This window comes from Balaenoptera musculus, chromosome X (genome assembly GCF_009873245.2).
Source record: "Balaenoptera musculus isolate JJ_BM4_2016_0621 chromosome X, mBalMus1.pri.v3, whole genome shotgun sequence".
Taxonomy (NCBI): Eukaryota; Metazoa; Chordata; class Mammalia; order Artiodactyla; family Balaenopteridae; genus Balaenoptera; species Balaenoptera musculus.
Genome location: NC_045806.1, coordinates 2,104,361 through 2,248,539, shown reverse-complemented (window position 1 = coordinate 2,248,539; position 144,179 = coordinate 2,104,361). Strand labels below are relative to the sequence as shown.

The 144,179-nt window shown below is 45.7% G+C and overlaps 1 protein-coding gene across 2 annotated transcripts; it reads left to right on the top strand.

The window, feature by feature from the left end:
• The first annotated feature begins 47,128 nt into the window (after nucleotides 1-47,128).
• PRKX (protein kinase X-linked) lies at nucleotides 47,129-135,497 on the top strand. 2 transcript variants are annotated; one of them, XM_036839717.1, is made up of 9 exons: nucleotides 47,132-47,647; nucleotides 79,989-80,157; nucleotides 96,147-96,410; nucleotides 108,135-108,254; nucleotides 115,683-115,778; nucleotides 121,335-121,392; nucleotides 125,167-125,244; nucleotides 128,898-129,045; nucleotides 131,069-135,497. In XM_036839717.1, exons 1-8 carry the CDS (start codon nucleotides 47,482-47,484, stop codon nucleotides 129,021-129,023), a joined length of 1,077 nt encoding a protein of 358 aa, XP_036695612.1. In that variant the 5' UTR covers nucleotides 47,132-47,481; the 3' UTR covers nucleotides 129,024-129,045; nucleotides 131,069-135,497. The 2 variants fall into 2 exon arrangements, with proteins under 2 accessions (XP_036695613.1, XP_036695612.1); XM_036839718.1 differs by lacking the exon at nucleotides 108,135-108,254 and having other exon boundaries at nucleotides 47,129-47,647.
• The last annotated feature ends 8,682 nt before the right edge of the window (nucleotides 135,498-144,179 follow it).

Genomic DNA, 144,179 nt, shown 5'->3' with positions numbered 1-144,179 from the left:
AAAGAAATCTGGATCTCAAAGACATATCTGCACTCTGCTGTTCATTGTAGCATTGTTCACAACAGTCACAATATGGAAACACTCTATAAGTGTGTGTTGATGGATGAAATGATGGGGTGTATATATAATGCAGTATTATTCAGCCTTAAGGAAGAAGGAAGTTCTGCCATTTCCAACAACTTGAATGAATAAGTGGACTAAGCCAGATACAGAAGGACAAACACTGCATGATTCCACTTTTATGTGGAATCTAAAGAAGTCAAATACATAGAAGCAGAGAGTAGAATGGTGATTGCCAGGGGCTGAGCGGTTGGGGGAAATGGGTGATGTTGGTTAAAGGATACAGAGTTTCCTTTAAGGACACAAAGTTTCAGTTATGTAGGCTGAATAAGTTCTGAGGATCGAATGTACAGCATGGTGACTATAATTAACAATACTATACTGTACACTGGGAATTCGTGAGGAGAAAATTCCCATGCTCTGTCCTGCCCCAGACTCACAAAGGATAAGTCTGTCGGTAGTTGGATGTATTAATTAGCTCAACTCTGGTCTTCGTTGCACTATGTTTCAAAACATGTACACATTATATCAAAACACGTACGCTATTTATCAAAACGTTGTATACATTTTGTATACGTTTAATATACACAATTTTTTAATGGAAATTGAAGTATTTTTTAATCTAAAAAAACCCAAAATACAGTGAGTAAAGAGACATCATGTGAGTTTGCCCTTGAAGGCGGACATGCATTTGGTATTTAATTTTTACCCAGGATGATAGTTCCGTTTGAGAATCTTTTCTTGGATGGAAGACCTATCCCTTTGCCCCCAGGCCACCTTTGCAGAGATGATCCCGCTGTTGCGTATTCCAAGCCCCTCATCTTGGCTGCGTTCTCCAGGTACGTGAAAGAGAGCTAACCTTCCACCAACTATTGCTTGCAAAAAGCTAAATTCTGCCTTCAGGCCTGCTTGAACCCACCCTCAAGAAGACACTGTCAAGACAAGTGGAAACCAATGTCACTATTAACCATTTCCACAAGAGGGCATAAAATTTTGACTTCTGAAGCTAGCTCAACCATGAGGTTGCGTTGACATACACAAGCAAAAATGAGTGGAAAACAGCAGCAAAAAAGCCAGCAAATGACAAATGCTGCGGAGGGTGTGGAGAGAAGGGAGCCCTCCTACACTGTTGGTGGGAATGTAAGTTGATACAGCCACTATGGAGAACAGTGTGGAGGTTCCTAAAAAAACTAAAAATAGAACTACCATATGACCCAGCAATCCTACTCCTGGGCATATATCCAGACAAAACTCTAATTCAAAAAATACATGCACCCCTGTGTTCCTAGAAGCGCTATTTACAATAGCCAAGACATGGAAGCAACCTAAATGTCCATCAACAGATGAATGGATAAAGAAGGTGTGGCACATATAGACAATGGAATATTACTCAGCCATGAAAAAGAATGCGATAATGCCATTTGCAGCAACATGGATGGATCTGGAGATGATCATACTAACAGAAGTAAGTCACATGGAGAAAGACAGATATCGTATGATATCGCTTATATGCGGAATCTAAAAAAAATGATACAAATGAACTTATTTACAAAACAGAAACAGACTCACAGACTTAGAGAAGGAATTTATGATTACCAGGGGGAAAGGGTGGGGGGGAGGGATAGACTGGGAGTTTGGGATTGACATGTACACACTGCTATATTTAAAATAAAATGTCTTTCCATGAAAAAAAAAAAAAGGTGCTTATCGCAAGAAAAAAAAATTTGTAACTGTGTATGGTGATGGATGTTAACTAGATTTATTGTGGTGATCATTTCATAATAAATACACGTAACAAATTTTAAAAAAACCCAAAACAAACAAAAGGTGATATCCATGTGAAAAGGGGGTCCAACCACCATTGCTGAGTATCTCCTGCCCTCTTGATCCACTGCGACTCAGTTTAACTTCCTCCACCCTGATCCAAGTTCCCAGAAGATTATCTTACCCGCTGGTTTCCAGTCAATCAGAGGGGTGGGTACACCAGCAGAAGCGAGGAGGGACAAAGCGGAGGGAGGCTGACTGCATCCACCCCCGTGCAAGGTGCCCCTTCCCACAAAGCCCTCTAAGCCTCAAGATTCTGGTAACTCTTCCCTCCTGCTCCTTCAAGACCCAGATTTTTGCATTCTTGCCTGGAGTTTCCCTGTGTCCTTCCCGAACTTTCGAAACTCGTTCCTTTTTACCATCATTCTCAAATCACAAAACCTGAGGCTGCCGTGTATTCCCATGCAGGACTCTCCCCCCAGCACCCCTTAGTCTACACCGCGTTTGGAAGAAAACTTGTGGGCTGATTTAGGTTTTCAGACGCAGACTAAGCTGCATGATTATAACCCCGTAATATAAAACCCACTGGCTGCCAACACATTCATTTTCTGCCGTATTAGTGGGTAAGCCTGTTGACTGCGGTTTCTTTCTGATTATCGAAACGACCATTGAAACGCTGTTAGGTGATTTGAGATGGTGTCTAAAGAGTGTTTTGATTTCAAATGACTTACAGGAAACTCTCGACAGAAAGTACTTAAGGTTTGCTTGACGAGGACAGCCTGTGCATTATTTACATGCTGTATGAAACCTGTAATTACGAATATAATTGATAGTCCGATGCTCGCTGCAGGAGATAAAGAACAATTTCTACAGTCATGCTCTGATTTCTACTTTGGTTCTTAAGACCGGTGGGTCACAGGTAGGGACTTGAAACTTTTCAGCCAAGGCAAGGGCACCTAGGAAAACGATAACTGTATTATGAGAGATTTAAGACTTGAGAAATTGATACACATTTAAGCAGCCCAAGCATTGTGACTCTTTAATGTCCTGTAGTAGGAAAGCGCCTACTTAAAGAGGCTGATTTGGGAAACTAAGCCTGCGTATTGATAAAATTAATGGATATTCTAGTTATTTCCCCCTGCAGTGAACACTAAAATGAGTCAGTCTTTAAGTTACACTTACCATCTTTCATGGCATTCAACCACTGCATTATAACAGTATCTCATTGCAGCTCTGTGGATGTGGAAAGTATTGGGCAAAAAGGTGAAGACCTACTCAAACTTTATATACAAAAACTGATCATTTTTAATCTCCAAAGCCATGGGCACATGCGGGTTCTGTCTGAAAGGCAGCAAAGTTTATCAAATAGAGAAATGTTGGCAAATGTCTTCTGTAAAAAAACAGAGAATAAATACTTTGGGCTTTGTAGGCCATACAAACTCCTTCGAAATTATCCAACTCTGTCGTCATAGCAGGAAACAGCCATAGATAGTACCCATGTGCAAATGAATGTATGTGGCTGTGTTCCAATAAAACTTTATTTATAAAAGCTGACCGTGGGCCAGATTTGGCCCACGGTTCATAGCCTGCTGACACTTGAAATAGAGCAATGTGGCCATTTCTAAGAGTTTACTGCGAGCTTGCAGCTTATATGTGATGCAATGGAACCTCATTTAAAGCATCCTTTTCCCAAATACGCAGTTAAATTTTCCATTTCACTTTCAAAGCGGGTACCTCTGCCTCTACACCAGAGCTTGACTACAAATCTATTTAAATTCTTAATGAGGAAGGTTCTGGAGGCCTTCAGGGATGAGCTTTGCTGTTCTCTTTGGCTTCTGCATTAGTGACCACAGCTTCTCAGGAGTCTTCCAGAACAACACCCTGGCCATTACCAGCGATTGAAATTCCAGCTCTGAGCATTTTGTACGCAGCAATTAAAGTCAAACCCATCAAAGGGAGTCTTGTCTGTGCTCGGTCTCCGCTTCTTAAAATACATACAAAAAGAATGGATATAAGTATATGTATAACTGAATCACTTTGCTGTACACCTGAAACTAACACAACAGTGTAAATCAACTATACTCCAATCTAAAGTAAAAATTACATTTAAAAAATACATACAAAATCTGAACCAACGCAGAGGTCCCACCTAACGAGACCCTCGGAAATTCACAGATACTGTAACTGTCTGATTCTTCCGCTCTGATTTGCATCAGTCTTTTTTTTTTTTTTTCTATAATGAAGCCACTATTGAAGGATGTCTTAAAAAAAAAAAAAAAAGAAAAAGATTACTTTTGGATTCCAGAAGCTTTAATGCTAGGGTAAGAGGAGAAATTGCAAATGCACAAATGGACAACCCATCTTAGCTCCATTAAAGGAATCATCCGTGACAGGCGTCTTCCTGGCTTGAGCTGAAAGCAATTCCATCAGCCCAGCCCACCCACTGCCCTGCCCAGCAGGTCAGCACCCTCAGGACGAAGCGATAGCTCTGATGAGGACTGGCCTGTCAGTCAGCAAGTGGGGGCGACTCTTCCTTGAAAAATCTCCTGAGCTGCTCTTACAGCTCTCCATTCTAGAACCTTGGATTTTAACCATCAAGGTCTCCGGTACCGGGACTTCCCTGGTGGCGCAGTGGTTAAGAATCCGACGTATAAGCTGTGTGTGTCTGTGTATAAAATATATATTCTTTTATCTGTATAGACACAAATATAACACATATATACACATACTTTTATGTGCATGCACATGTAAAATACATATCTACAGATGAAAGAATGTGTATGTATACCCATATAAACATGAGCATGCATATACACAGATATTTTTATCATTGATTCAGATACATATATATGTTTATAATACATAGATGGAGCACATATAAATATATAAAAGAATGTAAGAATATAAATAGAGAGGAAACTGATTGAATCTGAATCAGCCACATGTAGATAGATATAAACAGAGAGAGATTAGATATAGAAGTAGATAATAATAGAAGGTGGATAGATACATAAATACATAGATGATAGATATGATAGATATAGTAGATAGATGATAAATGGATGGATAGACAGATATAGATAGATTCATAGATAGTAGATAGATGTTGATCTATGATAGATATACAGATTATAGATAGATGATAGATATATGGATAGATCGAATCTCTCATGCAGAGACCAGTCTTCTCAGCCTCGGCACTACTGGCATTCAGGGCTGGATTGTCCTCCGTGGTGGCCACTGTCCTGTGCGCTGTGAGAGGTTGAGTAACATCCCTGGTCTCCATCTACCAGGTGACCGTAGCCCTCACCTGCACAGATCTGACCTCCAGACATCGCCAAACATCCCCTGGAGGCAGAGTCGTCTAGACTTGGCTGTAGAACAGGCGAGTCCCTGGGACCCCCGGTGACGTGTCCCTGTTCTCTGAGACCCAGTGTTCCCCACACACTCGGCCACCAGCGTTTTCTGTGGTTATAGGATACGGACGAGGCCTGAGAGCCCCCTCGCTGGACTCCTATCCCTGTGACGTTAACCCCACCACCCTGCTTTGCATGGATGAGGAAACCACGGCAGCAAGAGGACCGTCAGCTAGCCAGGATTATAGTCTTAAGTTCATGTGGCTGCAGAAGACTTGCTTTCTCTGCTTTGCCATTTTTCTCTCCAGGATGAGCCGTGCTTTTGTCCCTGATGCTCTGGCTCCTGCAGAGACTGGTTCTGCAAAAAGGAGAATGTCTCCCACGGGGCAGCTGCCTTCAGAGCAGCAAGCTGTCCCTCGGCTCCCGGAGAGAAGCGCTGGGGTTGCGTTTATTCCCAGCTCCCGTCTGCCCTGTGATGGTCATACCTGCTTGTCACAGAGAGGCTACACTTGTGCCCTCATCCCAGCCTCACGGCACAGCTGGTGATGGACGAGCTAGTGGGAGAGCCTGAGGCCACTGGCGGGGACAGCAGTATGAGCCCATGGCCAGGTCATGGGGCTGGACGGACGGCCTTAGGATGGGGTGGAAGGTGGCGCAGTGTCTCTGGGACACTTGGGGCCAGAAGCACCATCTGCCTTCGGCCGGACCGTGCAGCTAGCAAGCCCCTGACGTCGGCTATGAGGGCCAGCAGCTCCTGGGGAGTCGGGACCGGGGACCAGAGGCCTTGGGACAGCAGTGGACAGTGCCCGCCAGGCTGGCCCCTGTGCAACGCCTCCTGGAAGGCACATCACCCCTCGCAGAGCCTGGATGTCCCGCGGGCATGGGGGATGTGGGGAAAGTCATAAAGACAGCATTTCCCTGAAGGGATGGTGTCAAGTCTTACGTAGGACCAAAATAACTGCATCTGACCAATTCTAATTCCCTCACGCATCTGGGATCACCCTCCAATTACCACAGACCTGCAGGCATACACAGACACACAGACACTGCACACGCATGCGTGCACGCACCACACATCTGCATGCAAGAATATGCGTGCCATACACATGGGTGCACATATATGTGCTAAGCACGTGCTGCACAAGCGCACAAAGCATGCCACATGTGTGTGCATGCCACACGTGCAAAATGCACACACACCACGTACATGCATGCACACGCTAAACCCAGCACAGTACACACGTGCACGCACATATACACAGGCGTGTGCACACATCCACGCCAGGCGTGTGCATCACGTGCGTCCAGACACATGCCACACGTGCACATGAATGCACGCAGACACGCGCACACACCCAGGCACATGTGCATGCACACACACACACACACACACACACACACACACATGCCACCACAGCACCTGCCTCTGGGAAAATCAGATGATCTGCATTTTCTCCACACGTCTGAGTAGGATATGAACAAATGAATGACACCAACACACCAGAGGAGACAGGATGGTGTGTGAGGAGGGTCTCAGCCGTAGCTCCTCCAGGGTCTCTGCTCAGCAGATCGGCAGTAGGAAGTCCTGGGCTGGCCTGATGCTCCCCCAGAACTACACCCCGTCTCCGTCCCTGCTTCCAGGACTGTACAGGAACCTGGTCCTTCCGTCCCTGGAAGAAGGCTCATCTTGTAGACTTTTCTCTTTGTGCAAATCAATTGCACGTTGTTACTCCTGTTTTGAAAAACCCCACAGTGATGCAACTGCAGTGGTGAAAGCATCATGATACTAATTAATGTAAATCACTCTCGTGCCTTCTTGGGTTTTCTCTCTTCCGTGAAATTAAAATGAAAGATTCCAGGAAACGTCCCAGATAACCAGTCAAAAAGTGACGGGCTCTGAGGCTGTAAAGACGCTGCAGAGACAGGTCAGGGCGGGTTGTAAGTTTGACTGTCATTTCTCAAAAAACCTCCCTGAGGGGCTTCCCTGGTGGCGCAGTGGTTGAGAATCCGCCTGCCAATGCAGGGGACACGGGTTCGAGCCCTGGTCCGGGAAGATCCCACATGCTGCGGAGCAGCTAAGCCTGTGCGCCAAAACTACCGAGCCTGCGCTCTAGAGCCGGTGAGCCACAACTACTGAGCCCGCGTGCCACAACTACTGAAGCCCGCACGCCTAGGGCCCGTGCTCCGCAACAAGAGAAGCCCCCGTTCGCTGCAACTAGAGAAAGCCCGCACGCAGCAACGAAGACCCAACGCAGCCAAAACTAAAAATAAATAAATAAATTAATTAATTAAAACAACAGCAACAAAAAAACCAAAAAGCCTCCCTGAAACGAAAATATGGAAGTACAAAAATCCTGCGTGGTGAAAAAGGCATGTGGGTGGGGTTAGGAGGTTACCAAAAATAAAAAATGTCGACTGTTTTCTGAGAGACAGAAAAAGGAAGTGAGGACGTGAAATCCAAAGTCTGGAGCAAGGGTGGTGACATTTGTTCTTTGGATTATGCTCAACAGTTTAAAACTTTTAAGCACACACTCAATATGTATGCAAATGTACCTGTCAACATATTACATATTAGTAAGGTTTATTTTCTCCCATTTAGTAAATAAAATAAATAGAAATAGAAATTATCATATTTTTCCATACCGAAATAAATCGTCTTTCTTCCTCAATGGGGGAGTGCATACTCTTCTTTTTAAACCACTAATTTTTTTTTTTAATTAAAAAAATTTTTTTTGTGGTTCAATAGCAGATTTTATAGTATTTATTTCTTTAATTTATTTATTGGAGTACAGTTGATTTACAATGTTGTGTTAGTTTCAGGTGTACAGCAAAGTGAATCAGTCATACATTTACATATATCCACTCTTTTTTAGAGTCTTTTCCCATATAGGTCATTACAGAGTATTGAGTAGAGTTCCCTGTGCTGTACAGTAGGTCCTTATTAGTTATCTATTTTATATATAGTAGTGTGTATGTATCAATCCCAATCTCCCAATTTATCCCTCCCCCCTTCCCCCCTGGTAACTGTATGTTTGTTTTCTACATCTGTGAGTCTATTTCTGTTTTGTAAATAGGTTCATTTTTACCATTTTTTTAGATTCCACATATAAGCGATATCATACGATATTTGCCTTTCTCTGTCTGACTTACTTCACTTAGTATGAGCATCTCTCGGTCCACCCATGTTGCTGCAAATGGCATTACTTCATTCTTTTTTATGGCTGGGTAATATTCCATTGTATATACGTACCACATCTTCTTTAGCCATTCATCTGTCAACGGACATTTAGGTTGTTTCCATGTCTTGACTACTGTAAATAGCGCGGCTGTGAACATTGGGGTGCACGTATCTTTTCGAATTATGGTTTTCTCAGGGTATATGCCCAGGAGTGGGATTGCTGGATCATATTGTAGCTCTGTTGTTAGGTTTGTTTTTTTTTTTTGTAAATTTATTTATTTATTTATTTATTTATGGCTGTGTTGGGTCTTCGTTCCTGTGCAAGGGCTTTCTCTAGTTGCGGCGAGCGGGGGCCACTCTTCATCGCGGTGCACGGGCCTCTCACTGTCGCGGCCTCTCTTGTTGCGGAGCACAGGCTCCAGACGCACAGGCTCAGTAGTTGTGGCTCACGGGCCCAGTTGCTCCGCGGCACGTGGGATCTTCCCAGACCAGGGCTCAAACCCGTGTCCCCCGCATTGGCAGGCAGATTCTCAACCACTGCGCCACCAGGGAAGCCCCTCTGTTGTTAGTTTTTTAAGGAAACTCCATACTTTAAACCACTAATTTAGAAGAGTCTGTGAGTGGAGAGAGAAGGTAGCAATCCATGGGCACCTTGAAGACTATCTCAACGCGGCCAAGAGACAGATTATCTAACCCCCAAAATCATCCCCATCCTCAGGGGCTTCTGCCAGTGGAAGACCCCAAGTACGGTGACATCTTACTTTCTCAGATCCAGAAGTCAGGCACTCAACTGCCCAGAATCCGCACTGTCTTATAAGGCTTATACCTTTCTCTCCAAGCAAACGTGTTTCCTCTCTAGTTTTGAGCACAAATATTCGTATTGAAGTACAGATATCCATAGGAATACCTCAGTGGTTGTTCTTGACACCCTGTGCTGCCGGCATCAGTAAAGGAACGTGAGCCAGAACCTGCCCAGTCATCCCTTCTCGGGACTCAGGCAATGATCTCCCCAGAAGTGGGAGCCACCAGATCAACTCCAGAGAACCATGTGACTTTTATCAGCTGACTCGATCAAAATGATCGATTCTTCCAGTCTATCCCTGGCCCCATGACTCTCGGGGCTGTGGGTGTATCCCTTAAATTTGTGATTTCAGCCAGGTCACCCCAAGGATGGGTGTTTATCTATAGTAAGTGTGTCTACATGCTGATCTCAATCATGCTATACTTGTGCACTAATAAGTTATAGAAAAAACTTGTTTGAAGGAATTCCCTGGCGGTCCAGTGGTTAGGACTCGGTGCTTTCACTGCCAGGGGCCCGGGTTCAATCCCTGCTCGGGGAACTAAGATCCCACAAGCCTCGCGGCACGACCAAACCAGCAAACAAAACAACAAACTTGTTTGATTCTATCTGAGCTTGAATATCTTCGTGTGAGCTGAAAACATGACCAAAAGACTGTGAGATTCAAGTGTTGGTAAGATAAGCTAATCCACCTCGAGACCCCAACAAATAACCCCATCTGGCAAGTTCGCTATCCCTATAAGCCAGTTTCTAACGCAAATATGTATCAGGTATATGATACCCATTTTTGCCATCTATACACTGAGTACCAGATAGAGAAATGGTCATCATCTTGTAACTCGTCGATGGTTAATGGTTCCAAAAAGAAATTGAATTCTGTTGTTAACATCCATCAAGACAGAAAGCAGATCATTGGTTGCCATGGGCTGCAGGAAGGGGGATGGGGAATGAGTGGTCCATGGGTGTGATGGATGTCTTCTTTGGGGGGATGAAATTGCTTTTGCACTCCGTAGAGGGGACAGTGATACCGTGTCATGAGCTTACTAAATGCCAGTGGTTAATTACATATTATGTGAAAGTCTCTTCGATTTAAAAAAAGAAAAAGGAGTGGCACATTACATGCCTGCCTTGTCCGGAACCGTGGTCAAAAGAAGCGGGTATGAAACACAAATCCGTCAACCATTTGCTTCAGCATATTTATCCTGACTGCGTCCGTGAATCACATATAATTTCCATATATCGTAGGCAGGTGGCAGCCCCACCCACAGACCCTGAAACAGCAGGGCTTGTGCGATAGCCAGGATTTCCATCTGCCACGTTGGCAAAGATGCCCACAGTGGGCTGAGAGCCCATGGTCTGGCTCAGTGAGACGGACTGTCCCATCCCTACAAATGCAGGGAAATGAATGAAAATGGGCTGCAGTAGGCACTGTGTATTTTATAGTCTCCTTCGTCGGAGAGTTATGGGAAAATAGTCATCGGGGTATAGATACGCCACCGATGTACCACGCTGGAACCAAGTAATTCCAATTGACTTTCCAATTGGTATAGATTAAAAATGTAAAACCATCAAAACCCAAAGCCACAGAGCGAGTCAAAGATCAGGGGTGGCCAGGGGTCTTGGGGAGGGAGGGATTTTAGGACACTGAAATGATTCGGTATGATGCCGTGATGGTAGGTGATGTCGTCATCCATTTGTCAGAACCTCCAGCATATGCGCTACAAAGAGTGAGCCTTAGTGTAAACTCAGATTTCAGTTAATAATAACGTAGCAGTATTGGTTTATCAGTTATAACAGATGAACCACACGAATGCAAGATGTTAAAGGTATGAAATGTTATAGGGAACACGCTTGTGGTTACCCAGCGGGGGTTGGAGGAGGGCTGGATTGGGAGTTTGGGATTATCAGATGCAAATTATTATATGTAAGATGGATAAATAACAAGGTCCTGTTGTACAGGAGAGGGAACTATAGTCAATATCCTGTGATAAACCATCATGGAAAAAAATATGGAAAAGAATGTGTGTGTATATATGTATATCTGTATAACTGAATCACTTTGCTGTGCAGCAGACATGAACACAATATTGTAAATCAACTATATCTCAATAAACTAAATTTTAAAAATATGAGATATTGTGCGTGAGTGGGAAGAAAGAGGGTGTATAGGAACTCTCTCTACTTCCTGCTCCATTTTTCTGTAAACCTGAAACTCCTCTAAAAAATAAACTCTATTAGTTTTTAAAAATAGAATAAAGCTTAAAAATAAAGATGAAACAAAATAAAATAAACCTCTTGCTCTGCAAATTTAAGTTACGAATCACCCCCTCCGTTTGCCCCTCATAACTCCTTCAGTGTTGAAATCAACATATTGGCTTATCCCACTGTGGAGAACAGTATGGCGGTTCCCCAAAAAACTAAAAGAAGAGCTACCATATGATCCATCAATCCCACTCCTGGGCATATATCCAGAGAAAACTCTGATTCGAAAAGATGCATGCACCCCCGTGTTCATAGCAGCACTATTTACAATCGCCAGGACGTGGAAGCAACCTAAGTGTCCATTGACAGATGAATAGATAAAGAAGATGTGGTAGAAATACACAATAGGATACTTCTCAGCCATCAAAAAGAATGAAATAATGCCATTTGCAGCAACATGGATGGACCTAGAGATGATCATACTAAGTGAAGTCAGTCAGACAGAGAAAGACAAATACCATATGATATCACTTATATGTGGAATCTAAAATATGACACAAATGAACTTATCTACAAAACAGAAACAGACTCACAGACAGAGAGAACAGACTTGTGGATGCCAAGGGGGAGGGAGTGGGGGAGGGATGGAGTGGGAGTTTGGGGTTAGCAGATGCAAACTAGTATATACAGGATGGATAAACAATAAGGACCTACTGTAGAGCACAGGGAACTACAGTCAATATCCTGTAATAAACAATAATGGGAAAGAATATAAAAAGAATATCTATATATATATGTATAACTGAATCACTTTGCTGTACAGCAGAAATTAACACAACATTGTAAATCAACTATACTTCAATAAAAAAGAACATATTGGATTATGACAAGAAAAGAATTGTAGCTCTGTGTAGTGATGACAGAAGTTACCTACAGTTATCGTGGAGCCATTTCTCAGGTTATACATATACCAAGTCATTATGCTGGACACCTGAAAGTAACATAATGCTACATGTCAATTATACCTCAGTAAAGGGGAAAAAAAAAATTGGATGCTCAGAAGTTTGACAGCAATGTCGAAATGAACTGACATCCTAAAAGAAGACATCTCATAGCAAATACATTAATTAGGGTTCTGCAAATGTTGGTGTTTCTCAATATCATCCACTTTTTAAAATATTGAAGTCTCTATGAACTTTAAAAGAAAATGTGCTTAGCACACAATGTCCTTCCATTTCATTAGGGCATATTGCACGCTGTTTTCTATATATGTTTTTAGAGATCTGTTTATAAAATTATTTTTTTCTAAGAATGACAAAATCTTTTGATAAACCAGAGTATTTATCTAAAATTATTGGGAACTCCTTAGCCAGTGTTCTTTATTTCCACAAACAAGCCAAATGTGGGTTTTAGTGATATGAAAGGGACTGATAAATATTGGGAAAACAGATGACAGCTTAATTACAAATAACGTCCAGAGTTGCTTAACCCAAAGTAGATTTACTTAGTTAGATGCTGAAATTTTTTAAAAACAGAAAATCACCAAGCAGCTTACAGGATCTGAGTAATGGTGTATTCAGTCAGCTGGGGCATGATCATGGATGGTAAAATTTAACATTTTCATGACTCTTCATGCAAATGGAGAAATCATTTTTTTTCAGTATTCTTTTCCCATACCTACCAAAACTGATGCCATATTCTGCAACACCCAGCAAAACAGGATTGGTTTATGTTAGGCACATAGAACTATTACAAATATATAAAATAGTAATAAATGTTATCTTTAAATTTATTTATAAATCTGAATTAAACTACTATTATTTACTAATGACCAAACATAAGAAGTTTTCCTTATTATTATTAAGCAGTGTACCAAACATTAAATTTATTATTATTATTATTATTCAGTATACAAAAGATAAGACCGTCTGTTATCATTGTTATTGTTAAGCAATGCTTATTATTGGTTCCTCACTAAATGCCAAACATTGTAATAAGCTCTTTACATGAAATATCTTGTGCTGGTTTCACAACAGTCACATGAGTTTGTTATGTAGGCGTAGCCAGAATCCAGCTCCAGGGTGGTTGGATTTGAAGGCCAGTTTTCCTAACCTTGACAGTCTGATGAAAACATAAACATTCAATTTTTTAAAATGCTGCTATTTATAACCACAGCCACCTTTGAAGAAGAGGGACGCTCCTTAAATAGAAATCTTGGCTTTCTTCTGGGTCTTAGGAGGGCCTGGATATGTGCCTTGTGGAGAGCAGGATGGATTTTCAGAATCAGTGAAGGAGAAGAACTTCAGGGGGCCAAAGGCTATTTACAAATGGATGCTTCAGCTGAGAGAAAAAGTGTTTGCATTTCTCCATTGTAAACTATCTCCACCTTCCCTGGAAGGCAGAAGAAAAGGAGTTTTAAATTCAATTTTGGCCTCAAAATACACAAATAAAGAGAAACAGAGAATAAAAGATGGATGGATGGATGGATGGATGGATTGACGGTGGATGAATGGATGGATGGATGGTTGGGTAGATGGATGGGTGGATGGATGGTGTGTGTGTGTGTGTGTGTGTGTGTGTGTAAAACAATGTGAATTTGTAGGAACAAGATTTATAGGAAATCTAAAAATCCCACTCTCTTCCCTTATTTCTATTTCCCTTCTATTCCTCAGCATGTGCTGGAGCTATTACAAAACCAGATACATTTGGCTGAATCTGTTTTCATTGAGCCTTGTCTCTAAGTCATAAAAAGTAATCAACGGGAAACAGATCAGAACGCAGAACATTAGCAGGAAGGCCCAGAAGATGAAGCGAACGCATCAGCCTTCAAATGACAGGCCCCAGGGAATCCAGAGCTGAGGCTCCCACAGGGTTGATCCAATCTTCACATCAGACTCTCTTCCTGCTTTGCAGCCTTTAACCGACAAGCAGAGATGATTCCGTGCCATCTCTTAGCGACACGAGCCCAGACTGGCTTAGCTACGAACTGAGGGAGGTGGCATTCGTGTCCAAAACAGGTGCAGATTGTCTCTTCCGGGAAAAGCATCCAGAGGGAATAGAGGGGACGGGGGGGGGGGGGTCGCTGCGGGCTGGATGTACCGGCTCCCAGCAGCCGTGCGGAGCCCCGGCGTGGAGGGCTGCCTCCTGGGCAGGTCTGGGTGCTCGGCTGGCGGGCGTCCGGGCTGTGCCCAGGCTGAGCTCGGGGATGGGCCCTCCTGCACGGGGCACCTGCGGGGAAAGTCTGTACCTCACCGTCTTGCAACCTGCCCTTCCAGGCGGGCGTCCACCACGCGGGGACAGTTGCAGTCACTGGAACACGATTCTTTGAACGGGAAACTGGCGTTGAAGATCATCCAGTTGGACTTCCACCCACAATCCTTAACTCACCCCAAAGAAGGGAAATGTCTAAGCCTGGACGACTGCTCCAATCATCTGGCCACGCTCAGTAAGGCAGGGGATCGTGGCTACCTTTCGGAGGCTTGGGGCTCTCCCATTTTTGTGCTCATTACCTTGAAATATTTCATTCCCCCACCCCTTCTGGGGATATAGGAAAAATGAACAGCATGTAGGCCTTGCTCTGTTTTCTCAGTGTCTCTCTCAGACTCCCAGGCAAAGGCCCCCAGTGACCTTCACTGAAAAGCAAGGAATAAAATCATCTGATTGTGCCATACCTTCTTAGCCTATTTATCCCTGAGAAAAATGAAGTGAGACGGGCTTCCCTGGTGGCGCAGTGGTTGAGAATCTGCCTGCCAATGCAGGGGACACGGGTTCGGGCCCTGGTCTGGGAGGATCCCACATGCCGCGGAGCCACAACTAGGCCCGTGAGCCACAACTACTGAGCCTGTGCGTCTGGAGCCTGTGCTCCGCAACAAGAGAGGCCGCGATAGTGGGAGGCCCGCGCACCGCGATGAGGAGTGGCCCCCGCTCACAGCAACTAGAGAAAGCCCTCGCACAGAAACGAAGACCCAACACAGCCAAAAATAAAAAATATAAAAATAAATAAATAAATAAATAAAAAGACCCGGCACAACAAAATAAATAAATAAATATTTTTAAAAAAATGAAGTGAAACATTTAGAACGATTGACCACGAGAAGCGTGAAAATCACGTGCATCACAAATTCACAAGCCAAGAGCAAGTCGTTACGTTTGGCAACGAGATGAGAAGAAAATAAGTGACTTACTAGTTATCTTTAGAGAGTCGTGGTAATTTTCTCCCATAGGGTCCATTATTAGTAATAATGAGTGATGTAATATATATTTGAATTTTTCTTCAGGAAGGAAGGGAGGGAGGAAGGAAGGAAGGAAGGAAGGAAGGATGGATGGATGGTTGGATGGAAGGAAGGAAGGAAGGAACTGTTAAGTCCCATGGAATCAGCATGCAATTCTGAGTAAGGCTGTTATGAGCTGAACTGTGTCTTCCCGTAACCCCTCTGAGGATATATTTGGAGACAGGAACTTTAGGGAAGTAATTAAGGTTCACTGAGGGCATCAGGATGGCACCCTAACCTCACAGGGCTGTGCCCTTTTAAGGAGAGGAAGAGACACCACAGTTCCTTGTCTCTCTCTGTATGTCTCTCTCCCTCTCTGTCTACTGGCATGTGCAGAGAATTGGCAAGCTGAGGACACAGGGAGAAGACGGCCGTCCACACGCCAAGGCAAGGGGCCCCGGGAGAAACCAGCCCTGCCCACACCTCGATTTGGGATGTCCAGCCTCCAGGGCTGGGAAACAGTAATTTCTGTTACTGGAGCCCCCAACCCATGGTATTCTGTTATTGCAGCCCTACCTGACAAATACAAAGCACCTCACCTGTTTGCATCTTTAAGACCAACCCCAACCCTTATACCCCTCACACATCATAAGCCCTTAGTAACGTTTTACCGAATTGAGATTAAAAAAAAAAAAAATTCCGTTCTCTGAAGTGCACACAAATCATTTGATGAAAAAAAATATAGGTTTAGAAAAAGTGAGAAAAGACAAAACTCAGGGACTTCCCTGGGGGCACAGTGTTTAAGAATCCGCCTGCCAATGCAGGGGACACGGGTTCGAGCCCTGGTCCGGGAAGATCCCACATGCTGCGGAGCAGCTAAGCCCGTGTGCCACAACTACTGAGCCTGCTGTCTGGAGCCCGTGAGCCGCAACTACTGAGCCCGCACACCTAGAGCCCGTGCTCCGCAACAAGAGAAGCCACCGCAATGAGAAGCCCGCGCACCGCAACGAAGAGTAGCCCCCGCTCGCTGCAACTAGAGAAAGCCCGCACGCAGCAACGAAGACCCAATGCAGCCAAAAATAAATAAAAAAAAAAAAGACAAAACTCCAAGCGGAGGTATTCAAGGGGGAATGAACGACTGGGATCACGTATTGGAGTTCTTTGCAGTGTCTGAAATGCGTGGTGCGTTTATTCATTCCAGGGTTGTTGAGTGGAGGAGGTACCATCCATAACATCCTGTGTCAGATTTCATTCCAGAAGTTCTCTGAGTGCAACATGATTACTCTGCTCTGCCCTCACCCTAGGAGGTCTCACGGTAGGTTATAATCATGCGTTCATCTCTCTCCATCCTCACGTGCTGACCTCTCTGGGGACAAGAACGGGGTTTGTCCACACCGAGGGTTGACACACTCTTCCTGTGAAGGGCCAGATGGTAAATATGGGCCGCCACGGCGTGGGGGAACACGTACCTTGGTTTGGAAGGGTCTAGAAATGGATGCCCCGTGGACGGGTTTCCTCCTGCAGAACAAGAAAACTTGTGTGAGTTGTCGCATGAGCATGTCATACTATCTCAGAAAAATAATTCCGTCTGCCACAGTCAGGGAGTGTGACGGTCCAAACAGAAACCCAGAGGAAGGCTGTGGTGAGCACACAGGTACAATCCCCGCGCAGTCCTGGATGGGAGATTGATGAGGGCGATAAGGAGAGAAAGGTTCCAGTTTGAAGGACCTGATAAGAGCACAGTCAACAGGATGTGGTGACAGACCGCATTTGGAAAAAAGAGAAGAAAGGCAGAGATAACGTCTGAATTAGGGCCCAGCAGGATTGAACAGAAACGTGTATATATATATTTTTTAATATTGAGAAAGGGAACCACCAGCTTGGGTGATGGCGGCAAAATGTGGTAGCAATGAATTCACCTGTTATTATTTTTACTCTAGAAAATCAGTTTTCAACCCTGAGCCTTTACAAGGAAGTAATAAGAATTAACAAATCTTTCAATTATCACTTTAAAATCATGTTCATATTCAAAGCACATGTACTTGCTTTAATAGTCAGGACGCTCACATTTCACCAAAACCAGATAAGATGCCTTCTGTTGGTGATTGGTTCAATTGGGGGTTATTTTATAAATACACAAAAAGAATGAGAACGTACACTTCTACAATGAACAAATAATTATTTTCATTTTAAAAAGGGCAAGATACTTTTAGACTAGCTTTGCATACATGAAGTCTAGTTGACGTCTTTCCTAGAGAAAGATTAAGGTCAACATATTGGAAATATGTCCTGTCATGTATGGGATATATTGCTTAGTAAAACGAGAGAGAAGGAGAGAAAAAAAGCTGGTTCTCAACCTATTCTACCACTAATAGTGACTTTGAGGTTTTTTTTCCTCCATGCATATTTCTCTATTTCTGGTCTCTTCTGGGTCTGAAATTCTGATTGACTTGCTGCAGTTACAAAATCACCGATAAATTCTCACCACAGAGTGTAAATAAACCAGTCGATAGAATTATTTTCTTTTCCTTTCACGCATGCATGAATATATAATATTTTGCAGAGTTAAAAAATAATAATATGAATACGCATGTGCAATGCAGCATAAAGCAAGACACAACATCCCATGTGTTATAAGCTTCTTGTGTGTCCCTCCAAAGCCCTCACAGTTAAAATATCCTGAATGTATGTTCCTCATTAATTTGTTTTTGTTTGTTTGTTTTTGTTTTTGGCCACACCACGAGGTTTGCGAGATCTTAGTTCCCCAACCAGGGATTGAACCCAGGCCCTCAGCAGTGAAAGCACCAAGTCCTAACTGCTGGACAGCCAGGAAATTCCCCCTCATTATTTTGTTTTATGAGTAGTTTTGTCATGGGTCTCATCTCTAAACTGTAAATTATGTTGTTTGCCTGTTTTTGATCTTTATATAAATGGCATTGGGTTACATGTCTTCTCCTCCAACATGCCTATTTCCTTCAACACTGTTTCTGAGAATTATGTTGTTGATTTACTTAGCTGTGTTTTATTCATTTTCTTTGCTGTATATTATTCCACCATCTGAATATCACGTGGTTTACTTACTTCTTTTTTCCCTCTCGATAACCATTTGGAGGGCTTCCCGTCTTTTTTTCCTAGTACACATTTGTAAAAGTCTTTCCAGGGTAAGTAATTTGTGGAATTACTGAGTCATATGCATTTCCTCATCTTTAGTTAGTCATGCCACGTGGTTTTTCCAAGTAGCCGTAGCACATCTACAGGCAGAGTATGAGTGTTCCCATGTTTCCATGTCTGTGCTCAGCTTTTGCTACTGTTGTTACCAAACCACACTTGGGTCCCCTCACCCACGTGAAGTAAAACCAATCTACTGACACTGGATTGTGGTGAAGGAAAGTGCAGTGCTTATTGCAGGCATCAAGCAAGGAGTCCAGGCAGTTAGTACTCAAAAGACCTGAACTCCCTGATGGCTTTCAGGGGAGGGTTTTTAAAGACAGAGTGAGGGAGGGGGTCTGTGGCTACGTGGTCAGCTGGTGGACCTTCTTCTGATTGGTTGGTGGTGAGGTCATCAGCAGTCCACATCTTCAGCCTTCTGGTTCCAACTGGTCTGGGGTCTCCATGCTGGTGGGCAGCATGCAGTTAACTTCTCCCACCTGGTGGGGTTTCAGTATCTGCAAAACAGCTCAAAGGACATGGCTCAGAACATGATCTATAGCCCTTGAGGAGGAACTAAAGGTCCTTGACTTTGTTTAATGGCCAAACTATTATTATTTTGTCTTGCTCGACTGTTTTCTTTTCTTTCTGCATTTTCTCACTTCTCTGATTAAATGTATTCTTTGACTAAAGTTTTTCTACAGACAAAAGGCAGGTGGAGGACATGGGGCGGGAGGAGGCGGGGGAGACCTGTCTGGGAAGGCCCCATAGGGTCCCGCTTGGTTACACTATGAGATACCAGTTCTGGTTTTAATTTTATATCCCTGATGACCGCTGAGTGAGCTGCTTCCCTTTGTTTAATTTGTAACTTAGATTTCCTTTTCTTTGAAATGCCTGTTGGAGTCTTTCACCCGTTTTTCTATAATCATGTGGTCTTCTCAAGTGGACGTGTAGGAGTTCTTTATGTATTATGAATACTAATCTTCTGTGGATTATTTATAGCAAATATGTTCCCCCAATCTGCGTCTTGCCTGGTCACTCCTTTGTAGGAGTCGTGAGGCAAAGAAGTTCTTCGTTTTCATGTCATTGAATGCATCAGTCTTTTCCTTTCTGAGTTTCTGCTGATTGTCTCTTGGTTAAAAAATTCTTTCTTCCACAAGGTCATAAATATATTTGCTTAAAACTCTAAAGAGTTTTAAGGTTTCACCTTTTAAACCTAACTGCTTAATCTTGAATCCTTTGGTTTTTTTTTTTTTTTTTTTTTTTTTGAAGCATTGTTGCTTTACTTGAAACTTTTGATTTTGAAGTATGGCTTGGTCCTTATGGAGAACGAGTGGTCCCAGCGCCATATTGATTAGGTCATGGTTTACCCATGGATTTGTCACACACCACCATGCCTTCCATTGACTGTTTTCAATCCCAGCACCCAGGCACCACTGCATTCCTACTATTGCATCCTTAAAGATAACTTGTCATCTGCAAGAATAATCTCCCCCCTTGTTTTTCTTCTTCAAATTTATTTTAGCAATATTGGCTATTTGTATATCAGTTTTAAAGTCAGGTAGTCAAGCTTTTGAAAAAAATTTTGCTGTAACTATGAGAGAGAGAGAGAGACTGCTTGCATCTTTATGCTACCAAATTTTTCAGACTTTCAATATGATACGTTTCTTAAGTTATATTCTTCAGCTATGTCTGTCAACAGGACATTAAATCTCTGCAATTTTCTTCATTTGTTCATGTGTTTCTTTTGGTAGAACAATCCAAAAGACTTTATTTTTTCTTGTTATTATAAATGGTTTATTTTTTTCATATTATGAAATACTCTTGTTCCAGTGTATTGAAAGGAAATTGACTTTGCTTCATGATTTTATAAATGGCAATTTGCTAAACTCATTAATTCTATGTTTTATCTAGAAACTTGTTTGTTTGTTTTCTTCTCTATACATGCAGAAAATACCATCTGCAAATGATATGATTCTCCTTCTTTCCAGTTCTTGTACTTTATTTTTTTCTTGTTCTGGTCTGATTGTACTGGCTAGAACCTGCAAGACAGTGTTGAATAGAAAGGATGTTATCCCTGAATTGTTCCTGATTTTGAGGAGACCACTTTCAAAGTTTCACTATTTGGTATTATGTGCAGTCAGTTGTTTTGTAGAAAGCCTTTATTCGATTAAGGAAGTTTTTACTTATTCCTGTTTTGTTAAATCAGGAATGGATGCTCAATTTTATCCAAGTTATTTTCTGCATCAGTTGATATAAGAAGGGCTTGTTTTTACTTCATTTTGTTCTTTCCTTTAATCTGTTCACACTTAATGTGCAATATAAAACAAACTCACTTAATGGCTTACCTAACTTGTTTTGCCAACACTTTGCTTTGAAATTTGCAATTTTTACTCACAAAGAGTGAGATTGATCTGTGATTTTCTTTCCCATGCTTTCTTAAGTTTTGGCATAGAAATATTACTGGTTTCATAAAATACATTGAAGATGTTGCTTGTTTTTCTATTGTCTGGAGTAGTTTAGATAATACTGGAATTTTCGACTACTTGATAAAACTACCTGAGCCGAGTATTTTCTCAGTGGGAAGCTTTTTAACTACTGATTCGATTTATTAAATTTCTATAATACTTTTCAGCTCTTACATAGGTACTTGAGTCAGTTTTGGTAAAAAAAAATACCAAATTCATAGAACAGTGTGAATGCCTCTATTGTGTCCAAGTTTTTAAATGTACGGGGAAAACGTTATTAAAAATGTTATCTTCTTGGATTTTTTGTTATTGTTATTGTTATAAACACTGCTGCATCTTAAGTTGTATCTGCTTTTTATTATTCATTGGCACATTCTATTTTCTTTTTATGTTCATTCTTACCAGAATTTTGCTGATTCTACTATTTCTATTTCAGTGTACTTTTAGCTATATTACAAATTAAAATTTAAATTAAAATAATTGAATGTGTTAAATGTACATTTTTATTTTGAATTGGGAGATGGGGATTGACATATATACACTAATATGTATAAGATAGATAACCAATAAGAACCTGTTGTATAAAAAATAAAATAAAATTTAAAACAAATTTTTTTTTTTTGGCATGTGGCCCGGCTTACGGGATCTTAGATTCCCGACCATGGATCGAACCTGTGCCCCCTGCAGTGGAAGCATGGGTGCTAATCCCTGGACCACCAGGGAATTCCAAATGTAAATTTTTAAATAAAACTAATTTTACCAAAATTCAATTTTAACTTAAAATGGATTTAATTAAAAAGTTTTAAATGCTTTTAATTTTGACTACGTGGATCTTCTGTTTCTTTTCTTTCTTTCTTTCTTTTTTAATGTAATGAGCCCTGCTGTTTTCCTTTTCTTTCCTTCCTCTTTCCTTCGTGGTGTTCTGCTGTACTCTTTCTAACCTCCCAGGTCGGCCACTGTGCTCTTTTAATCTGGTGCCGTCTCTCCTTTCCTGGCACAAACACTGTACCTTTCAATGTAACCTCTGTGCATCCCACAGCATCTAAACTGTTGACAAGAGTACCAAGTAGCCCCAAATGGAACTTGCCAATGTTTTCTCAGGAAATGGAGATTGTCTATGTAAATACAAGGGCGCAGTCGAGTTTCAAAAATAAACATTTGCCCCATGTGAAGGTCACTCTGTTCTACCTTCTCCGCAGTGAATTTGGAAAGAACGGACACTTTGTTACGCTTTTAGCAAAGCATCCCTGTCCGGGGGCTGGAAGCAGCGACAAGATTCCCTGAGCCCCTTAGGGGAGACTTCTGTCCTTGGAACAAAAGAAGTAGGCAGATGGATTCCCCGTGCCTTTAGCCTGTGCTAAAAGCATCTGTGACCGCATGACTGGGTGACCCAAAATAGCACAAACGAGACCCTGTGGGAAAGCACAAAAGGGAATTAGCTTTCGTGCCTGTGTCTTTGCACGTAGATTAGATGATTCATGGAAAATGCTTTATGCACCCCACCTGATCTTCTGGGTGGAGGAGATGGGTACTTGCTTTGTGCTGGTTTTGAAGAGGGAGGGTCACGTAGGTGGCCCCTCCCAAGCTCCCTTGCGTCTTTTCTTTTCTTTAAAAAAATTTTTTTAATTGAGGTATATTTGATGTACCATATTATGTTTCAGGTGTACAATATAATGATTCACAATTTTTACAGATTATACTTCATTTATTGTTATTATAAAATATTGACTATATTCTCTGTGCTGTACAACATACCCTTTTACCTTATTTATTTTATTTTATTTTTGGCTGTGCCGCGCGGCATGTGGGATCTTAGTTCCCTCACCAGGGATAGAACCTGTGCCCCCTGAAGTGGAAGCACGGAGTCTTAACCACTGGCCCGCCAGGGAAGTCCCAGGGCTTATTTATTTTATACACAGTAGTTTGTATCTCTTACTCCCCTCCCCCTATCTTGCCCCTCCCCCTTCCCTCTCCCCACTGGGAAGTTCTCTAGATCTGTGAGTCTGCTTCTGTTTTTGTTAGAGTCACTACTTTGTTGTATTTTGTAAGTTCAACACGTAAGTGATATCATACAGTATTTGTGTCTCTCTGGCTTATTTCATTAAGCATCATACCCTCCAGGTCCATCCCTGGTGCTGTATCCCTTGCGTCTTTTCGGTGATGCTGGGGGAAGGGGGTCCTCTTACCTGGTGTGCTTCCCCAGGCAGGACACAGGGGGAGGATTAACTGGCCTGGCTGAGTATCATCTTTGTGTGCTGATCACCTTCTTCCTTTAAAATGTTGTTCATCACGCATTTCTTTTCTGCATTCGCCTTGATCTTTTTAAGCATCGCATTAAAATAGCACGGCTCCTGAGGTGGCCATAGGGACTGACTACTACTGCATCACGTAGAATCGTGCCAGGAATCGGGTTTTCTTTTCGTTTAGAAAGCGCACCATGTGTTGTATTTTTCATGACCCTTGAACCCAGCCTTGCATCCCTAATTGCCACTTGGCCAACACTGGTTGAAGTCTTGCTAACGCTAATATCACATTTACAAACGCATTCCCAGGCCTGATTCATGACATAGCATATACACGTCAATCTGTACTTTCTTCTCAGGTATTTTCTTTAAGTTTCTTGTTCCTTTTTTTCATTATTATTATTATCTTTTTTATCTTTTGGCCGCTCCGCGTGGCACGTGGGATCTTCATTTCCCCACCAGGGATCGAACCCTCACCCCCTGCCTTGGCAGTGTGGAGTCTTAACCACCGGACCACCAGGGAAGTCCCTTCTTGTCCCTTTTAGTTCGGTTAAAACAAAAGAAACCATCTGTAAATGCCGTGAACTGTAAACTGTAAAATGTTCTGACCTGCTGGAAGAGTTTAATTTCAATAAGTACACAAAATATAAATAAAAGTTTAATATTATTTCCCTTTTAAAAAACACATGGATTGTCATTACTGAGTTTTGAGCGCTCTTGTGGGCTCAATTGCACCCCCAGCCTCCCCCAAAGATACCCTGAAGTCCTAACCCCAGTATCTCAGAATGGGACCTTACTTGGAAATAGGGTCTTGGCAGGTAGAATCAAGTTAACATGAGGTCCTAGTGGAGTGGGAGGGGGCCCTCTCTTAATAGAGCTGGTGTTTTCATGACCAGATGGTCCAGTGGAGACACAGAGACACAGGGAAAAAACCATGGGATGATGGACGCAGAGAGAGAAATGATGCAGCCACAAGCCAAGGAACTCCCAGGAGTGCTGGTAAACCACGAGAAGCCCAGGGCAGACAAGAAAGGAACCCTACCCCCCGCCAAGAGCATTCAGAGAGCACCTGCCAGGCCAGACTTCTGGCCTCTAGAACTGTGAAAGAATTACGTTTTTTTCCCCTTTAAGCCACCCCAGTGGGTGATGCATTCTCCCTGCAGCCCTAGGAAACTCACTGAAAGAAGCCGGACACCAAAAGTCACAGAGCGCATGACGGCGTTTGTATGGAATATCCAGAATGAGCAAAGCCGTAGAGACTGAAATCACATTGATGGGCCTCAGGGGCTGCAGGAGGGGAATGGAGAGTGACTGCTTGATGGGTACGAGGTCTCTTTTTGGGGTGGTGAAACGGGGGGTGCACAACATTGTGTGTGTACTAACTGCCCCTGAATTGTATGCTTTATGATGGTTAAAACAGCAAGTGGGAAAACTTGTGGGTGCTGTCAGAATCTCTCTCTGTGTCTCTCTCTCCGTCTCCCTCTTTCTCCCCCTCCACAAATTGTGACAGCCAAATATGTCTCCGGACACGTTGCCAAGTGTCCCCTGGGGGTGGAGGGAAAAGGTCAGCCCCAGGTGACAATCACTGGTCTAACGTCTAGTAACCACGACAAGGAGTTCTCCCCTCTCAACAGCTGCACTCACCCACCTGTCTGCCACATCCATCATTTCACTGATTTTTCACATCGATTGCGTTGTAACGGCCGGCTTTTTCTTTTCTGTCTGTTCTGTTATTCTCTCCCTGCTGCCTGAGCACTGCATCTTTCAAGGTTCAACTGTTCACGCACTCGTCTAGTTTCTGCAACGTAACTTCTTTTTTCTGTTCACCCAAAACACACGTACAAGAGACCAAAATGCAGCCCCTGCCGTGGCACAAGCTGGCTGGGGGCACTTGCGGTATTCACTCCACTCTTTTTCCACCACGAAGAGTCTGGAACCCGGCACAAGGCCTCTCGGATTCAGGACAGCGACCCCAGGCTTCCTTGCAGCTGGAGTGGCGTAGGATGGCCGTTGGTTGGGCATAAGGAAAGCAAGAAGCACCTGGGGGCAGCTCCCATGAGCCTCTTCAGAAGAGCTGGGTGTCTGTCACATTCTTCTTTGACATCTCCAGCCTCCCTCTGAGAAGCCAGATGCCGTCCTGGGCTGTCAGGATAAAGACCAGCCTCCAAGCGGGCAGAGCACCTCACGGGCATTGGGCTGCCTCCCGGTGGACTTTCTCTTTCCTAGGAAGAGAAAATATCCATCTCTTCTGCATCACTGTGCCCTGGGATTTCTGTTCCTTGCAGAGGAAATGAATCCTACCCAAGGTGGAACCCACATCTATTTTACACTTGCTGGCATTGCTGAGACTGCGTGGCCCTGTTCAGGGTCAGGTGGTGAAAAAGCAGGTGACCGTGAAGACACCATCAAATCTATAAAGGCGAGAATAGTGACGGGTGGATAATAAATGTCCCTGCTCTTTGGTGAGTCACCTGATGCCCCAGGCTGACCCCCCAGCCCACCCTGCTGCCCTCTCAGACTTTATCTGGACCACTGTGGGTCTCAGCGTTGGATGCAGTTACAATCACTCGGGGAGGTTTAAATTGTTCTAATGCTCAGGGTGCCCTCCAGAGACCTGGGGTTCATTGATCCAGGTGCGTAGACGGCGTTGAGAGTCAGCACAAATTTGCTGTGTCCTTCCTTGTTCCTTCCTCCTCATTCACGCCTGCCAGCACTGTGCCAAAAGAGGGAGAGCCGCTATACATGTGGCACCATCTGTTCTGAAAGATGCTCACACGCATTTGCTTAACGTAAGTGGCAGGGTGAGAAATGAAAACATCTGTACACACACGTTCAGAGCACTATTCACAACCACCAGAAGGTGGAAACCACCCAAGTGTCCATGGATGCTTGGATGGAGGGATGGATGGATGGAGGGAGGGATGGATAAACAGAACGGGATCCATCCACGCAGTGGAATATCACACAGCCATGAAAAGGAGTGAAGCTCTGACCCGGGCTGCAGCGTGCATGAACCTTGAACATGTTATGCTCAGTGAAAGAAGCCAGACGCAGAAGGACACACAGTGTGATTCCATTGATAGGAAACGTCCAGAACAGGTAAATCCGGAGAGACAGAAAGTGGGTTAGTGTTTACCAGGGAGGGGGTGAGGACCGACTGTTAATGGGGACGGGCTTTCTATTTGAGGTGATGAAAATGTTCTGGAATTAAATAGAGGCGTTGGTTGCACAACTCTGTGAATGTACTGAAAGGCATCACATTGTACACTTTGGGTGAATTGAAAGCTATGTGACTAGTATCTCCCAAAGCTGTTAAAAATGCAAAGCGCTAGAACTTTTTTTTCTTCCCATCTGCAGACCATAACTAAAATTAAAATGATGCAAAATAATAAAATAAAAATAGTGAATTCTGGTGGTTTCACCTATCTCCTTTCTCAGTTTTGTTTGTATTTCAACTGGGACCTTCTGGAGGATGTTGGAATCCCAAGAGTCTCCACAAAGAAGGTCATTTCAGGCACCATGCAAGGGCAATATTTTTTTTTCCTAACACCTCAGCCCAATTCAAGCCTGACATCATCATGAGACATTTGCCCAGCTGGATTAGATCTCCTGGTTTTTACTTATTGCAACACTTCATACCCCAATAATAATTCCATCTGATCATTGGTTGACAAAATGTTTTCACATATATCGTTTAAGCCTCAAAACATTTCTGCGAAAGACGTCTCATTCCTAATGTTTCCAAGGAATAAACAATTTAAACCCTTGAACTTGGAAAATGTAATTATTTTCCAATTTAGTATTCTCATCATACAACTTGGCTCACAGCAAATAATATTCATTTAATCATTAAAAAAAAGTTGGGATGACTCTTCACTTCTCTTTGTGACAAACACACCTCAGACTTTATTTAATAAAGGGTACCTAGAGTAAAACAAAGCAAAACAAAAGCCACCTTTTTTTTTTTTTCAAACCAAGGCGACAGCATTATAATTACTAATGCAAATACACACACACACACACACACACACACACTCCTTTCCTTGCAAAGAATGTGCTCCTATTAGCTGGAAAACTTCTGATTATATATAATTATATAGTAATTAGGCTTGTAATGGCACTTTTATCATGCGTTGGATTAGATGGTTAGCATAATTATGGCAACCGTTTCGATCTGTATTAAAACCATGTAATTGTTTGGCGGGGCTGGGTGACACAGAACAGAGCTGATGCTCCCTGGAAAACGTAGATGCTAAATAAATCCTCCCCCGCGTCCATTGAAAGTTCACTTCATACATGGTTGTTTCAGAAAAAGCAACTGTTTAAAAAGCATTGAAATGTAGCTCAGAGTCGCCTTTCCTGGTAAAGCATAGAATGAGAAAGAACCAAATTGGCAGATGCAAAAGAGTTTTGCATGAGTATTTTTAATGTTTGGTTGGTTGGAAAAAGGCGAACTGTCAATATTTCAGAGGTTTGACTTGATTGAAGGCTATTTGAAGAAAGCCTGTATTATTCATGTATTTTATTCTTTAACAGAAAGGGAATGTTTCAGATACATTTTGTGTTTCCTTGTTAGGAAATATATTGAAAATCGTGAATGTGGTGGGTAGAATCCTAAGATGGGCCCAGTTGTGGGTTCAGTGGGTCCAAAATGTATGTCTACCCAGAACCTGCAAATAGGAATTCATTTGGAAATAGGGTCTCTCTGCAGACGTGATGAAATGAAGGGTCTGAGATGAGGTCCTCCTGGATGAGGGTGGCCTTACATCCAATGACAGGGTCCTTCTAAGACACAGAAGGGGAGAGACACAGACCCAGAGGAGAAGCCCCGTGAAGACAGAGGCAGAGACGGGAGGGACGCGGCCACGAGCCCAGGGACGCCTGGAGCCCCCAGAAGCTGGAAGAGGTGGGAAGGACCCTCCCCTGCAGCCTCTGGAGGGAGCGCGGCCCTGGGACACCTTGACCTGTGACGTCAGGTCCCCAGGACTGACAGAGGATAAATTTCTGTTGTTTTAAGGCATCTGGTTCTGGTCATTTGTGAAGGCAGCCCTAGGACATCTCGTACCATGGCACCCCTGGCCTCTAATTATAACAATCAAAAACACCTGCAGACGTTGCCTCCCCAGGAGGCAGGATGACCCCTGGTTGAGACGCCTGACTCTAAGCCTACAACAGTCCAGGTTTGAGTCCAACAGAAATGAGCTCCACCTTTTCTGCCAAGAAGCAGAAGCCTCACTGAGTCCCACTGGCCTGGACAACGTCCCCTGCCCTCACGCGAGCTGACCCGAGGAAGGAATGAGACTCTGCGTGACCCCAGGACTTGGTGTCCAGCCCACGGCCATCACCGGGGAGGGGTGGGTGCGCTCCAGCGTCTTCCAGACTGTCAGGTGTTTCGCCCGTCCAACATCCAACCCCAGGATGCTGCTCCAGAAGAAGGGCCCCATCCGCCGCAGGGATTCAGGTGGTGAAGCTTGGGGGTCTCCGTGAAGAAGCAGCCTTCTTCTCCTCTTAGCCTGGCGCGTGCTTGGGAATCTCCCAGAAGGCGCGTTCAACACAGCCGCACCCCCAGAGCTTTCCGTTCATCCCATCTGGGATGCACCCCAGATTCTGCAGGTCCAAAAAGTCCCCAGGTGATGCAGCGTTGCTGGTCCAGGCTGGCTTTGAGGACCACTGACTATCGGAAGAGGGAAGTTCTGTGTGGGATTCATCACTGAAAGGAATGTGCAGTCTTTCAGCGAGAAACCAAAGCTGAAGCCAGGACGTGGAAACAACCTAAGTGTCCATCAAGAGATGAATGGATAAAGAAGATGTGGCACACGTATACAATGGAACACTACTCAGCCATAAAAAAGAAACGAAACTGAGTTATTTGTAGTGAGGTGGATGGACCTAGAGTCTGTCATACAGAGTGAAATAAGTCAGAAAGAGAAAAACAAATACCGTATGCTAACACATATATATGGAATCTAAAAAAAAAAATGGTTCTGAAGAACCTAGGGGCAGGGCAGGAATAAAGACGCAGATGTTGAGAATGAGCTTGAGGACACGGGGAGGGGGAAGGGTAAGCTGGGACGAAGTCCCAGCCCCCTGATTTCCAGGGAGAGGAGAGGGGTGGAGGTTGAATCAGTCATCAATGGCCAATGACTTCATCAGCCGTGCTTAAGTACTGAAGCCTCCCTAAAGACCCAGAAGGATGGAATTCAGAGAGCTTCCAAGTTGGGAAGCAAGATCAGTTCCACGTGACATGATGCCAGACCCCAAACTCCACAGGGACAGAAGCTCCTTTGTTTGGGACCTCTCCATCTGGCTGTGAATTTGTACCTTTTAATATCCTTTGTCACAAACCAGTACTCTAGAGAATAAATGGGTTTCCTGAATTCTGTGAACCATTCTAGCAAATTAATAGAATCCCAGAAGGAGGTGGTGGGAAACTTCCATTTATAGGTGGTCGCTCAGAAACACAGGTGACACCCGGGATTTGGCATTGGCATCTGAAGTGGAGGAAGTCTTGTGGGACTTGAGCCCTTCACCTGTGGGGTCCGACCTTTTCTCCAGGTAGATGTGTCGGAATTGAGTTGAATTGGAGGACACCCAACTGGTGTGCAAGCATTGATGTGGGGAACCCTCCCCACACACACGCATATACCTTGGAATTGGTACTAGAATCATTTTTACAGCACAGGAACTATTCCTGCACCATTGTATTGGGTTCAAACATGTTACTGGCCAATGCATCAGTAACAGGTGACCAAAGTGTGGGCTATAAATGCGGCAGCCTCGTTTGTTTAATCTTCTTAGCTCCCATTCTCTGCCAGAAGAGTAGGACACCCCAAGTATCCGCTGCCCCTTGGCCTGCACCCCAGCATGAAGACACATGGGGAAGATAGTCACCCAACCAGAAACTTGGGATCCAGCCGAGCAGAACCCAAGTCAGTCCCGCTAAAATCAGTGTTTACGATTTCCAGTTCGTTTGTGTATCGTCCTCATGTCTCTTGAGTCGTGATTCACAACCCCTTTACGATTTCCAGTTCGTTTGTGTATCGTCCTCATGTCTCTTGAGTCGTGATTCACAACCCGGGGGTTATTTTGCCTCCCCAGGGACACTTGGCAATGTCTGGAGACATTTTGGCTGTGACAGCTATAGGGGAGGGGGAGCTCCTGGCACGTGGTGGGTGGAGACCAGGGAAGCTGCTCCACACCCCACAGAGCGCAGGACGCCCCTCATCACAGAGTCACGCAGCCCCAAAACTCAGTGGCACTGAGGCTAGAAGACAGTGATTTCCCACACAGTAAAATGAGTGTCCTTTGTGGGGAAGTGAACCACGTGCAATTTCTGTGTGCTCACGTCTCATCTCTTGAGTAACTGCTGTGTTTTAGATCTTCTTGTCCAGAGATAAAATGTTTGTGCAATTTTCTCCATCGCTTGACAGAGGACAAAGACAACATTTGAATCATAAAACGCCTTTCAAATGGACCGTACAAAAAGATACTTAAAATTTTAATTCTTAAGGATGTACACTTTAGACTTTTTTTTTTTTTTGGCTTGATTCGTTTGAAGCATGTTATTCCACTCCAATATCCAAACCGTCTTTTAGGAAGTGCATTTGGGTTTGCAAATGTGTTTTTGTAATACGGATAAGTGCCTCTGGAATAGAGCTCACGATGGTATTTCTCTAGCTAAAAAAAAAAACAGAAGATCAGACCTCTTATTAGAATCAGAGGGTATTTCAGAAGCGATTGAAGGAACACAGCAGTCCCAGAAATCTCGGGAAAATTGAGAGGATGAAAGCTAAACTCAGCATTAAAACTACAACGTGTTTCAATTCCATCTTAAATCAAGGAAGGAGTATTCATTCTACCTGCTGATTCTATGCTTAGGAAAACACACCTCACCCGTGTCTTCGTAAAAGTTTACTTAAATAGTACACACGTAACGATAGATTGTTTTATATTTTTTAAATCCTTTATTACAATAATCAACATAACATATGTCTGAGTCTTCTTCCTTTTAAAAACTATGTTTAAGCAAAACGTTAAATGAATATAGGCGGCGACATCTCTTTGTTCATAGAAGTTGGGGGTGCTTTTTTCATTTGGGTTTTTTTTTTTTTTTTTGGTCCGGGTGTTAAAAGGACCTCCAGGTCAATAAAAGACAGATGAGTGAGATTCCTGACCCCAGATTTTCCCGTCTGAGTCACTGAGATAAGCAATAACGTTTGGAAGAGTGAGGTCTGCTGACGTAAACCCTCTCAATCCCCAGGAACTGGACAGACTCTCCCAGTGATGTCTGATTAGACAGACAAGATCAAAATTCCACGGGACGAGCACAGTTTTTCCCCTCTAAGCGCAAACTGCTCAATTTAAAACAAACACACACGAGCAAAAGAATATGGATGTGTCCACAGATGCCTTAGGGGTGATCAGCTCAAACATTTAAAAATACCTAAAATTTCAGCATCAGCGTCTAAATATTTTCTTAAGAGTAATCATTACCTGGCTTCAACCTAATTTTAAGCTGTTCTTTTTTTTTTTAAATGGTATTTTAGCCTTTATTTATTTATTTATTTATTGATGTGGACCATTTTTAAAGTCTTTATTGAATTTGTTACACCATTGCTGCTGCTTTATGTTTTGTTTTTTTGGCCCCAAGGCATGTGGGATCTTAGCTCCCTGACCAAGGATTGAACCTGCACCCCTTGCATTGGAAGGTGAAGTCTTAACCACTGGGCCGCCAGGGAAGTCCCTAAGCTGTTCTTTTATACAAAGTAATTTCACCACTGAGGCAAGATTTGTTGGGAAGGAGTTGTTACGTCGGAAAGAGGACTCTTTAGATTTTGAAGCTGCAATTTCCAGAGAAAAGCTGCATTTGGTGATGCTTTCTCAAAGATGCGTTCTAGTTTTTGCACTAGCCTGGTGACATTTTAGGGAATTAAGGAAATGAGCTTAAGAGAGCTTTAGAAGTATCAAGCTAATGTTTCTTCAACTTCTCTGAGAAAGCTTTGCAAATGCGAGTAATTCCCACATATGCAGTGTTGGGATTATGCTACCCAAGTAGCTGCAAACAAAAATAGGTCTAAAAAAAAAAAGCTCCTTATGCTTATAGAGCCTTTACAACTTAAAAAAATACAAACGCAACAATTTGTTTGTTTGTTTGTTTTGGTCACTGTGATTTCCGCATTGGATTTCTTGCTGCACTGTTTTCTATACAAATATCATTTCAGCTTCCCTGAATGGAGTTTCTTTCAAACTGGAGAGTTTCACAAAGCATGTGGAACTTGCTTCCCCCAACGCTGTCATGATAAATTGCTTGAGTATTATTGTCATGGAACAGATACCAGGAAAGTAGCTAAGTTTGTAGAATTATTATTTAAGATTAAATGGAGACTGGGCTTCCCTGGTGGTGCAAGTGGTTAAGAGTCCGCCTGCCAATGCAGGGGACAGGGGTTCGAGCCCTGGTCCGGGAAGATCCCACATGCCGTGGAGCAGCTAAGCCCATGCACCACAACTACTGAGCCTGTGCTCTAGAGCCCGCGAGCCACAACTACTGAAGCCCACGCGCCTAGAGCCCGTGCTCCACGACAAGAGAAGCCACTGCAATGAGAAGCCGTGCACCATAACGAAGACCCAACACAACCAAAAATAAGAACAAATAAATTAATTAATTAAAAAAAAAAGATTAAATGGAGACAAATCAATTTTAGGGGTGTTTTCTTTAAATGAAAATTGTAGCCAAATGAAAAAAGACAAATTTGGACCTATCTATCTATCTATCTATCTATCTATCTATCTATCTAATTTGTCTATTATATAATAAATGTCTGATACATAATTTCTTTTTTTGAAATGATATATTTATAAGTTTATTAATTAAGACATTGATTGCAATAGTTAAAATTAGAGACAAAGTATACATAAATGGGTGATAAATTAATATATTTATGGTACATCAATACAATGGAATATTATTCTCTTTAAAAAGCAGGACAATCAAAAGGAATGAGGAGACTCTTTATGGACTAATACGGAATGATACTAAGTAAAAAGTGGTTGTTCAGCTATGCTGTCATTGATGTAAATAAGGTTCATAATCCTTCAACTGAAATTCTAAAATTTATAAGTTTCTGAAAACAGAACTTTTTTTCATAAATAATTGGGTTGCAAACCTTGAACTGAACTTGCAAGGGGATACTTATAACTTAGTCATATGTTTCAGTAAAAAATATTAATGTCTGAAACATAATTTCTATCTATCTGTCCACCTATCCATCTAGCATCTATCTATCTACCTATCTATCTACCTAAACCTATATATACACACCCACATACAAAAATTATATCTATCATCTGTGTTGAATAGCAACTCTACATTGTGCTAAGACAGTGATTCCCAACCACAGACAATGCCCTCCTTCTCCAGAGGGGCAATGTCTGCAGACATTTTTGGTTGTCACCGTTGGGGACGAGGACATGGTCCTGGCATGGGGTGAGTGGAGACCAGGGAAGCTGCTCCACGCCCCACAGTGCCCAGGACAGCTCCACTACAGCAGAGAATTATCTGGTCCAAATATCCACAGTGCCAGGGAAGAAAAACCCTGGGATGTAGATTAGGAGATATTCAGCAGGACCCGTTAAATGTGCACACCAGGGAAGGGTACCCACGGACTGATGGACAGAACAACACAAACGCTGTAGAAGGATCTGATTAGTGTCTATCTCACCTGGCATCTCTGGTCCTCTGTACCCAGTGGCATGCCCTATACATGGAGTTGAACATAACTCCAGGTACCACCTATTCTAGAAGAGAAATAAAATAGAGAGTCCCTAAACAATTGTTAATGAATTTTCCAATAAATTATGTATTTTCTTTTACAGTGTCTTTTTTTTGGGGGGGGGATGGTGGATGAGCCAGGGCTTTTTGGGGTTTGTTTTTAAATTGAAATATAGTTGATATACGTACACAATGTTATATGTCTCGGGTACAACATGGTGATTCACAATTTTTCCAGGTTAAACTCCATTATAGGTTATTACAAGATAATGGCTCTATTCCCTGTGCTGTACAATATACCCTTGTATCTTATTTATTTTATACGTAATACTTTGTGTCTTTTAATCCCCTCCCCCATCTTGTCCCTCTCCCCTTCCCTCTCCCCACTGGTAACTGCTAGTTTCTTCTCTGTATCTGTGAGTCTGCTTCTTTTTTTGCTATATTCACTAGTTTGCTTTGTTTTTTAGATTCCACATATAAATGAGATCCTACAGTATCTGTCTTTCTCTGCCTGACTTGTTCCGCTGAGCGTAATATCTTCCAGGTCCATCCACGTTGTTGCAAATGGCAAAAGTTTGTTGTTTTTTTATGGCGGCATAAAAATGTTAAAGAACCTCTCCGGAACCCCTCCAACCTCAGAGCATGCCTTGTTTACACACCAGGGTTTAGTAAAACACTCAGATGGCTTTTGACTGCAAACTGAAGCAGGAAGTGTTAGAGGTGGGGCTGGGGCTTGGTGGCCAAAGTGGTTTGAGAAGTCGAGAAGATGGTATCAAGAAAAGGGTATAAAAAAAAAAAAGGGGGGTGTCAGATGAAGATTCTTGCTTCACTGCTCCGTGGCAGCCGATCCGGTGCATGTCAGAGTCCAGCCACAGTTCTTCAAACGAATGACATCACCTTTTCCCACTGTCCCCGCAAAACAAGCACCTTAAAGATGGCGCAGCCGATTGCATTCTCCAGAGGTGACCTGACATCTCCCATCCACAGGTTCTTATCTTGCCTCTCCCCCAAGAAGTGGAGCCTAAATTCCTTCCCCTTGCATCCGAGATAAACTTACTATGTCTCACGTGTCTTAGTTCCCTAGAGCTGCCAAAACAATGCACCACTGATTGGGTGATGCATTGGGGCTTAAACATCAGACATGTATCTCTCCCAGTCCTGGAGGCTGGAATCTGAGATCCAGGTGTGGGCAGGGCTGGTTCCTCCTGAGGCCTCTCTCCTGGGCGTGTAGACGGCCGCCTCTTCCCTGTGTCCTCACGTGGTCGTCCCTCTGTGTGTGTCTGTGTCCTGATCTCCACTTCTTATAAGGACACCAGTCCTGTGGGATCAGGACCCACCCTAATGACCTCATTTTACCCTCATCCCCTCCTTAAAGACCCCATCTCCAAATACAGCCCCATCCTGATGTCCTGGGGGTCAGGGCTTCAACATATGGATTTTGAAGGCACGCACTTCAGTCCCTGTCACCACAGAATGGGGGTGGAAGGGACACTTCGAAGACGAGGTTAGGAAAGCCCCTGTAGCTTCCTCCCATTTCTCCAGGAATGCTCTCTGGTGGAAACCAGCCCCAGGTCTGGGAGGAAGCCCAAGCCCCATGGACGTGGTCCTGCGGACAGCCCCAGTGGAACCCAGCTTCAAGTCACCCCTCTTCAGCTCTCGCCCTGATGACCTCTGCGCGCTCATTCCAGAATAGCACCCCATCCACCTAAATATGCAACTGACCTCTTCCCATTTAATGAAAACCATGAAGTAAACCTGAAAATTGGGAAGAGAGAGGGCAGAAGTTGTACTATTTCATTCATATTCATTGTGGAGGAGGGGGCCAGAAATCCAGTTTGTCTCTGAGATAACTGCATTCAGCTCTTTCCGAGATTCCATTTCCCGGCGGCCTTTATTTTACTTTTGACAAGCTGGTGTCGCACCAGGTGTAGCCTTGAGAGAAGCAGCTCCCTCTGGTCCCACAAAGCTCTGATGCGTAGGCTCTGCCTGCGGGCATCCCGGCTCACACGGCAGGAACTCACAAGAAGCAACACCCAGCCTGCAACTGCAAAAGCTTGCAGCCATCTCAGACCCCCGACTCGGGAAATAATAACACGCCCCTCTTGGGAACACTGGCAACTAGTGTGAAGGATACTGTTTCTGCCCTCCGTGTCTTGGTCTCACTGCTCCTTGCAAAATTCTGGAAAGATCTTTGAGAGCAAGAAAATCGGTAGCAATAGCTCCAAAAGGAGGTCAGAGTTTTGAAGCTGTCATTCTTTTTTTTTTTAATTTAAAATTTAATTTTTTAATTGAAGTATAGTTGCTGAAGTTGCAGGTGTACAATATAGTGATTCACAATTTTTATAGGTTGTACTCCATTTACAGGTATTGTAAGATATTAGCTATATTCCCTGAGCTGTATAATGTATCCTTGTAGCTTTTTTTTTTTTAAACATCTTCATTGGAGTATAATTGCTTTACAATGGTGTGTTAGTTTCTGCTGTATAACAAAGTGAATCAGCTGTACATATACGTATATCCCCATATCTCCTCCCTCTTGCGTCTCCCTCCCACCCTCCCTATCCCACCCCTCTGGGTGGTCACAAAGCACCGAGCTGATCTCCCTGTGCTATGCGGCTGCTTCCCACTAGCTATCTATTTTCTTGTAGCTTATTTTATACCTAATAGTTTGTACCTCTTACTCCCCTCCCCCTATACTGCCCCTCCTCCCCTCCCCACTGGTAACCAGTAATGCATTCTCTATATCCGTGAGTCTGCTTCTTTTTTGTTATATTCACTAGTTTGTTATGTTTTTTAGATTCCACATATAAGTGATAACATACAGTATTTCTCTTTCTCTGTCTGACTTATTTCACTTAGTATGATCATCTCTAGGTCCATCCATGTTGTTACAAATAGCATTATTTTATTCTTTTTTATGGCTGAGTAATAGTGCATTGTATATATGTACTATATCTTCTTTATCCATTCCTCTGTCTGGTGGACATTTAGGTTGCTTGTCCTGGCTATTGTAGATAGTGTACAATAGTGTAATAGCCATGTCCTGGCTATTGTAGATAGTGCTGCAATGAACATTGGGGTGCATGTATCTTTTCCAATTAGTTTTCGTCTTTTCTGGATATATGCCCAGGAGTGGGATTGCTGGATCACATGGTAGCTCTATTTTCAGTTTTTTAAGGAACCTCCATACTGTTCTCCATAGTAGCTGCACCAATTTACAACCCCACCAACAGTGCACGAGGGTTCCCGTTTCTCCACATCCTCACCAATTGAAGCCATCATTCTTTGGCAAGTGCACAGTTTATCTTGGGTGGGCTGGACTGTGGAACATTCCTGCACCATCAGTCTGGGATGTGACACATTGACAGATCCCCCGCCGGTACAACCTTGTCATTTGGCAAAGAGGAAGGCAACCTGCCAACTGGCTAAAGGTAGACAGATATATCCATATTTTTGGAGTTTTTCTGCAAAAGGTTTATCCCATGCCCTTGGGGCGACAAATGGGAGCGTCTACAGAAACAGACCCTCCACAGTACGATCTCCAGTTCATCAAATTCTCACGGGGATCTAAAATAAGACAAGCTGATGTGTTGGTTTTCTGGGGTTGCTGTAACAAATTACCCCAAACTGGGGGGACTTAGGACAATAGAAATGTATCCTCTCACAGTTCTGGAGACCAGAAGTCTGAGTTGAAGGTGTGGGCAGAGCTGGTTCCTTCTGGAGGCTCTGAGGGAGAAGCTGTCCCATCCCCTCTTCCAGCTTCTGGTGGTCCTGGGCTTGTAGATGCATTACCCCAATCTCTACCTCCTTCTAAGCAATGCTTTCTCCTCTTTGTGTTTCCTTTTCATGTAGGGACATGTGTCCATGCATCACTGGATTTAAGGCTCACCTGGTTCATCCAGGCTGATCTCATTTCAAGATCCTTAGTCACATCCACAAAGACTCTTCTTCCAAATAACGTCCCATTGATGGATTGTAAGTGGACATATCTTTTTTGGGGGGAGGGGGAAGGGGGAAGGGGGCCACCATTGAACCCAGTACCTGGTCCATGAAAGACAACCTCTAAGCTTCTTGGCCATTGGCTTTTTAAAAATATGGTGGAATCTCAACATTTTGGCCAAAGATTGTGGAATCCCCTACCAGGAATTCACATTTATCCAGATACCTTCAGATTCCTTAATGATCACACGGTAGAAATATTAGACTAATGGACATTTTCAAATCCTAAAATTTAGACCCACAGACTCCAGCCTAAATGGCTTCACGGTCTGTATTAAAATGCCCCACAGAAGGCTGGGCCCATTGAGGGATCAATTTTTCCCAAAACTATACAGTTTCATCCATTGAACACTCTGTTGTGAATCTTTTGGAAATTTTTTTTTTATTGAACTATAGTTGATTTACAATGCTGTGTTAATTTCTGCTATACAGCAAAGCGACTCAGTTATACATATATATACATTCTTTTTTATATTCTTTTCCATTATGGTTTATCCCAGGATATTGAATATAGTTTCTTCTGGAAATTTGAAACTCTTTGTACTGTCTCTAGACAAGCCCACACCTACTCCCCCCCTTTCAAAAGCTAAAGCACTGTGTCTGATATTCAGTGAACTCCAGTTCTGTGTGTGTCCACACAGCAGATTAAATTTGTTTCTAAATTGTTCTTAGTTCTGTGTCCCTCAAAGATTTCACACCACAGAACATTCCTATCCCATGAAGGTCTTTTTGTATTTAACCTCAAGCTTATCTGTCACACTTGTATCATCTTTCTTTTTGCCCGAGAGGGCAGCCGCGAATTCAGCAAAATTCAAAACAAGTGATACCAAACCCTCGTTTTCTTATAAAGTTCCACTGTTCATTATACAAACACACGGTTGTGTTGTTGTTCTTGGTGGTGGTAACCCCACATATACCCCATGTATGCGCGGTGGATACTACCTGTTGTGCCTTTTATCCTGTGGACAGGTGTTTGATGTTAAGCCCAGGCATGAGGTGATGGTGGCATCGTTGCTTTCTGGAGATGGGTGGAATCTCTCTGCTCTTTCAAGGTTATGGGATGGGATGTTTTAGGGCTCCTTTTGGGTTTGTCCAGTATCGCCTGTTTCTACTCAAGTCCATCCATATTTTCTAAGGCTGTTCTGAACGGCACTTCTTTTTTTCCCCTTTACTTATGTACTTTTATTTATTTTATTTTATTTTATTTTTTACTTATGTACTTTTAAATTGAAGTATTGTTGATTTACAATGTTTTAGTTTCAGATGGACAGCAAAGCAGTTCAATTATATATATATATATGTGTGTGTGTATATATATATATATTCTTTTTCAGATTCTTTTCCATTATAGATTATTACAAGATATTGAGTACAGAGCCCTGTGTTGTACAGTAGGTCCTTGTTGCTTATCTATTTTATATATCTGCTAATCCCAAACTCCTAATTTATCCCTCCCACCCCCTTTTCCCTAATTCGAAAAGATACATGCAGCCAAGTAAATAAAAATAAATTAATTAATTTAAAAAAAAAAAGATCTTAGGGAAAAACCTGAACAAACTTTTTGGCCAACCCAATATAAATTATATATACACTATGTAAAACATATACATTATGCAGATTATACAAATGTATTTATTATGACTATAGTATTTTAATATCCATATTCTCATCTAATGCTCCAGGGCTTTATTGTTGCACATGCCTTTTGACACGTGAAGAATTTATTTCCGCGTCAAGAGTAGACAAAGAGGCCTGATTTATTTACATGTAAGTCACCCTGCGGTTTTCTGAATAACGTTTACTGGGTGACCCACGTTCTTTGCCCTGTTAAAACGGCATGTGCATTCTGGAGTCCTGTGAAATGCATTTCTCAATCTCTTTCTTTCCTCTGCAATAGGAAACTATTTTTTAAAATCCTGGCTTTACCATGAGAAAAGCTAGTTTGCCACCTCATTCCCAGTCTTATTTTTCAGGATTTTAGAGCCCCGTCTCTAAAATCACATGCGTCCTTCCAGATAAAGTTCACTTTGCCCAGTTCCCACCACACCTCGGAGGGGACAATGCTGGGATACTTTGTGATGCTGGCCTGAATCCTCCATTAAGAAAGAATTCCAGCCACACATGCCTTCCTCCAAGATCAGGGCGTGTGTTTCTACTTATAGTCACATCCTCCTTACGTCCTTCGCGAGTTTTCAACTTTCCTCTTCCTACCGATAAGTACTGATGACCAACTACAGCAATCTGTCTCTCCGATAAGAATTAATAAATGTTTTCTTACGTCCCTCCTGGAAGTTAAGATAAACTACAGAACCACAGTTTCTAGGCGAGCCCTAAGATAACTCTCAATCTGTATCTCCTGTGAAATCTCCTGTGTGTTCTGAGGTCTCTGTCCTTATGAAAAAAAAATTGCAACACAACATTAGAAGAATCTTGGTAAAGATTCTCCTAATCCAGACACAACCTTTTGGGACATTTTCTTCCCTTTATGGGGCGGGGGAGGCATCATCTTGTTATATAATGAAGATCAGAGTGTGTTACAAAATTTGGATGACTGCCTATGATAACTTAAAATTTGGTCATAATGCTCCCATTCTGAAGAGTTTGAAAATCCCCTTACATAAACAGACCAGTATACAGTCCCATATTTCTGGGTGTTGAAAGTATGTCTATTTATTTTTCTATAATAAAAACTGCCTTGAATCATTGGTGTCATTGTCAGATCGTGTCACTAAAACAGAATATCACTGACTGGCGGCTTAAACAGCAGAAATTTATGGTCTCCAGTCCTGGAGGCTGGAATCTGAGATCCAGGTGTGGGCAGGGCTGGTTCCTCCTGAGGCCTCTCTCCTGGGCGTGTAGACGGCTGTCTTCTCCCTGTGTCCTCACAGGGTCGTACCTGTGTGTGTGTGTGTGTCTGTGTCCTGATCTCTTCTTATAAGGACACCAGTCCTATGGGATCAAGACCCGCCCTTGTGACCTCATTGTACCCTCATCCCCTCTTTAAAGACCCCATCTCCAAATCCAGCCTCATTTTCTGAGGTCCTGGGGGTTGGGACTTCTACATTTGAACTTGTGTGAGATTGCGGAGCACAATTCATCCCATAATCATGGGTAACTCTGATCATGAGGCTTTTGATATTTTCCAAATTTAATTCTGAAAAGTACATTTCTAGACATAGAATGACTGCACCAAAACATATGATCATTTCGTAGCATTACAACCAAAAATGTATAAGAATTCCCTCATTAGCATGGAACATTTCACCTATACGACGTCAGGTGGATTTAAAAAAAAAAAAGAAAGAAAAAAGCCATCACATTTGTTCTCAGTCCAGTCTCTTTGATTATTAGTTATTTTAAAGATTTTTTGTTTCCTCCCTGTGTGAATGACCCGTAGCTATGCCCTTTTTTGGGTTGTCTGTTAATGCCCATTGAACATATATCAGTTTCGCTCATGTACTTTTCTTAGGCACGTTGCATTCTTGTTGTAAATGTGTTTTTATTTTGTTGATAATTCCATAATGTTCTTACATTTTTAGGTTGTCAGATCTGTTTATCTGTTTACCCCTGTGATTCCGTCTCTATCAAGTTGAGGAGGTCCTCCTGTGACCATCCCGGGATTGGAAAACTGGCTCCACTATCATCTTCTAATCTTGTTGTTTTATTTTATTTGGCCATGCCACACGGCTTGGGGGATCTTAGCTCCCCGACCAGGGATTGAACCTGTGCCCTCTGCAGTGGAAGCACAAACTCCTAACCACTGGACCACCAGGGAAGTCCCTAGTCTTGTTGTTTTAAGTTTGTTTTCCCGCTTCTTTATTTTAAAATTTTTTATTTTATTTAATTAAAAACTTTTAAATGTTTATACAATTTTTAAAGGTTACTTTCCATTTGCAGTTATTGTAAAATATTAGCTATATTCCCTGTGTTGTACAACACAGCCTTGAGCCTGTCTTATACTTTTCTCCCGTCTTTAAATCTAGCCCTTCTGAAATGGATTTTAGTTTTCTTTCGTGGTAATGTCTTTGTGGTACTTTTTTTTTAAAATTTTATTTATTTATTTATTTATTTATTTATTTATTTATGGCTCTGTTGGGTCTTCGTTTCTGTGCGCTTCCTCTAGTTGCGGCGAGCGGGGGCCACTCTTCATCGCGGTGCACGGGCCTCTCACTATCGCGGCCTCTCTTGTTGCGGAGCACAGGCTCCAGATGCGCAGGCTCAGTAGCTGTGGCTCACGGGCCTAGTTGCTCCGTGGCATGTGGGATCCTCCCAGACCAGGGCTCGAACCCATGTCCCCTGCATTGGCAGGCAGATTCTCAACCACTGCGCCACCAGGGAAGCCCTTTGTGGTACTTTTTAATAGCATACAAGGTGAGACTCTAAAGAGGCTTTTAATCCAAAGTAGATAACAGCTGGTACTAGAATATTATTTATAATGTCTAGAGACAGATACGACTTGATTTGATATAATTTTTCTCATGTTACTTTGTGGTACTTAGAATTCGTGGAAAGCTCCGGACACTAGCACATGAGCTAAAAGGACACTGATTACCGCCTGACCCCAGTGACAGGTCTGGTTTGTGGATTCTAGGATGCAGGTCACCGTGGCTCACGGGGTCCACCCCACTCATTCATTTTCACAACTTGAGATTTTAGGTAGGGAAAGGAAACCGCGTTAACATATGATGGAACAGAATGATGGATGCCCTTGGTGAAATCTCTCTTAAGTCATCATATTTGCTTCCTAATCATCCTTACTTTCTAACCATCACTATGATTCCTTGGATAAAATATGACTTTTAAAGTTCAAGTTCAGAAATCCAGTTAAACAGCAGCCACAGGGGCACAGAAAGTTAACTTCTCTTTCGGATGAAGGACGCTTCCTTCCACCGTATGTATTCACGTTTCGGGAAGCATGACCCACCTGTGTTCCTCCAGCATCACAGCTTAGATTTTCCATGAATCTCTTCAGCATCTGACAAGTAAAAACTTTCCTGCATATCTTCGGTGATGAATAAATGCACCATCTTCTAATTACAGGCTGGTCTATCCCAGGCAGTGTGTCTATTCTCAACACGTTCCTCTACAGTTCCCTTTGAAATCTCTCAAGAAAATTCTCCGAGTAAATAGACACGTATAAAAACATTATTCATAGACGTTGGAGCTCCATACATGAATAAGAGCAGTGTGACAGTCAAATGTCCTTGTACTTTTTCAGATTTTTAAACTTCAGTTTGTAGAGAGGGTGGCTTAGGGTTTTGTTTTATTTTAGTGATGGTGGATTGCTTGATTTTACCCAAATGTGCACATATTTAACCATCCAAGATTCTGCCTTGGATGAGTTCAATGCTCTCAGCCCATTTGGGGTCCATGACCTCCCTAACCAGGGCAGTGTGTGTGACATCTCCATGGTGAAAACTTCATTTCCATCAGCAGGAAGGCCATTGCTAGGTCAAAACTTATCCACGTACGTTGGGTCAAACACTTATTCAACAAGTGAAGTTGAAGCTGTTTGAAAAGGGGGTCCGCTTTGCATAAAATATCTCTAGAGAGCCAGGCGCCAAAATACAGCCCTTGGGGTGCGTGGAGACGCTTTGTGAGTGGTGGGGATTCAGCTGGGCTCCCACCGGGGCAGGCCTCTGATGACTGTGGGTGTACTGATCATAATGATAAAATAAGTACCATCATCTGTGACCCGTCATGACAGCAGAGGTCCATCCGTGGAGGCAGAAGCGCCCAGGATTCTAATCCTGGAACGTAGCCAACTAACTAGGTTATCACGAATTCCTAGCGCGTTAAACCAACGCAAACCTACCACAGGGCCGTCCGGGCATGGGAAAACGAAGAAGCAGAGGATTGCAAACCTACTAAAAGTGAGTGCTTATAAATATTTGCATCACTCCTTGCCAGGAAAACATTCACTGGTGACGAATGAAAGCACAAAACCCCCCTACGTGGCTATGCAACAGATCACCTGAGAAATAGGAACAAAATCACTGAGCACAAGAAATGACCTAGGCTATTTCTACTAAACCATGGCTTCGTCTGATTGACAGTAAAGTCTAACCACGGAAATCGGAAACCGTATTCCTGTAACTGAACACTTCTCTGAATCAGAATATATAATAAAATATATTAGAATGTATATTCCAGAATATATTAGAATGTAGTCATATCACATAAATAATACCTAATATTATTTATAAATTGTAGCGTCTGAAGGCAGCTGAAAACTTCTTTTGGAATATATATATTAGAACATATAATAAAACATTAGAATATATATCTCAGAATAGATTAGAATATATGGAGTATAAATAGTATCTAATATATACATAAAAAAATGTAAAGTCTGTGAGGGCAGCTGAAAACCTCTTTTGGAATATATATATTAGAACATATAATAAAACATATTAGAATATATATTCAGAATAGATTAGAATATATGTGATATAAATAGTATCTAATATATATATATAAATATAAAGTCTGTGAGGGCAGCTGAACACTTCTTTTGGAATATATATATTAGAACATAATCAAATAGCTTAGAATATATACTGTAAAACATGTATCAGAATAGATTAGAATATAATACGTGATATTTAATATCTATTATACACATAAATTGTAAAGTCTGTGAAGGCTGGTAAACACTTATTTTAGAATATATATCAGAACATATTGGAATGTAATATATATAATAATATATAGAGATTGTAAACTTTGTGAAGGCAACTGTACACTTTTTAACTCAGTATACACACGCACACATATATACGTATCTACTCATAGACATACATATTTACAAATATATGCAATTCCAGAAGAAGTGTCCAGCTGCCCTCATGGACCACCCTTTTTCTCTCTCCCTTATTCAACACCGCCTACACCTGTTTCGGCGTTGACTTTAGAGCTCATTCCGCGTACGGGGAGCATTTAGTCCGCTGGGTTACAGAGTTCGGTATTTCCCTGCCCCATCACCACCGAATGCTCATCACAAAGGCGGTACAAATGACCCAGTAATGCCTCGCTTGCAGGGCTTTTTTTCTTTTTTGCCTTTCAAGAAATATGCTGTGGTTTCCAAAGAATTTTTATGAGCCTTCCAGGTGAAAGCGGCTTTGTTCATCAAGGTGTTGTGAAACCCGCCGGGATATTTATAGGAACAGGTGGGCATGCGGTCAAGCCCCGGGCGGGCGAGGAAGGGTCAGATCCACTCCGCCACCCAGAGTTTAACTCTGCCAGCGTCTCTGTTACTTTTTCCTCCCCGGCTGCCATTAGAAGGGCAAGGCGTGCCTTTCACTGGGTGTGAAACCCTAGCCTTGACCGTCGACCTTAATTAGCCAGCCCGACCGCAGTCACAAGGTCGCATCCGCGGGGAGCGGGCGCGCGCTCCGCGTGGAGACGCGCCCTTGCCCGGCGTGGACCGGCCCGGTCGCCCCCTCCGCGGGGCACGGCCTGGTGGCCTGAGCGCAGGGGACCAGCCCTTGTCTAAGCAGCCGCTGGGGCGCACGCGGCCCGCTCCTGGAGCGCATTTTTCGCATTCCAGCTCAAGCAAGATCTGGCAACCAGCAGAGAGCAAGCGTCTCGCCCGGGGAAAAAGCCACCCACAATGTGCAGAGGAGGGTTGGGGCGCGGCTGGCAGCCGGGGGCCAGAACACCACACCCAGAGCCGGTTCTGATTTCCTGTCACCCCCTCCCAGTTGGCCAAGCGAGGCAGGCCTGGCCTGGTCCCCCGTAAAACGCCTCCTTTCTGAAGTTCTGGCCTCTGCGACAGACCGTCCCCACGCCGACCCGAGGACTGAGGGGCAGGACCCTCCCTTTCAAGGGCGGAATCGCTGGAATCCCGCCAAACAGTAGGGCAGGCACGGTGCCCTCTCGCTGCTCAGACTGTGGTCCGCGGACCTGCGGCCCGGATAGCCCTGTGGGCTGCTCAGAAAGACCGATTCCAGGCGTTCCTTGCCCGGCCCGCTGTGGTCCAAAGAGCACTTTAACCAGATCCCCGGAAAAACAGTGGCCGGATCCGTGTAGGTACATTTGCATTTCAGATGCAGCCCCGACATTTTGGGGGTATAGCTATAACCAAAGACGGCCTGGGACACACTTCCCATTAGGAAAAACCAAACGCTATCGCTGTGTGTCTGTGACCGTCCTGCGTTTCCTTTCCGAAATCGTCCCTGGTGTGTTTACACCAGCGGCCCGGCAAGTTGCATGCGCTGCATTTGGTACTTCTCTGATTGTTACCTGCCTCTTAGTATTTTTAAAAATAGTTCTTTTGAAATAATTAAAAGATTTATCGGAGGCTGTCAAGAAACGCTCCGGGAGCGCAGCTGCGCGCCTGCCCCACGGTGCGTATCTTACATGACTGCAGTCCAACAAGCCAGGGCTGGGAGCGGCCTTGGTCCCGGGGGTTATTCGCCAGACGTGGCGACCGCCCGCCGGGACTCGCGGGCACCGCGCGGTCGGCGGAGCGCGCCCCATCCGCTTCCAACTCCAGCTTTATGTTTTAACTTTACTTTTCTTTGAACCACGCCCTCCCGCTCCCCAGCCGGTCCCGCCTCCCCCCAGCCTTCCGGGCTGGGGCGCAGCGGGCGCGGGGACAGGCCCGCGCGTCTCCAGGGGGAGCTCGGCCGAGACCCCACCCCCGGGGCGCCCCGGGGCACGGAGGCCGCGCGGGCACCTCGCCGCCCGCGCCCGCCCCAGAATGGCGGGCGAGGCCCCTGGCGCCCGGGCCCTGAGGTCCCGGGGCGGGGGCGCGGACGGGGCGGGGCGCGGCGGCGCGGCGGCGCAGGCCACGCCCCCAGCCGGGCGGGCAGAGTCCGGGCCGGCGCCCGGGCGGGCGGAGGGAGCGCGCGGCCCCGCCCAGGCCGCTTCCGCCCGGCCCCCCAGCAGCGCGCACGCAGCGCCCGCGCGGCGGCGGCGGCGGGCGCGGGACGAGAGGGATGAACAGGCGGCCGGGCGCCCGCGGCCAGGACCCCGCCTCGCGCCCGCCCGCCCGGGCCGCGCCCCCCGCCCAGGCCGCGCCGCGCCCGCCCCTAGAGGCCGCTGGCTACTCCCACCGGCTGCCGCCGCCGCTCCTGCCCTGAGCGCCGCCCCGCGCCCCGCCATTGTCCCCGCCGCGCCGCCAGCTGCGCCCGGCCGCCGACCGGGAGGCGGGGGCCGCGCATGGGTGGGCGCCGCTGATGCCGCCACCGCCGCCGCGCCGCCCTCCGAGGCTGCGTCCCGGGAAGCCCGGCCCCCCGCGCCCCCCGGCCCGGCCCGGCGCCCCGGACCTGAGCGCGCCCCCATGGAGGCGCCCGGGCTGGCCAAGGCGGCCGCGGCGGACGCCGACTCCCGAGAGAGCTCGGGGGAGACCCCCGACGGCGCGCCCGCGCACTTCCCCGGCCCCGGGGCGCCCTCGCCGGAGCCGCCCGCCTACCGCTCGCAGGACTTCGACACGCTGGCCACCGTGGGTGAGTGCGACGCGCGGGGACCCGGCCCGCTGGGGCGCTCGGCGCCGCCCGGGAAGCCGGCGTCAGACAAAAGGCTTGTGTGCGGTCGCCCGGCCGCCGCCCGGGGAGGGCCCTGCCTGGTCCCGCCTGCTCGGGGTCTCCGCGCGGGGCTCCCCCTGCGCCCTGGGTCCCCCGAACGGCCCGAGACTTGGAGGGCTTCCTTCGGCCCCCGAGAGCCTCCCCGCCTGCGGGCGCTCTGCCCCCCACCTCCAAAGTCTCCTGATTTAGACCTTCCCGCCCGCCCCCCAACAACCTCCCCGGTGTCTGGGCCCCCCCGACGTCACAGAACTTGTTGGGGTCACGTCACATTGAGGACGTCGCGCGCCCTCCCAGGCAGGGGCCCCCGGGGACGGAGGCGGCGGCGGTCGCGGAGACCCCTGCAGACCTCACCTTGGCCAGGCTCCCCCTCCGCCCCGCGTCGGGACGCTCCCGCCTGGACTTGAGAGCGTATGTGGAACTGGGGGGTCCGGTGTCCCGTGGCGTTTTAGGGGCGCGGGGCGGCATTGGGGGTGAGTTACGCATTTCCTTACCCTGCCGTATTTTCCGTCTGTGTATCCGGAACTGGGCATTTCTTTTATCCGGCGCTGATTTCCTTTTTGTCGTCCTCCTTTGAGCCTGACCACTCCTAGGCAGCTGGAAACGTGAAGTCTCCAGTTCCCTGAGCGCTTGGATCCCAAAACGTGTTGGTGTATGGAAGCCGCCCTGAGTGGGTCAGAATATCCCAACTCCGCAAGGGCGCTGCCTTCAAGCTGGGGGCTCGAGCCAGCCTGTGGCTTCTTAGCAACTCTTTGTTGCTAAGGGAGTTGTCCCAACCTGTCAGGAAAGAATCAGTGGGGAAGGGGGCACATACCGTAAATGACCCTGGAGCAGGGGTACCCAGGTACTTTTTCGGGCCCTTACCCACCCTCTCTTGGAAGGGAGGAAGCATTGGCCTCAAGGGCATGGCTTGGGGCTTCATATGACCAAGGGGCACAGCCAGAGTGGCATTAAAACTACTCAGAGTGGCCTTGAAGCCTTCCCTTTAACGTCAGTAGCCTTTTGCCCGTGTGTAGTTGGCTGTGAGGAAGGGGTGCCCAGGAAGCCTGGTTTGGGACTAGGAAACCCGACTTGGGACGGAGGGGACAGAAGGCACCCTCCCTCTCTCCTCTCCTCCTCTCTAAGCCTTCTCGCCCATCTCCTCCTTCGTTTTCTCTCTCTCTCTCTCTGTCCATCTCTCTCTCCCTTTCCTGTTTTTCTCTCTCTTTCTGTCTCTCTGTCTCATCTTCTTCATCTTCTCTCTCCCTTTCTTTTTCTCTGTCTCTTCCTCCCTCCCTCCCTCTGGGGCGCTCTGAAGGGCTGCTTTAAAAGCTCGCTGTGTTTTGCAGGGTAGGAGATGAGGATAGAAACCTAGACCAGTGCAGTCACACCGGTAGGTGGAAACACAATTCAACAATGGAAAGTTGGTGGAGGACCCGCCGGCCCTTGGCACACAGCGCTGGCAACAGGATCTGTTTTGGGCACTTAAGCAAGTCTATTGTGAAAGGTGCCAGGGCATCAGGCGGGGCATGGGCTGGTGGGTGGGCTGCGGACGTGACGTAGCCTGGTGTCTGCAGCTGCCTGGGGGCCCTTTGGGTGCTGCCTAGTGGGCGTAGGGTTCCCAGTGAGCCATCTTGTCCTTAAAAATAGAATGTCACTGCCTCTGGGGACCGAGCAGGGCCGGGTGGGGGGGAAATGAGCTCCCCAGTTGTCTTTCCTTTTCTTAATGAAGAAGATACTTATTCTTCAAGGATAACTTCCTGTGGGTTCCAAGGGGGTGAAGGGAGAGCCAGGTCACACATGTTCAGGATGTTGGACCAGCAGGGGCCTGGGACCCAGGGTGTGTGTGTGTGTGTGTGTCTTTGCAGCTTTGGTGGCTTTTTAAAATCACCTTTTGCCAGAACTTTAACTTTAATATTCCAGATTTATCTGTGCATGGTTAATCTAAGAAACTAAGAATAAGCTTTTAAAAAATCCCAAACCCATCAGAGGTGTTAGAGTTTCCAGTAACTTTAGACCATAAGGTGTCATGGACAAAAGTGAGGGGCTATGTTGGGCTCTTTACCCACAGTTAGAACGCAGTTGGGACCAGCATGGTGCCTCTTCATCCGAAGCTTCGGGCCCAGGAAACTTAAGTTCCCTTTTGACTGCTCCTGGACCCATTCCTAACTGTCCCCCATGGCAAACAGGCACCCCCAGTGGCTCTGAATCGTCTGAGGCCATCTGTATGCATTTCTCCAGCTGAGCAAGGCTGTTTTCCACAACTTGAAACGAACCCACACACAAAACACAAAACAAAACAACCACCCCGACAAACCTCTCAGCCTTTCTTAACATACCACAATCCCACCCCCTTGGAGCCTTCCAGAATGAGTCAGGGTGGAAGGACCAGGCTGTCTGGGCTTGTCCTCCACCCTGAAGTTCTGGCCTCACACAGTTGTGCATTTTCACCTGGTCTGATCTCCACTCCGGTGTGTGAGCTCTTCTTTTTCTCACCAACAGGCATTTTTTTCATCCTTTTCTTTTGCCTGTGAGCTGGGCCCCGGGGGAGGCGCCCGTGGGACAGAATTGCTGACTCACAATCCCCCAAGGACGGTTGCAGCGCAGGTGGAACGCAGCAGGTGGGCACAGATGTGCTTCTGCATGATTTAGCAAAACCGGCAGTGGCTGTTCAGATGGCAGGACCCCCAGGAGGGTTGGCACCAGGATACCAAGACCCAGCTGGAAGCAGACGGCCCAGTTCACGGGGCGGCCATGACACCTTTGAGGTAGAATAAGGAGGAGAGTCAGTGACGAGTAAGGTCTCAGATGCCTTTATTCTGTGCTCCTGGATAAACTGTCTATGGGAAGTTGTCCGTGTTCTAGGTTGATTAGCTCTCCACAAATTCAGACAGCTTGGAAGAAAGCTCAGCTTGTGTTGGTGAAAAATCTCATGGGCATTTTTTGAAGAGCGTGGAAGGGACCTTGGGTCCTGTCTCGGCCAAACTGAATTCATAGATTGAAAAACAGGCTCAGTTACAGAAGGAATGGTGTGCAGCCCCCTGGTCCACATTCCTGGTCCCGGTAACCAAGCTTGATTTCTTGCTATGAGCACGAACAATGGTGCTATTAAAGATAAACGTTTTGAAGTAATGATAGGCACACGGGGGATTCCAACACCTGCACCTAGGCCCATGCACCCTTCATGAAGTTTTCCCCCGTGACGTCTTCTGTAGGTGTCACACAATATCAAAACCAGGACGTGCGCCGGCGTGGGGTCCATCCTGCTAAGAGACCACAGACCTTAATCGGTGCTCCCACTTTTCATGGGAACTCTTTTGAGTTTGTGAGTAGGGGGCATGCGTGTAGTTTTGTGCCGTTTTATCCTGTACATCCATCTGGGCAACCACCAGCACTGAGATCAAGGCACAAAGCTCATTCCCTGACCACAGAAAAGCGCTCACGCCTGACACTCTGTATTTTTTTACTATCACATCACGCTGTCAGAAAGTTGTATTTTCTTAAGACCCAGGAGACCTTCCGTAGTGAGTAATTAAACCTGCACTGTTGTCTCTTAGTTCATTTTCCTCCCTGCTGATAAGATTCTCTCGTGCACTCTTGGTTCCCCAGAACTGGCCCTAATTTTTCTTCCTCCCACCTGGACTCCCAAACCATCACAGGAGCAACACGCCTCTGAACTGGGGAGATTTCCCACTGCACGTGAATGACTTCTCCCGGGGGCGATGTTGACAGAAGCCATTAGGAGGGAACGTTGCTTATTGTGTAGCGATACCCAGAAAATTGTGTTCACCTTTTAATCTGATTCACCTTGAGTGGGTGTGAATGGTGGTGTCAACTTAAGAGCATCACAGGAACTTGGAAAGTTAGGTAAAATACGAGAAAAGAATATTTCTTTTTATAAAATTACGGAAAATACTAGAAAGGAATATTTCGTCTTACAGAAGTCCTGCAGGCTGTTCCTCCTCATTTAAAAAAAAAACTTATACTTGTTTTTTGGCCACTTCAGGTGGCATGTGGGATCTTAGTTCCCTGACCAGGGATCGAACCCGAGCCGCCTGCAGTGGAAGCACGGAGTCTTAACCACTGGACCGCCAGGGAAGTCCCTGTTCCTTCTCATTTTTTAAAAATTGCAGTGAAGTTCACATAACACAAAAGGAACCATTTCAAAGGGAACCATGCCGTGGTGCTTTACACATTCACAAAGTTGCACGACCCTCATCTCTGTGAGGTTCCAGAACATTTTCGTCTGCTGCCCCCTCAGGGTGACCCCAAATCTATGAGCAGTCACCCCCTGTTTCCTGCTCCTCCAGCTGCTGGGAACCCCCATCTGCTCTCTGGTCTCCATGGATCTGCTTGTTCCATGTCCTGTTCATCTTACGCACTCCGCTTTCTTACTTTCCATCTCCAAGGGGACGGCGGGGGTGGGAGGAGGGGTGGGACTTTGGGAAGAGAAGCTTAGGAGATGCAGAGCCAGTAGTTCCCTGCGCAGGAGGAGAAAAGGAAAATGGGCCAGAGAATAGAAAGTATAGGATGGTAAGGATCAGGTGAGGACCAGCCAGGAGAAATGAGCAAGTCAGTGAGAGAGACAGGGTCACAGACACGTGCACACAGAACCTGCTGTGCTGGGTCGGCTAGAGTCCCCCTTCTCCCCCCAAATTCATGTCCTCTCAGAACCTGGCAACGGGACCTTGTTTGGAAACAGGGTCTCTGCAGATGTCATGAAGTGAATGGTCTGAGACGAGGTCCTCCTGGAGGAGGGTGGCCCTACATCCAATGACAGGGTCCTTCTAAGACACAGACGAGGAGAGACACAGACACAGAGGAGAAGCCCCGGGAAGACAGAGGCAGAGACGGGAGGGATGCAGCCACAAGCCCAGGGACGCCTGGAGCCCCCAGAAGCTGGAAGAGGCGGGAAGGACCCTCCCCTGGAGTCTCTGGAGGGAGCGCGACCCTGGGACACCTTGACCTCAGACGTCTGGTCCCCAGGATGGGGGAGGATGGATGTCTGTGGCTTTAAGCTCACAGTTTGTGGGAGCCCCAGGAAACTAATACACCTGCCAGACAGGATTGCAGAGTTGATTTCTACGTGGCTTTACAGCTTGGTCCATGAAGCGGTTTCCCCAAATCTTTGGAGGTGGAGGACACCGGGTTACATGTATTTTCCTAGGGCGTCCTCATCCCACACAGCATGTGGGTGCGGCTAAAGCAGAACTCACTGTTTGACAGAGGTCATCCCCCGAGCTGGATGGGGCAGAGTTAGTTCCCATGTGGTCAGGCCAAGGGGCACCATCTTGAATCCGTCCCGACCTTGTTGTCTTGATTGGCACCAGCTGCCATAACAGAATACCGTCCACTGCGTGTCTTATCAACAACACAAGATTGATTTCTCCCAGTTCTGGAGGCTGGAAGTTCGAGATCAAGGTGCCAGCGTGGTTGGGTTTTGGTGAGAGTCTCCTGGGTTGCACTGGCTGTCTTCTTGCTGTGTGCTCAGATGGTGGAGAGTAGAAAGCTCTTAAAAGGACACTAATCCCATCCTGGGAACCCCACTCTCATGACCTCATCTCATCCTAATTACTTCACAAAGACCCACCTCCGGATACCGTCACATTGGTGGGGAGGGGGGATAGGGCTTCAACATGGGAATTTGGGGGGACACAGACATGCAGTCCATAACACTGGGTTGACTTCTCCTTACATGTCGCCCTGCCTTCTTCCTCCTGAGCTTCTGCCTTTGGGGTGCAGGTGGCTGCCGGAGCACCAGCCTCACCTCGTCACATCCTGGATTCCTTACAGGAGGACACCTGTCTCCCTGGATCTGGGGACGACCCTCCTTGTCCCGACTTGGCTCACCCGTGGGGATGAGGGCATGGCGCCATGATGCTGGTCTCAGACCTGCTTCTGGGATGGGTCTCTCCACAGTTGGGGACCACCAAGGAGGCCATGTCTGTCACTGGAAGAAAAGGGCAGAAACACCACGTGACACAGACACAAGCTTCCCCTTTCCGGGGTCACTTGAAGCTTGTAAGCACGATGTTCTTCCTGAGAAACACGTGTTCACGATTCTCAGTACATCTCCTTCAGTCTCAGGAACAACTTCTTGGGGCCTTCTTGGTATTTTCCCCCAAGTTTGTTTGTTTTTTTCAAACACCCACATGTCACCACCTTCACACCATTTAAAAACGTTTCCCTTTTTCCTCTTTTCTTTGAAAACTACAAATGCTCTTTCTTGCTGGGAAGAACAGTAAAGAACTGAGAAAGGAAGGTTCACTTTTTCAAGATCATACCTAGTGTTCTGGTCGGAGCACAAACATCTCCCTTGATTTTTCACAGGGACCTCCAGGGGGAGTGAGGCAGGGCGGGGCATTTGGGGGTTTTCTCCCCAGATGGTCAGGGTGCTGACTGATTGGGTTTCTGGTGAGACCAGAGGGTTCCTGGTTGGCAGATGGCTGTCTTCTTGCCATGTCCTCACACGCCCTTTCCTGGGTGCCTCTGCGGAGAGAAGGAAGTGCCCTCTTGGCTCAGGACTCCACCCATATGACCTCATTACCTCCTTAGAGGTTACATGTCCAAGTACGGTCCCACCAGGAGTTAGGGCTTCGCCGTATGAATTTGGGGGAGACACAGACATGCAGTCCCTAACAGTGGCTGAGACAAGAATCAGGGGTAACTCCAAGGTTTGGGGGTTACCTGATTGGAAAGCTGTGCCACCCCTTGGAGACATTGAGGGGGTTAGGGATGGAGCAGTGTTTGGGGGAAAAGGCCAGGAGAACCGTTCGGGACGTGGTTAGTTTGATCTGCCTGGGAGACGTCTTTGTCGTTATCTACATCATCACCATCACCTTCCGCCACCTGCTGCCACATCCTGCCACCCTCCACCAACATCATCAGCATCACTTCTGACACTCGGGGAACTTTCGTTTAATTGAAATTCACAGAAGGTTGTTTTAAAGTGAACAATTCAGTGGCACAGTGTTGTGCAACCACCACCTGTATCTGGTTCCAGAAGATTTTCATCATCCCCCAAAGGACACTCTCTACCCATTAAGCAATCACTCCCCAGCCCCTGGCAAACACTAGCCCATGTCTCTATGGCTTTGCGTGTTCTGGACATTTCACGTCAATGGAATCATACACTGTCTGGCCTTTTGTGTCTGGCTTCTCTCGCTGAGCTTCACATTCTTGAATTTTATCCTGGTAGCCTGTGTGAGTGCTTCATTCCTTTTTATGGCTGAGTCATATTTCAGTGTGTGGATGGACCCCATTTTGTTTCTCCTGTTGCATTCATTTGCTTAGAGAAACAATGTACCACAGACTGGGTGGCTTGAACAATAGAAATTTATTTTCACACAGCCCTGGAGGCTGGAAACTGAGATCCAGGTGTGGGCAGGGCTGGTCCCTCCTGAGGCCTCTCTCCTGGGCGTGTAGACGGCCCTCTCCTCCCTGTGTCCTCACGTGGTCGTCCCTCTGTGTGCGTCTGGGTCCTGATCTCCTCTTCTTATAAGGACACCAGTCTTATGGGATCAGGACCCACCCTTGTGACCTCATTGTACCTTCATCACTTCTGTGAAGACCCCATCTCCAAATACAGCCCTATCCTGAGGTGCTGGGGGTTAGGACTTCAAGACGAAATTGTTTAGGTGGGGGGACACAATTCAGCCCATAACACCATGAACCTTTTAATACATCATATGGTACCTCAGCCTCTTTGGAGTTCCCATGATGCACTAGTTGAGCCTCACCCCAGGTGGATTTGGCTGATTGGAACCAAGGTAAGCACCATAATATCATCACCTTCATCATCACCATCATCACCACCACCATCATCACCATCATCACCACCATCATCACTACCACCTTTATCATCATCATCACCACCATCACCACCACCACCATCATGACCATCACCATCATCACCACCATCATCATCATCACCTTCATCATCTTTTCCAAACACAGTCTTATCTCGTTTTCCAGGACACACGATAGTGTCTTTGCACGGATTTGGCGCTCGCTCCTTTCGGCGTACCTGTCGTGCATCTGCCCCTCCGATGCTCAGAGCATCTCCTTGTTCTGACTCCGGAGTCAGGGAGCCGGGGGGGTGGGCAGGGCTGGGCCCGCACAGGAAGCCCAGTGCCAGCTCCCCTTCCCTTGGTCTCCTGTTGTGATCTCTCTCATGGCCTTCCCCACCTTTTGGCTACTGTAACAAATGACCTCAAACTCAGTGGCTTAAAACAACATGCATTGATTAACCTGCATTTCCAAGGGTTAGGAGTCTGGAAGTGGTATTACTGGTTTTTTTTTCTTTCTTTCTTTCTTTTTGGGCCGTGCTGTGCAGCTCGCAGGATCTTAGTTCTCCCACCAGGGACTGAACCGTGCTCTCGGCAGTGAAGGCTCCCAGCCCTAACCACTGGACCGCCAGGGAATTCCCAGTATGGCTGGGTTAAAACCAAGGTGTGGGCAGGGCTGTGTGCCTTTGGGAGGCTCCAGGGGAGAATTCGTTTCCTTGCCTTTTCCAGCTTCTAGAAGCCGCCCGCATTCCTTTGTTTATGATAATCTTCCTTTGTCGTTGAAGACGTTGTTGTCAGGTCAAACCCTTCTCATGCCGTTTCTCTCCTGTTTCTCTCGGATACTTCTAAGGACCCTGCTGATTCCACTGGATTCACCCAACTAACACAGGGGCATCTCCCTATTAAGGCTCTGCTGATTCACCTCTGTGGTTGGCACCTTGAAACTCAATTCCCCTTTGCCATGTAAACGAACATGCCCCCAGGTTCTGGGGATCAGGACAAGGACATCTTACTCTGTGTATCGTGCACCGATTCTTCTAATCTACTGTGTACGCCTCACCTGAGACACGGCACCGCTTTGGAGAACGTGACGGGTGGATGGCTGTGCTCAGCCTGGCCTCAGCCCTGGTCTGGCGGCATTGACTTCCACAAATGGAGGGACCGCAGTAATAATAAAAAGCTCTTCCGTTACTACCTGGGAGGAGAAATGGGAGATCCACTGACCAACAGATGGGGCTGGAAATCGTGTGTGTGTGTGCGCGTGCGTGTGCACGCTGGGGAAGGGATTAATGAGTTACCTGAGGCTGTCACATCTGTGCCCTCTTTTGAGGGGCTGGAATGGTGTCACCACTAACTGCCACCTCCCCGGGCAAGCAGCACCAGTTCTCGTGTTGCAAGAGAAACCCCAGTGACGGGACTGCTCCAAGATGAGATGACAAAGCCTTATACCTTCGAGGAGCTTCTGGCCCCAGGATGGACCTTTAGACACACGGCTGTGACCCACGTGGAGGCAGGTGCCGTTAGCCACGTGGAATCCCAGAAACGAAGCTTGCGTCCACCTGGAGGCGGGAGGTAAAGGTGGTGGCGGGCGGATTGTTCTCCAGGAGGCTTGAGCATGTTGGTTGATTGGACAACACGGGTACGTTTATTTATCTTCTCTTTTGAGGAACTCGGCAGTCTCCCCCCACCGCCGAGGTTACCCTTGGAAGAATAATAAAAGCAACACTACGAATGTGTCTAAGCAGCTCCTAATTCCAGGAGCGTCATTCCCGCCCTGCGTTTCACGGGGAGGAGGGATCTCCGATGTACGCTGGGTTGGGTGCAAAGGATACTGCATCTCTTGCTACATCCTTACGGCACTTAGGTAAACGTCCGCTTGGCATCTGGGTCGCGTCCAAATAGGAGCGTATGTTACACATAGCTCTTCAGTGCCCTTGAAGTTATCCATCGAGAACTCCAGTCAAGCGTCCTGAGGGTCCCCGAGGCTCGTCCCATTGGAACGCCCTGTATCAGCCAAGGCCGCGGAGGGAGTGAGGGCGTGTGTTCTAGGATGCAGGTCCTTTTCTCCTCTGGCACGGCCGGGTCCTGCTCCCCTGGGGCGTAGGAACATGAAGGGGACACTCTCCACGTGGGTGGCTGTCACCCGTCCTGGGAGTCACCTTGTCCCCACGTAGGGGCTCCTGTCGGACCCCTCTGGGCCGTCCTTCCAGCCTTTATTTCGTGCCAGGTGCTGCCGTGGCCTCCCCAACACCTGCTTGGCCCATTGCCTCCTGCTCCGTCGAGGACGACTGTCGAGACTAGACTGGGCGTCCAAGGTCCCCTCCCACTAGGTGATTCCATGCTTGAAAAAAAGACCCACCTTCGGCACCTTGCACGTCTGTTCACCCCACTTACCATTTGGAAATTCACGCTGGCTTTTTCTCCAGTTACAGGAAAAACAAACCGTCTCCCAGAGCCCCTGCTCAGACGCATGAGTTGCTGAACATCATTGCACCCAGCGCTCCCATGTCGTGAGCTGCTCTCTATATGCATTCTCTCAACGTGGCTCCTTTGGACACGTTTTTGATGAGGCGGCTCCTGGAAGGCGTTTGGAGGGCAACCTCCCCAGGGTTCCTGTAAAACAGTTGACAGTTAATTCGGTTGATGATTTCACCCTGCTGGATCATTATCTCGGGAGCCACTTCACCGAACAAAAGACCAGACCGGGCGGATCTGAGGGTTGGGTGGGGCCGGCAGGGCTCTGCTGCTCAGAGGACGGCCTTTGTAATGCTGAGGGCACCTGGGGTCTGAGGTTGGAGGGGCAGACAGAGGCAGGGCTTTGTGTGCCCACGCCTGCTTTTGCCTGGGTTTGTGCAGTCGGGGGGTGGGGGGCTAGCGGGGAGCGGGGAGAGGTGGGTAGTTAGCCAGCTTATGTTTGGGGACGACTCCAAAAAAAATCAGCACAGATTGAAAACTCTAGCTTGGAGTGTCCCCCCCGTTCCCCCCCCCCCCCAGATCGAATGGGCATCCAGAAGGCCAACTATCTAGAGTTTCCTCTTTTGGAAATTCTGCCTGGGTGCTAGTTTCCAGTTATCCTTACACCTTAAGGGAAAAAAACGTTTACCCAGAAAAAAACAAAGCACCAGTGAGTCAGAGTATTGGATCCTTGAATATAAATAGTTATTGTTGGCAGTGATTTTACTCGTGAAGACATTCATTTAGTTGATCCTGCAGAAGATTAGTTAGCATGTTCTTCTGGTGACAGATTCTGAGGTATCTATTGTATTGATTTGGGTCAAAGCAGCAGCTTCTTGTTGCCCTGATTATTTTTTCTCTATTGCTTTCTTGTTTTCTTTTATTATTAGTATTTATTTCACTGCGCTGCGTCTTAGGCACGGCATAGGGGATCTAGTTCCCTGACCAGGGATCAGATCCATGCCCCCTGCAGTGGAAGCGTGGAGTCTTAACCACTGGACCACCAGGGAAGTCTCTTGTTTTCAATTTCATTGCTTTCTGCTTGTAAAGTTACTGAAGACCTAACACAAAGACCCGGGTTAGGTCTTTATTTCTGCTTGCTTTTGGTTTATGTTACTCTTCTTTGTGTTGTTGTTTTTTTTTTTCTTTCTTTCTTTTTTTGGTCTTTATTTACTTTTCCTGGTAGTAAAGTGTTGTATTTTGATTGAGATTCTGGGCTGCCCCTCTGAGCATCCCAGAGGGCCGTGGAAGAAACAGAATCGTGACCCAGGGGAACTGCTAAGCCGGCGTCATCTTTTCCCACCACCCCAGGGCAGCCCAAAGGCTCACCGCCTCATCTTGGTCGTTGGGGGGGGTCTTGCGTTCTATGCACTGTGGCTGGTTGACCCTCTTGCAGGTTTGCTTCCCTCTCCCAGCTGCTGCTGCCTTCGTGACAGTTCCCCGTCCACGAATGGACACCCCCAGCTGCTTCCCTGGGGAACAAGCCGCAGAAATAAGCATGGAGAGAAACGAGTCAGCGCCCACCTGCTCCAGAAGCCTGTTTCTAAGTGCAGCGCCTTTCAGGACAGCTGCTCGGCTTCCTTAAAAGCAAACGTAAAAGGAGGGCGCCGTCCTCGTTCAGACATCAGCTTTACAGTCCCCGTCTAGAACTTGGGATGGCATTGGCGAAACCGTCCGTGGGAAGGGTTGGGGGGTGGGGTGGGTGTGTGGACTGAGCTCTTTCCCTCCTGGGTTATCGGTGGGAGATCGCCTACCTTTGTAAAAGGGGAAAGCGACTTCTTTCTGTAGTTATCCAGTGATTTTCTGTGCTTCTGTTTCTCCCTGCGCTAGTGCATACACGGCTGTGCACACACCCATGTGCACTGGCAAGTTTTTGGCTGAGGGGGTGAGAACCCTTCGGGCTGTTGAAAACACTCCAATTCTTCGGACGTTGACAAATACTCTGATGAAACCTGAGACCGGCCACCTCTTTGGGTGGGAAGAGCCATCTCCTGTTGCCAGGCTTGCTGCCTGGCCTTCCTGTTAAGTCAGCAGGGCAGGTAGTTCCTAGGTAGACGGTCCCGAGTGTGCCCCAGAAGGTGGTTTGTGAATTGTCCCTTTAGAATGTTTTTGTTCTGGAAACAGTGCAACCTCTGACGGTCCGGGTTCCAGGCTGCTTCCTTTGCAGCCCAGAAAAGAGTAATGAATTGTGACAAACATCACACAGTGATAGGAAAGTAGAAGGCAGGATTCGTATAAAATGAGGACACCAGCCCAGCCCAGGAATCACTCAGTAGCACAGACAGCAGGAGTCTTGCATGTGGATTCTTGAAGGAATGCAGATTTGCAGGAGGGCCATCAAGGCGGAGTGAGCAGCTTTTATCAAGGCTCTTGAGGAATGGAGACACTGTCTTTCTATCGATTTTACTTGTTGCCAGCATTAAACTTGACTTCCCAAGTGGCTGGCATGGCATTGCCCTTTGAAACAGGTCTCTGGCTGTCCTGACCTTGCCTGGAGTGGCCGTGCCCGGGCTTGTAGAACAGTGTACTTTGGGTTATGAACATGTTCTCTGGCTCTAGTTGGGCAAGACTCAGGCACGGGCATTGGGAGACACACACGTTTTTGTCTTCTTAGTAGATGTTTGGATTCCATGTGCTCTCCCAGGACGTGGTTCGCCTGTATCGCGCAAAGATGAAGGGTGGATGCTTACCCCAGCCTGGGGCCACGGGGGACTTTTAGGTGACTCCTGGGGACCCTTAGGTCGCTCCCTTCCAGACCCCCTGGCCTCCGTCCTTAGTCTTTGGGGAATGAGGGTTATGCTATGGGAATTGGATATCCTTGACAGGTAGGAAATCCTGGAGGAAGATTGTTGAGGGAAAGTGGGTCTTTGTCAAATTCTCAAATGACACCTTTGATCTTGGTGACAAGGTTGTGGTTTGAAGTGGGAATCATCAGAAAGACTCTGAATGGGAGACAGTTATATTTGATTATGTGTCACTTGTTCAGGTTTTCAGAATGCCTGTATTTAGTGCCGTGAGCTCTTAAATGATCACAAAATAGATACTAAATGAGCATGAAAAGGGCGGATTGTAATACCTAACATAGTCATTCAAAATATGTCTCCTTTGCAGAGCCTAAACTAAAAAGACTGTAAAAATATTTCTTTATCCTGTTTGGAAAATGCTGGCTCTTGCGAAATAGTCTATTTAAGAGGCAGAACGAAATGCCTTTTGAAAGACTGCATCGGTTACGCGATGGGTTGCTAAGGTCGGTCCATAGCTGAGATGAAAGTGGTTCGCAAAGTGGGGTCCTGGGGCCCATGGGAGTTCCTTATGGGACTCTATGAGGTCACTACGACTTTTGTAAGAATACGAAAGCATTATTTGCTTTTTTTTTCCTCTCTCCTTCTCGCATGAGTGTTGGGTGGAGTTTCCAGTGGCCACCTGACGTGTGATGATGGTTGTCTCTTTGACCACCAGTGAAATGCATCCTTGAGGGCTCTTGTGTTTTCTGTGTTTTTGTTTTACTTGTTACTATGGCTGCTATCGAGAGGCTCCCCCAAGCCCCACACCAACAAACGCCTCTCAGGGTTCTTGATAGATTTCTAGCACATCCAGAAATCCTGAGATCAGAGAGTTTGAGAGGCGCTGCTTTGAGCGTGGGGGGCTCTGAAGTGGACATTGAGGGGCTTGAACGTGGCCTGGGTCTATGTCTACCACACTCTGTATCACTCTGTACCCTGGGGCACAGTAGGGACCCCAGAATATTTGTCCAGCCAGACCCTGGAAGAATGGATGTGTTGCTGGCGGTCGGTCACCCTGGCGAGAGTTCAAAGCGTGAGGTCAGTTTGAAGAACTGAAGGGTCACCTCTCAGGGATGTGATCAGCTAGAGAGAGACGAGACAAGGATCAGGGTCGGGGGCTTTAGAAGAAGAGAGATTCTTGTGCTCCGAGAGCCCAGCGGTTGGTCAGCTGGGGGATATTTCAGCAGGATCCATGCTTTCCGTTAACTATCACGTGAATGGTCTAAACCTTGTGAAGACTATTATGCAACTTTAGTACTGTGTTCTGTTACCAAGGATAAGTTTCGGGCTGAGTCCTGATTCCCCCCCTATCATGAAATAAGGATGATTCACGTAGTTGGGGAGCAGTATGGTGGCCTCAGCCCTATTATGCACATGAGCCAGGCTCCGGAGTAGACTCAGCAGGACTAGTTCAGCATGTTCGTATACCCAGTTCTTGACTCATCCGCCTCTCCTGGATTCTCTCATAGCAAACTTCTCTTGTTCTTGGATTCTCTAGAGCAGCATGGTCCAACAGAACTTGGTGCCAGGAGGACCATGTCCTATAATCTCTGTTGCTATGGTGACCAGCTGATGTACCAGCTTCTTTTTTCAAAATTTATTTTATTGAAGTATAGTTGATGTACAATATTGTGTTAGTTTCAGGTGTACAGCAAAGTGATTCAGTTATACATATATATATATATATATTCTTTTCCATTATGGTTTGTCACAGGATATTGAATATAGTTCCCTGTGCTCTACAGTAGGACCTTGTTGTTTATCCATCCTATATATGATAGTTTGCATCCGCTAATCCCAAACTCCCAATCCATCCCTCCCCCACCTCCCCTCCTCCTTGGCAACCACAAGTCTGTTTTCTATATCTGTGAGCCTATTTCTGTTTTGTAAATAAGTTCATCTGTGTTGTATTTTAGATTCCACATATAAGTGGTATCGTATGATATTTGTCTTTCTCTGTCTGACTGACTTCACTTAGTATGATCATCTCTAGGTCCATCCGTGTTGCTGCAAATGGCATGATTTCATTCTTTTTTTATGGCTGAGTAATATTCCATTGTATATATGTACCACATCTTCTTTATCTATTTCTCTGTCGACGGGCATTTAGGTTGCTTCTATGTCTTGGCTATTGTGAATAGTGCTGCTATGAACGTAGGGGTGCATGTGTCTTTTTGGATTACAGTTTTGTCTGGATATATGCCCAGGAGTGGGATTGCTGGGTCATCACCAACTTCCTTATTGGATTCAACCTCACTTCATTGGACTTTAAATAAGCCACATGTGTATGTTAACTACTGCATTGGACAGCACAGCTTACACACTTAAGAATCTCAGCAGTCGTATAGGTAAACAAAATCAGACATCAGAATTCCTTCCTTCTGGTGTGCCAGTACCTCAGGATCGTTTTTAAGTGATTTCTCAGACACTGTTAGTGATACCAATGGAAACAGCTCTTTAATAAAATTCTCGGCTGTCCCCTAATTCGTTATGACACCTGAGATAAATTACACGTCAAGAAGACCTCCTTTCCCTAGTGTAAGTAAATGTCCAGAGGCATATGTATATTTTCCAAAAGTGATTGACTCTCAGCTGCTATTTTCTAAACATCTCTGGTTGCGTTTTCCACACGGACCCCTTATAGCATCTTTTCTGTTTCTATATGAACCATATTCTCATGGGTACTTGAGGATTTCATAACAAAACACTTTCAAACGGGCAAAACATCTTCACTGATGGTAAGATTGAGCTTGTCAGCAGAAGACAAACTACATCTTCCTTGAGAAGATGCAGTGAAAGTTATAGTTTTAAATATATGTATACACAGGCATAGCTTGCTTTATTGCACTTCACAGATGCCGCGTTTTTTATACATTGACAGTTTGTGGCAGCCCCGCCTCGAGCAAACCTGTCGGGGCCATTTTCCCAACAGCATTTTCTCCCTTTGTGTCTCTGGGTCACATTTTGGTCATTCTCGCCATATTTCAAACGTTTTCATTGTGATTATATGTGTGATGGTATCTGTGACCAGGGAACTTTGATGTTACTACGACGGGTCCCTGAAGGCTCGGAGGATGGTTTGCAGTTTTTGGCAAGAAACTATTTTAAAACAAAGGTCTGTACATTGTTTTTTAGACATAACGCTATTGCACACGTCATAGACTACGGGGGAGTCTGTCAACTGGGAAGTATCACTTTTATACGCCCTGGAAAACGAAAAAATTCCTGTGACTCGATTTATTGCCGTATTTGCTTTATTGTGTTGGTCTGGAACCTAGCCTGTGTCTCTGAGGTCCGCCTGTGTGTGTGTGTGTGTGTGTGTGTAATTTATTTCCAGCCTATCCCCGTTGTAAATATTGCCAGAGACTTATTTATTCACTAATTTTTATTGGAGTAGAGTTGCTTTACAACGTTGTGTTAGTTTCTGCTGTACAGCAAAGTGAATCAGCTCTACGTATACATACATCCCCTTTTTTTTTGGATTCCCTTCCCATTTAGGTCACCACAGAGCACTGAGTTAGAGCTCCCTGTGCTCTACAGTAGGTTCGCATTCGTTGTTTATTGTATACATAGTATCAATAGTGCAGAGACTTCTGATGTCGTGTGGCAACCTGACTGCACACAGATGCCACCTGCCTGCTGGTACGTGCGCACACACACACACGAACACACACACACACACCCCCCTCATAGTCTCCCTCTCCCAAGTTTCCATTAAACTGATAATACAGTTTATTTTCAGGAACACAGGAATAATGTAGATACAGACAGACATCACGAAGGAGCTGCAGGTGTCACGCACAGGGTAGAAGTCGCATCAGACTTCCGGACGACCAGGAGCCGACGGCAGTGTGTAGGATAGTGTGGGCAAAGCAGCTTGGGGAGGGCTGGACACGCCAGACCCCAGACGAGCTCTAACGAGTGGGGATTGAGTGGGACTTCCCCGGCGGTCCAGTGGTTAGGGCTTGGCGTTTTTCACTGCCGAGGGCCCGGGTTCGATCCCTGGTCGGGGAACTGGGATCCCCGCAAGCCGCATGGCGTGGCCAAAAAAAAAAAAAAAGAAAGTAAGGATTGAGTAACGAAGCACAGGGATCCCTGGAGAACGCCACAGCTCCTGTGATGAGTACGGCGCCCAGAAAACCATTGGCACTGTGGGAACAGTTTATTTAGTGAAGAGACGGAAGGCAGTGGTTGCTCTCTAAGGGTAACTAACGTTCTCCTAATTCTCTCATGCCGAGGGTCCCAGCCTCGCTCACACGTGGGAACTTGAGTGGTCCTCTGTAGACCCTCATTCTTAACAGGAAACAACCACCAAACTCACCTCGTTCGATAGGTTTACGCAGTCTGAGGCATCAAGATAGCAAAAGACTTGAGATCCCAGAGAAAGCCAATAATTCAGGGAACCTCAGAGAAGGTGAAAACAAACAAGGGAACGTAAGAGGAATTTTTTTAAAAGTCTCACTTTGAGTCATGTTTTCAGAGAAGTTTGACAAGATACTGTATCCATCAACAATAACAGGAAATTCCAATAAGAGAGAAACAAAAGAGTTTTCAGCAGGACGGCTGGATATTACAAAGGAGGATTTTCTAAAGTCCAAAGGGTGATCTGATCCATGCTTGTGACTTTATTTATCGTCGTGGAGCTGGGGGCTGCCAAAGGCACAGCTGTCACCTGCACCTTTCTCTTGCGAGCTGCAGGGTGGTCCCCAAGGCAGTGCCTGTTGGGTGGGTTTGTCTCTCTCTCCCCAACATCCAGGGGGCCCCTTATATTCATTTCCCGAGGCTCTTGTTACAAATCGTTACAAACCAGGTGACTTACAGAAACAGGAATCCATCCTCCCCAGTCCTGGAGACCAGATGTGTGAGATCAAGGTGTCCCAGGGCTGAACTCCCTCCAGGGGCTCCAGGGGAGGGTCCTTCCTGCCTCTTCCAGCTTCTGGGGGCTCCAGGCGTCCCTGGACTTGTGGCCGCCTCCCTCCCGTCTCTGCCTCCGTCTTCACGGGGCTTCTCCTCTGTGTCTGTGTCTCTCCTCTTCTGTGTCTTAGAAGGACCCTGTCATTGGATGTAGGGCCACCCTCATCCAGGAGGACCTCATCTCAGACCCTTCACTTCATCACATCTGCACAGACCCTGTTTCCAAATAACGCCCCATCCTAAGGTTCTGGGTGGGCATGAATCTTTGGGGGCTCAACTGAACCCAGTACGTCCCTGTTCCTCCAGGCATCTGCAGGGTCCAACATGGAACTTGTCACCACCCTCCCCAAAACAGAACAACTCAGTGGACCCTTTGGACACCTGCCAGGGTTTCCTGTCTTTTTTTTTTTTTTCTTTCGTAGACCATACACTGTATACTTTTAGAGTGAATTATGCATAAAAGTCTGTGCAAACAATAACATATTACAATAGCATTCTCAAAAAATCCTACTATATTTTAGTGTTGTTAAGCTATATAAAATACATCTTTATAAAAGTACAGGATCTTTTTTCAAGTTTTAAATCACGACCTTCTCAGATGCCTCAGCGCTACCCTGTGGGCATCTCCTCCCTCCCTCTCCCAGCCCATCCCCTCCAGCCTCATGCAGGATTTGTTCTTTCACTCCACACTAGTCTTTTGTCCTTCCTACTGGCTTCTGCAACCGCAGGGAAATCTCTGAAACAACGGAAAGCATGCCAAACTCAGATCAGCCGGGCACTTCCCCTGCCCGCCGCGTGATTTCCTGTAACCCGTTGCCTAAAGAACGCGATGGAAGGATTTCAGAATCCCTGCCTTCTCTTGCCCTGTTTCCTCCATACTCATGAATCTCGATTCTCTCTGTGGCCTTTGCCATCCTTAATTTCTTTTTTTAAAATTTTTAAATTATTTTATTTTATTTTATTCTTTTGGCTGCATTGGGTCTTTGTCACTGCATGGGGCTTTCTCTAGTTGCAGCGAGCGGGGGCTACTCTTTGTTGCGGTGCGTGGTCTTCTCATTGCGGTGGCTTCTCTTGTTGCGGAGCACGGGCTCTAGGTGCGCGGGCTTCAGTAGTTGTGGCGCGTGGGCTCAGTAGTTGTGGCTCGCGGGCTCTAGAGCGCAGTCTCAGTAGTTGTGGCACACAGGCTTAGTTACTCCGCGGCATGTGGGATCTTCCCGGACCAGGGCTGGAACCCCTGTCCCCTGCATTGGTAGGCGGATTCTTATGCACTGCGCCACCAGGAAAAGTCCCACCCGTCCTTAATTTCAATGAGCCTCTACTTTCCAGTCTGCCACACCCTCCAGTTTCCTCTGGAAACTTCCCTTCCTCAAAAATGAACGTCTTTCCCGACCTTCACCCCAAGGTGTGGTCCATCCGTATGTTCCTCAGCACACCTGTGTTCTGAAGTCCTGCAGCCTGAGAAGCCCATGAAACACAGATGAGCGCGTCAGAGTCAGGATGGCTGTTGACATTAACGTTTACTGTCAGCCTTTCCCGCACGATGGTAACAAAACAAAATAAGATATCGGGAACCAGCCTTGTGTGGACTGTGGCTGTTTCTGAATCGTGCAGAGCGTCCAACACACAGCAGTATATCAGTAGTGGTGGGACGGATGCCTCGCTTCATTAGATTGACCCAGTTGGTTTTTTTTTTTTTTAATATTTATTTATCTGGTTGCACTGGGTCTTAGTTGCGGCTCGCGGGCTCCTTGGTTGCAGCATGCGAACTCTTAGTTGTGGCGTGCATGTGGCATCTAGTTCCCTGACCAGATATCGAACCCGGGCCCCCTGTGCTGGGAGTGTGGAGTCTTAAGCACTGCACCACCAGGGAGGTCCCTGACCCCGTTTTTGCTTAGAGAGCTAGGTGGTCTTCACAGCGTGGACCACATAAGCCATCTGTTGTCAGAGGTGCAGTATTCTCTACACTTCCAGAGGGGCAAATTGACACCTGACGCAAGAATTGAGCGTGAGCTGAGTTGCAGCACCTTGAAGGCTGTCCAGTATGACAGCTGCTGGCCACATGAAAGACGCTCAAAGCCAGTCGCCCAGTCTCAGGAGCCGCTGTGAGCTTGTGGCCGCGGGTTGGACGGCACGGACGTAGACTGTTTCTGTCACCACAGAAAGTTCCACTGGGCTGTCTGGCTCCAAGCTGGTGCTTCTGAACTGGGGGCGATGTTGCCCCCAGTGGACACTTGGCAGCGTCTGGAGACATTATTGATTGTTACACCTGGGGGGATGGAGACCAGGGAAGCTGCTCCACACCCCACAGAGCCCAGCACGCCCCGCATCTAAGACTCATCCAGCCCCAGATGCCCGTAGGGTGAGGCTGAGAAACTCTGCATTGACATGAGAGACCCTGTCTGTCTGTCTGTCTGTCTATCAATCATCTATCCACCCACCTATCATTAATCTATTATATCTATGTACCATCTATCAAATCTATAAATCTTTCATCTATCCATATCTATCCATCATCTACCAGTCTACCTATTATCTATTTATCCATTATCTGTCTATATTTCTCTATCATTTATCCACCATCTCTATATTTCTCTATTATGTATGTATGTATCCATCTATTGCCTATCTCAATATATCCATTTATCCATTTATCATCTGTCTTCTATATCATGTATCCATCCATCCATCCATTTATCACCTTCTTCTATCTAGCTATCATCTGTCATCACTCTTATTTATCATCTACCACCTACTTATTATCTATCTTCTATCTATCGTCCATCCATCATCCATCTATCTATACCAGTGGTCTTCAACCAAGGGGATTCTGCTCCTCGGGGGACCACTTGACAATGTCTGGAGGCATTTGGGGTGTCACAAATGCAGGAGGGGGCGGGGGGGGCTACTGATGTGGTGGGTGGAGACCAGGGATCCTGGTCCACACCCCACAGTGCCCAGCACACGCCCTCCCCCCCCACCCCCAACCCCCAACCCCCGAATTATCTAACCCAGAGTGTCAATTACGCTGAGGTCAAGAAACATCTCCGTGCATTGTTGGTAACTTTGGGGGGTGCTATGACATCATCACATCCCACCCTGGATGCAGTACAGGGCTGTGACTTTTAACCTGCCCGCCTCGTGTTGTCAAAGTACAAAGACCAACCTTTGTGCTCCTGGGTAAAGAGTCACCAAGCGCGGTTCAAAGTCCCTCATATCTGCTCTCAGGGAGCCCAATGCAGGGCCAGGAATTCCAGGCGTTTCCTTGCGTTACCTTCGTTAGTGTTGGGGTTGCTGTGAGGGACTTCCTGTGTTTCTTGTTTCTTTCGTGATTATACATTTTGTATCTTTCTTAGGAGAGAGTGTAACTTAGTAATTAATCTGTAAATAGAAGAATTGTGGTTCTGAATGAAATATATGTTCTGCCCCAGGCGCTGTGAAATGGAATGTGGCTTGACCCAGCAACATTTTGAGGGCATTGCTTGTTTTTGTTTTTTTAAAATCTGTCTAGACTAGTGAACTCACAACTCTAACCCCTCCCACCCAGGGCTCAGCTGAATTGTGTCCAGTTTATTCAGCTGATCTTTGAAGTTAAAGATTCCAAGTTTTTTTAAAAAAATCCTCATAACTTTATCCAAAGGACACATTTTTGGGGGTAAATTCTGCTTATTAAGAGATAATTCACAAACCATAAAAGTCACCCTTTCAAAGTGTACAGTTCCACAATTCTAATTTTAATCAGAGTTAGCACACATTCTTTAAAAAACAGCTTCTAAAGGTTTTTTTTCCCCCTGTAAAACAGAAGTTTGTACTAGTTTGCAGCCGTAATTTCCAAAAGCCAACTTTGAAAAGGAGAACTGCAGGCTTGGGACGCATGATGTCATGTACTGTCGTTTATCAGCTTTTCTGATGTTACCTTAAGGGGGGGAAACCTCAAGGAAAAGAACTGGGTTTTACAATGATACATTCTTTCATTGTGGCGTAGTAATTATCTTGCAATAATTATATAATGTATGTTTATTGAATTGATCAATTTAACATAGATTTAACTATCATGTACCTAAAACATTTCTACAGCTCACAGATTTTAAAAATGAAGAAAATTATACATGGAAATGCATCCCTGTTCTTGGCCCCCATCTGCCTCCACCACCCCATCCCCTGCCGACTCCAGGTACCCAGCTTAGTATCTTGTATCTTTCTGCAGAAGTCCTTTCAGGGAGTTCCCTGGTGGTGCAGTGGTTAAGAATCCGCCTGCCAATGCAGGGGACACGGGTTCGAGCCCTGGTCCGGGAAGAGCCCACATGCCGCGGAGCAACTAAGCCCGTGCGCCACAGCTACTGAGCCTGCGCTCTAGAGCCCGTGAGCCGCAACTACCGAGCCCGCGGGCCACAACTACTGAAGCCTGCGCGCCTAGAGCCCGTGCTCCACAAGAGAAGCCACCTCAGTGAGAAGCCCGCGCACCGCAACAAAGCATAGCTCGCCACAATTAGAGAAAGTCCGTGCACAGCAACGAAGACCCAACGCAGCCATAAATAAATAAATTTATTTTTTTAAAAAAGTCTTTTCAACATAGAGAAGCACATATCACTATCAAGAGTGGACTGACATTTTCTTCACATACTGCCTTCTTTCAGCCTCAGAAATTATAGATCCTTTTTTCGATTGGTTCAAACATCTCCACACGAATTTCACTTGTCTAAACAGTTAAGGAGATAAAACCTTTGCCCCCGTTGGATGGAGGAGACAAGTGATTTCTGGCACCTTGCGGGCGGGGTTCCAGGCAAAGGGGGTGACTGCTGGTGACACTTGGGGTCCACTGGTGGTGGAAGGGTGTTGGACGGGACCCCCGGATCCCCCCGGGTGGCCAGGTGACACCGCTGCTGCTGAGGCTGCCTGCCGTGTCCCAGCCTCACCTGCGGGTCCGCTGAATCCTTCCCACCTCTGGGAGTGCTAGCGAATCGGGGCAGGTCACCCTCTGTCCGGCCCCCATCTTGCAGAATTGCTGCGTCAGAGGCCGCGGCACGCCGAGGCCGGGGGGGTGTGATCCTCAGGCAGACTCGGCTCTGAAGCGTGGTCCAGACCCCTCTGTAGCCCCTTGAGGGTCACTGGGTCTCTCAGAAGTCTCCCAGTTGCAGCCCTTAATATTATATACATCCTGTGTTAACCTCTGTACCTTAACCTGCTTCGACCATATAGAAATGTGAGGAAGAAGAGTGTTCCCTCGAAAGCCAACGCAGAGCTCAACCCACTGTCCCAGCAGGTGATACACAGGGCGTGTGTATTCTGCTCCCGCCGAGGGGGGCCTGGGTTGAAGCACATTTTCCGCCGCACCCTCTTTTCCCTGCGCCACGGGGAAGAGATGCCGTCCTTTCTTGGCAGCTCTGCTCCTGTGGAAGTTTTCCACCCATCACTGGCCTGTCGGCTGTCTTTTCTCCTGCATTTCAGGGAAGGTTGGGTCTCCTCCACCCTCACTCTCTCTCCCCTCTTGGCCGTGCCTGGTTCTGTTTTGTTAGCATCTGGGATACCCCAGTGAAAGGCACACTGAGCATCGTAACTTCAAGAGAGATCGCAGGTTACAAAGAAGTGGAGGATGCAGGGGGTGGGATGGCCGGTAAGGCAGGTCTTTCGTGAGAGATGGTTGGGTCAGCTCTTTCTTAGCCCACCTCCCTTCCTACCAGTGTAAACAGGTATTGAAAAATCGTCGTTATCATTGGGGTGTGATTATGCTCAGTATACAAGGGGCGGGTGCAGACCGTTTCAGGATGGGGTGGATACACACTAAGAACTCTTGCAGTTGGTTTCTTTGTGATCATGAGATGCTCCCCTGAAAAAGCTTTACCTCTAACAAACTTACGGTTACCGAAGGGGATAGTGGGTCGTGGGAGGGAGAGATAAATTAGGAGTTTGGGATTAACAGGTACACACTACTATATGTAAAATAGATAAACAACAAGGACCTACTGTAGAGCACAGGGAACTGTACTCAATATCTTGTAATAACCTATAATGGAAAAGAATCTGAAAAAGAATGTGTGTGTGTGTGTATATATATATATAAAACTGAATCGCTGTAAACTGAAACTAACACAACATTGTAAATTACCTATAGTTCCATTAAAAAGAATAGTTTTCTCTGGACTTCCCTGGTGGCCCAGTGGTTAAGAACCCGCCTTCCAGTGCAAGGGACGTGGGTTCGATCCTGGTTGGGGAACTAAGATCCCCCATGCCACAGAGCAACTAAGCCCGTGCGCCACAACTACTGAGCCCTCACGCCACAACTAGAGAGAGGCCCGCACGCCGCAGCGAAGGAGCCCGCTATATGCCACAACTAACACCTGACGCAGCCAAAAATAAAGTAACTAAAATAAATATTAGTAAGGCAATTATACTTCAATAAAGATGTTTAAAAAAAAATGTATCAAACAAAAAAAGGTTTCTCTCTATCAGACAGCTGTGGGAAGTGAGTTGAAATTAGTTGGCATCCGGATCCCAGGAGTCTTTGGGAGTGAGGTTTCTTGACGTCAGAAGCCGGGTGACGGGTGTATTTAATCCTCTTCCCAGCTCTCTGTGCTTTAAGGTTTGAAGGAATGGTTTGGACTGTCCTAAAGTTGCGTTGGCTGTTACTAAATGAAGATGGAGATTACAGGTAATTGTCAGGCAGATTGTGATGAAGTTTTATCTCCTCTTCGGGAAACAGGCTTACAAAGCCCATATCTATCTGTCATCTGTCTATCCTTCATCCATCTCTCCGTTCTTTCTATCTGTCCACGTATCTGTGTATCCGTTCCTTCCTGTTTTTTGTTTGTTTGTTTGTTTTTTGTTTTGTTTTTTTTTTTCTTTAAATTTTTATTTATTTATGGCTGTGTTGGGTCTTCGTTTCTGTGTGAAGGCTTTCTCTACTTGCGGCAAGTGGGGGCCACTCTTCATCGCGGTGCGCAGGCCTCTCATTATCGCGGCCTCTCTTGTTGCGGAGCACAGGCTCCAGATGCGCAGGCTCAGCAGTTGTGGCTCACGGGCCTAGTTGCTCCGCGGCATGTGGGATCCTCCCGGACCAGGGCTCGAACCCATGTCCCCTGCATTGGCAGGCAGATTCTCAACCACTGCGCCACCAGGGAAGCCCTCTTCCTGTTTTTGACAGGGGTGGGGGGGATACAGTCAGGTTAAGAAAAAGAAGGCAGGTGAGCTGGTACAATCGGTCCTTCTCTACCGATGCCTTTAGCAACGTGTCTCTGGTCAAATCTGGAATCTATGGATTTCGGACACGGGGCTTCTTGAAGATGGTCACGTGGGGCATAGGATCCTCTAGGGTGTAGGACAGACGCGATTTTTTAAAAGAAATTTTTATTATGAAATAGTTTAAGACGATTAATTTAGTAGTTGAAGACGCAGAAGTTGTACAATAGTCCACAGAGGGGTGTCCCCACGTGCCCTCCTCCGGGACCCCCAGTGATAACATCCTCCGTAAACAAAGGACGAAGTTAAAACCGAGAACTGGCTTTATAGGATCTCCCGAGTGGGCCTTCTTTGGGTAACAGTGGAGGTAATTGAAAGGCTTTCTGCACGAAATCTGAGCTTTGATTCTGGGTCCAGAAGGTGCTTATCCGTTGTAAGAAGGTAACACCCGGGAGGCCAGCCTGGGATCTTTGGGTAAAGAATGGATTAGAAGGGTGAAGTTGATACTTTTCATTGCTGGATTCGGCCCGCAAATGGGAAAGACAGGTCTTGACGTCTCAGACCCCCAAATCCATCCCCGCAGCCATGGCACCTCCTGTTCAGAATTGTTTCATCCCCAGCGTGGACCCAGAATGGAAAATGTGTGTGTGTGTCTGAGAATTGTTTTCATAATCGAATAACTGCCCCTCCCTTGCTGTGTGGATGAGACTTCATCCTGTTTATTGATTTATTGTTTGAAATTTTTATGGGAGTAGAGTTGATTTACAGCGTTGTGTTAGTTTCAGGTGTACAGCAAAGTGATTCAGTAATACATATACATACATCTTTTTTAGATTCTTTTCCCATATAGGCCATTACAGAGTATTGAGTAGAGTTCCCTGTGCTATAGAGTAGGATGTTATTAGTTATCTATTTTATATATAGTAGTGTGTATATGTCAATCCCAATCTCCCAATTTATCCCTCCCCCCAGACTTCATCCTATTTAGAGCAAACCCTTCAAAGCATGAACTCGGTCATTTTTAGGGAACCAGTACTATTTCTGAATCTCTGAAACAGGAAGAAAAGAAAAAGTGATTTCTCGTCAGGTTAAAAAATGGTTCAGTTCCCTAATTTTCAACAGAACACAGGAAATATGGTTTTTATGTACAGGACTCCCTTTGCACATTTAACCAATCTTTGCTAATTTCCACCTTGGTGGAATTTCTATCTTGATTCTGCTCCGCGGGTTGTTATAATGGTCCTGTTATTTCAAGTTGTCTTTTCCTTTATTTGTGAAATAAGTGTTCTCCTTCAACATGTCCTCAAAGGGTTTGTTTCTACCCCTTTCATCATCAAAGAGTGGATACGTCCTTTCTTGTGGAGTCTTTTTTCCTTAAAGCACAAGACGGAAGTGTGTAAGATAACGTCACTGCCGATGGTCTCCACGATGTAAAGTAATAAAAAAGCAGTGTGTTTCTTCAAGGTTAAATTTTGTCAGAGGTATCTAGAAAAAGATAGAAGGGTATTGCATATTTCATTTGATTGCTGCAGTCTCAAGGATAAAAAAAATAGTCATTGGGAAGCCAGATTTCTATGTCATAACAGTAAGCTTAATTATGTCCATTTTTCACAGGAGACATTGTGCATATGCACTTTTACAAAATCCTTTGTAAGAGGAGGAGTCTTCTCACTTCCAGTAATTAAAACATGAAATGCAAATGCAATTCATAAAAGGGAATGTGGAATTTGGCTGTCTTTCTGGTGAAACTTACTGTTTCAGAGTCTCCAAGAGAAATTCCCCTTTCTGGCGGGGGCGTGTGCCTGGTGAGGACAGCCAAGGGGCTTACCCCACCGGAGCAGAAACCCAGCAGTGTTTCCTTTGCCCAGAAAATGTTGTTGTTATTAGCTAGCTATCATCCTGTTCTCTCTTGGAGCAGATTCATGGTTTGCGTGCTTCTTTTGATAAGCTTTTGGAAAGTTCATCACTTTTCCAGAACAGACTGGCTTTTCTTTTTATGAATTCTAATTGTTTTCCTTGAGTGTGTCCTCATCAACTATCTGGACAAAGACAATTGAGTGTGGTGTCCTCAGTGTTGGCCTTTAAATTTCCCCAGATTTCCCAAACCACGTCAGTGTATCAAAAGACTTGAGCAGATCCCTGTTGGGGTATTTGAAAAATGTAAGTTTTCATTTCCAAACGTGTTCTCAAACAGGAAGATAAGTGAAAATCCTGTTGGGTTCTGTATGCAAAAACATGAACACATAGTATTAGGTGATTAAATAATAAGGATGCTGGAAGACTCCTTGCATTGCTTGGTTGAATTTGTACCCCTGGAGCTGCCATAACAAATTACCGCCAAACTGGGAAGCTTAAAACCATAGACATTCATCCTCTCTGAATCCTGGAGACCACACCTCTGAGGTCAAGGTGTCCCAGGGCCGTGCTCCCTCCAGAGGCTCCAGGGGAGGGTCCTTCCCGCCTCTTCCAGCTTCTGGGGGCTCCAGGCGTCCCTGGGCTTGTGGCTGCATCCCTCCCGTCTCTGCCTCTGTCTTCCCGGGGCTTCTCCTCTGTGTCTGTGTCTCTCCTCTTCTGTCTCTTGGAAGGACCCTGTCATTGGATGTAGGGCCACCCTCATCCAGGAGGACCTCAACTCAGACCCTTCACTTCATCACATCTGCAGAGACCCTGTTTCCAAATAAGCTCCCGTTCCCAGGTTCCAGGGTTAGGAATTGAATCTATCTCTTGGGGGACACAATTCAACCCTCAACTGGTGGGAGGAGAGTTAGAAAGACTGTGTGTAGGTGACCCAAACAGGACCAGGCCCACTGTGGGTCCCCTCACAGCACAGAGGTTGAGTAGGGGTCCAGATGAGCGGTGTCAGCTTTCTGGCATGTTAGTCCATTAGTGGATTTTTTTCTATAGAACATGCTGTGGGAAAAGGGGGGAGACCAGAGGGGGATGGAGGGTGAAATCAGAGGGAGTGGCCCCCCTATCATTTCTCTCATTACCCCTCTGACCCCCAGACCCCGAAATAAAACCCAGAGTGGTTTACATTTTCTCCTTTTGTAATTACCTGGCATTCCACGTTACTCTTTTTATTTATTTATTTATTTATTTATGGCTGTGTTGGGTCTTCGTTTCTGTGCGAGGGCTTTCTCTAGTTGCGGCAAGCGGGAGCCACTCTTCATCGCGATGCGCGGGCCTCTCACTATCGCGGCCTCTCTTGTTGCGGAGCACAGGCTCCAGACGCGCAGGCTCAGTAGTTGTGGCTCACGGGCCCAGTTGCTCCGCGGCATGTGGGATCTTCCCAGACCAGGGCTCGAACCCGTGTCCCCTGCATTGGCAGGCGGATTCTCAACCACTGCGCCACCAGGGAAGCCCCCACGTTACTCTTAACTGTCCTCATTCTGTATGGATTTTCCCCAAGTGTTTTCAGCTCCAGCAAACTTAAAATGATCCACACAAACTTAAATCCTAGTTTCTTTGATTTTCCCTCTACTTCATTTACATTATGGGTTTTCAAAGACAAAATAAGGCGGTCGCTTTTTTTACCTGGAGTCTGCAGGGCAAAGGCTTTCCCATGGTCCCTCTGTGACCTCCCTCCTCTCGGGACAGTTTGTGGGTTTGGGGCTGAGGAAGAGGGCAGGTCAGTCCCTGCTGACCATGCGAAATGCATTTTCTGCACTTTCCCGCACCTCACTCTGCAGTTCTTCCCCCCCTCCCCCCGTTGTGACTTCACAGTAAAGAGATACCTTGTGTTCAAGGTGACCCCTTTATTTATTTTTTAAATTTTTATTGGAGTGTAGTTGAGAAATAGTTTTTTTTTTCCCCGTTTTATTGAGATGTGTTTGACATATAACATTATATTAGTTTTGGGTGTGCAGCACAATGATGGGATATTCGTATATGTTGCAAAGTGGACACCACACTCTGTCTAGTTAACATTCATCACCTTACATAGTTACACATTTTTTTCTTGTGATGAGAACTTTTAAGATCTACTCTCTTAGCGGCTTTCAAGTAAACAATACAGTATAACTAACTGTAGTCACCATGCCATACTTGACATCCCCAGGACTTACTTATTTTGTAACTGTAACCTTGGACCTTTTAACCCCCTTCATCCATTTCCCCCATCGCTCACCCCTCACCTCTGGCGACCACCGTCGGCTCTGTTTCTATGAGTTTGCCTTTTTTTAGATTCCTCATGTATGTGAGATCATACAGTGTGTGTTTTTCTCTGTTGGCCTTATTTCACTTAGCATAATGCTCTCAAGGCTCATCCGTGATGTCCCAAGTGGCAGGATTTCCTTCGTTTTTTCATTTTATTGGAGTATAGTTGATTATCACACTGAGTGAAGTAAGTTAGACAAAGATCCTATGCTGTTAGTCATCTGTGGCATCTAATTTAAAATGATATAAATGAACTTACTTACAAAACGGAAACAGACTCACAGATTTCGAAAACAAACTTATGGTTACCAAAGGGGAAACGTGAGGGGGAGGGATAAATCAGGAACTTGGAATTAACATACACACACTACTATATATAAAATAGATAATTTCCTTCATTTTTACGCTGAAGAATATTCCATTTCGTCTCTTATTGGGCAGAGGTGGGTCATGTAACCATCCTTACCTGCAGCAAAGCTAAAAGACGGACTTTCCTACTTTCTAACGGGAGATACTGAGAGCTGGGGATGTATATTGGAGAGCTTGCCAGCACCAAGCAGGAAAAGCTGTTTGTCCTTTTTCTTTCTACTGCAATAACAACTTCATACCAGCACCATTGAATGTTGTTTTTGTCTTCAGTGCATTAAAGCCGATCAACTTAAAAATTACAGCGTGCTGGTTTCGTCTGCCTTCAACAAATGGTGTCCCTGTATCCTCCTGTAATCTGACTGTGGTGCTGAGGGACCTCCCCCATCTCTGAACCGCAGGCACTCTGCTTTGATTCTCAGTGTTTACAGCACACACAACTCAGAGCAAGCTTAAAAGATGTTGCGGGCAGAAATGTAAAAAAAAAACCTGTTGAGTCATAGCTGTGTTGTCTTTCTTTTCATCATTAGAATTTTAGGGTGTGGCGAGACAATTGATACATTTATGTAGTAATCTACCTGTTCTATCAGAGAGATGGAAACAATGAGTCCAAACGGGTTACTTTGTTTGCCTTGAGTTCATAGATCAAATCAAAGGCAGAACGTGCACTAAATGCCAGGCGAGTGTCCTCAGTTTCCACTCATGCGCCCTTTACCAAACGGAAACACCAGCATTCTCATGAAAACACCTGAACTGTATCAGTTCACTCTACTCAGAGCCCTTTCCCTACCTGCCTCTCTGTGTTGATCTGATTCCACAGAACTTTGTCAACACGACGCTGCCTCACTGTGATACAATTCTGTTTTTACTTCTGAATTATCTTTTGATGAGGATGTACTTTTAAAAAATGTATTGGGGCTCGTCGTTTGCTTCTTCTGGCACAGTTTCTTTCCTTCATGTTTGTACATCACTTTCTACTTCCGCAATAATAAAATATTCGCGATTGGGAACTTCCTTTAAAAGCCAAGGTGACTTATTAATGTCCCTCACCCCAGCTGCGTAAGCCAGTGGATGTACTTACTTATTTTGCAGCTTGAGAATTTTAATTTGTAGAAAATGCCCTCCCCGCAAATGTACTGCTTAGGTATAACTTTGTTTTCCTCTCCATGTTACCATGTGCCATAAATGGCATTCCCAACTCTATGAAAGAGGAGAAGGTGGCTTTATGGTTGTGTTGAAGGTCTTCTTCCTCTTCGAGCCATCCTTGAATTCTTTTTTTCCTGCTTTCTCATCATGTTGATTACCATTTTTCCAGCCAGGGAGCCCCAATTCATTGGCCGTTTTCCATACCTTCTTCCCCTGGGAGAGCCCTTCCTCTGCGTTATTTCTTCGGTAAACAGGGGCAGAAAGGACAGCCGTCTTGGATAAGCTTCCAGAGGTTCACACATACAGATGTCATTTTTCTGCCCCCAACTTTACCTTTTCTCTGGCCGTAGATAAAATTCCTTTGGATCTTTCATCTCAGAGGTCCTGTAAGTGATTGCCGGCCTGGGGGAGGGGTATCGGCTGGACCCCACCCCACAGTGAGGCTCAGGGGATGAGGAGGGGCTGGAGGGAGACGGAGGAGGAGGAGGAGGAAGAGACATTGGGTTGACAGTGTCACAGCACGGTACAAAAGAGGGTTTGATTTCCTTTCATATTTATACTGTTGATTTCCTTTCATGTTTGTAGTGGTTGCACTTTTAAAATTTTTCTCTCTGTTAGTATCTGCATCACTTGATTCTAACCCTTGGCAAGTTTTAACAGAAACACTAAGTGCGTTTAGCTGGCATTAATGGGTTAAAGGAAGAAGCTTGTGAGCAGGGCTGTATTACAATTAGCCTTTTTTTTTTTTTTTGACAGGACGGTGGCAATCACCAACACATGTACTACAGTTTTGAGTTTATTAGCCTCTCATACAGTGCTTCGTGGGATAAATAGGAACCTGGCAGGGATACTCACAAGTTTTTTCATGGAAAGAGTTATCTTCTGATTTTTTTTTTTTAAATCCAATTTTTTAAATTGAAGTAGAGTTAATTCACAATGTTGTGTTAGCTTCAGGGGCACAGCAAAGTGATTCGGTTATATATATGCGTATCTATTCTTCTTCAGATTCTTTCCTATTATAGGTTATTATAAGATGTTGAGTAGACTTCCCCGTGCTATACAGTAGGTCCTTGTTGTTCACCTGTTTTATATATCGTAGTGTGTATCTGCTAATCCCAAACTCCTAATTTATCTCTCCCCACCCCCTGCTCTCCCCTCTGGTAACCGTAAGTTTATTTTCTCTGTCTTGTCTTGATTTAGACAACCTGAAGAAAAAGACACATTGAAGGAAAGTATCTAGCCACCTTTTCCGTTCTGCCTTTCCCTGTGTGTGTGTTTTCTCTGGGATGACTCACTTGCAGAAAGGATGGCCCGTCGCCCCTATTAAAGAACAGTTTGGGGGCAAGCGACCCTGTGTGTGTATCAATGCAACTGACCGTTGCAGACAGGCGCCTGTGCCCCAGCCCGCGCTCCAGGTGCATCGCCCGGTGCTGCGTTGCCCGAGCCGCCGGGGCGCTGGTCTCCCGTGCTGGGGGCCGTGGGCGCTGACGCCGCCTCTCCCCGCCGCAGGTACAGGGACGTTCGGCCGCGTGCAGCTGGTCCGCGAGAAGAAGAGCACCCGCTGCTTCGCCCTGAAGGTCATGCGCATCCCGGATGTCATCCGCCTGAAGCAGGAGCAGCACGTGCACAACGAGAAGTCCGTGCTGAAGGAAGTCAGCCACGCCTTCCTGGTCAAGCTGTGAGTGGTGCCTCCTTCATCTGCCTCGCCCCCCCCCAGCCCCCCCCCCCACCGCCTCTCCCACCTCACCCGCACCTGCCTCTCCCACCTCACCCGCACCTGCCTTTCTTCTGCGATACACCTGCCTGTACACAGAGACAGGCGCCTCCACCCTGCTCCTGGAGCATCTTGCATGTGCCCCAGGGCAGGGAGATAACACCTGTCAACTCACAGCCACTGGAGCAATGTCCCCAGGGCCCGAAACAGCATGCCACTCAGAGCAGGGACAGGTGGCATGTTTGGGGGGTGACAGAAGGGAAGCAGCTGACTTCTTGTCTTACTTTCCTTTTATGAAGCTCAAAGGCCGTGTTGGGCCCGCGTGGACGGGTCAGTAGAGGCTCATGCTGTTGGGTCATTAAAATCGAAACACAAAAAAGCCAGCGGGGTGCAGCAGAGTCACCTCCCCTCCCCGTTCAGGTCTGAGTCTCCTCTTCGCTGGGAAGTGGTGGGAAGATGGGTAGAAATCTCATGCGTGTACATCTTCTTCTGGAAAGAAGAAAAGCTTCTACTTCTGGTGTCTCTTCTAGAAACTGAAATAGTGATTCTGGGTAAAGACTTCAGTTCGGTAGGGTTTTCAGTACACATTTTATAAAGGAGATGTGGAGTCCTTTATCTGTTGCCAAGTCATTCTCACGTGATTTAGGAGAACGGTCTTGGGCTTTTACCAAATACAGGAAGTCTCAAGCCAGAACCCCAGGGTGTGTCCCCGAGGGTGCTTTGTGTCTGAGTTTTCCCAGGAAGACGGGGCACCTGGCCGCTGGGTTCCGGTTTGCTCTGGAAACCGAGTGGCGTGATCTGTTATGTGTCTGCAGTGAAATTAGGAGAACACGGAAGAAAAGCAGATGGAATTGATGGTGAAAACGAAAAGTGTGAGACACTGGTGTTGAGAAGACACAAGTTTGGAGAAGAGGGGAGAAGCCAGTGGGAGAGGCGCTTTCCAGGGCTGTGCGTGGGCGGTGGGCGTGTCGCCGAGGGGCTGGCGGGGACGCTGAGTTCACCTCATCGCATATTTTCTGGGATCAGGCACGTCCCCCTGGAAACATTAGGGTGATCCTATAGGGAATCTCGGGGGATGGCTTCCAATTCTGGGAACTCCACCTTGTTGTGGGTTGAATTATGTGTCGTTCTCCCCCCCTCCGCCCCCCCCTGCAAAAGATACGTTGATGCCCTGACCCCCAGTACCTGTGAATGTGACCTTATTTGGAAGTTGGGTCTTTCTTTGTAGGTGTAATCAAGATGTAGGTCGAGGTCCTATAGGAGTAAGGTGGGTTCTCCATCCGATGTGATGGGTGTCCTTGTAACAAGCGGAGAAGACACACAAAGGCACACAGAGAGGAGAAGGCCACGTGAAGACAGGGGTGGAGATTGGGAGTGATGTGGCCACAAGCCGAGGAACCCCAGGGATTGCTGGCAACCACCAGAAGCTGTAGAAGAAGCTAGGATGGATCCTTCCCTGGAGATTCTAGAAGGAACCACCCCCACCAACACCCTGATCTTGGACTTCTAGCCTCCAGAACTACGAGAGGATGCATTTCTGTTGTTTAAGCCACCCAGTTTGTGGTCTTTTGTTATGGCAGCCCCAGCAAAGTAACACACACCCCGTCGTCTCCTGGAGTGGGGACCAGCCTAGGTGATGGGCTCTGGAGATGCTTTCTAACTACGTCAGAGGAGTCCCCAGGATAGAATCCTTGAGCTTTGGGAAGTTAAAAGGGAATAGGGAAAAGGAGGAGCATGAAAAACAGAGCTTTAGTCAGATAACTCCGCTTCCTTTACTCTGACAGCTAATCAGGCGGTTTCCTCATCAGGTAGGGTAGATTGCCGAGTCCAGAGGGACACAGATTCTGTATTCCGATGTTCCTTGCTTTTGGATAAGTACCTAAATTGTTTCCATCACAAAGGCTTAAGCCCTAGTTTCAGTGGGATGGAATTTGACCCCAGGTTATCTAAATCGGGTTTTCTCTTTTAAAGAGTGTGATCTCTCTGCACTGTGGTAGCTCCACAATCTGACAGGCTCTTTGCTACCTTGATATTCCTGTTGCCATACAGCCCACTGGGTGCAGGCACACCTGAATGTGGTCTTTTTATATGTCAGATCCAGCTGTGCTGTGGCCAAGAGGCAGGAATTTTTCCTGGTCCTTTAGTCCACAAAGCTGTCCCTCTGCGTGTCTGTGTCCTGGCCTCGTCTTCCTATAAGGACCCCAGTCCTACGGGATCAGGACCCACCCTAGTGACCTCATTTCACCTTTATCCCCTTTTTAAAGACGCCATCTCTAAATCCAGCCACATGCTGAGGTCCTGGGGGTTAGGACTTCAGCATATAGATTTTGGGGTGGACACTACTACTTAGTGACCAGCTAAGTGCAGGTCTTTCAGTGCACGGGGGTCTTATTATAAAGTACTTATAGCCTTTGGAAGTTTTCTGTGCGTTGTCACTTGAGGGACCCGGCGGTGTTTGAAAACCGGGATTAAATTGATCCAGGGTCAGCAGACTGTAGAGGTGCCCCACACGTAACAGGGGGAGAGCGCTGTATCTCTGACCAGCCCCGTGAACGGGGGGAGTAGGGTGCCCAGGGCCACTGGATAGAGCACCAGATTTAGTGGGAAGAGACCACGAGGGAAGCAGGTATCGAATCCCCCCAGCTGTGCAGTTTCTCTTGGAAGTGAGTTGCTTCTCCCAACATCTGCCTCTCATACTATCCAGAAGCGTTGAGTGAGTCATACTTGCATTCACATGAAGCCACGTGGAATACCGATGATCCCGGGTATCACGCGGAACAAAGACTCAAGTTTCAACTTCCACCTGAACGATTTGGCAAGTTCGCCCACGGTGTTTTCAACGTTCGGTATTTGAAGTGCTACTGGTTGCGTTTTTGAAAGTCGGCCAGGACGTTCATTGCATACACATCAGAGAATGCATTCTGTTCTGGGATAAAGCCATCCTGAAGGCCAGTTCAACCAGCGTAGAGATAATTTTAGAAGAGCTGACAAACTCAGTGTAGAAGGATTGTGACACAGTCAAGATTTCCCGGGGAGGAAGGCTTGTGTCCTGCCCCTAGACCATGACCCTGTGTCTGCTCCCCGCCCTCTGTGCGTACAGAAATTGCTGGCATCTTAGAGTTGGTGGGATCCAAGACAGGGGTTCTCACCTGGGCACCACGGACATTGGGGACAGGAAATTCTTTGTGGCGGCGGCTCTTCTGTGCAGTAGAGGAGGTTTAACAGCATCCCTGGTATCTACCCACTCAATGCCAGGAGCACTCCCTCCCTGGTGTGATGACAGAAAATGTCCCAGGGAGTGAAATAGTCCTGATTACAGACCACTGCCTAGATAGATAGACAAGATAGATAGATAGATAGATAGATAGATAGATAGATAGATAGATAGATAGATAGATAGATAGATAGAATGCATGGATGGATAGATGGAAGGAAGAAAGGAAGACAGGATGAATAGGCAGGTGATATAGAAATAGATAGTGAGACAAATAGATTGATAGGTATTATGGATGGATGAGTGGATGGATGGGTGGATAGACAGATGGTAGACAGATAGATTAGATAGGTTGACGGATGGATGGATGGGTGGAATGACGGATGGCTGGTTGGTTGATAACGCCTGTGACAGAGGCACACATGGAGATTAGGTGGGTGTGGGTCCATTCTCACTTTCCCATCCCAGCCCCTGCACGTGGAGTTCCATCATTTAGCCTTGGTGATGAACCTTTGGACTCAGTGACAGTCCCAGTGCCATGTCACTCATCGTGCAGTAGAAGACCCAGCTAGCCAGCCGGGTTCCACTGGCTTTCCCCTACAGGTCTGGGTATGAAAGAACTCAAGAGGTCCATCACCCATGGGGCACATCCTTCTCATTATTGGCGAAATGACAGCTTGGATCTCCATGTAGAGGAACTTGGGTCTTAGTCTGGAGAGGACGAGCCCATAGCCTAAGGGAAAGTCTTTCTCCTGCCCACAGACTTGAGTCTGGTGTGCATCTCCGTTGGCACAGGGACAGGTAGTTAGTAAAACTGTTCCTTGGCTCTTCTGACAGTTCAGGAGGAAAGAACACCCTGTTCTGAGTTCCCTGGACCCCTCTGCACTTGAGTTTCAGAAGCAAAAGTCCAGAAATAGCTCTCCTTCCTCTTTCGGCATCGCCTGCAAGGAACAGCTGTGACAGAAGGAGCACAGCCACTTCCCAATTCCTCATTCTGTTGTTTGTTCAAACGTAATGACATGTCCAGTTTGCATTTTGGGGGGTGGGGCAAGGTGGACGCTTATAACAGGGAGGTTTGGATTCTCCTGATGGAGGGAAACTGAAGTTCCCGATGAGGCTCTGGGAGATCCCAGCGTGGTTGGCAAGGACGGAATCGTCAGCCCTTCGGGGCGGGAGGTCCTAAGCCGCACAGGATGCTGCAGCAGAATCTCGCAGGAGGAGAAGGCACTTGTTGGCTGACAGGTGGGGGGAATTCTTGGTGCAGGGGCCACGGGTCAGCCAAGAGGCTGGGACATGGGGAGGAATCGGAGTCCAGCGTGGACGCAAGGCTGGACTTGGGTGGGAGCTCCAGCATTGATGCTGGTGTGTAACTCAGGAGGAGGAGATGGGAACGGGCCCCCAGGGCACCTCTGGGGAGGTTAGATGGACACATTGCGCCCCGGGTACCTCGGAGGGTGTGCTTCCCTGTGCGTTCAGCTGGGGACTGGGGTGCGAGGACAGAGCACGAGGTCACCCCCTCGCCACCTTCCACAGCGGTGTACTGGCCTGGCACACACCTGGGAAGTTGGACGGGAGAGAGAGCGTTCCAGGTGGGGCAATTTCCAGGGAGCCGTCTCGGAAGAGAGAGTGAGCGAGCGGTCGTCCTTGGGAAGACATCAGATGGAGCCACTGAGTGTTGGGACCCCTGGGGACCACAACAGGGGGACCCTGGGGTGGGGGACAGCGAAACAAGCTCAGGTCACCTCGGCAGGGCGGGCGGGGGGCGCTGGTTACCATGGAGCCGGTTCGGAAAGTGGAAGGGATGTTCCAGAACCTCAGATTGTGCGGGGCGATGGGGCTCAAGAAAGGGTGACATGAGTGGCTTTCCATTTTCTCCTTTTAATGGCAGAAGTCCAGCTTTACTGCAGCATCTGGAGAAATAGTGACCAACTTTAAAGTTAGGTGTCTCCAGCTAAATGAGGCTGACTTTTAAGTTAATTAAAATGCCATAGGGGAGGTGCCCACTGCAGACTTTGCAAATAAAAAACAGTAATCAAAGGTGGAAAGTGCCTCTCTGAGCTGAGAGCTGACGTCTCTGCCGCTGTGTTCCTAGTCATTCTCAACGACGGCCACTTTTTTTTTTTTTTTCTGTTTATGGAATAATTGATTAATATGTTCTCTCGAATACATTTTTTCAATTTTAATTTTTTAATCGTGGTAAAATGTACCTCACATAAAATTTACCATCTTGACCTTTATTTTTTTTAATGTCTTTATTGGAGTATAATTGCTTTACAATGGTGGGTTAGTTTCTGCTTTATAACAAAGTGAATCAGCTATACATATACATACGTCCCCATATCTCCTCCCTCTTGCGTCTCCCTCTCTCCCACCCTCCCTATCCCACCCCTCTAGGTAGACACAAAGCACTGAACTGATCTCCCTTTGCTATGCGGCTGCTTCCCACTATCTATTTTACATTTGGTAGTGTATATATGTCCATGCCACTCTCTCACTTTGTCCCAGCTTACCCTTCCCCCTCCCCGTGTCCTCAAGTCCATTCTCTAGTAGGTCTGTGTCTTTATTCCCGTCCTGCCCCTAGGTTCTTCATGACATTTTTTTTTTTTGTATTCCATATATATGTGTTAGCATATGGTATTTGTTCTTCTCTTTCTGACTTACTTCACTCTGTATGACAGACTCTAGGTCCATCCACCTCACTACAAATAACTCAATTTCATTTCTTTTTATGGCTGAGTAATATTCCATTGTATATATGTGCCACATCTTCTTTATCCATTCATCTGCCATCTTGACCATTTTTAAGTGTATAATTCAGTGACATTAAGTCCATCCACATTGTGCAACCATCCCAACCATCATCTTCAGAACCTTTTCATCTTGCAAATTTGGAACTCATGGCGCCCATGAAACACTGCGTGCCCCTCCCCCTCCCCCAGCCCCACCATCTACTTTCTGATGCGTGTGACAACTTTAGGGACCTCCTCTGAGTGGAGTCACACACTGTGTGTCCTTTTGGGTCTGGCTTCTCTCACTGAGCATCACGTTCTCAAGGTTCATCCACATTGTAGCCTGTATCACGATTTCCTTCCTTTTTCATGGCTGAGTAATATTCCGTTGTGTGACTGGAACACATTTGTTTATATCCATCATCCATCCATGGGCACTTGGGTTGCTTCCACCTCTTGGCTGTTGTAATGCTGCTGTGAACACAGGTGTACAGACGTCTGAGTCCCTGCTTCAACTCCTTGAGTGCATTTTCGACATCTCATTCTCTTTCCTGCCCGTGGAGAGTGCTTAAGCATTTTCTCTTCCCTTCTCTGCTTTTCTTTTTTTTTTTTTTTCCTCAGCTTGCCTCATTCCCTTTTCTTTCTTCCTTTGTCCCTCCGTCATCACCAGGTCACCATGTTGACAGTTTGGTATGATGCCTACTGTCCTTCTCCCTGTGCTTAAAGAGCTCCGAGCGTGCGTGCACACACACACACAGAGTGTGGCATCCTTACAGCATATTGTACACATTTTTTTTGCCTCTCACTGTTTTTAACTCTGCTTCATAGAGATCCCTCCTGGGCATTTTGGGTGGACGCGTTCCAGGAGGCAGGGCAAGGGTGAGGGCGTACAGAAAGGGAGGGAGGTCTCTTAGCTTTTCCTTGAAGAGAAGCTGGGCCATGCAAGGTAGAGGTGGGAGGACCAGGGAGCGGACGTGGTATAGGGGATGGACGTGCGTGATTGTGTGCACGTGCGTGATTGTGTGCACGTGCGTGATTGTGTGCACGTGCGTGATTGTGTGCACGTGCTCCCGAAATCATGCACTGTGGTCACGCTTGCTGCACACTAAACACTCTAGACGTCTAAGCTCAGCTTCTCACTCACACCTGCTCCTTCCGAGCTAGACTCATCCACCCAACGGGCGCCTGGTCCCTTCTGCCCAGATGTCTCTGCAGGCAGTTCAGGGTCCTCCTGTTGGAAAGGAATTCTTGAGCTTCCTCTTTGCCCCACACCTCCAATCAGTTCCTCCTTTGGACTCCCCCCCAAATGGCCCTTCCAGCTCCTGGGTCCCCCCCCCCCCCCCCCGGGGACTGTTTTTGATTTCTTTTTCTTTGCTTCCGTGTTCACTCTAACCAGGGCTTCTGCCCTTTTCTCTTCCTTTTTTTTTTTTTTAATTCTTTGAACTATATTGATTTACAATATTGTGCTCGTTTCATGTGTACAGCAAAGTGATTCAGTTTTATATATTTATATAAAACTTTTTCCTATTCTTTTCCATTATAGATTATTATAAGATATTGAGTACAGTTCCCTGTGCTGTACAGTAGGTCCTTCTTGGTTATTTTATATATAGTAGTGTGTATATGTTGATCCCAAACCCCTAGTTTTTAATCCCTCCCCCCGCTTCCCCTGTGGTAACCATAAGTTTGTTTTCTGTGTCTGTGAGTCTATTTCTGTTGTGTAATTGAGTTCGTTTGTATCATATTTTAGATTCTGCATATAAGTGATGTCATATGGTATTTGTCTTTCTCTTTCTGGCTTACTTCACTCAATATGATCATCTCTAGGTCCACCCATGCTTCTGTGTCTGTGAGTCTGTTTCTGTTTTGTATATAGATTCATTTCTATTACTTTTTAGATTTCACATATGAGGGATATTGTATAATGTTTGTCTTTCTCTGTCTGACTGACTTCACATAGTATGATCATCCCCAGGTCCATCCATGCTGCTGCAGGTGGCATTGTTTTGTTCTTTTTCATGGCTCAGTGGTATTCCATTGTGTATATGTGTACCACATCTTCTTTATCCATTCCTCTGTCGATGGACACTTCGGTTGCTTCCATGTCTTGGCTGTTGTAAATAGTGCTGCTGTGAACACAGGGGTGCATGTATCTTTTCGAGTTGGAGTTTTCGTCTTTTCCAGGCCTGCCCTTTCCTCTTCTAAATCACATCTCCAAAGTCCGTCCGCCTTGGTTCCTCTGGGTCCCCTCTCTTTCATCTCAGCCACCTCCCCAGGGCTCATCCACTCTTGATTGGAGACTGGGACTTCTTTCTGACATGAAAACCCAACTGTCATCCTTTGCTTTCTCGTCCCATCAGTGACTTTCCTTCCTGCCCTCGACAAAATGCAGACTCTCTACGGTGTGTCCACAGCTCCAGGGTTTGACTGGTGCCTCAGTCTCCAACATCCCTGTGTGTCTGTCCCCAGCCTCCTTCAACCACAGATACACCTGGCCAACCCTTCCCATCTTGCTGGGACACACCCCCCTTTTGTGTTCGGTGTTTAGAGGCGGTTCCTCTGCTTCCCACAGGCTCATGACAGTCCAAACGGGAGATGCCCTTTCCAGTGTGTCCAAGACAGGACATTGCAGGGTATGAAGTGGGTCCTTTTTTGTTTTTTGTTTGTTTGTTTGTTTTTTTGCTGTGGACCATTTTTTAAGTCTTTATTGAATTTGTGACAGTATTGCTTCTGCTTTATGTTTTTTGGTGTTTTGGCTGCGAGGCATGTGGGATCTTAGTTCCCCGACCAGGGCTCGAACCCGCACCCCCTGCGCTGGAAGGCAAAGTCTCAACCACCGGACCGCCAGGGAAGTCCCCAAAGTGGGTCCTTGTCCACATGTATCCACTAAACAAAGAGAAAACCAGTGGGTGGTGAGGTCAATAAAGACGGGTGATCATGAGTTATTGGAGATGTTGCTCGGTGGTGCTAACCGTGGGTCCCATGCCTTTGAGATCCACTACATGCGTGCTTTTCTCGTAGCGATGTGATAAACCTTGCTTTCTGCCCTCAAACTTTTATTATTTTTATAGACTCGGTGCAAAAGACAGTGTCCTGCAGCTGATGAGAATGACGGGATGAACAGATTGGCTGATGCAGTTTATCCTGTTTCTGATTTTCTGAACTCAAGAGTTTAATTCCTCTGTGGTCACGTGGACCCCCTCCTATCAGCCACAGGCACCAAGCGATGGCTGTAACTGTTTTTGGAATTGTGGTGTCAGGAACCGTTTGAATATTTGCTTAGTTCTGATCATTAGTAATACCCAGCTCTTTACAAATTCTTTCCATATAAGAAACCTCTTAACTGGTAGAGCTTTGAAGCAAAGATGTATCGGAGGAATTTTTTTTCTTCCTTTCGATATTTATTTGATTTTGGTGATTTGGAGAAGGAAAGTGGCATCAGGGCCCTCAGGATTTGTGTTTGTTTTATAGCCATAATTTCTATTTGTTATGGGTGCTTTTATTTGAAAACTATTGCTTCTTAAGCACGCTGATGACGGATCACTTTTGCGTGTGATCTACATAGGTAGAAATGGCTTATCCGCTTAATGTACAGTGGCTTTCTTAGGTATGATGGTTTGTTGAAGTTTTGTTTGATTTCATTAGATATTTGTGGAACAAACATCTTCATCCATCTTTATCGGTTGGTATAGTTCTCCCCACTCTATCCCTTGTTTGTGACATTTGAGATTGTGGTACTGTGATTTATCATAAGAAATATTTATTTGGTCTTCTTCCCAGTTCCTGGCACAGAGTTCCTAAAAGGCTTGAAATGTCCTAAGTGTTGAGAGCCATAAAGGGGTCTTTTGTTAGGTTAAAGGGGTGGCTCTTGGAAAGCCCCCGGGTCACCTGTGGCTGGGGGCTGGTTACCAGGGGAACCAACCATTAGAGGTTTGGGACTGTCAGTCCCACCCTGACCTTGGGAAGCGGAGGGGGGCTGGAGGTAGAATTCACTTCCCAATGGCCAGTGAGTGAATCAGACCTATGTAACGAAGCCTCTGTAAAACCCCAAAAAGGTAGGGTTCAGAGAGCTTCCGTGTTGGTGAACGTGTAGAGATCTGGGGAGAGTGCAGCCTGGAGGGGGTGTCGGGGTCCCCTGCCCCCTCCCCACATCTCACCCTCTGCATCGGTCCCATCTGGCTGTTCCTGAGTTAGGTCCTCTTGTAATAAACCGGTGATCTAGTGCGTAAATGTTCCTCTGACTTCTGTGAGCCGTTCTAGCAGATTAAACCCAAGGAGGGGTCATAGCAACCTTCCACCTGCAGCCGGTCGGTCAGAAGCACAGGTGGCCACCTGCGCTTGCCGTCGGGGTCTTGTGGGACTGAGCCCTTTACCCCGTGGGGTCTGGTGCTAACTCTGGGTGCATAATACCAGAACTGAGTTGAATTCTAGGACACCCAGCTGGTATCCGAGAATGGCTTGACGTGTGAGGAATTGGGAGCCGGATAATAGACACTTCACCCTCAGTTGCTTCCTATATCGGTCGACCTACCCATGGGTGAAATTGCAGTTCCCCTGGAGCCCAGGTGACGGAAAGAGAGACTGTGACCCCGGCCTCCTTCCCGACTCACCTGGTGTCCAGTCACGCTGTTTTTCGGGACTGACGCACTCCACTCACTTGCTCCACCCTGGAAGTTACCTCATTCCCCCCTCCTCACCCCATCTGGGTCCTGTCCTCATGTCCCCGCGTTGTTCATTATCTGATGCCCCTGAGACTTGAGGTGAGCTTGCCTTGGAACCTTGTGACGCATTGTTCTCCAGAGTTGAGAATACGTCAGGGCAGGTTCTTATCCTGATGGTGGGTGTGTGGGAGCAGTTACAGAAGATACGCAAAGAATGAGTTGCCTAGCAGCTCACTGATGACCTCCAGGTGTGTGTGTGTGTGTGTGTGTGTGTGTGCGCGCATTGGAGCAGAGGAGAGAGAGGCTTATATATATTTCTCCTGCCTTTTCAACCCAAGTCACAGCTGTAGAAAATGGTAGTGCCCTTGCTTAGATATGATTGACCGTGTCACGTCTTCTTAAGGGCTCAGTGTGGCCCCAAAATCCCAGAATACCTGGCCTTTCCGGATGAGTTTTAGCTAGGTTGGCCATCCGCCCTGCCCCAGAGAAACTCAGCAAGTCGCCAGTTTACGTAGAGGTTCAGTGTACAAGTTCACCAGTCAGGTGTCAGGATCCTAGAACAGCGGTCCCCAACCTTTTCGGCCCCGGGGACCAGTTTTGTGGAAGACAGTTTTTCCACGGACGGTGTGTGTGTATGGTGGGCTTCAGGTGGTAATGCGAGCGATGGCGAGTGATGGGGGGGCGGCAGATGAAGTCATGGGGAGCAGCTTATCTCCTGCTGTGCGGCCTGGTTCCTAACAGGACGCGGACCAGTACCGTGGCCTGGGGGTTGGGGACCCCTGCCCTAGAACGCATTTCCCCGTCAGAACCGCAAAGCCCTGGCTGGGTTCTAAGCTCGCCCACAAAACACAGCGAGGCTGTCGTGCGTTTGGGGTACCATGCGCTTCTATTCAAGCAGCACGGCACGGAACGTCCTTGCCATACACATCGGTATGTGGACCGGAGAAGGAGGGCGGGCGGCCCAAAGATAACGACCCATCTCGATTTTAAACGATGGAAGGAAGATGGACGTCTGGTCAGACGATTTCTCCAGAAAGCCATGTCGGGGAGGAAGACATTTTCCTTACCCTTCTAGGCTCTTCTGGCTGGTCTAAGAATGAAATGGACGTGAGACAGATGAACAGGAGAAAGTCACAGAAAAGTTGAATCCCCTGGACGCACGGGAGAGACCCAGGAAAACGGAGTCACTCACAAAAATGGTCCAGACCCTCATCTTAAATGCTGTCATCTTCAGCTAAAGACGAAAGAGCCTGTTGGGGTAGTGGCTTGGGACTTCAGAGGGGAGGAAGGCCGTTGACGTGGAGACGGAAAAGAAGAAGGTTGGTAAACAAGTGTTTGCTGCGCCTGCAGAGACAGTGGGACACAGGGTGGCCCGTGATCTCCAGACCCTGCTGTTCCCCCGCCACGGGTGGCCCGTGTCACGGGCAGACCTCTCTGGTGAGGATAGAGATTCCAGGAGCTGCTTCTCCGTCTAAATTCTTTTAGGCTCTTAGCGAGAAGGTCAGAGTTTCTTTGTTGGGTCTTTGGGCCTTGCTTGTTTTCAGCTGGAAATAATCCGCGTGCCAAAGAGATACTTCGGGGGGGCAAAGTTGTCTTCCACGCCAGTAGCAATAGCCACAACCCGCAACCCCAAAGCCCTCTACGTGCGTCCTGTGTTCCCTCAAGTCTCAACACTGCACATCTTGAGACTTTGAGCTGTAAGATGTGAGAAGGGGAACGGGACAGAGATGCACGGCTGTCAGGAACTGGGAGAGAAGCAACGCCCTGACGTGGCCGCCACTGTGCTTCTCACAGACAGGATCCCGGGCCGTCTCTGACTCCGAGAGACAGACATCAACGAGGAACACCGAGAAAGAATGGCATGTATAACAACCCTATCGGAGGGTAGCCGTCATCCCCCAACTGCACCCGTCATCCCCCAACTGCACCCGTCATCCCCCAGCTGCACCCGTCGTGCAAAGAGTCTGCACGTGTAAACGCGCATGTAGAGAAAGCCTTTTGTAACGCGTGGCCCATATTGTGCGAAGACATATAAACCGTAGTGCTTAACAAAACAGCCATTCATTTGAACGTCAGAATAGTGTGTTGTCCTTTTTTAAAAGGCTTCCCTTTGGCATAGAGAAGATTTTCACATCTACGACGGGGGGCATTTTTCCTCTCTGCAGCCCATCTTATTTTTTTTCAAATTTGACCACACGCACCGCAAGGCTTGCGGGGATCTTAGTTCCCCAACCAGGAATTGAATCCGTGCCCTCGGCAGTGAAAGCGCCAAGTCCTGACCACTGGACCGCCCGGGAAGTGTCCCCCATCTTTTTATTTAGTGCATAAACTTATACCTTCCTGACCACTACCGCACTTGGTTGTTGCTTTGTGATTTTCCTTCCAGCTAGTTTTTGGGTCATTGCAAACTCTCTCCTCCAGTGCTCTGTGGATATATTGATACGGTTTATTACAGGCAGATCTCAGAGATAACGGTGGGTTCTGTTCCAGAGCACCACAGTGAAGCAAATATCGCCATAAAGCGAGTCACACAAAGCTTTTGGTTTCCCAGCGTATCTCAAAGTTATGTTTGCGCTGGACTGTAGTATGTTAAGTGTGCGGTACCGTTATGTCTAAAAAAGCAACGTGGGTGCCATAGTGAAAAACACTTTACTGGTAAAAATGGCTCGCCATCCTGTGAGCCTTCCGTGACCTGCTCTTTTGCGACAGAAACACCCCAAATCACAGATCGCCACACTAACGAAAAGGTTTGAAGTATCGCGAGAATTACCAAAACGGGACCCAGACACACAAAGTGAGCAAATGGTGTTGGAAAAATGGTGCCCATAGAGTTGCTCGTGGAACAGCGTTGTCACAGACCTTCCACTTGTTAAAAATGCGGTGTGTGCAAAGCACACTGAAACGAGGTGTGCCTGTGCTTTATTTTATTGGAAGCAGGCAAGACCGTCTGGTGGATGGTGCCCTGAGCATCTCCCCCAAGGATGCCGGGTCCTCCGCGCATGCTTTGTGTTCACGGAAGCCCAGATGGACGCAGCTCTTTGGGACCAGCCTGGGAGGGCAGCACAGTGTCCTGAGCAGAGAAGATGCCCGGGCTGGGGCGTCGCGGATCAGGTACCGTTGGCACGGTAGCCTGACGTTGGTTCACATCATCCTCTGTGTGTCCCGATCCTGCAGGGGGACCTTTATGTGCTTGTGCGTCAGTCACGCTTCTGTGTCCTAAATCCTCTCAAAAACAGAGCCCTTACTTCCAAAGAGCGTTTCTCTTTTTCTCTACATCTTTTTTTTTTTTTTTTTTTAACATCTTTATTGGAGTATAACTGCTTTACAATGGTGTATGAGTTTCTGCTGTATCACAAAGTGAATCAGCTATACATATCTACATCTCCTTTACAGGCAAACTTTCTTCTCCATCAGTGCGTATCTCCCCAGGATGTAGTTGTTGCTTTTCCTCTTTGCCATGACCTCTAAAATTCATTCAGGACTCTGTCTTCCTCTCGCATCCATATTCTTCTTTTCTCCTCAGTTTCTCGCTGCTGCCTTTTCTTCCATGAACAGAGCCGATCAACGCCTTTCTAGGGATGATGTGTCTCTTCTGACTCTCTGGGGACACCTCCTACCCGTCGTTGCTTAGAAATCTCTGACTTTGGGGTTTTGTGAATGGCCACCTTTCCCAGCAGGCGTCTGGGAGGCCATCGTGAATGGACTGGAAATTTGCAGTCTTGATGACAGCCCTGGGGCCACTGAACCAGGTGTGATCCCTGAGGTGTGCCCACCCTGTGTGAGTCTGCTCGGGCTGTGAGACAAGCACCCCCGATGGCGCGGCTGGAGCCGCAGATTTATTAGCACATGTTTGGGGAGGTTGGAAGTCTGAGGTCAGGATGTCGGCCTTGTGGGTGCCCTTTGAGACCGTGGAGACGGCCCTCTCCTCCCTGTGTCCTCCCAGGGTCGTCCCTCTGTGTGTGTCTGTGTCCTGATCTCCTTCTCTTATAGGGACACCCGTCCTATGGGATCAGGGCCCACCCTAGTGACCTCACTGTACCTTCATCCCCTCTTTAAAGACCGGATTTCCTAATAGAATCACCTCCTGAGGTCCTGGGGTGAGGACTTAACATATGAATTTGGGGGTTGGGGACACAGTTCAGCCCGTAACAAGCTATTCACCAGTTTATTATCAAAAGTTGGTATTTACTCTTGGTCATTCTGAGACCTTTACACATCTACAGGATAGCCATCCCTCAGCATTGTGTCTCCCTGTATCCTAACATCTGCGTGTACCTGAATCTTAACGTCTGCCTATACGTGTCTAAACGTGTGTCTGTACCCGTAACATAACATCATCTGTGCCACATCTTAGCACATGGAATGGGGACCTGTACCCATAACATGGATCTCTGCCAAACCTTAACATGTGTCCACACACGTATCTCGACATCTGTTCACCTATACGAGTATCTTAACATCCACCTAGAGATCGATCTTAACGTGTATTTATACACATAACGTGACCTCTGTCTATGCCATGTCTTAACATGTATCTGTACCAATAACATCGCTCTCTACCAAGTCTTAACATCGCCCCAGACACAGATGTGGGCATCGGTCCGTCTGTATGAGTATCTTAACATCTACCTAAGGATGTATCTTTTTTTACAAAATAATCATCTGTTTATGTGTTGGTTTTTCTGTTCTAATACCTATAGACATATCTTAACATCGATCTCTACCAAATCTTAACATCTGTCCACACACATGTCTTGCGTCTGTCCACGTATATGAGTATCCTAACATGGACCTAGAGATATATCTTTATTTTAAAAGATTTAATTGAAGTAGAGTTGATTTACAATGTCGTGTTAATTTCTGCTGCACAGCAAAGTGATTCCGTTATACGTATATATGCATTCTTTATCATATTCTTTTCCATTATGGTTTATCGCAGGAGATTGAATAGAGTTCCCTGTGCGCTACAGTAGGTCCTTATTGTTTATCCATCCTGTATATACTAGTTTGCATCTGCTAACCCCAACTTCCCACTCCATCCCTCCCCCACCACCCTCCCCCTTGGCAACCACCAGTCTGTTCTCTGTGTCTGTGAGTCTGTTTCTGTTTTGTAGATAAGTTCATTTGTGTCTCATTTTAGATTCCACATGTAAGTGATATCATATGGTATTTGTCTTTCTCTGTCTTACTTACTTCACTTAGTATGATCATCTCTTACCTAGAGATATATCTTAACATGACCTGTTCATGTAACACGACCTCCATCGAAGTGCCACCTCAGCATCCGTCCGTCCCTGTCCCTTTCTGTCCATCCGAGGCGCAGCCCTCACTCCCGCTCTGGTCCCGCAGGTTCTGGACGGGGCACGATGACCGCTTCCTGTACATGCTGATGGAGTTCGTGCCGGGTGGTGAGCTCTTCAGCTACCTGCGCAACCAGGGCCGCTTCTCCAGCTCCACCGGGCTCTTCTACTCTGCGGAGATCGTCTGTGCGATCGAGTACCTGCACTCCAAGGAGATCGTCTACAGGGACCTGAAGCCGGAGAACATCCTGCTGGATAGAGACGGTCACATCAAGCTCACTGACTTCGGGTTCGCCAAGAAACTGGTGGACAAGTAAGTGAACATTTCCCCCGTTTTCCCATCTTCCCGTCCCCTGCCTCTGGCAGCGTGCTCTGTGTCCTCTGCGCTGTGACTTCCTTTTTCTTTAGATTCCACATAGAAGTGACATTGTATGGTATTTGTCTTTCTCTGTCTGACTCACTTCACTCAGTATGACAATCTCCAGGTCCAACCACGGTGCTGCAGATGGCATGATTTCATTCTTTTTCATGGCTGCGTAATATTCCATTATATATATATATTTATACACATACATACATATACATATATACCACATCTTTATCCATTCATCTGTCAATGGACATTGAGGTTGCTTCCACGTCCTGGCTATCATAAACAGTGCTGCAATGTACACTGGGGTGCATGTATCTTTTCGAATTAGAGTTTTCTCCAGATATATACCCAAGAGTGGGATTGCTGGGTCACATGGTAGCTCTATCTTTAGTTTTTTGAGGAACCTCCCTACTGTTCTCCACAGTGGCTGCACCAGTTTACATTCCCACCAACAGTGCACGTGCATTCCCTTTTCTCCACACCCTCACCAGCTCATGTTACGGCTTGTCTTTCTGATAAGAGCCATTCCGACAGGTGTGAGGGGATAGCTCTCAAGTTAGCTTTCGTTTTTCTCGCATATTCCGTGCACGTACGTGGAGTCCAGGAGCTTTCTCCCCGCACTCTCCCTTCCATTTTCCACTCAGCTCTGCTCAGACAGACCTTCATCTCCTGGGCACCTTCCAAAATTCTGCTGCTATTGTCACCTGGTTCCTTCTTAGCCCTGGTGTATCCCATGTTGTACAGTTCCTTCCATCATTCTTCATTGTCTTTTTGGGAGGGGGCAGAGCTGAATTCCTTTAATCCACCACCTTTGAGCAGGAAGGATTATGCCTTTAAACATTTTGACATCGTCTTTATGTCGGTTTTTTTTTTTAAACTTATATCTTTTCATTTCTTATAACAACAAAACACCAAAAGGGTCCTTTTGCTGAGCAAATGCATGATGAGTTTGACTGTTCTCCTATGTCAATACAGGTGCAGTACCTGCGCTGTTTATAAATACGTGTTTGAGATGAATTCCACAATATAGATTTCCAAAAGTGGGATTACTGGGACAAATATTCTGAGAAACATTGTTAGCACCAAAAAGTTGATGTCATGAAGATTAATAAAATAAAATAAAATCTTACATAATTCAATATAAAATACCTTTTGGATTAATTCGCCCCAAGGATCCTGAATGCTCTGTTTACCTGGGGAGAAGTGTTTATAATGAATGTGTATCATCCTATAATTTAGAGCTTAGAAAAGGACAGCATGTGGGATAAGTAAGGCTGATGTACTTGCAAAGCCGTATGTGTTGCGTTTTCACGACTCTTTCAGTTTATAAACAGCACGCTCTTTCTACTGGGAACAACGCTGCCCGAGATGTAGAGAATAAAAGCGTTAACTGTTAGTGTTTTCAATCCCATGCAGTTAAGCGAGGAGGACCCCTTACATGAAGGGCTGGGGGCTTCTCTCGGGGTCTAAAGGTATGGTTTTGAGTTCAGTTCTAGATTTTTATTCCAAAGAAAGGAGTCAGACCCGAAGTGGCTAAAGCTGGGGCCAGGGGCAGGGTTGGTGGGGGAAATAGAACTTTCTTATTTTCCATATTGGCAGTCTCTCATCCTTTACATCACACATTTGTTTTCTAGGTTTTTGGTTTGTTTTGGTTTTGGGTGATTTTGCTGTGGTTTTTGTTTTATTGTTGTTTTTTAATCCTCTAAGAAAATGTAAGCTTTTTTCCCTGTATCCCCAATTGCCCACCCCATCAGCTGATACAATTAGGCGTTGAGTAGAGACACCCAGACAGAGGGGGAGACACAATGGACTCTACTTTTTCTTTCTTTTTTCAAAAATGTGTTTTATTGAAGTAGAGTTGATTTACAATGTTGTGTTTATTTCTGCTGTGCAGCAAAGTGATTCCGGTTCTGCATATATATGCATTCTTTCTCATATTCTTTTCTATGATGGTTTATCCCAGGAGATTGAATAGAGTTCCCTGGGCTCTGAAGTAGGACCTTGTTGTTTATCCGTCCTATATACACTAGTTTGCATCTGCTAACCCCAGACCCCCACTCCCTTCCTCCCCCACCCCCTCCCGCTTGGCAACTACCAGTCTGTTCTTTATGCCGGTGTGGACTCTACTTTTTCTGATACCGTCACAGCTGCTGATAATACCTGCTGTCATACAGCACTTCATTTCGACGGACCAAAGATGTATGTTTTGTTCCTCCGGACAATTTTAGTAATCTAAGTTCCTAAAATTTCTGTCTAGAGTAGTGCTGTCCAATACAAGTCCAACGCGGACCTCGTGTATTACTTCACATTTTTAAGTAGCCGTGTTTTTAAAGGTAAAACAGGTATAGATTATTTTGTTCATAAAGTCGATTTAATTCAATATATCCCGAATAGGATCGCTTCAACGTATCATCAGTATCAGCACTGAGAGACTTTACGTGAAGTTTTGCTACTGAGGTTTTGAACTTCCACGTGCCTTTTGTCCTTTGGTGCGTGCATCTCAGGGAGGGTGCTAAATGTTCATCAGAAACACTCGATCTGTATTTAGCGTCCGTAACACTTAACAGCTGGAAAAAAAAGTAGATTCACGTGCCCAAGCTCTCCAGAAATAGTTAAAAGTTTTTCAGTCGCTGCATCGAGTATGGGTTGTTAAATTGAATGTTCAAATTAATTAAAATTTTAGCATTTCAGTACCTCTGTACTTTTAAAAGTGCTCAGATGCCACATGCGGCCAGTAGCTCCCATCTTGGGAAGTAGACCTGGAAAATACACCCGTAGCGTCCTATTCCGTGACGAGATGGGGTTGGTTCACGTGATACCTGTGTCCCTCACGTCGTAGAAACAGCCCCATTTGTGGGAAACGATTTGGGAGCTGTTTTACGCTAAATGATTCATCTCTGATGGTTTTTAGAGAGGGGCTATCCTAGGATCGCTTTTATGATGCAGTTATTTTTTTTAAATTAATTTTTATTGGAGTACAGTTGCTTTACAGTGTTGTGTTGGTTTCTGCTGTACAGCAAAATGAATCAGCTATACATACACCTATATCCCCTTATTTTTGGATTTCCTTCCCATTTAGGTCACCAGAGCATTGAGTAGAGTTCCCTGTGCTATACAGTAGGTTCTCATTAGTTATCTATTTTATACATAGTATCAATAGTGTATATATGTCCATCCCAATCTCCCAATTCATCCCACACCCCTCCTTCCCCCTTGGTATCCATACATTTGTTCTCTACATCTGTGTCTCTATTTCTGCTTTGCAGATAAGTTCATCTGTACCATTTTTGTAGATTCCACATATATGCATTAATCTACGATGTTTGTTTTTCTGACTTAACTTCACTCTGTATGACAGTCTCTAGGTCCATCCATGTCTCTACAAATGACCCAGTTTCGTTCTAGGATGCTGTTAAATGCAATCTGATTTTCCCCTATAGAATTTCATCTATTGCATGGCTAAGAATAAAATGGGATGGTTTTACGTAGAAGAGTGTGAAGACTTTATATAGTTTTAAAAATTGGTTTTATGGCATTGGTGCTGCCCCCTATTGGTAACATGTGGTATATAGTCCACCTGGTAGTTTTTTTTTTTTTTTAATCATTTTATTTGGAAGCCCTGATTCAAACAAACCACCAATAAAATGTTTCACAAATTCACTCGGTGATAAGTGTGGCCAACCATCATCATTTTACAGCTGAGAAATCTGAGGCCCTGAGAGGTAAGGTGGTTTGCGTGCAACCCCACAATTGCCAGGTGGTAGTACCTTATGGCTTGCAGGTTAACTTTATTTCCCTTACCAAGAGCCTCTGTTATCGGAAGCACCTCAGAGGGGCAGTTAGGAATGAAGAGTGGATATGGGGACCACTTGCCTCTGCCGGACCCCTGTGTCTGCCACTCTCCAGCTGGTGAGATTGAGTACATTGTAATCACCCCGTGTGCCTTGGTTTTGCTCATCTGCGTAATGAGAATTGTTCCTAGCCTGTAGGGAGATTGGTAACAATGGATGGGTCTGCTCATTGGAAAGGATTTCCTAAGAACGGTTCCTATCATGTAGTAAGCATTGAGTAGACAGTAGGTGCTTCTGACTTTATCATGCCCACCCTCACATCATCGTCACCAACATCGCCACCACTGTCATCACCATTGTCATCTCCATAGTTATCACCTCCATCTCCATTACCACCATCATCATCACCATCATCATCACCATCATCATCACCATCATCACCACCATCATCACCACCACCATCACCACCATCATCACCACCACCATCACCATCATCACCACCATCACCATCATCATCACCACTATCATCACCATCATCACCACCACCATCATCATCACCATCATCATCACCATCATTATCACCGTCATCATCACCATCATCATCATCACCATCACCATCATCATCGCCATTATCACAGTCGCCATCATCAACATCAGTGTTGTAATGACCGTCGTCATCATCAGTGCCATCATCACCATCATCATCTCCATAATTATCACCTTCATCACCACCATCACCATCATCACCATCACCTTCATGATCACCACCATTGCTCTGGACTGAACTTGTGTTCCTTCAAAATTCATGTCTTGAAGCTCCAACCCCCATTGTGGCTGTATTTGGAGATCATGTTGTTCAGAAGTAATTAAGGTCAAATGAGGTCATGACAGTGGGGTCCTAATCCCATAGGATTGGTGACCTTATAAGAAATGTATTTCTTCCAGTTCTGGAAGTCCATGGTCAGGATGTTGGCTGATTTGGTTCCTGGTGAGGCTCTCCTCCTGGCTTATAGGTGGCCTCCTGCTAATACAGTAGAGCAATCTCTCTCTCTTCCTCTTCTTTTAACACGAGTCATTGGATTAGTCCCAGTCTTAACCTGATTACGTCTGCAAGACCCTATTTCCAAATACATTCACAGGTACCGGAGTCTAGGACTTTTGTGGGGGGAACACAATTCAACTCAGTGGGGATGCAGTGAAAGGCAGTGGGGAGTAGGAACACATGAGCAATGGGACATCTATTTTACAGAGCATACTTGGATAACGGTCTCCCACCCCCAGCTGTGGTGGAACTGGTAACAGTGAGAAAACTGAGAACGGCGGGTGTCACTTTGCCCTCTCTTCAAGAGCCAAGTGAGCAGAAACGATAAGACCAGGGGCATCGATAATTCACAGCCTGGACCAGCACTGTCCCAGTAACATCCACCACTGTCTGTCTTGTCTTAACATAGTCACTGCAGTATGAAGTTCTTCCTAGCGATTTGTGACGCTCTACATCCAAGAAGCATGGGGGCTTTTTGCAGGAAGCTTTTTTAAGTATAAAGAGAGTTCTCGTAAAAGGAGAAGACTGCTTCCACCTTGCAGTAATCGTCTGCTATGAACCTGGGGGTACAAATGTTTGTTAGAGCCCTGCTTTCAATTCTTTGGGGGCATTAACCAAGGACTGAAGTTTCTGGGACTTACGGAAATTCTCTTTAACTTTTTAGGGAACCGCAGTACTGTTTGAAATCTAAGGCTTTAAGAACGTTTACTGCAGTCTGAAGCTCTTTCTAGCAGTTTATGCCTCTCTACATCCGAGAAGCCTGGGGGCTTTTTGGAGAAAGCTTTTACTTGAATGAGGGGTCAGGCTACCTGAGTTTACTGAGAAACTGGAAAGTCATACAGCCTTCGGTCTGTGCCCCATACCCCAGGATGAAGCGAGGGAGAGACTCACCTTTCCACATGTAAGCGGAGACACCACACCTAACACAGATACAATTATCTGCACCCACCTGCACCTGGTGAGGACATCAGCTAAGCGCCAGGCTTCCAGCTAGATTCAGGCAACCGTGGATGTGCCCCACCTGGGAATACGGCATTAATGGGCCAGTAACTGGATCGTTCAGCAGAATTAAAGAATTTCAAGAGCCAAAGCAACGAGGGTTGACTTTGAGTTGACTCAGCTGGGTGTGGCGGGAAGAAAGGTGCTCCTAAGCTTAAGTCTTGGGGACAGGAAACTCGTAGCTGGACCGCCAGGTGGTTCTGTGCACCCTGACGGGATGTCACTTGAAAAAGCCCAGCAGGTAGTGTGAGCCCCTTCCCGCTCGACTCCGTGTGGGAAGAACCCACGTCTCCCATCTCCTTTCCTTCCGGAACTTACGGCCACCTGCTGCACCCGAATTCCTGGCTGGTTACCGGACCATACAATCTCTATCGGCGCCAACGCAACGTGACCCCATTCCTTCCATAGGATTTGAAATTGGAATGGTACTTTGTATCACAAGGGGTTCTAGGGAAATGGGAAAGAGTCTATCGTGTGAAAAAAGAATCAGAGATCGGGAATGGAGAGGTGTCATGGGGAAAGGAAGCAGGGACCCAAGAGCACCTTTGGGTGGGTTCCTGGAGAGAGCTGAAGACCCCCGCCCAAGACCCCCAGCACTCCAGTGGACCTGGGGAGGGCTCGGGCCAGATGCACCGCTTACACAGCAGGGTCAGCGTGAGCTCGATGATGGGCAGAGAAAGAGAGAGTGGGCAAACATATCAGCGAGCACACACTGTTGCTTTCTTTACATTAAACCTGCAAGGTAAGGGTTTCTTCTATCCGTGCTTCATCATTGCATCTCTTGTTGGAGGAGTTCTTTGCAAAGGATATTTTCTCCCTCCGAAGATGCCGTTCCTTTCTGCCTGTCTACACACAGGTGCCAGACACGACGGCAACAGTAGGCAACCCGGGCACACGTGGTCTGGACCTGGGCTGCAGCCCGGAGCTGCTAAGTGGCTGTCCCAGCGACATGCTCCTTGGCAGGAGCGTGCCAGCTGGACGTGGTTCACGCACGGCTCCATCTGGTCTTACTGGTCCCAGATCCGTTCCAAACCCGCCCTTGGTCCAGCTTCTGCCGAGGTCCTGGCTACCTTACCTTGACTCTGGGTATCAGACACCTGTTCCTGGATCTCCCGCCCATGGGGACACCCTCCTTTCTTAGCCTCCTCTGTCTCTGCACTTTATAAAATTTTAATTGTGGCAAAGTATAGATAGCATCAAAGATACCATCTTAACCAATTTTAAGCGTAAAATTCAGTGTATTAATTACATTCAGAACGAGGTACAGCCGTCCCTGCCATCTGTCTCCAGAACTCTTTTCTTCTTGCAGAACTGAAACTCTGTCCCCATTAAAATGTGCCAACTCCCCTGCTTCCTCACCCTCAGCCCCTGGACCCACCATCTACTTTCTGTCTCTATGAATATGACTCCTCTAGGGGCCCCATGTAAGTGGAATCATTAGGTATTTTTCCTTTTCACTGAGCATAGTGTCTTCAAGGTTCTTCCATGTTGTAGCATGTGTCAGATTCCCTTCCTTTTCAAGGCTGAATAGTATTCCATAGTCTGGATATATTACATTTTGTTTATTCTTCCATGAGGGACACTTGGGTTGCTTCTCTCTTTTGGCCATTGTGAACAGTGCTGTTATGAACACACGTGTACAAATATCTCTTCAAGACCCTGCTTTCATGTCTCGTGGGTATATGCCCAGGAGTGGGATTGCCGGATCATAACGGTGATTCTATTTTTAGTTTTTTGAGGACCCTCCATCCTGTTCTCCATGGAGGCTGCACCATTTTACATTCCCACCTACAGTGTAGAAGGGTTCCCTTTTCTCCACATCCCCGTCACCACTGGTTTTCTGTTTTTTTGATAGTAGCCATCTGCATGGGGTGAAGTGGTCACCTCTGCACTTTTGACTCTTTCCTCCCGCCGATCACAGGGCAGAGTCACACGGAGAAGCTGAAGTTCTTCCTCACGGAAACCCCACCGCATCCCCTTTCTGAGCTGTAGCTGCTTGTCTGCGTGACACGATGTCACCTCCCCAAGCCTGAGGGGGCAACTGGGTGGTCAGCCTGTTTAAAGAGATAAACGTGGACGTCATTATGACAATTTTCTGGACCTCCAAAGCTGTGTTTCCAAATGTTTTGTTTCCCTGGCCATCATTTAGCCTGTAGCCCATCACATGACACAAGTTATAATATGCGGTGTGGAGTGTGAAAACCCCAGGTGCTGTAGAAGCAGAGGTGAACTAGGTGAGGGCTGATGTGATATGGCCCACAAGGGGTGGGTGTTTGGCTTCTGGGGCCGCCATAACAAAGTACCACAAACTACGGGGCTTAACCCAACAGAATGTTACAGCCTCACAGTTCTGGGGGCCAGCGTAGGAAATCAGGGTGTTGCCAGGGCAATGTTCCCTGTAAAGGCTCTAGAAAACCATCTGTTCTGTGCCCCTCTCCTAGCTTTTGGTAGCCTCACGTGTTTCTTGGCTTGTAGATAAAGAAGGTAGGAGATGTGTATAAAATGGAATATTATTCAGCCACAAAAAAGAAGGAAATCTTGCCATTTGCGACAACATGGTTGGGCCTTGGGGGCATTAAAGTGGGATAAGTCAGTCACAGAAGGACGCATACTGTAGCATCTTATTTAGGTGTGGAATCTAAAAAAGCTGAATTCAAGATCCCACTCCTGGGCATATATCCAGAAAACATGAAAACTAATTTGAAAAGATACATGCGCCCCTGTGTTCATAGCAGCAATATTTACAGTAGCCAGGACATGGAAGCAACCTAAGTGTCCATCGACAGATGAATGGATAAAGAAGATGTGGTACATATATACAATGGAATATTACTCAGCCATGAAAAAGAATGAAATAATACCATTTGCAGCAACATGGGTGGACCTAGAGATTATCACACTAAGCAAAGTAAGTCAGACAGAGAAAGATATAATATGATACCACTTATATGTGGAATCTAAATAAATAATACAAATGATCTTATTTACAATACAGAAGCGGACTCACAGACTTAGAAAACAAACTTATGGTTACCAAAGGGGAAGGGGGGGTGAGGGATAAATTAGGAGTTTGGGATTAACAGATACACACTACTATATATAAAATAGATAACCAACAGGGACCTACTGTATAGCACAGGGAACTATATCCAATATTCTATGATAAACCATAATGGAAAAGAATCTGAAAAAAAAATATGTGTTTAATTGAATCACTTTGCTGTACACCTGAAACTAACACAACATTGTGAATCAAGTATACTTTAATTTTTTAAAAAAAAAAGCTGAACTCATAGAACCAGAGGGTAGAATGGTGGTTGCCAGGGGCAGGGGATGAGCGGAAGGGGAAATGGGTGAAGGTACAAACTTCCAGTTATATGATAAATATGTTCTGGGGATTTAGCGTTATGTCATGATGACAAACACACACCAAAAACACAGAACAGGCAGATGACATTGATTGCCTTGGACTTTTACCCAATGTAAGAACATGGGATGGAACCAAGCGATTTCCAAATCTTCTTTGTGGTTTAACAGCCTAGCTGTCTAAGTTGCACTTTGGGGAAGAGAAAGTCACCATTCAGACTTTTGCTAAAGGCTCCGATGGAGCTCATAGCTCATGTGTCACAACAGCATTTTCCCTGGTGTTTCCTTTGATTGCCCTTTGTTTTTTTTTAAGATTTTTTTGATGTGGACCCTTTTTGAAGTCTTCATTGAATCTGTTACAATATTGCTTCTGTTTTGGTTTTTTTGGCCACCAGGCATGTGGGATCTCAGCTCCCCGGCCAGGGATGGAACCTACACCCCCTGCATTGGAAGGCAAAGTCTTAACCACTGGACCGCCAGGGAAGTCCGTGGTTGCCCTTTTGGGTGTTGATCACTATCACTGATCTGTCATATAAAACATGAACATGACCTTAGCGTGTTATTTTCCTATGCTTTGGACACAGTGTTTTTAAAAATTGAATTTTCCCTCTTTCTTGCCAACGGGCTGGAGCACGCAGGGACCTGAGAGGTTGCAGACCTCAAGCAGAGTCTGTCGAACAGGGTTCTGAGGTGTTCAGAGTCTGCCTTAAATGCAGCGGGAGGTGTAAGGGACCAGGTTACCCAATATGTGATCCTTGGGGTGTAGCAGAGAGAAACGATGTGGCTTTAAAAAAATTCTGTTAAGATTCGTATAACACAAAATCCACTGTGTTAGCCATTTTAAAGTGAAGAATGCAGTGGCGTTTAGCACATTCACAAGGTTGTACAACCATCACACCTGTTTAGTTCCAGAACATTCTTATCCCTCCCCCAAAAGAAACCCCATACTCATTACCAGTCACTCCCCCTGCCCCTGACAACTGCTAACCTGCTTTCTTTCTCAGTGGATTTGCCTCTTCTGGATATTTCATATAAATAGAATTATAAAATACCTGTCCTCCTGGGTCTGGCTTCTCTCACTGAGCATCGTGTGTTCAAGGTCCTTCCACGCTGTAGCCTGTGTCAGAGCTTCACTCCTTTTCATGGCTGAGTCATATTCCACTGTGTTCATGGACCCCATGCTGTGTATCCGTCATCCACTGATGGCTCTTTATCTTTTTTTTCTAAATTGAGGTATAATTGGCGTATAACATTGTATTAGTTTCAGGTGTATGACATAGTGATTGGATATATGTATCTATTATAAAATGACCTTCCCCAATAACTCTGTATTCAACGTCCAACACCACACAGCTACAAGTTTTTACTCTTGATGAGAACTTCTCACATCTATTCTCTTAGCAACTTTCAAATGTACAATACAGTATTATTAACTATATAGTCACCACGCCGTATGTTACAACCCCAGGACTTAATCTTTCAATTTGTACCTTTTTTATCTTTTCACGGGTGAGTTTTTGTTAGCAAAATCCTCCATACTGAGATATACAAATAAAGAGAAAATTAGAAAAAATCAGTCTTTATTTTCCACAGGGCATAAAAATTTAGATATTTCAGCAGAAATGTTACAAATTGTAAGTTTTAATTAAACATCGGGGCTTTTTAAAGTATAAATAGAATTCTCTTAAAAGGAGAAGGAGACTGCTTCTCCCATCTGTTGTGAAAAAGACAGATCTAAGGCAGCACAGGGAAGGGATGACCCAAAGAAAAAACAACCACCCAGACACTCAGAAATCGCCGCTTTCTACGCTGGGTCCGGCTTGGCTGGTTGGAATCTCTTGCTTTCAGCCAGCCGTCCTCTAGGTGGGGCTAAAAGCTAAATTTTTTGCAAGTCTCAACTCCTGGGGAGAAAAGCCTTTCCAAAGGTGTCCGCCCCGTTTAAACCCCAGACATCCCAGAGCCCCTTAACCTGAGGATTTCCAAAAGCCACCACGGATACTAAAATGACCGCGAACCCACAAAAACAGTTCAGACCTTTTGCAGAGCAGGTGGAAAAGACACTTAGCTGTCGCTTTGTGTTTCCTCTGGGGGGACAGAACCAGCTCATTTATTCACAAAGCAGACATGTGGGTTCCTGAGGGTCCCTCCCTTGAGTCAGTCCTTGAATCCTTTTTCCCATCATGTTATGGGAAAACGGACTGGGGGTTTTGCTTTTTCTGAGCAGCAAAGGTAAGCACCGAGAACAAGACACAGCCGTGATAACAGGGCCATGACTCAGATTCTCTCTTGGTTGCAGAGTGTTGATAAAGGACAAAAGTCAGGGCAGACAAGGTTGCTGTCTTTATCCACTGGGCGAGGGTTTAAGGCATCTTGTTGACCGATTCAGTGACTAACGTTCAGTGCTTCTGAGACGCACGCATTGGCCAAGCACAGCTGAGTTTTGTGGACCCCCTTCTCTGCCCACAGGACGTGGACCCTTTGCGGGACCCCCGAGTACCTGGCCCCCGAAGTCATCCAGAGCAAGGGCCACGGGAGAGCCGTGGATTGGTGGGCCCTCGGCATCCTGATATTTGAGATGCTCTCGGGGTGAGTCGCGTTTCCGTGGAGACGTCTCCAGCGAGTCGCTGCCCCACTTGCTGGCCCTGGGGTGCTCGGCCCGCCCCTAGGATGGGGCACTGGGGGTCGGGGGCAGATCCTCGGGGTCGGGGCGCACGGCAGTTTCCCGCTGCTGGTGACGGTGATACGAACTAACCTTTCGGCTTGATTTCCCAAGAGTAAAAGTGCAGGCTTGAAGGACCAGCAGGGCACAGCTGTCACGGTCTTTTATCCTGTCTCTTAAGTGTCCCTGTCTCCCAAGAAAATACTGTTCATCTCCCGCACGGACACTCTGGGGTGATTCCCAGAGCTGGGTAACGTACGTGTTGGATAACGCAATTGAGGACGTTATGAACGGAGAGGGTGCCAGAAAGGAAGGAGGGTGTTCTTCCCTGAAATCCCAGATGTGCCTCGTGGGAGGTTAGGAATCACGTTGCCCCTGGTCCAGATAGCCAGGAGTTGGGCTGTTTCTCAAGGGGTCGGCCTGATTAAATATTGAAGCGTGGCTTCCGCGTGAGACGTGCGGGATGGACACACAAAGCAGGCATCCCCCTCGCAGAAACCGTGCACCTGGGGATTCCTCCTCGACATGTGCTGCCTTCCGTCCACGCTCCCGCCCCTTCCCTTTGTCCTGCTTTCTTTGGCGGCTGTGCTTTTTGCTGGTAAGTTTTGCAGACACTGAGTTTACTCTGGTTTTAATAAAACCTGGGGCCTGTTCCATGCCTGTCTGATTCCCTGCAGGGCTGGTCCACAGCTTCCGGTTGGAAAGAAAGATGGAAAGAGGCCTTCTCCTGCATTGAGTGTGTGACCAGCCAGGGGGGGAATCTATGCAAACCTGTCCATATTTGTCTGTCAGTCATCCATCTCTTCATCATCTATCTGTGATCTGTCTGTCGTTTATATCTAGTTGTCGTCTGTTTATCTGTCATCTGTATCTGTCTGTCGTCTTTGTATATCTTCTCTATTGTATCTGTTATCAGCTCTGTCATCTATTTACGTAACATACCTATCTACCCACTCTTGTCACCTGTTTATCATGTCATATTTACCTATCATCTAGTTTGTCATTTATATCCATCATCTATCTACCTTTTTGTCTGTCTTACTATCTGTACCTATTTATCTCTAACTGTATATCTGTTATCTATCATCTATATGTCATCTATTCTATATATCTATCATCTGTCATCTATCCTATCATCTACCTATATCGATCTCTAACTCTCTATATATTTATTTTTATCTACCTATCATCTATTTATATCTACCTCTAACTGTATATCTATTAATTTTTAGCTATCTGCCTTTCTATCAATCATAGATCAATATCTGTCAATCATAGATCAATATCTGTCTATCATAGATCAATATCTATCAATCATAGATCAATATCTGTCAGTCATAGATCAATATCTGTCTATCATAGATCAATATCTATCAATCATAGATCAATATCTGTCAATCATAGATCAATATCTGTCTATCATAGATCAATATCTATCAATCATAGATCAATATCTGTCAGTCATAGATCAATATCTGTCTATCATAGATCAATATCTATCAATCATAGATCAATATCTGTCAATCATAGATCAATATCTGTCTATCATAGATCAATATCTATCAATCATAGATCAATATCTGTCAGTCATAGATCAATATCTGTCTATCATAGATCAATATCTATCAATCATAGATCAATATCTGTCAGTCATAGATCAATATCTGTCTATCAATCATAGATCAGTATCTATCAATCTATCTAATCTTTTCAATTTTCCATTGCTCTTTAGTCAAACACCTCTAGCAAATCCCATAGACCCAAATTTCTTCATATGCACCCTAGCCCAGGAAGTCCTAATCAAAGCAGAACGTTGAAATAAATGGCATGTACGGTCAATCCAGCAAGAAGGTATAGAAATTGTACATCTTTCTGCACCTGTATTCGATCAGCTTCCACACTCAAGCCAGCAGCATATCTTCCTTCCTGTGCATTACTGACCACGAGAGGGCAGCCTTGCCCGAGGAGAATTGAATCCCGGCGCCCAGTGATGTTTAGCAGAATGGGGTTCATGTGTCCTCTGTTTTGTCTTTATTGTTAGGATAGACTATAATAGTACAGAATATAATAATGCGGAATACCGTTAGGAAAGACGATGTTGGAATATAATATACTATTAGAACATAGTATTGATAGACTATAATAGAAAATTATTAAAAAAGAGTAGGATAGGGTAGAATTAGAATATAATATTAGGATATACTAGAATTATTATGAGGGTTATTATATAAACATAATTATTAGAATTCTAATAATTTAATATGCTGTTTTAATAGTAACTAAGATACTATTAGGATATAATATATTAAAATAATATTCTAATTACTATTGGGATGTAATATATTAAAATATTAGAATATTAGAAAATATTCTATTTCAGTAGAATGTTAGCCATACAGTATTTCTAGTGTTCTCAGAGAATATTAGGAATTCAGTAGAAAATAATGTAATTAGAATCTAGGTCCTATTATTAGAATAATTGGAGATTAATAACTCAAACCCTCTCCTAACCCAGAACACCGTAAGCTGAACTTCGCATTTCATAAAAGGGAACTGTTTGTTCAGTCAGCATAGTTTTGTTTTCCACATTTCCGGTTAGAGGCAGGCTTGTCTGGGTGGTATTTTCAGAGCCATCCGTCCCTGCCCACACTGCACGCCCGGCTGGCCCTGGGCTGTCCCTGAAGTCTGGCCAGCCTCCGCTCTCGCCTGGAGCAGCCCCGAGTGTCCTCATGTCTCCTCCAGCTGCCCCTGCGCCTGCCTGTGACACCTTCCCCTGGCAGCCACTGCAGGGGTCCCTCCCCAGCACCAGCCAGCCGCGTCCTTCTCCCTAGCAGCTCTCGAGGGGAAAGACCCGGAGCCCCTCATTATACGAGGCTCTGAGTCGGTCTGTACAAGGTCTGCCCACCTTAGACGGAGGCCTGGCCCCTCTCCCGGGATCGCAGGCCTTCCCCCTGTCCCTCCAGCTCCCCATGAGGCATTGCTGTTCCTCTCTCTGCCAGCCTCCTGAGGGCATCCCCCTGGATGGTCCCTTCTGTTCTGGTCCTCACGATTCAGGCTCACCTGAATCTGCCCTCAGAGCCCTCCTCCGCAGCTCCCACCCACGCTCTGCCCCAGCACCCCTTTCCGTTCTCTCTGGAGCGCCCAGTGGGTCTGAAACCATCTGGTTCCGTGTGCGAATTGCCCACGAGATCACTGGATGGTGCAAGCTGCTCTTCTCACCCCCTTGAACCCAGACGCCTTTGGTGGCCAGTGGGAGAGAGTTATTACATAGACGGTGGAGATGGCCTTTTCTTCCAAGTCCCCGTCTCCCGCGTGCTTGTTGGATTTCCATTTTCTGTTTTGGCACCTTTAGCAAGATCAGACTAGACTCTGTCTTGTCTGTTTGCTTATTGCTTTCGTTGGTGGTTGAACTGTTTCATGACGTACAAGAAGTACATTTGTGGGTCCAACCAGCCATGTGATTAGGTATGAGAGCATGTGATAACTGGGGTTTTATTTTCATCGAGTAAGAAATGTTTCGGTGGGATTGAAAAGAGGTGGCCCATTCATGGGCTTTCCCAGGAGCACCGGCTCAGCCCTGATGTCTTCAATCATCTGCTCCTTTCATATCCACCCATGTGGAGAGTTCAGTCCCACGCCTGTTCTTCAGGAAGATGGAACTTGTCTGCATTTGGAGCTGCACCCATGTGGAACGTTAGCTGCGGTGCAGTGGTTCTCAAAACATTTCGGCCGCAGGACCCTAAAAGTTTTCAATAACCATCTACCCTAAAAGTTACTCCCTTCCTAAAAGTTATGAAAACACTCCTAAATGTTAGTATCGACCCCAAAGAGCTCTCACTGATGCAGGTTATATCTGTCAACGTTTACCACATTTGAAAATTAAACTGAGATTATATATATAAGTTTATACGTAAAAGCATACCTTATACATAAGGTGATAAACTAATGGTTAACATAAATCAAATTTTTAATGAAAAAAATACCTATTTCCTAGTATTAAAAATATTTAGAGAAAAGAGTGACGTTGTTTCACATGTTTATTAGTCTCTTTTATGTCCAGCTTAATTGCGGGTCACTGTGTTCTTCATTTCTCTCACACTCTGTCTGGTGTGATTCGTTGTTTTGGTTGAGGTATATGACGAAAATGCAGCCATATTCAGATTTATAGTTAGAAAAAAGATGTCACAAAGCTCCTGAAAAGGCCTCGAGGAACCCGAGGATTCCCTGGGACCCCACTTTGAGAATCACGGCTGCCATGCCAAAGGTAGGGTGCCCCAGGACTCTCTCTCACGCTACAGTCTGCCCCAGTGTTTCTTGGCCCAATACTTTGTTCTTGCCCCTTTTTCTGAGGAATCAGCACGGGCTCTAGGCGCGCGGGCTCAGTAGTTGTGGCACGTGGGCTCAGTAGTTGTGGCTCACGGGCTCAGTAGTTGTGGTGCACAGGCTTCAGTAGTTGTGGCACGCAGGCTCAGTAGTTGTGGCTCACGGGCTCTAGAACACAGGCTCCGTAGTTGTGGGGCACGGGATTCGTTGCTCCGTGGCATGAGGGATCTTCCCGGACCAGGGCTCGAACCCGTGTCCCCTACATTGGCAGGTGGATTCTTAACCACTGTGCCACAAGGGAAGTCCAAAGCATGGAGTCTTAAGCACTGGACCACTGGGGACGTCCCAGGACCATCGTTTTGTAACAGGGGTCTCTGGGGGTCTGATGAAGAACACGAGGTCACAACAACGATGGCGCCTGTTTCTGGACAATCCACTTTTTTTACTGGAAGATTTAGGTAGGTCGAAGGTATCTATAAAAAGGATCACAGGTAGATGATGGAGAAAATGGCAAAATTGGCATGCATTTTTCCGACGAAATTCTGGAGCCTGTCTTCATGGGGAAGAGCAGGCTGTCCTTCATGACTACGTCTCACCATGGACGATGTGAAGGTGCATATGACGCCCACTTCTGCATGATGGGCGCCCGTTTATTAAGAATTGGAAGGATTCTGTTGGATTAAAGACAGATTTGAGGGCACTTTCTTTGGCTACTTTCCACATGCCGACTTCTCCGATAGGCCTTCTCCGTGCTTTTTCCTTCAGGCAAGATCTGTCAGTGCTCACTTATTATTGTTTTTTCCGCTCGTTAAACTACTGCTAACATACCTTTCCCATGATAGTGTCGTGTAATGCCAGCTACTCCAGAGTACTGCGTGTCATATTCTCCATGAACGTGGGTAGGTATGTATGACACATTTTCCCCTGGTCCCGTTTCTGAATGTGTATCTGTTTCCCCCAGTGAAATCATACAGCTGGATGTACTCAGACAGGGCCACCACCCAAGACAGGAATATGACTCCCCCAACCATTGTTAGAGGAAACTCCTGACGCACGCGAAGGGCTAGCTTGGGATTTATGAGCTTCAAGGCGTTCACGGTTGGCGAGGGTTGGGTGTCTCCCGGCCTGGCTAGTTTCTCAATCCATGGAAGCTGGTAACTCTGGAAGCACAACTGGCCAGAGTAGTTGTAGTTATGAGACCATAACAGCCAGTGACCCCAAGAGGTACAGCTGTGGTCTTACGGACTCTGTGCTCCTATTCACGCCCAAGTGTAAAGCTGAGGAACGAAAGTATCACATAAGGAAAAAAGGCTATTTTATGCTGCACGCAGCTGCATTTCTACATTTATTTAGAATATTCCATTTTTCTGAGGAACCTACCTCTTTTCCTTCCACTTTCCCATTCATTTCTATTTTTGTACTTCATATTTCTGTTTTTTATTTTTTTAATATTTTTCGACTCTCTCTTCTCTGTAATATATTTGTGTATTGGTTTCCTGGGGCGGCCGTAACAAATTTCCACAAACTGGGGCATTTAAAACAGGAATTCATCCTCTTCCCGGTCCTGGAGACCAGACGTCTGAGGTTGAGGTGTCCCAGGGCCGCGGTCCCTCCAAGGGCTCCAGGGGAGGGTCCTTCCCGCCTCTTCCAGCTTCTGGGGGCTCCAGGCGTCCCTGGACTTGTGGCCGCGTCCCTCCCGTCTCTGCCTCCGTCTTCACGGGGCTTCTCCTCTGTGTCTGTGTCTCTCCTCTTCTGTGTCTTAGAAGGACCCTGTCATTGGATGTAGGGCCACCCTCCTCCAGGAGGACCTCATCTCAGACCCTTCACTGCATCACATCTGCAAAAACTCTGTTTCCGTGTAAGGTCCCATTTAAGGTCGTCGGGTTGAGGACGTGGATGTAACTTTGGAGGCCACCATTCCACCCATGATACACTGTTTCTCTTTAAAAAAAACATGAGGAGTTGATTTGGAATCAACACGAGAATTATTTCTGATCATTGAGATTTGCCATCATCAATCAGACCATCATTTGAAAACTCCCCTTTATATTTCCATTGCTTATTCTACGGAATTAGAAGACCTCCTTCTAAAGAAACTAAATAGAGGTTATGCTTTTGAGTTGAAGGTCTTTGCCTTGAGCACTCTGAGGAAATATCAAAAGTATACCTTGTGCCCAGGGACATGTGGCTATCTAGTATATATTCAGTGGTTTACTTCTAGAGTTTCTTGGATTTTTCTTGGTCTTGGCAGTTGTAAGTATATTTCTTCTTTAGCTTATGTCACGTTTTTTTGTTTTTCTATTTCCAGATATTAGAAAGGATAGGTCTGTTAGTTTCTATAACTGGACTATAGTCTTTAATTGTGGTAACATTGCTGCAGATGCTACATAAGTGTATGGCATGGCCGTGTGCCAGTACAACTTTATTGGCAAAAAGAGGCTGTGGGCCATCATTGGCCAACCCCTAGTGTAGATCTTTGTGCCTAAAATCGCGAACTGGAAACCAGCGTTGCTGTCACTCACCTCCCAAAGTAGGATGGAGGTGAATTCATCGACTATGGAGATTCACATATTGACCTCTATAAAGTTATGAAGTACTTGAGCCAAAAAAATATGATACAGTGTAACCTATCCTCTTACATTTGGCCTGTGTACACTTATTGAGCACCTACTGTGTGCTACACACTCCCGTATGCAGGAAGGATACAAAGAGGTCCACTCATGGTCCAGTTGAGGAGACATTTTTAGTGGCACCCTAGTGACCTCATAGTTGGTCAGATGGCCTCACGGTCATTGCCTTTTCTTTGCTGGCCCATCCTCTGTACTTGGGCTGCAGTGCTTCACGCTTGGCCTCTTGGAACCATCTCTTCGAAGCTGGTCTCGAGCCATCCATGGACTCCAGGGTGGGAGGAAAGAGCTGCCGTGAAATAAATTCTGTTCTGCCCGGGTCAGACAGAAAGAGTCATCCTTACAAAGCAGGGATGTTTTCCACACTTGCTCGCCACTAAAAATAGATGTTTATGTTTCTAACAGGTTTCCTCCGTTTTTTGATGACAACGCATTTGGCATTTACCAAAAAATTCTTGCAGGCAAGATAGATTTCCCCAGACATTTGGACTTCAGTGTCAAGTAAGTAAACCGTTTCCCTCCTCATCGGGTGTGTTTATTTTTAGAGCATCTAAGAAACCCCAGTTATGGCATCTGCCGAGCCGGGTACCATCCTGTGTTATTCTCTATGCTGGGCTGAAGCTGTTTTGACCGGTCAGTTTTTCCACCAAAAGGGAAAAGGTTTTCATGGCTCTGCTGGGATGACACTTCACCTTTTAATGACTCTCAGCCCTATTTTATACCGTTTGAAATAAATGACACTTACAATTAGCAAATAAAGGCATTTGTTATCATATTTAATAAGAGAGCCGTTCTGTTATTTGACAAGAAGGGTGTCCTTCCTCCCAGCTAGTGTTGCGGTTGGCACAAGTGTTGATGGCTTTAGCAGAGTTTATCTTTTCTCTCCTGCTTAAATTATTTTCATTCTTAAAGTCCTTTTTCCTGCTAGAATTTTGAGTTACGCCCTCATTGTTTCAAGAACTTCTGCATTGCTTCAGTGTTAAACTTTGGGTGTGCATTTTTGTGGCAATGGGGGAAAAAACTAAATTTTTTAAGAGATAAGAATGCTTTAGGTTTTCTGACGACCTTGCTCTGTGTGTCAGCTTTTAGCCATTTGCACCATTGTGGGTCCTAATTTCCAGTTGTTTTACCGTATTTCCCAGATACATTGATAGGTGCTCCAAACCCCTCCTGATCCCCAAATGGGGTTAATTGTGTTCAGTTGAGAGCTGAACTCCTCTCTCTTTTTTGCTACATAATTTTAAAGTAACCTGTGGAAATTAAGTTCAGAGAAAACTTATTTCATGACAGTGATCGGCTCCTGGGGCCACTGGCCCCATCTGTTTTTGTTTCTTAGAGATCAATGTACTTACCTTAAATCGAGATTCTCAGTGTGATTCACGGATGGTGTTCCTCTTGGTTCGTGTGGGCTGGAGCTTGTGTCGTGTTTGACCCACCAGCTAGGTTTTAAAAGATTTTAGCAAGAAAAGGAGGCTCCAGTTAGACATAAATTATCCGGAAGGGGGACTTCTGTGTCATGAATGGTCCGACAGTAAGGTGACAAGGGGAATGCAGCACTCAAAAGTCTATTGCTCTAGAAAGAAATGAAGAAATACGGTCTAGGATTTCTCTCCCAGGCTCCAAATCCCAGCAGTGTTGAGTGACGTTGTTTTGAATGGATGGCAAAACACTTTAAAAATTGAGTTACAGGGGAGGGGTGGGGAGGGATGAGGAAGGGCAGGGGGAGGGTATTAAGAGAAGACAAAATAAAGAGAAAAAAATAAAGTTGAGTTATAGATGTATCAACGATTGACCAATGATTTGATCAGGTTAGCGCTTACTCACACCCATGGGCACTGCTAGTTGATGGGCCCTGTAGACTCCCTGGAATTCTCCTGGGTACACCTGGGGCTTGTAAACACCTGCTGCACGTTGGCGGGACCTGCCCGCGATGGGTATGACTTCGCTGTTGCCGTGGGTGCACGTGCTCCAAGCAAGATAAGGATGAACTACCTCCTGTGCCCTCATAGTCCGCTTCCTTCTTTTGTAAACTTGTGATGGTCTTAGGCAACACAGAAGATCATCAGACTGGATCCCCTTCCTCTTTCAAGGAAGGACTTAAATTCTTCCAGGAGATGTTTCCCCAAGAGAAGGGGAGATCCATAAATCTTAGGTCATTTATTTGCTTATGTTAATATATATATTTTCAATGGTTAAAATAGTAGATTTTATTTCTATTTTACCACAATTTTTTTTTATCCATTTTGTTTTATTGAAGTATAGTTGATTCACAATATTGTGTTAGTTTCAAGTGTACAGCAAAGTAATTTGGTTATACATGTACACATATATTTATATACATATAAATTCTTTTTCACATTCTTTTCCATTATAGGTTATTACAAGATATTGAATATAATTCCCTATGCTATATAGTAGGTCCTCGTTGTTTATTTTATATATAGTCGTGTGTATCTGCTAATCCCAAACTCCTACTTTATCCCTCCCCCCACCCCCTTTCCCAATAAGTTTGATTTCTGTGTCTGTGCACAGAAATGTAGGATCTTAGTTCCCTGACCAGGGATTGAACTCATGCCCCCTGCATTGGAAGTGCAGAGCCCTCCCCACTGGAAGGGAAGTCCCTGTATCATTTTTTAGATTCCACATATAAGTGCTATCATATGGTATTTGTCTTTCTCTTCTGACTGACTTCACTTAGTATGATCATCTCTAGGTCCATCCATGTTACTGCAGAGGGCACAATTTCATTCTTTTTTACGCTCATGTTCATATATTGAGTATGTTTCCAACGTTTTGTGAACAAGAAGATGGTATAGAAGGAGAACAAACCTAAGCATAATCTCCGTCTGGTCTCCTGCCAACTCCCCGTCTTTTTTGCATAGTTTACTTTCAAGAGAGAAGCAGCAGAGGCTGTTCTGGAATTCTTAGGGTTAGGTTTAGGGGTTGGGGTTAGGGTTAGGGTTAGGGATTAGGGTTAGGGATTAGGGTTAGGGTTAGGGTTAGGGTTAGGGTTAGGGTTAGGGTTAGGGTTAGGGTTAGGGTTAGGGTTAGGGTTAGGGTTAGGGTTAGGGTTAGGGTTAGGGTTAGGGTTAGGGTTAGGGTTAGGGTTAGGGTTAGGGTTAGGGTTAGGGTTAGGGTTAGGGTTAGGGTTAGGGTTAGGGTTAGGGTTAGGGTTAGGGTTAGGGTTAGGGTTAGGGTTAGGGTTAGGGTTAGGGTTAGGGTTAGGGTTAGGGTTAGGGTTAGGGTTAGGGTTAGGGTTAGGGTTAGGGTTAGGGTTAGGGTTAGGGTTAGGGTTAGGGTTAGGGTTAGGGTTAGGGTTAGGGTTAGGGTTAGGGTTAGGGTTAGGGTTAGGGTTAGGGTTAGGGTTAGGGTTAGGGTTAGGGTTAGGGTTAGGGTTAGGGTTAGGGTTAGGGTTAGGGTTAGGGTTAGGGTTAGGGTTAGGGTTAGGGTTAGGGTTAGGGTTAGGGTTAGGGTTAGGGTTAGGGTTAGGGTTAGGGTTAGGGTTAGGGTTAGGGTTAGGGTTAGGGTTAGGGTTAGGTTAGGGTTAGGGTTAGGTTAGGGTTAGGGTTAGGGTTAGGGCTCACGCAGGCAGCTCAAGGCACTTCCTCTCACATCCCCAATGAGGGGGCTCAGCAAGGGCAGGAACCTGGTACCCTTTGCTGCCCTTGATGATGGCAGTTCGTAGTTGAGTAAAATTTTACTTCTTCACGTTTTTGCCTAGATCTTCATAAGTTGGCTGAGAAGCAGAACCGTTAGGAGTCATTTCTTACCCAAATGACTGTCACCAGGTGACCCTGAGGGTAGAATTTTGACTGAAGTTTTTCAGGTCCTTTGTGGGTTCCTACAACCTCGGCATTGGACCGTGTCAGCCTGTTGGCCTGGGCAAATGTCTCCTTGGATGAAGCTTACGATTTCTTGCAGTATATATAATTGAAAAGGAAGTAAAAGCTTTGGGGCTTGGTGCCAACTTGGTATAGAACTCATATATATTTACAAGTGTTTCTCTGTGTCTGAAAGTGGTCAAGGAGAAGCCAGCTGTCACCCGGGGAGTCAGTAGGATTCAGAATTTCAGCCTCGGTGAATCAAGGGCTTGCCAGTGGACTCACAGCCATTCCAGGATGGACGTGCCCACCTGTCACGTCTTGGATGCTTGCAGAGTTCCTACGTGGCTTTGCCATATCGGGTGGCCCCTTTTCCTTTGCACCTTTTGCCTTCAGGATCAAGCTGTTTTGCAAAGATCTAATTTTATATATTAAATAAGTCTTTGATTTTCTTGTAATCCTGGGACAGGCAGCTTTAAGGATATGCACTCATAGGGCTGAGAGTGCTGTAAGTAATAGGGAAAAAGAAGAAAAAACATATGGATTTGGGGATGTTTTGGGAGTGTGGTGTTTGGTGACCTTGTTTTTTTTTTGTTTGTTTCTTTGGTATGTCAAAATAATGAAGGGGAAACTCACTAAGTACAGGAAAGGTACCTTAATTTCTCAGCGCTCTTGTATCCCTCTGCCTTGTGCAAGAGTAAATTTCCTCTGTTTTCGATGGACACATCACAATCCTAGCCTTAAGGCTCAATCCTAGCCTTAGGTGAGCCAGTGTTCTCGGGTTTTCTCTTTGAGATGGATTTGGGAAAACGTCTAGAAGGACTCCAGTTCTACTTAAGGATACACAGTGTTGGGAAACTCTGTGTTACAGTTATGCTTTGACAGAGTTTGACATCAGTAGGAACCTGGGAGATTTCACAGTCCAGATGTGAGGAACCCTGGGTCCCTGGCCCCTCATATTTATCACCTGACGCACCTGAGCCTCCTTAGCTAGTCACAGCGCCCAGGGCGTAGCTGGAGCCTGGGTTTGTGCTGCTCACCCCGGGGCATCGTTGGATTCAGGAAAGCTGAGGTGCTTAAAGCTGCGTCGGGGGGTTTTTGATTGTCCTGGAAAACATCCTTATATGCTTGAAGTCCCTGGATATTATTATACACAGCATACTGAGCGTATTAGATACTTAAACACACACATTATATACTTTTTACTTCCTTAACTGTTACTCTGAGAACTAGCCCATCTTCTGGAAGTCTTGAAAACCATCTCCAGTTTCCCATCATAATTGACCGTCCTGCTGTATTCTGATACTGTCTGCTATTTATTTATTTATTTTTAAACAAGATTATTTATTTATTTGTTTAACTTATTTTTGGCTGTGTCGGGTCTTAGTTGCGTCACGTGGGATCTTTGTCGAGGCACGCGGGATCTTTTGTTGCAGTGCGCGGGGTCTTCATTGCAGCACGCAGGCTTCTCTCTAGTTGTGGCGTGCGGGTTTTCTCTTCTCTAGTTGTGGCGTGCAGGGTCCAGGGTGTGTGGGCTCTGTAGCTGTAGCGCGCGGCTTCCAAAGCACGTAGCCTCTCTAGTTGAGGCGTGTGAGCTCGGTAGTTGTGGCACGCAGGCTTAGTTGCTCCGCGGCACGTGGGATCTTAGTTCCCTGACCAGGGATCAAACCCGTTTTCCCCTGCATTGGAAGGTGGATTCTTTACCACTGGACCACCAGGGAAGTCCCCCGTCTGCTATTTAGAAGGAGGATCTAAGTGAACCAGCACACACGAAAGGGATCCAATAAGTTTACGTGCTTACAGGAAGGCAGGGATGGCCAGACAAGAATCCCACAGGTAAGCAGACCCACAGGGCAAAGCGAGACCATCGATTTTGGTAAAAGCACATGTCGTGCAGTCGGCAGGGATGGCCTGACTCGTATATTTGAAATGAAGCCTCACCATCCCCAGGGCAGGCACATTTTCTCTTGCTGCTGGTCACGTTCAAAGGCTATTCTTCTCTACGGTATTTAATCAACCTCTTCCCCTCAGCTAGGTCCCTCTCGCAACCCTGCGTCGCAGAAATTATTTAGGAACGCATAATGGTTAGAAAGAAGCGTTAGAAAGCGTTCAGCCAGTGTGAACCATTGCTCCAGTGTCCACGTTGTACGGTCTGGATTTTATTGCTGTTGACCTGCTGTGTTTGCGTGTGTCCGTATCAACATGTCTTGTGTTTTTGTCTCCTTCTCCCAAACAGAGACCTCATTAAGAAATTGCTTGTTGTCGACAGAACAAGGAGATTGGGAAACATGAAGGTGAGTGTTTCCGTCCGTATACATTAAGTGGTATTCGTTATAAGTGCCTGTCATTTGACTTCACACACTTCAGCAAAGGCAGAACGTTCATACTCAGTCATTGGTCAAATTCCAAATCTGGGTTTCTGGGGCATGCAGAATCAAACTGGGTCTACACCCCATCTCCTTGTCTCTCCAAAGGAGCCAGTGACTCAACAGTGATCTATAGGTTACGGATCATGACTTTATTTACTTTTATATTTTTAAACAACATTATCGAAGTCTAATTCACATACCATCCAGTTTACCCGTTTAAAGTGGACAGTCCGATGGCTTATAATGTATTTGCAAAATTGTGCAACCATCACCGCAGTTTTAAAGACCATGCTCATCCCTTCCAAAAGAAACCCGTATCCTGTAGCTATCACCTCTCCATCCTTCTATCCCTCCTGGAGGTAGGCAACCACTGGGCTACTTTCTGTCTCTATAGATTGTCCTATTCTGAGCTTTCATGAAAATGGAATCATGCAAAACATGACCTTTTGTTCCTGGCTTCTCTCACTGAGCATTATGTGTTCAGGGTCCATCCACGTGGTAGCCTGTGTCAGAGCTTCACTCCTTTTCATGGCTGAGTCATATTCCACGGTGTGGGTGGACCCCAGGCTGTGTATCCATCCATCCATCATCCATCCATCCATCCATCCATCCATCCATCCATCCATCCATCCACCCATCCATCCATCCACCCATCCATCCATCCATCCATCCACCCATCCATCCATCCACCCATCCATCCATCCATCCACCCATCCATCCATCCACCCATCCATCCATCCACCCATCCATCCATCCATCCACCCATCCATCCATCCATCCACCCATCCATCCGTCCACCCATCCATCCATCCACCCATCCATCCCTCTATCCATCCATCCATCCATCCACCCATCCATCCGTCCATCCACCCATCCATCCATCCACTCATCCACCCATCCACCCATCCACTCATCCATCCATCCATCCATCCATCCATCCATCCACCCATCCATCCATCCATCCATCCATCCACCCACCCACCCATCCATCCATCCATCCATCCACCCATCCATCCATCCATCCATGGACACTTGGGCTGTTTCCACTTTTTGGCTGTTACGAATAGTGCTGCTATAAACATGCATGTGCAGGTTTGTATGTGAATTAATCATCATTTTAAAAGTTGTACACCATGTGCGATTTTGTCAAACTTTTCATCTGGAGGGAAATATGTGCAAGGAACTGACTTGTATAAGCTATGATATTGTATATGCCTGTCTTGGTTCTGTTTTGGCACTGCTGAATTTGAGACAAACCAGGGACATCTTCTTAGCTGTTTCTAGCTCTGGACGTCCGTGGATAAACTTAGGCGTGGACCAGTGCATTGACCCTGTCAGTTGCAGTCTTGAGGGACAAAGTAGACCTGTGTGTGAGACCTGAACCCCGCAGATCTCTTGGGGCCCTCTGTTTATGTGGGTGTGTTCATTTCCTGGGGCGGCTGTAACAGAGGACCACAAACCACGAGCTTAAAAACCACAGGAATCATCCTCCCCCATCCTGGAGACCAGACATCTGAGGTCAAGGTGTCCCAGGGCCGCACTCCCTCCGGAGGCTCCAGGGGAGGGTCCTTCCCGCCTCTTCCAGCTCTGGGGGCTCCAGGCGTTCCTGGGCTCGTGGCCGCGTCCCTCCCGTCTCTGCCTCTGTCTTTCTGGGGCTTCTCCTCTGTATCTGGGTCTCTCCTCTTCTGTCTCTTGTAAGGACGCTGTCATTGCATTTAAGGTCCACCCCAATGACTTCATCCTGACGTGTTTACATCTACAGAAACCTTGTTTCCAAATAAAGTTACATTCACAGGTGCTGAGGATTAGGACCTCAACATGTCCTTTCATGGGGAGCACAGTTCAATCCATAACTAGTTAAATTGGTTGGCTAGTTAAGGCTACTCATGGACATTGGCTCAAGTGTTCAGGTCCTTAAGGAGGGGAGTAAACGCTAAGTGGTTGGATATCACTGGTGAAAGGAACAAATCTGTGAAACAGGGTAGTTGTTCATCCAATACCTGGCTGGTTTTCTCCTGCTGGTGCTCCTTCGTTTGGAGTGTTTCTCTTTTTTCTTCCAAAACAGACCGTTGTGTTTAACTCCTTCATCCTCTATGGACACTGCTCTGTCCTCCACACTTGGAAAGTTTCTAGCACTTACTTTCTCTTTCCCTTCTTTGTCTATTTGTTGTATCTATCTATCATGTATGTCTGTCTATATGTCTATCAATCATATTCCATCATCTATCTACCTATATATCCATCATCTATCAATCATCTATCTAGATATCTCATTTATCTATCCATTATCAATTTATCTCTATCATCTACCTACCTGTGTATCTATCACCTATCATCTGTCTGTCTGTTATCTATTGAACACCTATCTACCTAACTTTCATCTATCATCTATAAATGTATCTATCAGTGATCTATCTAAATAGCTCATCATCTGTCATCTACCATCATGTATATCTATCTCTCTGTCCTCTATCCAGATATCATAATACCTTAGTATCCATACTGAGTCTGAACTTTTAGGGAGTAAACCTTCAGTCTTATTTACCTTCTCTCAGCATCCCTCAAGGTAACACTCATCAGATGTCATTATTTGACTTACATATGGATGGAAAGAAATAGGAAAAGAAAAAGAGTTTTCAAAATAATAGGACTGGAGAAAAGTAGAAAACATTGACATCCCCATCTCCTTCCTCTTGGAGATATGGTTACAGAGAATTTTCTTCTTTGAGGATAAATCATTTAAAACTTTAAAAAATATGAACTGGTACACGTTTTAAAAAGTTAACTTCAGATGCACTGGCTCCTGTGTCACAGACTTCACATGTTTCTGTCTTATAACTTCACACATTTAATTGATTAAAAAGTTGCTACAAGTGTCGTAAACAAGGAGAAGAAGGGTGCACCTGAAGGCTGAGAACTTGGAAGGGATTTTCAGAGGTCCTGGTGCTGGTGGTGTCTCCCGTCCAGCTGTTGACACCACCGCTGAGGATGAGCTAGACAGACCTTAGTACACATTGGTTTTTGTGGTGGTGGGTTTTTATTAATGTTTTTTGGAGTAGTGTTGATTTACAATGTTGTGTTAGTTTCAGTTATACGGCAAAGTGAGTACATATGCATGTATCCACTCTTTTTTAGATTCTATTCCCATATAGGTTATTACGGAGTATAGAGTAGCATTCCCTGTGCTGTACACGTTGTTAATTGAGAGGCAACATTGGGTCGTTGTTAAAATCTCTGAAGTTTGACATCCTCAGTTTGAGTTACAGACTTAAGTCGCTGGGCAATACAGAGCAAATGACATCATTTAATGAATCTCAGTTTATATGTTTCTAAAATGAGCGTAATTTCACTTGAGGAAATTGTCAAGATGAAAACAGCATCAAACTCAGACCTGACCGTGTGTCAGTCTAATTTTATGTCAGGAGGCTGAACCGTAATTATACTTCAGTCTTTGTGGTCCAGAGCAGTATACACGTGGACCTCGAGACTGGATTTCTTTCTACGATGAAGGAAAGCAAATGAAACTCAAATGCCTTCATCTGTAGTTTTCCCTAATAGCTCACACTCTGGGGAGAGTGATTCAAAACATAGCAAACTCTTGTTTTTCTCTGTAGGGAATCGTGTAGAGATTCTTTTGGAATATTTTCTTTGCTATCCTGTCAACCTTCTGTTCACTGATGATGCGTGTTTCTTTTGAAGAATGGAGCAGAAGACGTGAAACGGCATCGGTGGTTCCGGACCACAGACTGGGAGGCTGTCCCAGAAAGGAAACTGAAGGTACAACATATGTAAATGGGGCAGTTCGTACCTGGGCAGCCTGGAGCTCTCCTGGACACTCATTTACTTAGGATGGACACATAATGAATTGATTCGACACAAGCAACCATCCCACATCGTTAATAAGCCAGGTTCCCTATTCAGGGGAGAGCTCAGCTAAAGAGTCACCTAATGGGGGGTTAAGCCCCCGGCTTTTTTGCAGTTGGATTTTTGGAGAACTGACTCCATCCCTCCCTAGCTCTGAGACTATGATGAATCTCATCTGTTCCCTTTCTAAGGAGGAATGACACAGGTAGGACGTATGTCTCGTACTTATGGGCGGATGTGGCCCAGTGATGGTGGTGGATGAGATGGAAAGTATTCTCAGGCTCATCTTTCTTTGAACTGAATATGTTATCGACGGGTATCCTCAATAGCAATGTTTTCAACGTTGCGCTTGGGCGCCAGTGGAGAGACTTAAAAAATGCTAATGCCTGGCCCCCAGCCCAGACTCTAGGGGTGGAGCTGATATTCATTTTGTTCAAGGTTTTAACTCTTACGTATTTTATTCTATTACACTGACTTACAGAATTGCCTAGGTAATATATTCGCATTGTTCAAAAACCAAGTCAATATTAATATGCGTATGTGGCCAGGCTGTCCCCTCCCAGCTGGCTGTAGGTAACCACTTTTATTAGATTTTTCTGTGTATCCTTTAAAAGTTTCTTTAGGTTAATGTGAACCCAGGTGGATATACATATTCTTATTTTCTCCCTTTTAAAAAAAAAGTATTTGTTTTTATTTATTTATTTATTTGGCTGCGTCGGGTCTTTAGTTGTGGCACGCAGGCTCTCTATTGTGGTGCAAGGGCTTCAGAGCACTCAGTCTCAGTAGTTGTGGCACACGGGCTCTCTAGTTGTGGCACGCAGGCTCTAGAGCACGCGGGCTTAGTTGCCCCGCGGCATGTGGGATCTTAGTTCCCTGACCAGGGCTCGAACCCATGTCCCCTGCATTGGAAGGCGGATTCTTAGCCACTGGACCACCAGGGAAGTCCTCCTCCCTTTTTTAAAAAACACAAAACCTACAGTTATGCATGCACTATTCTAATTTTGCTTTTTTCATTTAACGATACAACCTCGAGATCTTCCCATATGCCTGAATAGCTTTCTCGTTCTTTTTAAACCGCATGGAACTCCTTTACATGTCTCTACCATCGTTTACTTAACCAGACCTCAACTGACAGACACCTGTGCCGATTCCAGTCTCCCACAAGGAATAGTTTCATACATTTCTTTTGTGTTGAAGATGAATTTCCAGACGTGAGATCCTTGGGTCAGAGGGTAAATGCGTTTGAAATCTTGGTACTTTTGCCACATACTTCTCTGTAGAAATGGCATCCTTTTGTGCTCCCAGAGGACTTGTTTTGAAAAATGCCTCTTTCCCCCCAGCTCAAGAGTGGTGAGTTATACAACTTTTGCAGTTTTGCCTAACTGATGGTTCAAAAGAGGTATCTCTGTGTAACTGTATTTTTATAGCTTTTTAAAAGTTCATCAAGTGATTCCAAACATGCCACCCAGATAGAGATGCTCCCCTTGACAATGGAGCCATTGACTGAGCTGGAAGGTTTCTGAAAGCCAGAATCATGCACCTTCTGTCCACATGGTGCCTGGTTTATAGAAATAGCTCATTTATTGAATGCAATGAGAACGAATGAAGGAAAAGTGACCCTTAAACTTACTCTGTGACTTTTAAAATCTTTGTAAATCCTTAACCTCTTTTATGGAACCAACCTAAGATCTATTCACGCGTGGGTTGGCCCATTTGGGGATGGGGGTTGTCTGCTGTGCGTATAAAGCGTGAACCTCACTAATTAGCCTTTCTGGCATGGAACTTCTGAGTCAGATGAGGAACGTGGCACCTTCACCTGAAGTTCCTTGATGTTTCTGAGATGCTGACCACTCAATACTCTTTGCATTTTGATACAGTCAACGAAATATACAAGTAACAAGAAGGTTTTTTTTTTTTTACATGAATAATTTTTAATTTACTTGACTCATTTCTGTGTCCACATAGCAGTTAAAATGTTCCCCCTGGGATCCACATATGAGCCCATGCTCTGTCAGGATTCTCCAGCTGCATCTGCTTTGCTGTGGTCTGTTAGGAAGCACGGAACTTTGGGACAAGGACATATCTAGGTCCTTGTCCTGGGCTTGACTTGAGGATTCTAGCATCACTGAACCTCAAGTGTCTTGTGAAACATCCAGGTTAGGATGCATCCTGCAGAGGACGGGGGAGAGGGGTGGTGCTCACCACGTGCGTTAAAGGCTCTGGACAAAGCATCACAGTTTCATAGGATTAGAGAAAACTAGTTGGTGTCTGTGTGCGTTACAGAATCTTGGAGTTGGACGTATGCAGGAATCAGCAAAGTACAACCTGTGGGCCAAATCTGGCCCCTTGCTTGTTTTTATAAATAAAGTTTTATTGGCACATAGCCACGTCCATTTGTTTACAGATTGTCGATGGCTGCTTTCCCGCTGCCATGGCAGCACTGAGTAGTCGCAACAGAAGTTGCATGGCCTGAAAAACAAAATGTTTTACTAACTGGCCCTTAATGGGAAAAGTTTGCTGACCCTCTTCTCAATCCCAATGCCTTCATTTTTATCAACGCAGGATTGCGGTTTGGCCTCTGCGATAATAAAACCCAAGTCTGGAGCTCTTTCCATCTTTGTGGAATTTTCCAAAGTGTGGCCACAGGGCCAGCTACATCAGAATGTCCCTGACCTGGGAATCTGAATTTAACAAGCAGTCCAGGTGGTCCTCAATTCTAGAATTTAAGAAGCAAGTGCTGGGTACCTTCCTTCCTCCCTAAATTCTTCAAACTGCGTAAGCATTCATCAATCTGAGAGTTGACACCTGACTTGCAATATCTTAATTCCAAGCTTTTCCTGTTCATAAACAAAGAAAAGCAGCTCGGTTGTTTTCCATTTCTTTTTACATTTTCACATAAAGCTGTAGACATAGAGGGATGTATGGGTAGACCTCAGAGATACTGTAAGCTTGGTTCCAGAGCACCGCAATAAAGCAAGTCACACTAATTTTTTCGTTTCGCAGCACATATAAAAGTTATGTATAGGGAATTCCCTGGTGGTCCAGTGGTTAGGACTCTGTGCTTTCACTACCAAGGGTGAGGGTTCGATCCCTGATCCGGGAACTAAGATTCCCGCAAACCAAGGCGTGGCCAAAAATTTTTTAAAAAAAAGAAAAGAAACATTAAGTTATGTACAATATATACTATCCTGTAGTCTATTAAGCATACAGTCACACTATGTCTAAAAAAGTGTCCGTACCTTAATTCAAAAATACAAAACAAAACAAACAAAAAAAACACAATTTCAGTAGTAACGTCAAAGATCACTGGTTACAGATCAACATAACAAATATCATCATAGTGGAAAAGTTTGAACTGTGAGAATTATCAAAATGCGACACAGACGGGAAGTGAGCCAGTGCGGTTGGAAAAAGGATCCCAGCAGACTTGCTCAGGGTAGGGTTGCTGCAGGGCGTCCATTTGTAAAAGCACAGTCTGTGCAAAGTGCACTAATGTGCGCTGAGCGTAGTAACATCCCGGCGCGCTGTTCCTCCGTAACACGGTGTTGTGTCCTGTTGTTCCCCAGCCTCCCATCGTGCCCAAAGTGTGCAGCGAGGGCGACACCTCCAACTTCGAAGCTTACCCCGAGAACGACTGGAGCGTGGCCCCTCCCGTGTCACAGAAAGATCTGGAAGTCTTCAAGAACTTCTGAGCGTGGGCTCCCCACCTGGAAGGTATAGCTTTTTTTTTTTTTTAAATATCAAGGCATCTCTTATTTCATTCATTAATTTTATCAGTTGAATTCTGTTTCTTTCTTTCTTTTTTTTTTTTACATATACACGTATCTATTCTTTTTCAAATTCTTTTCCCATTTAGGTTGTTACATAATATTGTGCCCAGTTCCCTGTGCTCTACAGTAGGTCCTTGTTGGTTGAACTTATTTACAAAACAGAAACAGACTCAGAGAACAAACTTATGGTTACGAGGCGGGGAGGGTCGGGGGGAAGGGGGAGGGATACACTGGGAGTTGGGGATCGATACGTACACACTGCTGTATTAGAATGGATAACCGACAAGGTGTATCTTTATTTTTAGTAGTTAAAAATCAGCACGGTTGACAGAACCTCATGTGCAGGAGGTCTTGCCTAGACCGAGTGGGGCTTCTCTCCCCCGTTCCGGCACGAGCGATAGAGCAGAACCAGCCAGGGGCCTTTCCAGGGCAGCAGAAGACACAGCCGGTGTGTGTGGGCCGCACGGCCAGAGCACCGGCCTCACCACCAGCATCTCACGCCCCGGCCCCACCTGCCGGGGCAGGATCTGTACCAATACATAAGGCTCCTAGGAGACGGGTGCGCCTGCACATTGGAGAAGCCTAGCTCTTGTGCCTCCTTCCTGGAATCCCCGAGGTCCAGACCACAGTACTTCCCAAGTATTTTCAGAAGGGCTCTTGGGTCTCTTTTTGTTAAAAAAGGAACACCTCGTAGGAAATTTGCTAAAGTTAATTTGAGATGTAAAAGAAATGATTTTGAGTCTCTTATTTCCACGAACCTTTGAAGGTCTGTGACTCTCTAACTTTGAAGGTCTAGTCTATTTAGTTAGTTATTGAGTTAGTTTAATTGCGTTTTATTTTTCTCCCCGGTATCTAGGGGTTGGTTTTTATTTTTTTAATTTTTATTTTTTACTGAAGTATAGTTGATTTGCAATATTGTAGCAAAGTGATTCCATTGTATATGTGTGTAAATTTTTTTCAGATTGTTTTCCATTGTAGGTTTTTACAATATATTGAGTATAGTTCCCTGTGCTATGCAGTAGGTCCTTGTTGTTTATCTATTTTATACATAGTAGTGTGAATCTGTTCATCCCAAAATTCTAATATATTCCCTCCCCATTTTTCCCCTTTGGTAACCATAAGTTTGTTTTCTGTGTCTGTGAGTCTGTTTCCATTTTGTAAATAAGTTCATTTGTATCATTATTTTTCTAGGTTTATACTGGAATTATTTTTAATGTACTTTGACCAATGGCAGGGGCAGTATTTGATGACATTCTTGATGAACCTTTGGAAGTCAGGAGATCATTTCATGATCACATTGCTTTCTATTTATTCAACCAGTTTGCATTTTCTTCTTCTAAAAGCCAGACACATTCATGTCTGAATCTATCTCAGTAATTTTACCGGCTGGTATTTTCCGCTGAGCGATTAGGTGTGATGGTTCTATGCGAGAAGATATTCTTTCATGAAGCGAAATCTAATCCCATAGGTGAGACCCAAGTTCAGCTTCATTACAGGATTCCGGAGCTGTGTGACTTAATCATGCATCTTTGTGTAGATTACTGCTTTTCAGCAGGTGGAGATGGATGTGAAGACAGCTGGCAGGGGACCTCTCACCTCCCTGTGCCTTGTAGCTTTCTGCATCATAAAATGTTTTGTCTGGTTGTATAATCCTACAGCAAAGCACGTTGAAACTAGGATCTGTTTTTGCTTGAGTGATGAATCTCCTTTCTCATGGATGAGGGAGGGGCTAGTTCTGTGGATGTCAACACCATAGAACCTTAAAAACCCACCTTTAAAATACTGTTCCGTGTCTCCTGTTAGGCATCTTCTCTCCTTAGAATTCAGGCTTGTGGGTCTTTGCAGTAAGAATTCCAAAGGAAAGTTTGGTTTCTTTCGTGCTATTATTGGTGTTGTTGTTCTTAGGATGACAAACTTTACCCAGGTGTTTAAAAACTAACAAAATCCTTTGTCTAATTTTACGCCAGCAACAGGGTGATTTGAGCCTGCCTGGGACAGATGGCTGTCCCCAGGCAGACCTGAAGAAGCATCTTCTTAACGGGATAAGGACTTTTCCACATTTATATACACCCGGATGTATACAAAGAGATTGCAGAGCCATTGACGTTTGTGGACCTAGAATTATTTAAGCAACTGGAAATCGACTGCACAGTAGGACATTTTGAAAAATTGTTTGGTTGTAGATTTTACCTTCTTTTTAGGCTTGTGTTCCTACTGGGATATCCTGGGGGTTTTTTTTTCTCGTAGACTTTATAAGTTTGAGCTGAACTTGTTCAGATACAACCACAGATTGTGTGTTTGTGCCTGTGCGCGTGTGTGTGTGTGTGTGTGTATAAAAAGGACGGTGTGCCTGGAGCAGGGAAATTGTGCAGTGAAGTAAATGTTCCTACTTTCCAGAGCCTATGGTGTTTATGTTTCAGATTTTTTTTTCAAGAAGCTATTCTCTTGGGGACAAATTTTAAAAGTATGACATGTGCATTTTTTATCATCTCATATGCATTTTATGGTTATATGTGAAGAAAATATCATACGACGGTCTATATCCAATGTCTTCAATGCTTTGTGTCTGGTAGCCTTGGGTCATGAATCCAGGATGACAGGGAAGGAGATGTGGGTTTGAACTTTAGTGCAAGACTAGCCATGGACCATGAATGTTATTCAAGGAATTTTCTCTATTGCATTAAAAAATTTCATACTCTGTAGGGGGATGGCTATCTATTAATATTCCAGGTTAAATCCGTGGACCAAAACGCATCTCCCAAAGCAAACTAGTAGCTTTCTGTATTGGCTCAATGAACTTATGCAAATGTTTTCTTTTCCCTTTGGTTTTAGGAAAAGTAAGAAACGAAAAGGTACGATGGAAGTGTTTGAACCTCCCTCGTTTCTGCTTAGTTTCACTTCTTCCTGTCAATGTTCAGTCCATCTGGTTTCATAGACCTGGTGGGCTTGTGCAGAATAACCATTGCGTGAGATTCGTTTCTCTTTGGACGTGATGGTGAGGGTCCCCTGAGGCGTGCTCTGCTGTGCCTTCCCCTTAGCACTGATCATGAAAGCCAGGTGTTGAGTGGGTCGCCATGAGTGTTGCTGTTTAAATGTGGGTCTTCCCAGAAGCAGTGCCTGGGCAGAGGTCCTTGGTGTCTGTCTCGTCCCTCATGCATTTCCTTCTCTACTCTTTGCTTCTGCTTTCTGATTCTAAACTTTGCCGTGAAAACCTAAAGGCGCCGCCCATATTCTGTTGGCTGTGACTCAGCTGGAAACACAGCATTGCTCAAACCTGTTATGCATCCGATCATAGGGCCCAACCATGGCCTTCTCCATGGAGGTCTGTGCATTTAAGAAGTAGGTTCCAGAGCCTTCAGTGGCTGCAGGGAGGCACCCAGTAGATCTCCGAGATCTCCTCTCCTGCATCCTCCCTTTTCCTGCCAAGAAAGGTCCAGCTCCTTGGGCAGCCGGCATGGGGCAGAGTATGCCCCACAGGTGTGTTGGTGTCAAGTGTTGGGTGCCCTCCGAGCTCTCAGCCCCTTCCCAGGCCTCTGCAGCTTATGTGTTCCTGGGTTGCCTGGCAGGTTCTTTGCCATCAACACAGTTTTTCCTGTGCTGGGCCAGGAAGGCTTTTCTTCCTATAGCCCTTGCCTACCTCTCTCTTCTGCAGGCACATCTGGGGGTGTGGAGAGCTGCCATTTGCAAAAAATCATACATTTTTTTTTACCGTAGCAAAAATGTCAAAGGAGATGCAGTCACCTATCAGATTTGGCCAGTTTCCACTCACGAATCCAAAGACAAGGGCTGTGTGTATTTGAAGGTGACATGAAGGCAACTTACACCTATAAAAGCTTTAAATTGAAGGCACTAAATCACCCCCTTCTCATAAATGACCTCGTCTTCAAATAGAAACCAACTCCATAGGTGAGAGTGAGTCCAAAATTTAGTAAAATAAACCCTTGACAATGAGTAGCTCAATAAAAATTTATTTTCCAAGGGTGCGCTTGGATAAATGTTCCCACAGAACTGTATTTTCAGTCTGTACTTTGCAGGCACCGTGCTCTTTGGATGAAGCCATGGGCCAACAGGGGCTAAAATTGTACCACGTAATTCCTGCACTGTTTCATCGTTGAATGTCAGAAGGTTAAATCAGCAAAGCAAACCTGCACGGAGATGTAGACCCACGAGGAAAAACATGTCTCGTGTCTTCTGACTATAAAAATAAACAATTATTATTTGGAGCCTTATGCTTAAAAAAATACAAAATAAATGAAACACCTTTCTGGAACACAGTGCAAAATTGTACATACACACACTCCCTATGCATATTTTTTTGGGTTCGCTCTTCATGTCCAGGATTTAATTTATGAGACGAAAATAGTACAAGAATGCATGAAAACGCATTGCCTTAATTTTGAACAAATATGCAGGGAAAACAAAAGTTCAAATGCGTTGATGATTTGGTTCTTTAAAAACGTTGTCATTGACCATCAGCCGTGCAAAACCTTGAAAATGAAGAGGAATTCCAGGAGTACCAGATGGTGTTTGTCTCACCTTCCAGACCCTCATGCCCATTTAATTTTACAAAGCGCTACCTGCTGGTGGCCAGGGCATAAATTAAATGGTCTGACGTAATGCAAAGATGGGTGTGATCAAAATGAGTCTTAAGCACATGGCACGCACGCTCCTTATGTATGACCAAAAACTAGTTCACTCCCTGGAGGCCTTCTGCCATGTTCACGTATCGGATCAGAAATAATCAGGGTGCAGAGTTTTGAGGGAAATTCATATCCATCAGCACAGCCTTCAGAGCCGGAAAAGCACAGATTTATTTTTGTTTTCTGCAATTTGACAAGTTGGTAAATGACAATGCTATTTAAAAAGTCTTCAGGAAACACATGTATTGCAAGAGGTGGATTGAGGTGGGTCTTGTTTTCCTAAGGGGATTGTTGCCAGCCTGCTTTGATAGGCATCTGTGAAGCTGAGAAGGAGATAAAATCACAGCTGATCATACGGCATAATGTTCATGGTCACAGAAGTTGGAATCCCACTCAGCAGAAATGTATCGTTTGCCAGCAATGGAAAAGTCGTGATTTATGCTCTCCACATGTCACAATATGCAAAAGAAACTCCAGTAACCAGGTAACAGGTGTCCACGTCACACCATCACATTGCTTTAAAACGCCACCTCCTGTTCCTTCTCCTGGGGCAGCTGCACCATCAGCTGTTTATAAATGTCTTGTGCAGTGTTTGGTTTCCTTCTGTCCGTCTCTACGTCGGGACTAACCTGCTGCCAGCCATGGCGTCACCAGTAGCGCTGAGCAGTTGAGTGACATGACACACATTTGCCCTTTCTACGTACAACCTAAGTTGCCTCTCAATTTGGAACCACTGTAACTGTGAAATACAGCTCCATCATGTTCACGCGAGACCCCGACGCACCGCCCTGTAGGCACCGAGGGCCGCCCACCCAGGTGAACTCTGCAGGCTGCACCCAATCCCATCAGAGCATCAAAATCCTCGCGTTAGCTGCAGGTGCAGGAGAGATTGGATTTTTTTTCCCAGCCCTTTGATTTTGCATCACGAAATTTACAGCATCACAGAAGCCCTTGATGGTTCCCAATTAAGATTTGAAGTGAGATGCCTGCATTATTCTTTTTCCAGGGGTCCGTCTCCCTGGCGTGTGTTTTACACCTGTTGGGCACATCCTACGTACTGTATGTACCCTCTATCCCTGTTTCTGACTCATTAGTTCAACTTCCGTGGATGTTGTTGAGTTACCAAAAGCAAAGAGAAAAGCACATGCACAGTTGTCTTAATATATTTGAGTAGTGGTGTGTGTGTGTGTGTCTGTCTGTCTGTCTTGTTGGAGGTGGAATGGGGGGGGAATGCTTTCACCAAGCATAATGTTTTCATATCAAGCTTGTTTTTGCAGACCCTGTGGGGTTGCATCCAAGGAGCAGTGCTTCATAATCAAAAGGAAATACTCTGTAACAGTTTCCTCTAAATTATTGTGTCTTCAGATGTTCTGTTGATCTTCCACGGTGGACTCCTCCGTTATTTAAGTAAAAGTCATTACATGTTTGTTTTTGCAACTGGGATTTGAAGCCTTTCTGCTCGCAGGCCGTCTTTCCTGGTTCCCTGCGATGCTTTTCCAGCTCTGCAGGGCGGTCAGAGCTTCCTTCTTTCTTGTGGGATGAAGTGCCTGGGCCAGTGTGGCACGTCCCCAGTGAGTCACACTCGGAGCCCCGCCGGGCCATCGCAGCTTCTCATGTGGATTAAAAAACCCTGTCAATTCCTTGCACAATGAAAATCACTGTGATTTGTATATATACCCTAGGAAAATTTTACTGCTGTTTAATTTATGGAATAATACTATTGATTCTAGGTTTGTTTAATAAAACTTTGTATCTTTTAAGATAAAGTCTGTCTCTGGTCTGCTTCTTTGGTCACCGGGAAAGCTGTAGCTTTTCTGCTTTCATCTAGCCTAGGTGTCGGAAGTCTTTCTTTTTCTTTTTAATTTTTTATATTTTACTGAGATATAATTGACCAAAAAATTATGTTTGTTTCAGGTTTGCAGCATAATGATTCTGTATATGTATATGTAGCAGAAAAACACCCCAGTATGTCTATCTAACATCCGTCCCCTTACATAGTTACAAAATGTTTTTCTTGTGCTGAGAACTTTCAAATTCTCCCTTAAAACAAGTTTCAAATATATGATACAGTATTATTGTATTTTCTTCTGCAGAGGGCCAGATGGTTAATATTTTGGGCATTGCAGGACAAGCAGTGTGCAAAAGCAGCCCTAGACGGTATGTAAATGAAGGGGCGTGGCTGTGTTCCAATAAAGTTTTATTTATAAAAAGCGGCTGGGGGGCTGGATTTGGCCATGCTTTGCCAGCCTCTCATCTAGTACCCGAGGGTATCTTTGCCAGTCGCCTTGGCAGTTTGTTCAAAATGTGCCTCCACCATTGTCATCAAAAACTAAAATATTTTAAAATTTCATTCTCATCACTCACGTAGCTTGGCACCCAGCTTTCCAAGTTACCTTTGCAGTTTGCTAAAAACAACCTCCCTTCCTTGCTGTAAGTCAACCCGTGTGTGATCTGTAACATTCATATCACACTGGTACAGCCAGGTACCAGGCATCACACCAAAACGAGGGTCACGTAAGAGCCTGTTTATTCCTTGGTGACCACACTTGTCCACCTCTGCTCATGGAATTCCTTTGGGAACGTCCCCACAGACAGGCACGGTAACTTAGGGTCCGGCTGCAAACCTTCTGGCAGTGACAGTCTAGAATTTCTATAGAGTAGGTGCTTAGGGGGTGACATTCTGGTTTGGGAGAGGGAGAGAGACAGAGAGAGAGTGAGAGAGAGTGTGTGTGTGTGTGTGTGTGTGTGTGTGTGTAGGCACACACGCATATCCATGCATATTTTGGGAGAAAATGAGAAAGAGGGTTTTTGAGATTGTTTTGGGTTTTGATGGAGATTGTCCACGGAGTCTGTGTTGCGAAGGAGCTAAATTCTTCTGTCTCCTCTGCCATTTTGGATGCCCTCATTGGTTTCTTTTTTTTCCCTTCTCCTTTTTTTTTTTTTTCCTTAACCATACTCTGTTCATGGAAGTCTGGAAGCCAATCTCATTTTGCGTTCTCGTTAAAGAATCCAACCACCTTGTCTCAAGAAGTTAAGGAAAAACAGGTGTGGTCTCAATCCGAGGCTGCCTCAGGTATTGCCTGCAGAAAAAAAATGTTTTTTCTGTTTTTGGAGCTCCTCCTCCATACAGGACAGTAAGATACCTGCTTTACAGGGTTTTTTTGTTTTTTTTTTATTGTAATATGTTTGGCATATAGCATTCTGATAGGTGTTCCACGTGTTGCTTTGGTACATTTATATATCACAGTATGATTGCCCTTGTAGCAATAGCTATCATCTCTATCAGGTTACCTAATTATCATTTGTGTGTGTGTGTATGTGGTGGGAATAATTAAGAACTAGTCTCTTAGTAAGGGTGACGTTTATTATACAATATTATTGTCTGTAATCACTGTGCTCTGCATTAAATCTCCAGGACTTATTTACCTACTAGTTGCAACTTTATACTCTCTGATCAACATCTCTCCTATTACCCCTCCACCCCGCAGCCCCAGTAACCACCTTTTAACTCTGTTTCTATGAATTTGACTTTCTTAGATTCTGCAAATAAGTGATATCATACCCTATTTGTCTTTCTCTGTCTGGCTTATTTCACTTAGCATACTACCCTCTAGGTCCATCTGTGTTGTCAAGAATGGCAGGATTTCCTCTTTTATGGCCAAGTAATATTCCATTGTATGTATCCGTACGCCACATCTCCTTTATTCATTCCTCTGTTGACAGACAGTGAGGTGGTTTCCACGTCTTGACTGTTGTGAATAATGCTACTGTGAACCTGGGGGTGCAGATACCTCTTCAAAATGCAAATCAAAACCACAGTGAGATACGACTTCACACCTGTCAGAATGGCTATTATCAAAAAGATAACAAACAACAAATGCTGGAGAGGGTGTGGAGAAGAGAGAACCCTCCTACACTGTGGGTGGGGATATAAACTGGTGCAGCCACTATGGAAAACAACATGGAGGTGAGGGTCCTCAGAAATTAAAAGTAGAATTACCAAATGATCCAGCAATCCCACTCCTGGGCACGCGCTACCATTTTAACATTTAAAAATAGGATATCCGCCCCCTCCTATAAAGGTAACAAAATTGAGGCCAGGAAAGGCTAAGTTATTCACACAGAGTCTCCTAGTTAATAAATCATGGAGCTGAGATTCAAACTCCGTGTGATTCCTGCTTATTCCAATGCACCACATGACGTTTCAATAATAAAAATACTAGGACGGTCACTGAAGAAACAAAGAACCAGATTCTCTATATTTGGAGGAAAACACTGGATGCCGGGCAAAACTGTCAAATGCTGAACACCTCCAGTCAGTGGATTGATAAGAGCATTGACAATTGGATGCTTTGCTTTGTCTTCAGGCAGAAAACCATGATCTACTTGAACCCTTTTGAAAGTCAAAGTTATTAACAGGCAAAATACCTTCCAGAAATGCAGGCGAGAGACTATTTTATAAACCTGTGAAGCTACGAGCACAGATAAACTTTTATTTTTAAATTGTGGTTAAAAAGTGCATCACAGGAGATCTACCGTCAATAAAATTTTAAGTACAAAGCACAGTGTTGTCAAGTATAGATGTTACTGAACGCAAGTTCGTGTGCCCGACGTACAGTGAGGCCAAACAAACCGAAATGTCGGAGTTTGGAGCAGAGAAAGGTTTATTGCAGGGCTTGCCAGGAGACCGATGTCTCGTGCTCAGAAAATCCCAAACTCCCTGAAGGGTTTCAGCAAAGCATTTTTAAAGGCGAGGGGAGGGAGGGGTGTGCTTGGTTGTGGCACCTTGGTGCTGGAATCCTTTGTTCTTGCATCTGTCCAGGAAGGTCAGGTCACCATGTTCCTGTAAACCTCCAACAAGACACATGTTATTCTCTGTTCTGCAACCTTTTATCTCTATATAAACCGAAAGGTGTTTTACTGGTAAAGGTCAGAGCCGTGAGAATGTGCCATCGTGTATGTTTCAGGCCACAGGCAACGTTCTTTTACAAAACGTGCAGAGACAACATCTCTGAGCCCAGGCAACAGAGCACAAAGGTCAAAGGAACAGGTAACTGGTTTTCCCTGTTACGTAGGCACCGTCAAGTACAGCAGCTCCCTAGGATGTATTGCTCTCACATAACCGAACTGTGTACCCGCTGAACAGTGAGTGACCGCCTCCCACCGCGCCCCTCTCCCTGCTGCCCCTGGCCCCTGGCACCCGCCTTTGGGGCTGGGTCTCGGATTTCACCCGAAATGTTTGCAGTTCTCAAGAACATCGTGGAGAATAGACTGAGGCTTTGGTATCTGGTTATAAAGGTCTGGCTCAGAGCCCGCTGCACATTCAGCTTTTATAGTCCCCCGGGGAGGGCCGTGTCTCGGAAAGCCACTGGCTGAACAATGGTTCTTTCTCGTGAATCAGAATTTGTGTGCAGGCTGTTTAAAACCAGTGCCTTAGAAAAAGCGGGAAAAAAAAAAATCCACAGAAGGCAAAGTTTTTAAAGTGATGTCATTCCAGTAAGTGGGAAAGAACAAAGGTTAATTTGGCCCACGGAGATCGGAATTTTGGCAGTTCTTATGCACGGTGCTTATTTTTGTCAAGCTGGAGAATCACGACCCAATGCCCAAAAGGCAAAGGGGGGGGATTGGCCTTGTGCAGAGGACATTCTAATACCCGAGAACTCTCCATTTCCCGGTGGCCAGATGCTTATTTATTTATTTTCTTCAACTGATATCCTTTTATTTAAAAAAAAAATTATTTATTTATTATTTATTTTTGGCTGCGTTGGGACTTCGTTGCTGCGCGCGGGCTTTCTCTAGTTGCGGCGAGCGGGGGCTACTCTTTGTTGCGGTGCGCGGGCTTCTCATTGCGGTGGCTTCTCGTTGCGGAGCACGGGCTTCAGTAGTTCTGACACGTGGGCTCAGCAGTTGTGGCTCGCGGGCTCTAGAGCGCAGGCTCAGTAGTTGTGGTGCACGGGCTTCGTTGCTTTGCGGCATGTGGGATCTTCCCGGACCAGGGCTCGAACCCGTGTCCCCTGCATTGGCAGGCGGATTCTTAACCACTGCACCACCAGGGAAGTCCCTGGCCGGATGTTTAGATCCTTGGCTTTTTCTTGGGAATCTGTTGTCTTTTCCTTCCTAAGGGAAGGAGCCCCCGTGACCTATTTGGGGGAATTTATGCCGCTTTCAGAATGTCATCTTAAAGAATGGGGGCTTTAGCAGAGATCCCCTAATTTGTGCTTTTCAAGCCTTTACTGTGGTCATGGTGGGAAACCTATTTGGCATATTTAGCAGAACCATCCAGAATTGAAACCACATTTCAGGCTTGGGTCTTTTGTGGGAAACCCATTGGTGACTGCTCTGAATCCTCCTTTTTTTTCCTCACATGAACTCCAAGCTCTGTGTTGCTGATTTCACAAGGGACTGAATACTAGGGAGGGGTTAGAAGAAAGCTGTAGCTCTCTTTCCCATCCTGTCTGTGAATTTAAAACTTGATCCTCTTTTTTACCCCTTCATTTCCATTGTTCACCGTGGCACACACCAGCCTTCTGGCTCATCTGTGCATTTTACAGTATGCTTATCAATGCTCTGTCTTTCTGGACTCATATTTTCTTTTCTCCAGCCCTTATTCCCAGTCTCTGCACATTTGTACTTTGACAAAAAGTTGGTCCAGTGTTTTTTTCTTTTTTAGTTTGTTTTTTTGTTTGTTTTACAACTGTTGTGTCGAAATTGCCATGGGCATTGCCTGTGGCTGTTACTTTTTTACAGTCTGCTCTGGGATGCCGGTTGGACGGATTTTCCTTGCTAACGGTGGTGGAAGGTCTTTGTCAGCTCTTGGCAGCTGGTGATGGGGTAGCCAGCCCTCCACAAGACGTTTCCAGCTCTCATTTAAGATCTGTTACCGACCGGGGTTCTTGGCCTCCTTAATCAATAGAAATTGATCGGAGGCCAGACAAGAGATTCAGGCAAAGCTTTACTGGGGTCCCTGCTGCAGCGGGGGAGCAAGAACAAGTAACAGGTGCCCTTGCCCCGCTCCCCAAGGAGGGGGAGCTGGTTCCTTCTATGGGGTGAGAGTAGGGGTGTGTCCAGGGGTCGGGCCAGAGGGGAGGCTTAGGTGGTCTGCCCACCCCTTTGGTGGTGTCAAGTGCAGGGGGCATGCACACAGTACCCCACTTTTGCTCCAGGCTCTTCAAAAGTGGCAGTTGCGTTTTTTGGTCTCTTTGTATCTTTTGTCCAGAATTTGCCCCAGCTGTGCATGCACACAGTTATTTTTAGTCCCATACAGTCTGTATATATTTTGTTGCCGGAAGAGAGGTGTGTCCAGGTTCAAGCGCTGCGGACCTGCAGCAAAGGGTCCCAGGTCCCAGCCAGTCTCAGATCTGGAGAGACGTTTGGACTTCTGGATACCTGGGAGGGTTCTCTTTTCAAAAGGGGAAGAGATGCTGGTGGAATTCCATGTGCCTTTCTCTTCGCTCTCTCAAAGCAGAGGGTGAGTTCTTGTGGCTCCAGAATTCAGCGTGTCCTTGTCAGATATGGAAGACCCCGACATTTTTTAACCATTTTCCTATGTGTCCATCCCACAGTTTTCATTTTATTTCCTGCATCTCATTTGGCTCTTACCTTTGACATTTTCTATTGGTTTTCACTGAAAATCGGCTTCATTTTCTGTACTTGTAAAAATATTCTTTCAGTCATGACAAATAATCCTCATTCTAAGCTCCCAATAGATGTCCTGTTTCCACCCAGGCAAGATAAATTTGATAACCCACTTTAAAAAGATGTTCACCATTTTTCGAGGCATCTGGTTAACCCCTCAAATTGGTAATGTTGCATATGTAAAGCAATTATTTAAAACAGTTTTGGAATTGTAGTATTTAAATCGTGCAACATTTCATTAACAGTATAAATGTAATAAAGGAAGGTGTGCTGATCTCTCAGGGGAGAGGGGTGGTCTCCACACGCCATGGGGCACGGGACACCCCACATCAGAGTCATCCAGCCCCAAACGTCAGTAGCACTGAAGTTCAGAGACCCTGGACCTTAGCATAAGACTCTGTCCATCCACCTATCTATCTATATCTGTCTATCTATCTGTCTGTCTGTCTATCTATCTATCTATGTCTGTCTATCTATCCATCATTTGCACCGTTTCTTTAAAGACTTTGCTCAACTATCTTCTCATGAAGGGGTCCCTCCTGCGTCGTATTTAAAATTTCAACTCATTTCTCCTGCCACTACTCACCAACCCCTTCCCTTCATGTATTTTTCTCCGTAGCACTGAGCACTTTCTAATGGGTTATGTACACTTTTCTTACTTATGTTTATTGTCTGTCTCTCCCCATTATAATGCAAGCTCCATGGAGGCAGGGAGGTTGGTCTCTGGTTTTGTTCAGCGTTGTACGTCTGGCGCCTGGAACAGTTGTCAGCACATGCAAGGGCATCCTCATATAAAACTCTGTTCTGTGTAGTTTCTCTGCCACTAAGTGTAGAGCAACTTACTGCACTTTCCTTTGCAATGAGGGGATGGTCTCCTATTACGGGCAGGGTGCCCTTATGTAATTTATGTATTTAATTGCTGAAAAGAAGAGAATTTTTTTGCATTTTGTACAGCGCAAACCATGCTTATATTAAAATAGTGTGCATGATATAACACGTGGTTGCATCTTTGTGTGTGTGTGGTGTGAGGCAGGGATCCCCATCCCCCAGGCCATGGACCGGTGCCGGTCCGTGGCCTGTTAGGAACCGGGCCGCACAGCAGGAGGTGAGCGGCGGGCGAGCGAGAGAAGCTTCATCTGTATTTGCAGCCGCTCCCCATCACTCACATTACCGCCTGAGCTCCTCCTCCTGTCAGATCAGCCGCGGCATTAGATTCTCAAAGAAGCGCAAACCCTACTGTGAACTGCACACGCGAGGGATCTAGGTTGCACGCTCCTTATGAGAATCTAATGCCTGATGGTCTGAGGTGGAGCTGAGGCGGTGATACTAGCGCTGGGGAGAGGCTGCAAATACAGATTATCATTAGCAGAGACGTTTGACTGCACAGGGACCATAATAAATCAACTGCTTGCAGACTCATCTCAAAACCCTATCAGTGAGTGAGTGGCAAGTGACAATTAAGCTGCATCTTACGGAGTAGACTGGACATAAGCCAATCACGTCAGGTGTCACTGTCTCCCATCACCCCCAGATAGGACCATCTAGTTGCAGGAAAACAAGCTCAGGGCTCCCACTGATTCTGCATTATGGTGAGTTGTATCATTATTTCATTATATATTACAACGTAATAATAATAGAAGTAAAGTGCCCAATAAACGTAATGTACTTGAATCATCCTGAAACCATTGCCCTCCCCCCGCCCCCGACCCCTGGTCCGTGGAGAAATTGTCTTCCACAAAACCGGTCCCTGGTGCCAAAAAGGTTGGGGACCACTGGTGTGGGGTGTGTATCTGTTGTGTGTATATGTGTGTATATCTGGGGTCTGTGTGTGTGTATCTGGTGTGTGTGTGCGTGTGTGTGTGGTGTGTGGTGTGTACCATCGTTTCTAGAAAAAGATCTAGAAACAAAATGCTGGATCCAAAGGATTTGCTCATTAAATTATGAATCAGATACTGCCCGTTGCAACCCAGAAACACTTTTATCAATTTAACACCCATCAGCAGAGAATAGAAGTTTCTCATAGCCTTTTCCCACAGCAAGTGGACAGGCCAGCTTTTATAGTGTTTGGTAACTGGATTGATTTAAAGAAGTGATATCTCAATATTTTCAATCCACATTTATGAGTGAGATTTTGCACATAGTCACATGTTTTTGGGCTTTCACATTTCTTTTTTTTTTGAATTGCCTGTCCTTTGCTTAACTTTTAGCAAATCATTATAAATCACACCCTTCACACCATTTCTTCAACTTCTGAACTTAGCAATAATCCCATTGAAGGGGCTTCTTATTATTTTAGGTTATTAAGACCACATGAAACTTGTATTAATTTTATTTTTTTATTAACGCCACTGTATAACTTTGTTTAACCATCCATGTGTAGCGTTTGCGTATACATTAGCAGATGTAGATCTACGATGTTTCTCTAACATCTGAAAGTAAGTTAACAGGGGTTTTGAAGCATGTTATTGTTCTTCTGGCCAGTTGTTCTGAACATCAGGGGGTTGCAGCATATTCTGTTTCTACATTGAGAATATTCCTATTCTCAAATTTATTCTTCTGCTTTCTGTTTAACTGAAAGCTGCCAGTGGAAGGCAGTTGTCTCCTAAATTTACACATAGGCTCCTGGGTCTTTTAGTTTGCTTTAAGAACCATTTAGTAGCTCAGAACATATCTTTCTGGATTTTCACTCCACATTTATTTTTCCGTCAGTCCCCACCATCATCGGTATCTTGATCACACTTAGAGAACCGTTTAGCGGCTTGCCAGCGTAGTGAACCCGTAAATATCCTGCTGCTCTAATCCC

Excerpts from the sequence above, each read along its gene's own strand:
- PRKX (XM_036839717.1), top strand. The coding sequence starts at position 47,482 with ATGGAGGCGCCCGGGCTGGCCAAGGCGGCCGCGGCGGACGCCGACTCC. Across the intron at positions 121,393-125,166 it reads GGAGATTGGGAAACATGAAG|AATGGAGCAGAAGACGTGAA; the intron begins GTGAGTGTTTCC and ends TTTCTTTTGAAG. Across the intron at positions 125,245-128,897 it reads TCCCAGAAAGGAAACTGAAG|CCTCCCATCGTGCCCAAAGT; the intron begins GTACAACATATG and ends GTTGTTCCCCAG.